General features: G+C 50.0%; 6 protein-coding genes across 13 annotated transcripts in view; 1 reads left to right on the top strand and 5 right to left on the bottom strand.

Moving 5' to 3' along the window:
- Positions 1-1,206: 1,206 nt before the first annotated feature.
- NUDT18 (nudix hydrolase 18) lies at positions 1,207-5,171 on the top strand. The gene is made up of 3 exons (XM_037152676.2): positions 1,207-1,468; positions 2,383-2,596; positions 2,820-5,171. The coding sequence occupies exons 1-3, from the start codon at positions 1,307-1,309 to the stop codon at positions 3,413-3,415; spliced, it is 972 nt and encodes a 323-aa protein (XP_037008571.2). The 5' UTR covers positions 1,207-1,306; the 3' UTR covers positions 3,416-5,171.
- A 76-nt stretch (positions 5,172-5,247) lies between these two features.
- FHIP2B (FHF complex subunit HOOK interacting protein 2B) lies at positions 5,248-19,207 on the bottom strand. 2 transcript variants are annotated; one of them, XM_037152675.2, is made up of 17 exons: positions 19,042-19,207; positions 14,400-14,478; positions 12,228-12,397; positions 11,936-12,040; positions 11,720-11,842; positions 11,293-11,520; positions 10,993-11,189; positions 10,544-10,652; positions 10,263-10,339; positions 9,714-9,903; positions 8,716-8,861; positions 8,485-8,613; positions 8,241-8,331; positions 7,885-8,028; positions 7,380-7,520; positions 7,085-7,185; positions 5,248-6,879 (listed from the first exon to the last, which is right to left on the bottom strand). In XM_037152675.2, exons 1-17 carry the CDS (start codon positions 19,084-19,086, stop codon positions 6,741-6,743), a joined length of 2,214 nt encoding a protein of 737 aa, XP_037008570.2. In that variant the 5' UTR covers positions 19,087-19,207; the 3' UTR covers positions 5,248-6,740. The 2 variants fall into 2 exon arrangements, with proteins under 2 accessions (XP_037008570.2, XP_053524103.1); XM_053668128.1 differs by lacking the exon at positions 19,042-19,207 and adding an exon at positions 12,708-12,872.
- A 3,870-nt stretch (positions 19,208-23,077) lies between these two features.
- On the bottom strand, positions 23,078-50,543 carry DMTN (dematin actin binding protein). Of its 6 annotated transcripts, XM_037152721.2 has the most exons (16): positions 50,254-50,542; positions 33,295-33,507; positions 32,964-33,038; positions 32,470-32,625; positions 31,537-31,581; positions 31,099-31,198; positions 30,672-30,728; positions 30,303-30,455; positions 29,448-29,569; positions 28,721-28,826; positions 25,104-25,168; positions 24,933-24,981; positions 24,753-24,760; positions 24,509-24,574; positions 24,164-24,244; positions 23,078-24,003 (listed from the first exon to the last, which is right to left on the bottom strand). In XM_037152721.2, exons 2-16 carry the CDS (start codon positions 33,310-33,312, stop codon positions 23,890-23,892), a joined length of 1,215 nt encoding a protein of 404 aa, XP_037008616.1. In that variant the 5' UTR covers positions 33,313-33,507; positions 50,254-50,542; the 3' UTR covers positions 23,078-23,889. The 6 variants fall into 6 exon arrangements, with proteins under 6 accessions (XP_037008616.1, XP_053524128.1, XP_053524129.1 ...); XM_053668153.1 differs by lacking the exons at positions 23,078-24,003; positions 24,164-24,244; positions 24,509-24,574; positions 24,753-24,760; positions 50,254-50,542 and adding an exon at positions 45,968-46,126 and having other exon boundaries at positions 24,769-24,981; XM_053668154.1 differs by lacking the exons at positions 23,078-24,003; positions 24,164-24,244; positions 24,509-24,574; positions 24,753-24,760; positions 50,254-50,542 and adding an exon at positions 44,871-45,037 and having other exon boundaries at positions 24,769-24,981.
- A 607-nt stretch (positions 50,544-51,150) lies between these two features.
- FGF17 (fibroblast growth factor 17) lies at positions 51,151-55,937 on the bottom strand. Of its 2 annotated transcripts, none has more exons than XM_037152847.2 (5): positions 55,903-55,937; positions 55,725-55,761; positions 52,755-52,899; positions 52,456-52,562; positions 51,151-51,444 (listed from the first exon to the last, which is right to left on the bottom strand). In XM_037152847.2, the coding sequence occupies exons 1-5, from the start codon at positions 55,935-55,937 to the stop codon at positions 51,151-51,153; spliced, it is 618 nt and encodes a 205-aa protein (XP_037008742.1). The 2 variants fall into 2 exon arrangements, with proteins under 2 accessions (XP_037008742.1, XP_037008741.1); XM_037152846.2 differs by having other exon boundaries at positions 52,755-52,932.
- Positions 55,938-60,921: 4,984 nt separating this feature from the next.
- NPM2 (nucleophosmin/nucleoplasmin 2) lies at positions 60,922-80,509 on the bottom strand. The gene is made up of 9 exons (XM_037152848.2): positions 80,467-80,509; positions 80,204-80,293; positions 80,022-80,107; positions 79,785-79,910; positions 62,849-62,965; positions 62,039-62,179; positions 61,852-61,886; positions 61,053-61,086; positions 60,922-60,966 (listed from the first exon to the last, which is right to left on the bottom strand). The coding sequence occupies exons 2-9, from the start codon at positions 80,268-80,270 to the stop codon at positions 60,922-60,924; spliced, it is 651 nt and encodes a 216-aa protein (XP_037008743.2). The 5' UTR covers positions 80,271-80,293; positions 80,467-80,509.
- A 9,883-nt stretch (positions 80,510-90,392) lies between these two features.
- Positions 90,393-139,312, bottom strand: part of XPO7 (exportin 7) — a 54,065-nt gene continuing 5,145 nt past the window's right edge. Inside the window, exons 2-28 of the mRNA XM_053668118.1 lie at positions 125,119-125,265; positions 122,825-122,918; positions 122,117-122,283; positions 120,496-120,588; positions 118,134-118,238; positions 116,507-116,672; positions 115,716-115,789; positions 114,076-114,195; positions 112,863-113,009; positions 111,912-112,084; positions 109,136-109,329; positions 108,586-108,691; positions 107,006-107,141; positions 106,425-106,498; positions 105,189-105,272; positions 104,138-104,198; positions 103,661-103,769; positions 102,402-102,508; positions 99,659-99,747; positions 98,875-98,982; positions 97,063-97,145; positions 96,596-96,810; positions 96,235-96,373; positions 94,386-94,546; positions 93,509-93,607; positions 92,877-93,004; positions 90,393-91,979 (exon numbers count right to left, since the gene is read on the bottom strand). Coding sequence (XP_053524093.1) covers positions 91,886-91,979; positions 92,877-93,004; positions 93,509-93,607; positions 94,386-94,546; positions 96,235-96,373; positions 96,596-96,810; positions 97,063-97,145; positions 98,875-98,982; positions 99,659-99,747; positions 102,402-102,508; positions 103,661-103,769; positions 104,138-104,198; positions 105,189-105,272; positions 106,425-106,498; positions 107,006-107,141; positions 108,586-108,691; positions 109,136-109,329; positions 111,912-112,084; positions 112,863-113,009; positions 114,076-114,195; positions 115,716-115,789; positions 116,507-116,672; positions 118,134-118,238; positions 120,496-120,588; positions 122,117-122,283; positions 122,825-122,918; positions 125,119-125,265 — 3,273 coding nt within the window. The 3' untranslated portion in view covers positions 90,393-91,885. The remainder of the gene's footprint in view (positions 91,980-92,876; positions 93,005-93,508; positions 93,608-94,385; positions 94,547-96,234; positions 96,374-96,595; positions 96,811-97,062; positions 97,146-98,874; positions 98,983-99,658; positions 99,748-102,401; positions 102,509-103,660; positions 103,770-104,137; positions 104,199-105,188; positions 105,273-106,424; positions 106,499-107,005; positions 107,142-108,585; positions 108,692-109,135; positions 109,330-111,911; positions 112,085-112,862; positions 113,010-114,075; positions 114,196-115,715; positions 115,790-116,506; positions 116,673-118,133; positions 118,239-120,495; positions 120,589-122,116; positions 122,284-122,824; positions 122,919-125,118; positions 125,266-139,312) is intronic.

The raw sequence follows: 139,312 nt of genomic DNA on the forward strand, positions 1-139,312 counted from the left end.
CTCCCATGGCATCTCCCCTCCCAACAACGCTGTGAAGGAAGAGCTGTTGTGAGCCTACCCTACAGACGAGGAAACTGAGGCCCACGACTTACCCAGGGACACAGAGCCAGACAGTGAAGAGAGCAGAGGCCTGGCATCTGGCTCCAAGCCCAATGCTCTGTCTGCTCCACCAAGCGACTGTCCCTCAGAAAGAGAGGTGTGTGAAGCCAGCAGGAGAGAAAGGGGAGGCCTGAGGAGGATCCCAGATTTGGCTGGCTTCACAATTTCACTCCAGCTGGCCCTGCCTTCCTGTCCTGAGAGGAGGTCAAAGGAAGCCCTGAGGAGGAAAGGTCAGCCTGGGAGAGAGGCCGGAGCTCGCCAAAATCCACACCCTGCTCTCAGTGCAGCAGGCCCAGCCAGCTGGGTGTGGGGGCAAGAGAGATGACAGAGCAGGACCTGGCCCCTGCCCTCCCAGGGCTCTCAGGACAGGGGGTAGAAGGCCTGAAAGCGCAGGGGAAATGCTGTGGTCAGAGAGCCTGGACGCTGATCCTGGTGCTCTCCCTGCCCCAAATACCCCTCCTCCCATCACCAGCCACACCTTGTCATCCCAGCCCTGATCCCTCCCTCCTCCTGGCACTATTTACACCTCCTGTCCAATCAGGTAGCACTTGGCTTATAACCCTGAGTTGACTTTTTATTATAACTTTATCTACCTTCCTAACTAGATCAGAATCTCCTCCACAGCAAGAGCACGTGTACCCCCGCTACCGTGACAGTCAGTACAGTTTTGGCGAAAAATGAGGTTATTTGGGAAGTGGTCATTTTGAGCAATGAACTGGTATGTTTATGATAAAAGCTGAACAATGGGCTCCAGCCGGGGCCCCAGGCCTCCTTGACATTATCAGGCTTGCTGTGACATCACCTTCGCTGGCCACCCTAGCGCCCCACAGCCTGCAGACAGGATGACGTAACTGTCAGAACCGGTGCAGACCTGTGCTCGCTGGAGAAATTAGCAAAGCTGGCGGCTGGAGAGGGCCAGGAGAAACGGACAGGGAAGCCTGGCGGGTCCAAGTTGCCTGCCTCAGCGTGTGGGTCCCCTTACGGATTGGTCCCGCCTCCGCAGTGACCAGCCGGGCTAGCCAATCCCAGCAGGCCGCGGGGACGCGCAGCCTATCAGCAGCCGGGACTCGGCTGGCGCTTCCGTGTTCGCGAGCACGCCCAGTGCGAGTCCGCTGGTGCCAGGCCACGCACCACTGGCTGCCCCACGTCGCACCTTATCGGGCTCAGCGGGTCTGCTTGCCACGGCCGCCGCCTTCCAGGGCACCAGATGGCCTCGGAAGGCCTGGAGGGGGAGTTGGCGGCGGTGCTGGGGGGCCAGGGGCTGTGCGTGCACAGCTGTGACTCGGAGCCGGCAGGGGAGCTTCTGGCACCTGTGCGGCTACGGAGGAACGTCTGCTACGTAGTCCTGGCCGTGTGTCTCAACGAGCAGGTGAGCGTCCGTCCACCGGCCCCCACTTCAGAACGCGCAGCCAGGCCGTGGGGACAGAGGACCTACCGGCAGCCGCCACCAATTATTTGTGGGCGGTGTTTCCCAGTTTTGCAAAGCACTGTCACACTGACTGACATCTGAGCCTGGTGCACCCAACCCTGCGATTGTTAGTTGCACAGAGGAGAAACCGAGTCCAGGAGCCTGTTTGTCTCATCCCACTAGGCCTAAGTTCCTTGTGGGCTTACTCCTTTTCATTTTCCCAGAATTTTGCCAGCACAGTGCCTGCCATGGCGGCGGAGTGGTCTCTCTTAAAGATCAGTTAAGCGCTGCGGAGACCTACTCTGGGTCCCACGGACAGTGGTGGCACAATCTGTGCATACACTTAGACTTTCGTACCCTGTGTGATGCTCTTTTTGATGCTGATCTAAGCGCAAGTTGCTGTGACAACAGCTAGAAGGGGCCAAGAGTGTGGGTAGATGTTGTATGGGGTGGGGGCATGTTTCAAAGCCCAGACTCCAGTGTGAGGACAGGTCACAGCACTTTATAAACCACAGGGGAGGTGAGAGATACAGTGACATACTCAGAGAGACTCAGGATGCACGGCCCTGCCCCTGCCCGGAGAGGCCTGATCCCCAACCCCTGAAGCAGCTCCCAGGATTATTAGCCCCTTTTTGCAATGAAGTCTGAAGGCAAAGGGGTACTTTGCAGAGAGGGACAGCTGCAGCTGGAAGCCATGCAAGGGCAGTTACCCAGGAGAGCTCAACAGTTTGAGGGTGTCCACCAGTAAGGGGGAACTGGGTGACTGTTTAATACATGACCCAGCCCCCAGGGCAAGGAAAGGCTGCCACCTGTGCCCCTCCTTTGGAGCTCCCAGCCTGGCTGTGTGGGGGTGAGGATCCTCTCTCTCCCCTCAGGATGAGGTGCTGCTGATCCAGGAGGCCAAGAAAGAGTGCCGTGGGTCGTGGTACCTGCCGGCAGGGAGAATGGAGCCTGGGGAGACCATCGTGGAGGCGCTGCAGCGGGAGGTGAAGGAGGAGGCTGGGCTGCACTGCGAGCCTCTGACGTTGCTGTCTGTGGAGGAGCGGGGCCCCTCCTGGATCCGCTTCGCATTCCTTGCTCGCCCCACAGGTACAGCACACCTGGTGGCAGCGTGGGCAGGTGGCAATTGAACTGCCCCCCCCAGCTCGTTTTCAGGCGAGATGAGCCCCTATTCTGGCTGATACGAGCCTGGCATCTCCGGATTCCAGCCTAAGTGTCGGGTTAGAAGGCCTGGATGGCTGTTTCCTCTGCCAGGCCCGACACTTCTCGCTGTGCAGACCCTTTCCTCACCCCATCCTCACCTCTCCCCCAGGTGGAGTTCTCAAGACTTCCAAAGAGGCAGATGCAGAGTCCCTACAGGCTGGCTGGTACCCAAGAACCTCCCTGCCCACTCCGCTGCGAGCCCATGACATTCTGCACCTGGTGGAGCTGGCCGCCCAGTACCGCCATCAGGCCAGGCACCCTCTCATTCTGCCCCAAGAGCTTCCCTGCAGTCTGGTCTGTCAGCGGCTCGTGGCCACCTTTACCAGTGTCCACACCGTGTGGGTATTGGTGGGCACAGAGCGGGTGCCTCACTTGCCCATTACTGCCTGTGGCTTCACCCCCACGGAGCAGAGGGGTGGCATCAAAGTGGCCATCTTGCGGCTGCTGCAGGAGTGTCTGACTCTGCACCACTTGGTGGTGGAGATCAAGGGGTTGCTTGGACTACAGCACCTGGGCAAGGACCACACGGATGGCGTCTGCCTGAATGTGCTGGTGGCAGTGGCTTTTCGGAACCCAGGTATCCAAAATGAGCCCCCGAAGGTTCGGGGTGAGAACTTCTCTTGGTGGAAAGTGATGGAGGAAGGCCTACAAAGCCAGCTCTTACAGAGGCTTCAGGAAACGTCTGTCATCCCAGTCAACAGATAGGAAGGTGCCATCAGCGGGTAAGGAGCTGGCTGTCTGCTCCCTCCACTGTGGCTTCACCTCCCTGAGGGAGGCAGGAGGCTGGCAACTAGGGGTCCCCCTGCAAACAGGAGAAGTCTTCCCAGGGGGACTTCCATCTCTCCTCGCCATGGGGCATGTCCCTACATTGCACCAAAAGGGACAGTGCCTTTACCAGGCAAGGAGTCCAGAGCTCAAGGACCCAGTTGTCCTGAGGCACAATAAGGGCACTGCTCCCTAAGGGATGTGAGAACTTTGTGGACGTGAGACAACATCTCATCATTTTTGGTGCCAGATTCTCAGGCACCTAGAACATGGAAGGAGTGCTGGGGGAGGTCACTCCACGGGAATGGGCCCCTTGCCGAGTTAAATAGGTTATTGCTTACTTTGCCTTCTGTCCTACATGTCTCTGTGGGGAGAAAGTGGGCAGGAAGGGGCAGGGGACTCCCCTCAGAAGAGAAGCTCCTGCCCTTGTCCCACCGACAGCCACCCAGGCCATCCCAGACAGCAAGCTGACACTGCAGGGGCCAGCCTGCTGGGTGCTGGGGCCTGGGCAGGCAGGCAGGCTCCTACTGTGCTGTTCACTGCAGCCTGTCTCCGGCCCACTGAGAACCTCTTCAACTTGCCTGCCTGTGTAGAATGTGACCGAATCCCCTCCAGGTTTTGAGCAGTGAAAACACCAGGGAAGCTTCAAGTAGGCCAGGACTCAAAAGAGCTGCCCTGCCTAGGTTTCATTCTGTTTGAGCTGATCCCTCCCAGTCACACTGCTGGGCCCTGGCTCTTGCCTCTGCCCTTTTATAACTCCAGCTCAAACCCAACCCAACCCAACCCCTTTATTTCCCCTTAGCCCAGCCAAATTATCCTGTGTGCTCCTCACTGCCTCTCAAATCCCGATCTCTGACTCTGAGCTGGGAAACACGTGATGGGCTTCCCTTCTGAAGTAACTACACTCTGGCACTGAAGGGAAGGACCGGGACCCTCAGAGCCGCCCCCCCATCCCAGTGCCCCCCACCCCAACCCAGGCCTCTCCTGGCTGCCATCCTCCTTCTGGTCTCCAGACTGTGGTAGGAGTCCTCCTGTCTCCCTGGAGGACTAGTGTCCCCCAAATGGTAGAACCAAACCCTTTCACTATGGCTCACTTCTCTCGGTATGAGGGATGCCCCAGTCCACAGCCACGTCCATGGGCAGTGATCTTTGCTCCCAGTATTTAGCCTATGGTAGTTTTGAACCCTGAGTGCCCATCAGGTTCACCCGGAGAGGATGAAGAATTCTGAGCCACCCCCAGATGGGGTGGGGGGTGGGGCTAGGACACTGGTCATTTAAAAAGCCACCCAATTAATGAACATGCACTGAGGAGGGGCACACTGACCAGCCCTCTCAGGCCTTTTGCTTTCCTTGTCCTGGTGCACATGGTGACTCCCGCAGAGGATCCACGACACTCACACGTTTAGGGGCAAGTCTTACACCAGCAGGCCCACTGTCCACCGCTAAAGCAGTCACACAACGCACAGCCTAAGCACCTGACGTGAGACCCGCACACAGATGCTGCAGACGGCTGGCTCCCTCGCCATGTCTTGAGGTGAGCCAGCCCTCGGTCATGGGCAAGCAGAGCAGAAACAGTGTTGCCCGGCCAAGAGAGGCCGTTCCTGGCAGGCGCCGAGGAAGGGCAGACGTGTACTGCCAGAGCCTGTCTGTTTACCACCCTCCCCCTCCACTCCAGTGCTGAAAAAGGAACTTAATTTGTCTTCCTTGGGGAGGAAGATGGGCCCAGATTAGCAGTAGAGCCCTGGGCAGTGAAGGGTGGAGAACAGGGCAGCTGTGTCCACACAACCACACTGTTTATTGCCGTGGTGTCTGGGGTGGGGGAGCACTGCAGGAGCGCCTAAGCACATCAAGGCTGGGAGTGTCTGTGACTCGGACACTCGAGCATCTTCAGAATCGGAGAGTCCAGACCCAGTTTGCCCACTGAGCTCTGCTCCTGTCCCACGCCGACACCCATGTGTGCGTGCATGCCTGCACATACACGCCCAGTGTCCGTCCGCACAGCAGCTCAGCCCTCCCCAGCTGGGAGGAATGCGGGAGAGGTAGAGGTCACCAAGTTTCCTCTTCTTTCATGTCACCTCTTGGCAACCTGTGGCTGGCTTCTAGAAGCGGCATGGGCAGGAAAAGGAAGCGCAAGGGGCTCTGGCCTGCTCCTCCTTGCCCAGGAGCAAAGCCAGCAACTGCAGTCCCGCTGTGAGGTAATGCCTGGCGCCGCCTGTGTGTTCCTGCAGGTCGAGGCAGATTCGGGCCGGGTGGGGTGGCAGCCCCAGACTCAGGGCACGCAGGGAGAAGAGCGCCGGGGCTGCTGCCTGGACTCCAGCCCCTCCCTGCCAGGCTTTGGGGGCTGCCACCAGGTGGGTGCCCCAGCCTCCCCTGTACCCCGAGATCCCCAGGGAGAGCATTCCCTCGAGAACACTGCGGGCTGGGCCTGGACTCCCCTGGTCTCAAGCCCCTCTGCCCAGGTGTTGTGGACCTGCTGAGACGGGTTCAGAAGGCGCCAGGGAGAAACCAGCTGGAGCTAGAGCCTGGCACCCAGCCCCCAGCTCCCCAGGCCCTCTCCCGCCCTGGTGGAATTGCATCAAGGTTCTCATTAGCAGCTGCCCCCGCCTGGGCGCGGAGCATGCTTTGGCCATATGCCATGAGGCAGTTTGGGATTTTGCAACAGTCTCCAGGAGGGCCAGGGAAGAAGAGTGGGCTACCCCTACCAGCCAGTACCCCTCCACAAGGGTTAAGTCCAGAAGGCAGGAGGAAAAAAATGTCAAGTCTTAGCAGCATCCACCGGTACCTAGTGTGACAGAGACAGGGCTCCTGTGCCCCGTCTTTCTGATCTGCAGTTCTGCCTGGCCTCGGAGCCATCAGCTCACTCCCCTCATGTGGCTAGAACTGAGTCACAGGTCTTGGCCCTGTGTCCCGTAGAGACAGGTACAGAACACAGGAGAGTCTGGGTTCCAATGGTCACCTGGCCATCACCCAGCTCCACTGAGAAGGCCCTGGAGACCCCATGCTGCCTGGGAGGCCACCCCTTTTGCTCCTTGGCTTCTGGTACCTTGGGAGACCCACTTCCTGAAGCCCAGCCTGGTGCAGCCAGCAAGGCAGGGTCTCCTGGAGGTGACTTGAGAGCCGCAGAGGCAGAGGTCCCTGGAGGACACAGAGGAGAAGGGGCCAGGCCCCCAGCCCAGGAGAAGGGTGGTGGCGGCTGTGCCAGGCAGGAGGCAGCTCCCGGGCAGGAGGGGAGGTCAGGAGCCTCCCCGCCCGCCACGCTCCTGCCTCAGATGTGCCCTTCCAGGGGTGGGGAGAGGTACGGATGAGGTCCCTGTGGGGGGAACTTGACGAAGGCGATGGCAGCCAGCTCCTTGCAGAATTCCTCCAGGACGACCACACCCTGGAGAAGGGTCTGGTGGTCCAGCCTGAGGGGGCGAGCACAGAGAGTCATGGCTGGAAGGCCACTGGTGACATCACAGTGTCCCTGAGGCATAACCCAGTGGCAGACCCTTCTAAGTGGGGACAGAGCTCAGCAGCAGGCCCTGTGCACCAAGGCGCCTCCCCACCCTGGAGCGCTCTGCCCTCCCACCCGGGGCTCTTCCCCGGCACCCACTTCCCTCAGCTACTTACTGCTCCCCAGGAACGTGACCCATCAGCTGCTTACGCACCAGGAACAGTTTGCCTGGGAACTGGGGTACCCTCTGAATCCTCTGCATCAAGTCCCCGATTACCTGGAACAGGAACAAGAGAGGGCTAAGGTAGGGACCAGCGACACTCAAGCGAGATGCCCTGGCTCTGCTGCACCCGGGGGTGATGCCTGTGCTTTCCTCTGGCACCGACAAGGGTCCCCCACACCTGCGGCCCCGGCCCCATCCCACACCCCTCCCTCCCTGCCCACCACTGACATGCTCCCAGGCACTCTTACCCGGACCAGCACAGAGAACAGGCTCCTGCAGCCCGGGGCCAGGTTGACGTAGGGGTCCAGGAGATACTCATGGATGAGGGGGTGGGGGAAAAGGGCGAGCCGGGACAGGACTGAGGTCACCTGCAAGTTCAGGCTGTATGGCTGTAGGGAACATGGTGGACAAACCAGGGTTGGCAGGGGCTGGTGAGCATTTTTGCACCGTCCCCCCCCCCCAGAGGCTCCTGGCCAGCACGAACGTGTGCGGGGGCAGGGGACGCACATGATGTGTGTGTGTGTCATGGCTCCCCGGGGCTGAGGGCCAGGCGTGTCAGGGCACGCGGAGCAGAGGCGAGCCGGGCTTCCCGCCTGGGGAAAGGTGGGGTGGGGGGTGGAGCTGCGGAACCGAAGACGGCTTGACCCCCTACCTGCCATGGTCATGCCTGTTCCCTGAAGGGCTCCAGAGGCACCCACCTGGGGTGCTCCTGTGGGCCCCACCCTCTGGCCAGGGCCCAGTCCTATTGGCTACCTGCTCCAAAATCCGGGACATGCGGTCAAACAGCATCCGGAGGAAGTGCCCCTCAAAGAAAGGCCGCTCGGGCTCATGGGGGTCCAGGGGTGTGAGAGCTGGGGTCCAGCCCCAGGGGGCGACTCGGGAGCTGCACTCCTGGAACTGGACCGGGAGGGAGAGTTGAGAGGAGGAGGCCGGAGGTCAGGAGGCCACAGCACAGCGGGGCAGGGAGGGGAACGAGGGAAGGTGGGCTCAGAGTTCTTGGCTGGAGTTGGCAGTGCCCTGGGCAGGGTTCATGGGGGGGAAGGTGGAGTTAGCAACCCCACAGCTTTGAGGGTCGAGGAATAGGTGCCAGCGGCGACCTGGAGACTCACCAGTCCGTAGGCATCATGGACGTAGGTGTCATAGCCAGTCTCCTCCAGGAAGGCTGAGGTCTTGGCCTCCTCAGGAACCAGGCAGAGGAAGCTGAGAGACAGGAGGCTTGGTGTGGCGGGGCACCCCTCTTGCCCCCCTCCATCTACCCCTGGAGCGAACACCGCGCCGGGCTGTGCCCCAGCAGGGTTGTGGCCAAAGGCAGAACAAACTCAAGTGGCTCACTCCCTGACCTGCCCCCCCTACCTGTTGACAATCTCGGTCACCGCTGTCTTGCCATCTGGGGTGGTGGCAGGGGCTGGAGCAGGCTTGGCAGGGGACTGAAAGCTGGCATCGAGGAGGCCATCTGTGAAGTAGGGGTCTTCCTCCAGGTCGCTGTGGCCAGAGCACACACACGTGGCACCAATGAACCCACGAAAGAAAGACTGTGGGGATGCTGAGGGCTGGGGTGGGGCCTGGGTGTCTGTGCACACTTACAGGGTGTCCTCATAGCTCTCAGGCTCCGGGCAACCCCGCGCCACGTAGGGGCGGCCCTCCAGGTGGCACAGGACCAGCTTTCGGACGATGTGCTCATGGGGCTTCTGGAGCAGCTCCTCGAACAGCCGCAGCGTGGCGACGCTGATCTGGGGCCGGCAGGGGTCAGCAGGATGCCCTTCCTGCCCCGACTTCTGGGTGTGCTTGGGGGTTTGCTCACCCAGATGAGAACAGTGCCCCTAGAAGGGGGTCCCCATCCCTGGCAGGTTTTGAAGGGAGTGGGAGGGTGTTGGCCTGGAAATCAGAAGTCTGGCTGTTTCCATTATTAGTTTGATGTGATAACGGGCCAGGAAATTGGCTTCTCTGTGCCTCAGTTTCTATGTCTGAAAAATGGACCGCTGGCCTCCCTACCTCACAGATCGGCCGTGAGCCTCAAACAAGCCCAATGAGGCAGTTTGCACACTGTACAGGGTCAGCACGAGTGCCGTATTTTGCTGTGTACAATGCTCACTTCTTTGCCCAAATTTTTGAGGGAAAAACAAGGATGTCCATTAGATACAGGCAGTACTAATTCTGTATCTATATAAGCGTTTTTAATTCTTTTATTTAGGCTTATGCGTTGAAAGTGTTAACTCTAGAAAGCAATAACAATACCCCTATGCAAAATATTGTCCTGGAGTACGATAATCAGTTTTGTTTCTGAATATAAATAAATACAAAAATGAATTAAAAAATTAAAATGAAAGATTTTTTCCCCTGAAAATTTGGGCTAAAAACGTGGGCGCACATGATACACTGCTGTGCGATCACGGAAAACTGCTGCGTGACACCCGGTGCAGCCACAGAAAGCTCCTGTGTGACGGGCGCAGTCTGGCCCAGTCGCTGCATCACTTTCTTTCAGGGGACGCTTCACTGTCTCAAAGGCAGAACTGTGAAAATGGGGGACCTGGGAGACCCCTTTGGCAGGGGTGGGGTGGGAGTGGAGGACCCTCCCATCTCACCTCATCGGAGAGGTGGTCGCAGTGCCTGATGAGCTGAGCACACAGAGTGCAGGGGCTGTCCTCGGGGGCTGCAGGCCGCGGGTCAGTGCCCAGGAGGAAGGCCACAGCCTCCTGAAGCAGCGCAGGGGAGCGGAGCCGGCGCAGCAGGGCCGTCAGCAGGGCAGTGGAGGTCAGGACACTCTGCTCGGACCTATGTGGATGGAACAATGAGCCAGGCAGGGGAGGGGAGGCCAGAGGGACAGGGAGTAGACGACTCGGGGCAGGGGGAAAGCCCTTTCCTGGTTTCCTAATATTGCTGGCTTGTGTCTCTCTGCTCACTCCCATCCCTCCTGAGGTCATCCCTCCCAGGGCGGAGGCCTTTGCAGCCCACGGTGGCTCTGAGCCACATGTGTGTCAGGGGGCAGGCCTGGCCCACATGAGCCGATGGAGCCCACAGGCTCATGTGACTCTGGCTAAGGAGGTTCTTGGCCTTAGGACAGGAAGGGGCAGGAGTGGTGGGCCTTGGATCCACACCACAGCCACAGCTGAGGGGCCTGGACATAGACTCACACGTGTAGGAGCTGCGGCTGCAGAATGTCCACAAATAACTTCTCGGCCACGGCCTTCGCCAAGGCATCTGCAACCACCTGGGCACCAAAGAGCACATGGTAAACACCGTTAGCTCCACGGACAGTTCTCCATCGAGAAATAACTGTCCTAGTACAGTGTCCAGCACAACGGGCAGAGAGTCTCTGCAAACCTGAGGCCTGCTCAGCTCCCAGAGACCCACCCAGTCCTCCAGGTGGAGACGGAGGACAGCCAGTGGCAGGGAACTCCCTGCCCCCGCTCACCATGTGTGCCTCCTGGATGAGACGGTCGCAGTAATCAAACCATCCCAGAAAGGCTGCCAAGGCCTCTTTGCCCAGGAAGGAAGCCTCATCAGACGGGGCACTGGGTACCCTGCAGGACGGTGAGGGCAGGGCTGTGAGGCCTCCCCCAGCTCTGTTCCTTCCAGAAGGAAGCAGAGCCTTCCTCCCTGTGCAGGGAGCCTCTGTTACAGGGCAGGAGGTAGGCGGGGGTGTAGGGTGAGGTGGTCAGTTCAACAGGGGGTTCTTTGGGCAAAAGCAAAAGGGATGCTTCTCTGAAGGGTGAGAAGACCCTTAGGAGGGGCTGTAACCTTGGGAAAATGGCCAGCAGGGGTCCCCATCCCTCCTGGAAACAGAGGAACCGGCTACTAGCAGACAGACTGGGCTTCCAGCCACTGAAGATGCAGCCCCGCCTTCCCTGGCCCAGCGACTACCTCCAGCTGATGCCCTCCAAAGCAGCAATGTCTGCAGGGTCCAGGAAGGTGGGCATGGACTGGTACAGCTGGCAAAGGTGCTCGACAATCGCAGGGCAAAAGGGGCTGCTCTGTACCAGGTGGGTGGCAGCTGCCAGGGGAGCCACGCTAACAAGGAGCAGCAGGTTCTCCTGGGCCTTCAGGGCCACACGACCTTTCTAGGGAACAGAGGTACAACTTCAGCACATGCACCTAAGCCCCCAAGGCCCCTCACCCCACAATTCACCCTGCCCCGGCCCACACTGTCTCAGCATCAGGCACCTTGCTCTTGCACAAGCCAACCAGTGAGGTGACCAGGTTGCTCTCCCCAGTCCCATCGGGCTCCCAGGTCTCAACAGGCAGCTGGGTGGTCAAAGCCCGGGCGCCACAGGGACCCCTGTCAGGAGCCTCACTGTGGGGGTGGTCCTTCTTCTCGATACTGGCCGCCGTCACCCTAGGCAAGGTGGTGGGTTCTTTGGACGACTTTTTCTTAGCGACAGTCTTCTTACCCTGCAGATGAGGCTGAATGAGGCCAGGTTGTGGCAGAGCCCACTCCCCGTGCTGGCCCTGGGGAATGTAGGGTATGCAGACTGTTGGGCCTCGCATGGGGCTGGGGGAGCTGCTCTGTGCACCTCTGCTTCCTCAAAGGGGCCGTGGGACGGGGCCCGGAGTCCGGGCCCTGCGCTTCTGTGCCCACAGAGGCACTCACTTCCAGGATGTAGGTGAGCAGGGCTGGATCCTGCTGGATCTTGGAGCAGAGGACGGTGGTGAACTGCACCTCCTCCTTTTCTGTGAGGGATCCAGGATCTGTACCACCGAGCCGGAGAAGTTTCTGGGAGAGAAGCAGCAGGGAGGCAGAAGGTAATGGGGGGCAGGGAAGAGGGGGCTGCACCCCTAGACGCCCCTTGGCTTCTTGGTCCCTCACCTGCACAGGCCTGTGGACGTTGAGGTAATGCAGGAGCGGGTGCTGAACCTGGGCCAGCACCTTGCTGAAGAACTGGAACACCTGCTGCCGCATGCCTGGGGGGTACTGTGGGTCAGGGAGCGGAGTGCCCATCAGGACAGAGTCGTGCCCCCCAGAGCACGGCCTCCTGCACGGTTCCTCTCTGTCCCCTGCTCAGAGGCCAATTCTCTGCAAGCCTCCCTTCCTCACCATGGAAAAGGCCTCCTACTTGCTGCCAGTCCCCATCCCCACGTTGATATGGGGTCCTGCCCACCTCGGCCTTGCCCAGCGTGCACAGGGTCTCCAGGATCTTGTGCTGCAGCAGGTACTCGAGGCAGGGCCCGGCCTCGCCCGCTGCCTGCTGCCTCTCCTCGTACACCAGGATGTCCAGCATCTGCTTCAGCCGCCAGGGGATATCAGTCTTCTTGGCTGGGGTGTGTTCATCTATTTGAGATTCCGGGGAAGAGTGAGTAGGGAGAAGTTGAGCACTCTGGCCCTGCGGGGTCAGGCCCGAGGGACCCAGGGGTGGGCGGCTGTGGCTGAGGGCGCCCTGGAGAGGCCAGGTAACGGTCTGCTTCCACAGCTAAAGGCCAGAGGAAACAGAAGTCACAGTCTGTGCCTCCACACATAAAAGCACAAAAGGCCTTCTAGAACGAGGTCCAGAATACAACTCTGAGCATGCGTGTACGCCCCAGCTCTTTATCAGAGGGAAGGGCATCTGCCTGCCCCCATACCCCCGGGCCGACACACGGACCTCGGCCGGCGCTGCAGCGAGGCCTGAGTGAGTGGCTGTGGGCCCAGGGTCTCTTGGCAGAATTCAGAAGGTGTCTTCTGGCAGCTTCCTAACTGATCATCTCCTGGAGCCTGTTTACGTCCTTTTTCTACTCACGGAAGTGGAGTACTCACAGAAGGCAGTACTCTATTTTATAAAAAGCAAGAAAAAAATCCGAGCCTGAGCATGGGTTCGGACTCTGCTGCACCACGCGGAGGTCCCAATGGAGAAGCTGGGTAGTGGGGCTTTCTTGGAGCTGCTGCGGTAGGGTGTGTTTGAAAGGTTCTGGCTCTCGGGGACTGGCCTTGAGCACCCCCTAGCTTTCCTTGAAAGCACAGGCTCTTGGGCAAGGCAGCTGCCCCGCCCACTCCCGGGCCTCTGGTACAGGGACTGTGGAAACGAGAGGACTGGGCCAAGGCGAAGGCGCAGGTGGGCCCGAGTCCCTCCCGGACCTCTCACTGCTCTCCTGGCAAACTGGGGCTCTCTGTCCAGAGATCTTCGGTCTCTAAAAGGCACAAACTTCCAGTAATAAAGTCAGTCCTGGGCTGTGTAATGTGCAGAGTGGTGACTATTGTTAATAACAGTGTATTGTATAATTCAAAGTTGCCGAGAGAGACTATAAAAGCTCTCGCCACAAGAAACTGTAACTCTGTGTGGTGACAGACGTTAACTGGACTTACTGTGATCACTTTGCAATCAATCCATATATTGAATCAATGTTGTACAATGGAAACTAATGTTATATGTCAGTTATATTTTAATGAAAATAAAAGAGATTATCAGCCAAAAGTTGTTGTTCTCAACTGGGGGCAGTTTTTCCACCCCTCTCCTCCCGCTCCCAGGGGACATTTGGTAATGTCTGGAGAGACATTTACACTTGTCACACAAGAAGGGGGTGATACTGGCTTCTCATGGGCAGAGGCCAGAGCTGCTACTAAACAAACTGCAGTGCGTCCCACCGCTCCCTCCACACAGTGACCCAATCTAGACGTCTCCAGAGCCAGCCTGAGGAACCTGGTCTAACGGAGTGTTCAGAGGGCTCCTCAGAGTGTCCAAGGCCACCTTCTAATTTCAGGGGCTCGCTCAGGCTGGACGTGAAGCTTTGAGAACAGGCACAGGCTGGAATCACACCCCAGCCTGAACTGCAGGAGGTGAAAGCTAGGGATGTAGGACAGGGTTACCTGGCAATCAGTGTGCATCCACCAACGCCAGCACACTGACTGCAAAAACAGCCAATCGGAGCTCACCTCCCAGTGAGTGAGCCTGCTGGGCCCTGATGCCTCAGCCTTTGGCTCCCTGGCCTGTCAGCTTGGGCTCAAGGACCAGGTAGTTACATGCCTTGGTTTTTGTTCTCCTTCTACCCCTCTAAGTTGGCTCAGGGAAAAGAAGAATGTGTTTTATTTCTTTTCTTTTGATCAGTAAGCCCTGGACACAGGCACTTAAAGACTGAGGGCCTGGATGCTCTACCTCGCAGGAAGGTGGGGGCAAGTAGAGCTCAACTCACAAAGCAGGCCAGCGAAACCCCAAACTCCGGGCTTTCTCACTCCCACCTCACACAGCTCCTCTCTCAAAAGGGCAGATATCACCTTCCCTGGGACTCCTGTGTCTCTGAGCTGCACCGGGGCTCTGCCTGCACTGTCCTCACAGCTCCCTGAAGGGAAGACCGGGCCTCACCTGTGCTTTCAATGTAGTAGTGCGTGATACCCTTCCAGTGCTCCACGAACGCTTCCAGAAGGTCAAGGGTGGGCTCCCGCTGCAGAGAGAGCAGAGGCATGACCTGTGGGACACGGGCTCTGCCTCCGCCAGGATGTGCAGGGACAGACGTTCCACCACCCACGGACACGTGGTCTCCAGGTCACACCTGACTGTCACCGATAATCCGAGCACCCCTCCCCAGCCACCCCTCCCTGCTGGAAATGCCGTCGTCCTGCCCTTGGCAGCCAGGGTACTGCAGCCCATCTCAGAAGAGGAGCTAATAGTGTCGGAGGGGGATGCAAACACAGAGACAGACTGTTTCAACACAACACGGTCACACCACAACAGGGGTGCATGGCGGAAAACAGAAGCATACCCCCGAACAACAAAAGCAAGCGGCACAAAGGGAACACACCTGAGAGACAAAGTTTTCAGGTCCTTCTGAATCTGAGAGTTGGTGAAAAGCTGTGCAAAGGCCACAGCAGGCTCAGTGCAGCCAGATGACTAACACCAGCGTAACATTAAGAAAGGGCCTTGCTTATGTACATACACCTTTCGTCCAGGCCACAGGTCGTGCAGCCCAAGCTCATCCCTAGCCAGCTCTGCTCCAGCCACGTCTCCTCCGGTGCCTTCTATTGGCCACAGGGGATTCCGACTCTGTCCCCAGTAAGCCCTAAAGCCCCCCTTTCCAGTGCTCTCTCCACTTCCACGGCCGGGCTGCACCTGGCCTTGAACTGAGAACAACCACTTTCCCTGAAAACTTCTCCCAAAATAGGGCATTTCTTCTCTTTCCTTGCAGAGTACGTGTTTACAAGAGAGAAATTCATAATCGGGATCTCTTTCTCCAAAGGTGCTCACTTCTATGCCAGGTCTTTTCTCAGGCTACTCCTCTGCCCAGGAGGCCCTGGACTGACACCCAGATCCTAGCAGTTGCCAGTGATGTCGGGCTGAGGGCCTCCGGCTGCACAAAGCCCTCCCAAGGTTTTCCTGGATGCGTCACCCTCCTGCCTCGTGCTTTACTACACCACGGAACTGCGTGTCTCCTCCTTTAATCTATTTAGGAGCTATCTTCTGAGGGCCTGCTACATATCGGGTTGGCCAAAGAGCTCATTTGCTTATTTCCGTAAGACGGCTCTGGTAGTGCTTAGTTGTCTCTAACTTCATTCAAAACAATTTTGTTAGATTGTATGATGACAGCTGTACATTTTTAAATAACTTACCAAAATTGGTAACTTTTTGCGTAGCAATTTTAATATCGAAGATGGAAGAAAATATGCAACATTTTTGGTGTATTCTGGTTTATTATTTCAAGAAAGGTAAAAACGACTGAAATGCAAAAAAAGATTTGTGCGGTGTATGGAGAGGTCCTGTGACTGATCAAACGTGTCAAAAGTGGTTTTTGAAGTTTTGTGCTGGAGCTTTCTCGCTGGACCATGCTCCATGGTCGGACAGACTAGTGGAAGTTGAGAGCGATCAAACAAGACATTACTTGAGGAAAAAAATCAACGTCATACCACGCTGGAGATAGCCCATATACTCAAAATATCCAAATCAATAAAGTTACTGGTGAAAACGAAAACCGTGTCTTTTATTTTACAGATAAAACCAAACGGACTTTTTGGCCAACCCAATACAAGACATCATGCTAGCTGCCACAGGCAATACCAGGGTGCCCAAGACCCAGTGCCACAAAGAGAAGAGCATCTCAGCCCACGCTGAGTAACTCAGCGACAGGAAGTAGTGGGAGAGGAGAACACAGGACAGGAGGAAAGTGACCTCCAGGAAAAGAAGGGCCACTCCCAACGGGATGGAACAGAGAAGGCTGAGGTCACGCCGGAACTAAAACGTGAAGAACTGGGTCAGATTCCCACCATGAGAGATGAAGGAAGCACATTCCCTGTAGCAGGTACTCTGCAAAGTGTGTGGGGGGCCAGGATGGGCTGATGAGGGCACGGGGCCTTGAATGCCAGGCCAAGAGGTCCAGAGAAATACATATTCAAGTACATATATCTGCAGACAATGGGGAGCAGGTCAGGGACAGCTGGGCTGTGTTTTAGGAAGTTATCTGGCAGCTGTGTGTGGAAACAAAGGCAAGAAGAATGCTCTGAAGACCATGGCGACGGGGAGAAAATGAAGCTGAGGCCTTGACACAGCCCTTGCCTCAGCTGCCCAATCTTGTCCTCTTTCAAAATTAGTTGTGGGGACCGCAGCCCTCACCAGACTAGCATCTCCCACAGTCGTTCCAAACACACTGGGTGTGACCACATCTTATCTCATTCTGCGTGATGCTATGATGGTTGGGTTAGAGGTCATTTCCTCTTCTGGACTGTCAGCACCCTGAGGGCCAGGGCGCTGTTTCAGAATCTGTCCCTGAAGGGCACACACACAATGACTAAGTAACATTTACTAAATAGCTCAGCGAGCTCCCCAAGACACCGCTCCGCAGTTCCTGTCTCCAGGAAGGCCTCTGGCCCCTACCCAGCACTCGATCTCAGAAGTCTCTGATGGGGCTCACTGAACCGCAAAATTCGTTTATAGTCTCCAAAACCTTGCCAGCGCTTAAACCAAAATACATAAATAATTAATAATAATCATAATGCAGTATGGAAAGTAGAAATGGGGGAATGCAGGTTAGCCAAGACAGACCATTCAGAAGAAGAGAACAGGGGCATAGTCTTCACCTGAGAAGACTGTTAGCTAGCTACTCTGTTCCAGACCACAGAAACTACCAAATTTCTTTTTAAAGGCAACGATCATTACTCCATTCTGTCAGAAGAGGGCAGGAAGGAGCAGCATGCTTCCTCCTTAACCTGAGTCAACCAGGAGTCAACGGACTTGCTGGGGTCTTAACCTGAAGACCCAGGCCCCGGAAGACCTCTGTGCAAGATGTAGGGGTACAGAGAAAAGAGGGGTTCCCATCTCTCCCAACAATCACACAGGGTCAAACTTTTAGGAGACTAAGGAGATGACCTGCTTAAAAGTGTCTCCCTTGGCCACCAATATTTCCTCCAGCCCCTGACTCTGAAATTCCTGTATTGGAGGCATTAGAAATTCAGTTCTGGCCCTGGCTGGCGTAGCTCAGTGGATTGAGCGCGGGCCTGCGAACCAGAGTATCGCAGTTCGATTCCCAGTCAGGGCACATGCCTGGGTTGCAGGCCAGTTCCCAGCAGGGGACACATAAGAAGGCAACCACACACTGATGTTTCTCTCCCTCTCTCCTTCCCTTCCCCTCTCTCAAAAAATAAATAAAATAAAATATTTAAAAAAAGAAAAAGAAATTCAGTTCTTAGGCTAAGGTCTTATCTCTGTGTCACCCACCGGCACCTCCACCCCGCTTTGCATGGAGCTGTCCTTGAGAGGTATGAAGTAGTTTGTCAGACCACTTTCTAAGGTGACAGCTGTCTTGACTGAGGAAAGGGAGGAGGGGAAGGAGAGATTCTACAGAACCCCTCTCAGGTGGGATGACCTGAGGCTCCCCCCCTCCCCCGCCCCAAGCAAGCCCAGGGAGGGAGGGGGAGGAGGGGCAGTACTGGAAGGAGCAGGAGCTTTTTACTTTCTTCACCAGTTTGCTTAAGGCTGGGACTTAAGCAAATTCATAATAAGCTCTGATTTGAAGGGGAGGGGTTGTTGTTGGAGAGGCAGGTAGTGGAAACCAAGGTTTTGCTTCTCCGGAGAAAATCTGATAAATTAGGTTATTCAGATTAGAAAATCTGATAACTAAACTGATCAATTAGGAGAGGGTTTATGCTGAAACAAAAGGAATCATTAACTTCACAGATTCTTGGCAGCGTTACTGCAAGTACAGGCCTCTGTCTATCCTATCTAAATTGTACTTTTATCTTACTGAATGAAGGGAACCCAGTGGGCCGCCTCCGACCAGCATTCGCCCCCAACAGAAAACGCCAAAAGCGCAAACTCTGAGAATATAAGAAATCAATAAACTCTTCCCCATAGGGCTGCAGCGCCATGGCTGGCCTCCCCCGATGAGAGGCTGCTGTAATAAGAGAGAATACGTTGGAAACCTGCAGGGGAATGCTTCCAGGGCGAAGGCACCCCCGCCCCCGACTCGGTCCTGAATGTACGCACTTCCCGGGACCGAGCAGACCGGGCCCGCATTCCCCAGTGGAGGGTGAGGGCGCGCTGGGCCTGAAAAGGTCTTAGAGTGATCAGGGACTCCGAGGGAGGGAAGGGGCAGCTGTTTTTAACCACAGGGGACCACGAAGAGCGGAGCAGGCCACAGAAAGGCACACAGAGGCCTTCCAACTCTCCAGGAAAGGGGACTTGGGGTTTGGGGAAAGAAACTACCGGGTGGCATGGGAGCACAGGAAAGCTGGGAGCTGGGAGAGACTGGGGAGCCGAAAAATAAACAGGAAGCAGTTTGGGGAGGTGAGTCAAGGAATGGAGCAGTCTGGGAAAGCGGCGCGGTCGGGAAAGCAACCACTGGATGCGGGCAGTGCTGTGCGAGAGGCCCGGAAGGGCGCTATGGCCCGGCCGGGGTCCTTCCCCCGGGTGGCCCTCGCCCTCCGCCGGCTCCGCCCCGGCCGCCAAGCCGCCCCGCGCCCCGGCCTCCCCGCGCCCACGGCCGCCCCACGCCCCGGCCTCCCCGCGCCCACAGCCTCACAGCGCCCACGGCCTCCTGCAGCAGCGCCCCGAGCCGGCTCAGCATGATGGCGCCCAACCCGTTCCGGCTCAGGCTTCGGCTCCGGGCTCCTGGGCGGCGGGGGTGGCAGAGCACCGGGCGCACGGACTACCCGGCGGCGCGGCTCCGCGAGGCGAGGGAGGCGGGGCCCGGCCCGCTCCGCCCCGCCCCGGCTGGGCTAGGGGCGCTCTCCAGTCCGGCCCCGCAGCCCCCGCCAGACCCACCCGCCAGGAAAAGAAAACCGACCCCGGGGAGCGGGAGGGGAGCCTGAGCGGGGTTGAGGGCGCCGCAGCGGAGGGGCGGGTTCGGCCCTAGGGAGCCAGGTCGCAGCAAGAGAACGACCCTCCCCTTTGAGGAGTGCGAGTGGGCCCAGGGAGGTTGTTTCCATCAGCAATGAGAAACTTTGTGGGTTCTGTAGGTCTCCAGATGGCCCCGCCGCCCCGCCCCATCCCCCACAGTAGCCACGGGCCATGTGTGGCTGTGGAGACCGGAACCACGTGCGTCCTAATTGAGGTGGGCTGAGGGTGAAGTGCATACACCCCGGGCTCTGACCACTTAGTACAAGACTGTAAAATAGCTCACCAATGAGATTTTATGTGGACTACATTTTGAGGTGGTAATATATTATATATATTGGATTAATGTTAAAGTTAATTTCACTTGTTGCTTTAAGTGGGTACAGCGCTTGGCCTGAGGTCCCACGGGAAGTAACAAGTAGCTCCACTTTACCCTTTTAGCTGACCCAAGGGAAGAAACAGAAGGTGGGTTCCTGTGTGGAGGTCACACCAGGAAAATTACACCCCAGGATTAGGCAGGGGGAACCCTCAACAAGAGCGGGGGTTCCTGGAATGTCCAAAGCTAGGGCCTTAGGGATGGGCCTTCTACCTGCCAAGCCTGCCAAGTTCAAAGCCCATTTCCCCCCACCCGGCCCCACCCCCATCTGCACTACTACAGGAATGGAAAGAGAGTCTTAAGATTCTTTCTGAAGACAGTATATGGATGTCTGTTCAAAATATATTTCTACTGAGCACTGCCATCCTATGAAGAGAGGGTAAGGCTTTGAGAGTCCCACTAGAGAACTGGTCAGGGAGGTGGGGGTAGTAGCCCTTGTCACAGAAGCTGGGACCTAGAGCTATGGGGTCACAGGGCCTCCCTGCCTTTGGGCCCCTTTCCCCAGGGGGTACATGCGCAGAGCTGGCTGGGTGCTGTGAACTGCAGCCTGCAGTCCTGGGGCTGAGTCTGGGATGAGCTAGTGTTTGGAGCTCAGTTCTCTGTGCTACTTGAGAAAAAAATTTATATTTCCTAATAGTTCATCTGCAGATGGGTCTCTTGTGAGAAGCCCTACAAGGAGGCTTTTAAGCCAAAATGTATAAAAGGGAAGAAACCAGCCTGGTTTGTGTATCCAGAAGCGACCTGGAGAGTTGGAGACCTCAATCCAGCCCACACTTCTTTTCTGAGCCCATTGCCTCTCGGGTAAAGGAAGCAGCTGGATGGATTAAATGTTTTCCCCTCAACACGTGTTAAGGAACTCTAGGGTATAGTGGAAGTGTATCAGGAATCTGGAGCCTTTCACTTGGTTTAACTTCAGATTTTACATTTAAAGTTCTGATAAAAGTCAGTGGACTCCCTTGTATATGTGCTATAGGCCAAAAGTGTTATTGTCACTGATGTGTTTAAATTCTGCTGTCAGGTTAGCTCATCTGGGGGAGACTTTGGATAAAAAGCCTGTCCTCCTGTCAGCTTGAATGAAGGCAGAGGCTGGGGCAGGGTAGACAGTTTTAAATGAGCAAGTCACAAAGCCCCAGACACAAGCAGATGGGGCCGAGCTGCTGATGCTCGACAGGAAGAATGTGAACGGGTCGGCGTGCGTACGGAACCCACCCCAATGTCGTAACTACTTACCTGTGTAAATCGGGATTTTCTCCACATTCAGCAACCAAATGCAACGATAAATTGGATCCTCCTCTTGACAAAGGGCAACTGTCATGTATCACCCCCAACCTAAATTTTTTATTCATCAAAGCTTACTTCTTATTCCTCACAGCTTTTTTGTTCTCATTTTCATTATAAGTAATTGACTATAAAAATTGACTTCCAAATGTACTCCAGATAGTGGTAGTAAGATCTATTTTTTTAAAGGTTTGTAACCACTGGACTAAATAACTGCGAAGGGTTTGCATGTACATGTGTGTTTTGGGGAGAAGGTGCTGAGAGACTCTCCATAAGTCTTGTTTAGTGATGGAGCTGCATGAGTTGTTCTGAATCTCAGGAACTTAAAATCCTGTGGGGTGTTTTATCTGCAGCCCGTGGGCTGTATGCGGCCCAGGAGAGCGATGAATGCGGCCCGATACAAAACCGTAACTTTCCTTAAAACCTTTTTTTTGCTCATCAGTTTTCATTAGTGTTTGTGTATTTAACGTGTGGCCCCGAGACACCAAAAGGCTGGGCACTGCTGTAGGACCTGCTCTCTCTCTAGTCCCATGGGAATGTCTCCCTGTGAACTGGGATTGAAGACCCCTGGGCTTGCTGAGTTGCTCAGTGGGCTGGGAGCTGGGTGCGCACAGTGGCGCCACCCTGCCCACCAGAGCACCCTCCTGCCGGAACAGGTTCAGCCCTGCACACATTTGGAGATGCCTCATAGCTGTGCGTGCGTGGAGCCCCTTCCTCTCTCTGTGCCTCCTATTGTGCCCTGCGAGAGGCCCTCGTCTGTACAGGGGAGGTCCTGGGCTAGCAGGCAAGCAACCCAGGCGTCTGGCTCTACTCTCTGCTCATCAGTTGTGTGGAGCTTCGGGCTTCAGACGAAATGTCTGTCTCACCATTTTCTCCTTCACCAAACAGATGAAAACGGTTCACGCTGTTGCCCTCACAGGTGTACTGAGAGGGTGAAACAATGTTGTGAATGTAAAAGAACTCTGACAATTAAAAATCATTGCCCACATTAGAGTCATTCTTAGCCACTTTGCTTTTGTTTCAGCCCAAGGGGCTAGAAACTCATCCTGGGATGCGAGACGATTCAGGTCTCAGCTCCAGTCTTGGGTTCACTTTGGCCTCCCCGCCCACCAGCTCCCCTGATCCTCGGCCGACAGACACCGCTTCATGTTCAGTTCCAGCCAGGTAAGGCCAGCCGCTCGGCCCCCGAGTGGAACTGAACATGTTCCCCCCACCCACTTCGACACCCAGCTCTGTGTCTGTTGGCCCCAGAACACCTTGCCAAGTCAAGCCAGACCAAATCACCCTTCTCCCTGGGCCTCCGGCATGGGTCTCCCTTGACCCATGCTCCTGCTAGTGTGTCCATCGTTTCTCCATCCCTTGGGGTTCTCCACCCGATCCGTAAGGTCAGTCACCGCCTCCTCAACCCCGCTGACCTGTGCTGTGTGTCTGGCTTCCCCACTGCACAGTCAGCTGTTGATGCACTTGCCTGTGGGGGAGCGGGTTTCGGGGCCTTGGGGGAACGGGGCAGGCTGTCCTCCTGGCTGGCTCTCTGCTGCCCCCACCGTGCAGCCCCTGAAGGAACATGGCAGGTGGGAGCCTGCTGGACAGCCCTGCTCTGGCAGCCTGGGCGGGGCGAAGGGCAGGGCGTGTGGCATCCCCCTGCCTCCCCCGCTGTGTGTGCCCGTTTGAACTGTCACCCTCACGATGTCCCTCAGCCTGGTGTCGCCTGTCCCTCTCACCCAGAGCTGGCGGCTCATAAAGAACAAGTGAATTTGGGGACCCAGTGCAACCTTTTAATTCCAAGCAGAGTTCCCCTCCCCCAGCATCACACACACACACACACACACACACACACACACACACACACACACACAGTGGAAAGGGGTGCCAGCATCCGGGCAGGAACAAAACCCAGACCTGGGCAAAAATATATATATAATTATATACACGCATGGATTCATAGAGAAGAAAAGCTGGGGATGTGATCAGGTAGGGCAGAGAGTTGGGTGAGGAAAGCAGCTGGGGGTGCCCCAATAAATTACATTCTTTAGAGAGCGTGGTGGGGGATGGTGGGGATATTGGGACAGGACGCCCAGCCTGGCCTCTTGATTCCACCCAGGGAGCCTGAAGGCCTGGCTCTGCCCAGGACCTGAGCGTCAGAAGGTAGGATTCTAGCTCACTTTGCCTGGAGGCCAATGGGGGGCTGGGGCTCAGTATAGGCAGCATCTCCACTCTAAGCCAAGGCTTCTGGGGAAGCCAAGGGGCTGAGCATGAGGCTTCAAAGCATAGGATTTGCAAGGAGAGGACAGGGTAAGCTGGAGGGCCCCTGCCTGGAGAATGAGCTCCACCTTGCTTCCGCGGGGTCAGACGGGGAGGCCCAGGTGCAGGGGAAGCTCTCTGAGGTGGGGGGAGGAGGAGCGCCTGCTGGGCGCACCCAGGGTCCTGGTGCCACCTCTGCCTGCTTGCTGCTCCCCACCCCCACACGCTCCTGCCAGGCTCGAGGGTGCTAGCTGCCCATTGGTCTGGATAGTAACAGGCCTGACCACCAAGTGCCGTGTTCATGTCTCCCCGCTCTCACCCTTCTGGGGACCTCACCATGGGGTGGGGACAGGGAGAGGGCATAGACATTAAGTCTGGGGTGCTGGAGTCCAGCCTGGGTTTGCCCTGTGCGGTGAAGGCCAGGGGTGAGGGGCGGCCCCCGGCTCCTCAGGGCAAGAACGTCCACGTCCCACACCCCAGCACTGAAAGGAGTCTGGGCTCCCCTGGACCCCGCATGTGCGTGGAGCTGGCCCCGCCTCTGCCCACCTCCTGTTCCCCCAAGAGATGATGCTTTAGGGCCTCGGGACCCAGCTCCAGAGAACAGCTGGGGTGAGGGGCAGTCACGGAGCACGGGCACGGTCAGAACAGGGAAGCCTTCTTCTTGAGTTCGTTCCGCTTCCACAGAGCCAGCCTGCTGAATTCTTCAGGAGACATGGCGAATACCCTGGAGAAGTCCTCAGCTGACAGGTGCCTCTGTGGGGGAACACCCCAAGGCTGCTTAGGGAAAGGATGGTGGGTCTGGGCAGAGTGACCGAGGGGCACCCAGACCAAGAGGCCAAGGTCTCCCCCACCAGGCGGGGGAGGCTGCCCCCCGCCCGGCCCCTGCACCACCCAGTGCACCTTCCCTGCATACCTCCAGCCGCATCCGGTCCACGCCTGGGGGCAACTTGTTCCGTCCCTTGTTGGTCACCACCAGCATCTCATAGGGGTAGATCTGAGGGGCAGGGGCAGTCTTAGGGCCACAGCGTTCCCTGTCGCTGTAACCCCTCAACTCCCCAGGCGCCTCATCAGCCTGCGGGGGCCATCGGGTTCATGCCGGGTTGCGTCCGTCGGCCCCAGCTTCCCTGCTGCCCCCCATCAGCAACTTCAGGGGGACCCCTTAGCGCATTCACTTCCCTGGCTTCTCCACAAGCTGCCCCCCGATGTCGATGCTTCTGCCCCCTGCCCACCACCCCCTGGCTCTGCCGCTGCCCCTCACCTTCTGCTCCAGCACACAGGGCAGGGAGTTCCCCCGGTCCATCCTCCCCCTCTGGCCCTCTCCGTTCTGGGGAGACCAAAGCCGCAGTGAGCCAGAGCGGGGCAGGGAGGCCTCCCCAGCCTTACCCTGGCTTCTCATGTGCTCACCAGGCCCCTCTGTGGCCCAACACCCCCTCCCCCAACACTGCTTATCGCTCGTCCACGGCTTTTGGTGCTCCGTGCGTTCCCCTCCAGAAAGCACTCACCTGCACACCTGCGGGAGAGAGGGGTCACTGTTCAGAGGCGGCTCAGAGGCTGGGAAGCGTCCAAACCTGCCAGCTTCACCTCCCAGACCTCCAGCCACACAGCCCAGCCCACGCCACAGACCAGCTGCCCCAGGGGCCCGCAGGAGCCCCTTTCCTGGCTCGCCTGACCCTGCCTCTCACCTGGGCTTCCAGTCTCACTCCCGGATGGGCTGAAGTCTGTGGATTGTAGCTAGAAAGGACACGAAGGGGTCAGAAGGAAGCTGGCATATTCCTCATCAGTCCCCTTCCAAGCAGCTCAGTCCCTCAGAGGACCCCGCACGCACATGCCTCCCTTGCGGTCTGGGACCTTACCCGGCTCAGGGTGGGCCTGCCGTAGGCCGGGAGCGACGATGACTTAGAGGTTCCACCATGCAAGGCTAGAAGAGAGCAGGAGGCCCGTTCAGTCCCTCCGGCCCGACAGTCATCTCCGAGAGGGCTCCCTCTCTGGCCTCCCCGGCCAGGGGCTGGGCAGTGAAGGGAAGACCCGGGGAACCTGGTGGGCCTCCATCAGCTTCCAGCTCTTGCCCATAACCTTCAGGGAGTGACATCCTACTGGCTCCTCTGGACTGTCCCTAGTGCCTTCCCTCCCTCTCTAACAGAAGTGCCCTGAAAATTCATTTGGGCTGAACGCCTGCGAGTTAAAATCCACGCTGGCCGGCAGTGGTCAGAGGGTGAGGCTTACCGTTGAAAAGTGGACCTCTGGGACACAAAAATAAATCTGACATCTTGTGAGAATAATCAGCTATTAGAATTTTATTATGAGCGAATGTGGTAACCAAATCTCAAGCATTTGATGTTATAATAGAGCAACAAGGATTTTCTCCGCACCCTCAGCTGCTGGACTGAGGGCGGAGTCAGCACCCTTCACGTCGCCCGATCGGCTGTCACTTCCAACTTGCACATGGACTAAGGTCACGAAGCTCTCAAGCACTGCAGATTATAATTCAAGAACACTGGGTTTCTGAGAAAAACTTTGTGCCTTAGGTTCTTGGTTTGGGCAGATCTCAAAACTCCTTCATCTCCAAGAAATAGACAAAAAACTGTACTTGAAAAATAACTAAATAAAATTAATTAAAAATTAAAAAAAAAGAAGCACTAAGTGAAAGTAAAAAAAAAATTAAATAAATAAATAAATAAATAAAAAGAAACATTTCTGGTAAGTTTATGTTTTGATAATATTAAATGCACATTTATTTCAGTGTTAAATCTGATTTATCTGAAAAATGTACTTCTGGCAAAATAATAGAATAAATAATTACTTAAAAAAAAAAACAACAGAAAAAACAAAAAAAACCTCCTTCATCTCCAATTACTAGAAATTGCCGGCACTCTATAGCAATACTCTCACCAGATTGTTTAAATGTTTAGCCTTGTCAGACTCACAACTATACAGAACTGTCTTTTCAAAGCATTCTTATAAACGCGTTACTTGGAAGTTTAATTGGTGAGAACAAAATGTGCTTTGGGGAACTTGTTTTTTCCCCTCAATACTTCACTTTGAAGATACTTAATAGTTATTGTTGTGTAGAAAATTACCAGCTTTCGCAATATCATTACGGGAGCCTTTTACTTTTCTAATAAGTACACATTTCTACTTCAATTGCCCGATAAAATTTCAATCCACAAGGCACGTGAGACAGCTTTCACTCTGAATTATTTGTATATGTTTACATACATTTGAAAGTGGCCATCTGACATCACCATGAAGTCAGAATGACATGCCTACCCACAATTCGGAGACTGTGAAGGGGGATTAGCTGCGACCAGAGCCCGCGCAACCCTATACAACCTTGAACCACAGACAAGTTCGGGGAGCTGAGATGACGACACTGGGGATGTCGGGCTCTTCAACTGGGCCAGGCCAGCCGGAAGTTAAAGAGCTGATCTGACCGAGAGCACACTCTAGTGGAATGTGGAGATGGAGTCCGGCCTTGGGGGCACCTCTCTGTCTCCTCCTTCAGGCCTGAACTGCTCATCTGCGCTCTCCAGGAAGGCCTCTGTTAACTCTTCCCGCCCATCCTGCAATATCACCCTGGTCTTTTGGTGACCCCATGGATGCCCTAGCCACATACACACCCTAAGGCTCCTCGACCCCACCCTGGGCCTTGCCGGCCACACCGGCTTCATTCACCCTGACATTTGCAGCCTGGTTGTCCCTCCTTGTGGCCACAGCGCCTTTCTTTGTTTATAGCCTCCCTCGCCCCTTCTCCTAGCACATCTGCTTGGCAGTCTCGTGGCCCCATCCCCCCCGCCATGTCCTGACCCTCCGTGTCCTTCGGCCTATGGTTGGGCACAAAACTGCTTTCATCAGCACTCAGCAGCTCACCTGGCCCCTCATCCCACAGCACCTGGCTCAGAAATCCCTGCCTGGAGCAGCCCACGGCCCCCTCCGGTGGGCGCCCCGTGGAGGTGGAGCCCACAGCAAGTAGATTGTCATCACTACAGATGGACGGCCTTTGAGGCAGCCGCCTTCCCTGCAGAGCTGTTCCCGATCTCCCATCTCAGCGAGACTCGCCCTTCTTTCGCTCGGCAGACTATGTCCACTTCTAACGTGGCCTCTCCCAAATGGTGTCCCCAAACTTCAGAGAGAGAGGCCTCTCCTGGGCAGCCCCACGCCCCAGGTTGGATCCCTCCCTGACCTCCTCTCGTAACGTGCGTGGTCTCCAGGGTTCATCGCTGCCCTCTCTTCTCTCCTCGCAGTTGCCTCTTTCTCATGGCCTCGCTGCTGCCCGTCATCGGAAGACTCTACCTGAGGCCTGACTCACCCCTTATGCTCCCGACTCAGTCAAACTCAAACTTCAAACCCAACGTGCCCCAAACCTGGCCCTGCACCTCACCCCCCAGACCCACCTCTCTCATGATCTCGGCTCTAGTTTTGCCATCCCCCAGAGCCCAAGACAAGACCCAACTGGTGTCCCCCTCACCTCCGAGGCCCAGTCAGCCCTGCGGTCCCGCCGATTCCATCTGCTACGTTTCTCAAACCCGTTCTCTCTTCTCCGGGCCTGTGTGCATTTTAGCCCTCACCCAGACTGCAGAGCGTGGCAGCTTGTCTCCAAAGATGGCCTGCAACACTATTCCCCAGCGCCTTCCTGCAGCTCACCATCTCCCTGCCGCCCTTGGAGTCTACCCGGCCACCGAGCTGCTCTGACCCCACAGGACGCAGTGAAAGCGACGCCGTGTGGCTTCTGAGGCCAGACTTTTAGAGGCCTTGTAACTCCCAGCTCCAGGTTCCAGACCTTCCCTCCCCTCTCCTCTCCGGCTGCCATGCTCCAAGGACTCTGGATCCCCCGCACGGTGATATCCAAAGCACTGGCTACACCGCCTCTCTGGTATCACTCCTGCCACCTCGTGGTGCACTCTGGGCTCTGTGACTCCAGGCTGCTCCGGGCCCTCTCCCCTGGCCACGAGGTTTCTTCTTCCTGGCCTTTGTCCCCACTGTCCCCAGTGTCTGCAGTGCCCCTTCCCCCACTGACTTTGTCTCATCCTTCAAGCCTCCGCTCGTGCACACCTCTGACCCCAGGCCCTGTCACATCTTGTCACAGCACAATCCCTGCTGCACAGCCCAAAGCCCCATCTCCATGTCCATTTTCCCAAAGCTTGGAAGCCACTGAAGGACAGGACTACATTTTTTCACTCATTTATAATTGCCGGTGCCTAGCACATGGTAGACACTCAACAGATGTCGGTTAAATTAAACAAATGGGCTAATTCTGCTTAGCTGACACTATCTTTTATCACCTACTCTTGTTCCATTCCTGGGATTCTTGCCCTGAGGAGGGCACCAGCACCTCGAGCCAGTGACTGGACTGTCTGTGTCCTGAGACCTGCAGCAGCCCGGCGTCAGGCGGAGGCCAGATGCTCTGGACCGGCTGCTCGCTTCGGGCCACAGGGTCTGGCCGGGCGAGTCACGCCCCCTTCGTGGTACTCACAGGCATGGAAGGGTGTCCGGTCGGGCAGGGAGCGGGTCTTCCTCCGGATAGGCAACGACTTTTCCATCTCTTCTTTCAAGATCATCTTTCCCAAGTTGGAAGTAACCTGGGAAGGGAGAAAGGGAGATGGATCCAAGACTTCGATCCTGTTTCTTGTCTCCAGAAGGTTCAGAGTTGGGCACATGGCAGGCAGGAGTGGGGACAGGTTTGCCCTGTGGCCGGGCTGTGCCCTGGAACCCGTGGAGCCTATCCTTCTGGTCTGATACGCTGCCACACCGGGTCTGGCCACCCTCGGGAGCAAGGAGTCAAAGCCGCTCAGGGTAACTCTACCCGGGTGGCCTACTATCCCAGGTCACGATGCCCAGAGCACAGGCCCTTGTCACCGTGAGTGGCCTTTGCCTGACTCCCAACACCTTCTCTCCTGCCTGGAGGCCAGCAGCCTGCTCTCTCCCCTTGCCTCTTCCCATCAACTGCTCAGCCCGATGAAGCCTGGCCCTGATGGGACCACCCTTCCTAATATTAACTCGTGTTCCCCCAGGAGCAGCTCGAAGGCCTGGTGCCCCTTTCAAAGCATCGGCTGAAGTCCTGGGAAGGGAGGGGGTTCCTCACATGCTCCAACCAGGACCCCTTCCAGGCATGGACTCGCTTGGAACAGGAGAGCTATGCAACTGGAACTTTGGTCCCCAGGAAGACACAGGGAGGCTGGGTTGGGGCTACGAGATGCTACCTTACTGAGTTCTTCTCTCTGACGCTCCCGGAGAGCCTTCATCTCCTCCCCAGAGTCATCATCTTCCTCCTCCTCCTCCTCCACCCCTCTCCGAGATGCTTTCCGCTTCCTCCATTCCGTTTCTGGGAAACACAGGCAGGAACAAGCGCATCAACCAACCGTGTGCTCAGGAAGTGTTTGCCAGACACCAGCCGTGTGCGTCGCACTGGGCTGCACCTGAAAGCACACGCTACAAATCCGTTTTAAAAAATAAAATCAAATAGCTCTGGCTGGTGCGGCTCAGTGGACTGCGTGCCAGTCTGCAAACCGAAAGGTTGCTGGTTCGATTCCCAGTCAAGGCTCATGCCTGGGTTGTGGGCCAGGTCCCTGGCTGGGGGTCCGAAAGGCAACCAATTGATGTGTCTCACCCACACTGATGTTTCTCTCTTCTCTGTCTCCCTCTCTCCCCCTCTCTAAAAATAAATGAGTAAGATCTTTTTAAAAAATTAAAAATAAATAAAACACAAGTAACGGCTGCCCCGCAGTGGGCTGGGCAGGAAACACACCCCCCGACTCGAGTTCACTGGGGACCAGCCCTTGTTCACGTCCCCTCTCTCCCAGAGCTCCGACGGGCAGAGCCTGGGATGCAGCAGGCGGAGACAGATGTCCGCCGACTGGTCAGCAGACCAGTCAAGCGACTGGAGTGACGAGTAACAATAAGGCACTGACGCCGGAACTACAGGGGCAGGTGGCCAAAACGCCTGCAGGGTTCGTGGAGGCCACAGCGGGAGAGCGGGGTGAGGGCGCTCACAGGCATCAGCGGGGGCCCTGGGGCAGTGGCCTGGCCTGCCTCCCCTCTCCAGCAGTCTCCCTCACCCACGACGGCCAGCGACGGTGGGCATGGCCAGTAGTCGGTTTCGATCTTGGCCGGCTGGTTGGGGTCCGGGGGCTGGGCCGCAGGGAACTTGGACGACTCGATGATGAAATCCTCGATCAGGTGCTTGCTCTGGGGGCTGCCTCCCGCGGGCTCTGCCGGCGGAGGTCAGGGTCAGCCCGTGCACGTTGCCAGCCCCTCACCTCTCCCCGCTCACACCCATGGGATCGTGGGTGTTGAAATAAGGCCCAGAAAGGAGAACGCAGAGGACAAGGCGAGTGCCGTGCAGGGGAGGGCGGTTATTCCCTGCCCACTCCCTGCCCTCATGCAGCCTCCCGGCAGGTAGGCCAGGTCGGTCAGGGGACCCTCACCTCTCTGCTTGTAGATGGGTGGCTTCTTGTAGATGTTGGAATCTGGGCGGGTGGTCTCTGTAGGGAGCAAACGCGGTGGGGAGGACTGTGTGTTGGTGGTGGGGGAGGCCGGGCCCGTGACAGGAACAGAGACAGTGGGACAGGAGAAGGTAGGAAATGCGTGGGCTCCCGCCAAGAGCCTGGAGAGAACCAGGGATCCTGCGACTGCCCCTCAGGGAACTGGGACTTTCTGTCCTTTTCTGGTTGGGTGGGAGGGAGGACGAGGCAGGGTCCACAGTCTTTGGGAGCTCTGGCGTCAGGGGCCTGGCCAATTCCAGTGGGGAGTATAACCCCAGAGAGTGGGGGACTGAGAGCAAGGGGCTTAGATTCCTGAAGGAGAAAAAAGACCCTAGGAAAATGGTGCAGCCAGCCCGACAGTAAAACCTACCAGGATGGTGGAAATGGGGCAGGCTGGTTCGGGGGGTCCCGGTGGTTCTTGGGGCTGAAACCTGAGAGATGGTTCCAGGGGACCGGCTGCCCGCCCACACCTGCAGAGCAGAAGTGAGGTTCACTGCAGCTCCCAGGTCCCCCACGCCACCCATTCCGGCCCATGTAGCTGTGACCTCGCCTTTCCCTGACATCTCTATCCTCCCGCCAGCAGCCCGCAAGGCCCCAACCCCAGGGCAGAGGAAGGTATCCAAGGACTCAACCTGCTGCTGGGGCCTGGCCCAGGGAGAAAAGGTTACTTGAGGTCCTGGGTCAGATAGACAGACAGACAGACAGAGCTGGCCAGTGACTCTGCTGTCCCCTGGGCTCTGCAGAACCCTGTCTGGAGGCCTGTGGGGGAGGGGAGGGGCCTGTCAGAGCAGGGCTGGGTGACACTCACCTCTGGGGACGGTGGGGGGGATGTGGATTTGGGTGACAGTGAGCGCTGCGAAGGAGAGGAGCTGGTCAGAGCCACAGGGTGGGATTCAACCCTCATCCCTAGCCCCCAGAGGGACCACTTCATCCCCCACCCAACTCTGCATCCTTCCCAGCCAGTGTCTGGGCCACCTCTTCTCTACCGACCTCCCAGTGCCCAGTGCTGGCCCTCCAACCTCCTCCCTCCTGGGGCTCTCCTGGGAGATCTGAAGTCTGTCCCTAGGACGCACCCAGAAGCCACAGACCCTGGAGCAGTGTGCTCGTGCTTGGGGCGCCAACCATGGGTGACTGTGGCACTGTCCTCGGGGCCAGACCCACAAGCCTCCGTGAGGGAACCTGGGCTCCCGGGCTCCTGGCTGGGTATTTAAGTCTCCCCAGTCTGGCCCTGTGTCCCTGCTCAGCCACGGCACTACCCCTTTTTCAAAGACAGTTTACAAAGCACCTGGCATGCGTGTTTCATCTCGTGCATTTGACCACCTGGCAAGGGGGATGGGGGAGGAAGGTATCACCTCTATTAAACAGGAAGGGACACTGAGACCACACTGTCACGCCGGTCACTCAGCCAGGATTTCCAGCCTCTGCGTTTGGTGCTCCTGGGTGCTTTCCACAAATCTGCTATCGTTCCGCCCACTCCCACCCTCCTCCCACCTGACCCTTTGGCGTCTCTGCCACTGCTCCCGGCCTCCCCAGCCCCCTCATGGACCTCTCTGGCCCATGTTTGCTTGCTCTCCACCGACACTAGGTTATGGAAGGTTGATTCCTGTGCTCAGTTCGCCTTCTTGGAAAGAAAGCATGGAAAGGGAAGAAAGCATGACAGGGATCCTGCCACCCACCGGGGCGTGGCCTGGGGGAGCCCCTCCCCCACACCCTGTCCAAGAGGAACCCTCCCCCCATTCACCTCCCGGCTTCTGGGCAGCTCCACGTGCTCCAGGAGAGAGTAGGTAAAGTGGGGCTCGTAGATCATGAGGTCAGGCCGCTCGATGTCCAGGATGGCCTTGTCCTTGGGGATGGCAGCCAAGTCCTTGTAACCCAGCACCTGATTGTCCATCTTGGCCTGAAGGGAAATGGTGGCAATGGAACACATGTGACCAAAGGCTCCCCTGGCATCCTGGTCTTACGAACCAGACTTGCAATGCATTCGGAAGAAAGCAAATGGCCGTGTTAGATGTCAGCTCCTGTAAGTTAATGGTTCCATTGTTTAAGAATTCAGAGAGTAGTCCTTCACCTAGTACTCTGGGTGGGGGACACTTCTCTGAATCTGGGGGTCCTTTCTGCCGATCAGCCTTGGCAGAACCACCATCAGGGAGGCTGAGTAAAGCAGCCCAGCACCGAGCGCGGCCCAGCCCTGCCCTCTTCCTGGCCTGAAGGTGCTGGTGGCCAAGAGGTACTCACCACAATGCTGGAGGGAGAGCCGGGAACACTGGAGTCTCGGGAGGAGCTGACGCTCCCGGGGGAGGTGAGTGGTTGCTGGGGAGAGCGAGAAGGCGGGCGTGGGAATGTGCGTGCGGGCGAGGGCCGCGCCAAAGGCGCAGGACCGGCCCTAAGACAATGGGCCAAGGCAGAGAGGGCGTCCTAGGTCTCTAGCACTCCAAGGTGCGGCGCTGCGGACAACCACCAGGTGGCACCACCGACCCCCGACCTGACCCTCGGCTGGAAGCAAGGCTCCACCCACCCCCAAGCGCTAGGCCTCCACTGCCCCAGGTTTGGGTGCAGCCCGGCGCACCTTCTGCAGCCGGTCCATGCAGTAGGGAGATTGCCAGTCGGGTCACTCGCAGATCCCTCAGGTCACTGCGCGACGGGAGACGACAGGGTGTCAGGCTCGGCCTGGCTCCTGAGTGCTGCGCACTTGCAGCAGCGAGGGCAGAAAGGGCGTCCCACTGGGCTGTAGTTTCCTCATCCCTCGGTGACTCTCCAGGCTGGTAGCCGGGTGCAGGGCCTGGAAGGGGAGGGAGAGCGTGCCAGCCAGGCAGCGGGCTGGGGCAGCGGCTGTGACTGGGCAGCCCCTCGCGACAGGCCTGCGCTCCAGCGAGCAGGGCGGAAGGGCGCGGGGTTCAGGCTTTCCATTCGCTCAGCCCGGGGAAGCCAGCGCGCCTGTGGCCTGGGAGGCGGGAAAGTGGAGGTCTGCGCTTGTTTTTGAGCCATTGTTCTCTGGCTAGAAAGGAAATGACGGCAGGGGTCAACCATCCTGCTGCAGCCGCTTGGTCCCACCTGCCCTGCCCCGGGCTACAGGCCAGTTTCAGGCCCAGGTGCTCACACCCCTCTTTCCTTGGCTCTGTGCTGGCCTCTCATCCCACCCCCCTTCCAGGTGCTGTCCACTGTGCCACTAGCTCTCCCACCCCAGGAAGGGCGAACATGGAGGGACTTAGCCTTGCCTGTGTGCTGTGGACCCATGGGGAGGAGAGGACAGGGTGCCAAGCAGACTTGGAGTACAATGGTCAGGTCATTGGCTGGGGGCTGCCACTCTGCCCCTTCTTCTGGTTCCAACCCCTTCGAGAAGGGAGAGGGGGTTGGAGGGAGCCTGTATCCCATACAGGCTGCTTCTGTACAGGACTCACTTGCAGAGTAAAGCACCCTTCGGGGCCAAGGCCCTGTTCCAGCCACCGGCCCGCAGGCTTCTCAGAGACCTATGCTGAGACCACCCTCTGAAGAGCGACTTCCCTGCTGGCCAGTGCCCTCTGGCCAGCGCGCTGCTCTCCCTAGGTTCCTAGGCAGTTAGGTCCTGTCTGCTGCAGTAGAGTAGGAAGGAGTTCCCTGCAGACACAGCCTGTGTCTTCTCCTTGCTCAGCGACTCCCTTAGCAACGCTCCCATCCCTCCTCCCCACAATGCACACCCCGGTACAGGACACATAGCCATCAGTGAATGCCTGGTTGAGTTTCCGGTGTGGTGGTGGCGGTGGGACTTTCTGCCTGCTGGTGGTAGGCCATAGAGTGAAGAGAAATGATGGCTACAGAGGTCCAGGGAGGAGGCAGCGTAGTGTGGTGGTTAAGAGCGTGAACTCAGCTGGATGAGAGAGAGCCTGGGGGTGAGTGCAAAAGTCAGCTACTCAGAAGCTGTGTGACCTGGGCACATTACCCTCTGTGCCCCATGTTTGTCATCTGTGAAACGGAGGATAGTGTCATAGGGCTGCTCTGAGTATCGGATAAATGCTAACATGGGACATACTCAAAACATTCTGAATTCTGTGTAGAGTGTGAACTATTATTATTTCTATCTCTGTTACCCAAGACCGTCCATCAGAGCACTGGGGAGTCTGCCCATTGGCCAAGATGGTGGCAGGGGCAGGTTCTTGCACAGAGGCACCACAGCTAGAAAGATGAATGGATAGGGCCCTGAGCTTGTCAGAAACAAGGATAATTGGATAGGAAAAAAGTCCCTTTCTCCTCTTCCTTGTAAGAACCTGGGCTTGAGCAGAAAGATTGATCAGGGGTGTCCAACCCAGGGCCCAGGAGGGCTGTGAACGCAGCCCAACATGAAATCGTAAATTCACTGAAAACATGATGAGATTTTTTGTGTGGTTACATGTTGGCGTGTGTGGCCCAGAGACGCCAAAAGGTCAGACACCCCACCTGAGACGGTCCGTGAGACGGGAGTCCACCTCTCTCCCAGGGCCTGCAGCACCTGAAGGAAACCTCTTTCCTCCTGCACCAGCACCTGCCCCACCAGTTCGGCCTCTGTCGAGGCCGGCAGCCGGCCCTGCATTGTTCAGTCACCTCTCCGCAAGGACTAAGGAACTTCGGCATTTTCCCCATAGCTGTTCTTTGCAACCGAGGTCCCGGAAAGACTGAGGCCCCTGGCGCTCCCAACCTCATGGCCCATTGTGTCCTGTCAGGTCACTTCCCTGCTCACTGTCTCCACCACTGTCTCCACCGCAAAGCCGCCTGCTTGCGGCACAGCAGCCCCACGCCCACTGCCCGCTCTTGTGTGCCCCCTTTCCCTATTCTCTATCCACCTCCTCACCTTCCAGGTCCCACCCACCTCAAGGTTAGCCCTAAACCCTCCTCTCCTGGGAGGCCTCCCCGACTGTTCTCGTCCTCAGCCTTCCCTGGATTCCAGTGGTACTTAGCAAGAGAACTGTGTAACTTAGCCCTGGATTTTATGTTGCCTGACACGGGAACATGTTTGTTTTGCTAAGAAGAATGGCTGCTAACTTCTGGAGGGCAAAACAACAACAACAACAATAGCTATCACGTTTTGCATGCTCATGCTAGGTACAGTGGTACCTCGGTACTCATCCTGAATTCGTTCCGGAGCTCGTGATGAGTGCAGAAACCAATGAGTACTGAGCAAGCGACCACTGATAAGACATTTTCTCTCGTGGGGCAGCGTTCTCTTGCTGCGTCCTGAGCAAGTGCTGTTGCTAAAACAGTTTTTGTCAAAATGAGACAAGTAGCGGTTTTGACAGGGTCTGAAGCCAACAAATACTGCGGTGACACTATGCCTTAATAGGCACTTTACAAAGGTTATTTGCTCTTGTCCCCCAGCAGCGCTGTAATACCTTAGCCCATTTTGCACATGAGGAAACTGAGGCTCAGAGAGAGGTTAAAAACTTGTCCAGGGTCCTGGAACTGCAAATGACTAAATCTTAGGCATTGGCATGATTCAGGGTGCCTACCTAGCACTGTGTCAGGTGTGTTGTGAGGATAGACTAGAATCTGCCGCATTTCCCAAGTCTTTTTAGAATTCTAGCGCCAGAGCTTCTCCAAGACAAGACTCTGAGCATCAGAGTCGTACCAGGTACGTGGTACCCACGGGAAGGCTCCTTTCCACAGCTTCGTCATTTCCCTTCCTTCTTAGCTCACTTGGTAATGCTTTTAACTAGATGTCTGAGGACCAGAATAAACTCTAGTGCATATTCAAGGAACTGTTAGCTCCCTCTCCTTTCTAGCCTTTAACAGCCATTGTCAGACTAGCTATACACTTGCTTTAGCTCTAGAGGCAAACACTTATTCATCCATCAGTCTGTCCATCCATTCACTCACCCCCCACCCAGTCACGTGTTGTTTTGTCCATCCATCCACCAAATACTTTCTCAGCACCTATTCTGCACTGACCACAGGGCTGCACTCTGTGACAAGGCTTCTGGAGAACACGAAGATGAGTCAGAGGACAGAGCTGGCAGTGAGGCGTGTACATAGATGATTCCCATGCAGAGCAGAAAGGTCACATGCGCCAGAAAGACAGTATAAGGGGCTGTGAGCGGTCAGGGGAGAGAGGATCACTCCTCCTGGGGCGTCAAGAGGGGAAAATGAAAAAGATTTCTTAGAGGAGGATGTGTGTGAGACAGGTCTTGAAGGATGCTGTTTGAGATCATGCGGAGACGAAAAAGGGATTCGTGGGAGAGAAAGCAGCAGGAGTGGAAGTAGGTCTGTCTGTGGGACAGCATGCAGGGCTGACCCGTAGAGCGCATGAGGCCGAGGTATGTTTGGGGCAGGGGGTGGGGGCCAGACCGTGGGGGCCTTGACCCCAGACTACGGGACTGAGATTGTGTTCTGCAGGCAGCAGGGACCACGGATATACTTAGAAACTTGTTTGGAATGAAGGAGTGGCAGATCCAAGCAGAGCTTCAGGAAATGATTCCGGCTGTAGCCTGGGAGATGCACGGACAGAAAGAAGTCATCCAGAGAGAAACTAGCCAGGAAGCTACGGAGGCGGTGCAGGGGCGGGGATCCTGAGGGTCTCGACCGGCCGGGGGTGAAGATGGAAAGGGGTAAACGGGAGACAGCCCGGAGGCGGGACGTGCAAAACAGGACTTGGTCTGGAGAGCCACTGGGGAGAGGCAGTCAGCAAGCCTGAGAGACAGAAGGGGAAGCGATGAGTTCGCTTTTGCCAGGTGGAGGTTGAGGTGGGTGCAGTAGTGAACAGGTGGGAAGGTCCAGGGAGAACAGGAGGTTGGAGGAGGGGGGGTGGGCTAGCAATAGAGATTTGGGAGGTTGAGCTAGAGGAGGTGGTCTGCACCTGAGGTCTGCAAGGGAGAAAGGTCAAAAGTAGTCCTCTTGGAAACACCCAGGGGACTGGAAGCAACAGCCAGAGACAGTGCGAATGGCAGAGCAGGCTCTCACGGCCAGCTCCTTGACAGGCGGGGCTGGTGTCTACAGATTCCTTGCACAGGGTCTAGCAGAAGTAGCGCCTGCTTGTGTGTGGTTGGTAGAGTAACAACATGGGTGTAATAATTTATAGTTTTAATTTGAACATTGCACCTAAAATGTCATATGATGTGCTTGAGTGTGATATTGTTATGTTACAGAATTACATGCTTATGATTTTATAATAAAAGATTTTTGTAACAAAAGAGTGGCATGATTTGTGCCAGACCCTGTATTTTCCTGATACACAGTAAGTACAATCAACACCTAGGGACAGGATGGGGGTGGGGGAGGGGCCGAGAAAGGATGGCATCAATTGGAGAAGGCCAGGGTGCTGGAAGGGGTGACAGCCCCCCCGGTGGGGGTGTCAAGGCCTGGTGGCCCTGAGAGCACCTTCCAAGGAGGAGTGGTGAGGCCCCCTGCTAGGGACCACAGGAGGGCAGGTCTGGCCAGGACCCCTGGGGGGTTGCTTCCCAGAAGTGTGGTCGAGGGTGGAGGGAGCTGGGGAGAGTGACTTCCCAGGAGGCGAGACTGGCTGCAGGTTTCTAGGGAACGGGAGACTTGAGCATGTTTGCAGGAAGAGGGAAGGATGAAGAGGAAGAGGCGACAGCTGCAGAGGCCGGTGGCAGCAGGGTGCAGGGATTGTCTAGGCCAAGGACCAGCACTTGCTCCCCTGAAAGGAGAGGCCAGGGAGAGAAGCGGGGTAACCAACTGCAGCGGCCTTTGGAGGGGCCAACCTCAATCCAGAGGCTTTTATTAAAAACGAGAGATTGAGCCCTGGCTGGTGTAGCTCAGTGGATTGAGTGCGGGCCTGAGAACCAGAGTATCATGGTTTGATTCCCAGTCGGGGCACATGCCTGGGTTGCAGGCCAGTTCCCAGCAGGGGACGCATGAGGGGTGGCCATGCACTGATGTTTCTCTCCCTCTCTCCTTCCCTTCTCCTCTAAAGATAAATAAATAAAATCTTTAAAAACAAAAACAAAAAAACCCGGAGAGATTGAAAAATAAAAAATAAAGCAGCCCTCACTAGTGTGGCTCAGCTGGTTGGCATCATCCCGCAAGGTGAAAGGTTGCTGGTTTGACACCGGTAGGGGCACCTTATGGGAGGCAGCTGATCAGCGTTTCTCTGGCACATCGATGTTTCTCTCCCTCTCTTTCTCCCTCCCCTCCCTCTCTCTAAAAATAAGTAAATGAAAGTTTAAAAAAGAAGGGAGAGATAAGGTCCTGTGCAGATCTCAGGCCGGTTAGGCGGAGGTTACAGAGAGCAGAGGAGGTTTGCCAGGGTCCCTGGCAATGGGAGAGCAGGGATTGTGGGCGCCGAGTAGGCTGGGAGGCCTGGCGCCTTTCCATTGAACAACCGTTTGAGGGGACACCGCAGAGTGGGACGATGGCTATCCATCACCCCAAGTAAGGGCGCAGGCAAGGAGGCAGGGCGGGGCCAAGGAGAGCTGTGTCTCCGGAACGGGTGGAACGGGCGGAACGGTGGCCGTGCTGAGACCCACGGGCACACGCTGCCTACAGACGCAGCCATTCAGAAACGGGACTCGGTGAGGTCTCTGCTCTGCAGCCCCGGCCCCGCTAATCCGCAGCTGTCCACAGCCCCTCCCCCCACCACCTGCGCTGGTTGTGGCCCCTCAGCCTCGGGGTTTCCTCCCTCGCCAAGAGGCACATCCCGCCAGGACCCTCACACCAGTGTCACGGGTATGTTAGAAAACACGCTGGTTACTTGTTAATATTTGCCCTTTGGTGAGGATTAGTTTTTAATTTGGGTTAGTCTTATGTCTTATACTGTGAGATGTTACTGGTGCATATTCTTAAACCAGGAGGGAAATCTTAAACCAGGAGGGAAAATGTTTGGAGTGGAGGAGTGTGTGTGGCTGAGAGGGAGGGAGGGAGGGAGGGGGGAGAGGGACTGGCTTCCTTCCTATCACACCGCAAAGACTGCTGCTGACTCCACCCACTTGTAGCCCCTCCCCCAAGCTCCTTTCCTCCAAGCCCACACCCCACTCCCTCCGCCGCCCCACCTCTCCCACGGTGCACCTCCCGGCCTGCGAACTCCCTAGGTCCCGGCAACCCGTCCTGGAGGCCACAAGGGCAGGCCGCAGCAGGAAGGTGGGGCAGGATGGAAGGAAGGGAAAGAACCTGGGAGGAAGGCAGGTTCCGCCAGGGGGCGGAAGGGACACCTCAGCTGCCCCGGCCCTGACCAGACACTGGTGGGCCCCTCATCCTTGCCGGTCCACCCCGCCCTCCTCGGGCTGTGCCGCCCGCCTTATCCGAGCCGCCAGCCAGCCCCACCTCACACTGCCCACTCCAATCTCCAGGACGACGAGAGCCTCAGCCTCTCCCTCCCGAAGGGGTGATAGCACCCGCCCACCCAGTCAGCTGGCTCTTGCTCCAGGTAGGGGCTGACCTGACAGTGGCTCTCTGAGCCTGCAGAAGTGAAGGCCCAAGCAGCAGACCCACAGCCTGGGTGTCTGGCGCAGTCTCTGCTCCTGTCCGAAGCCAGCCGCCACGCGCTGCGCCGGTCACCGGGCCAGGCACTCTCCTTTCTGCACTCACACAAGCCAGTGCCCTCCCCATTTAGAGATGAAGAAACCCTGGCTGAGAGGTTAACTTGCCAGAGGCCACCAGATGGAAGCCAGGCCAGAATTCCTGCCCAGATCGACGTCAGCGAATACTCTTTTCAGTGGGTCCCCAACGATCCCACTGGGTCTGAACTTGGAACTTTGGAGTGCATGTGTTGACCTCACATGGTGCAGCCATCCTGAACCCTGCTCACCGGCCTGGATTGTGGACGGCGAGCAGGGGCCCGTGGGACATGCCCTCTGTGCCACCAGGCAGGGTCCAGCTGAGGGGCCCACAGTCAACGGGTTATGAAATGCGGCCAGCTGTCCAAGTGGGCTTGGGGTCAGGGCGGGCAGGAGCTGGGCCCTCCCCTTTTTCTCCAGTCTCCTTCACAGTGTGACTGAGGCCCCTGCTCTGGCCTAGCTCAGTCCGATTTCCTTTCCCTTTTTCTTTACTTTCTTCATCCTTCCTCCCTTCCTGGTTTGTTTCCCTAGCACCCCCTCCAGCTCCCGGCCCCACCCCCCCACAGTTACTGTGGCAACAACTCAATGCCAGAAATAAAGGCAGGATCCAGCTAGGTCACCAGTTCCCAAAACGGCATCCCAGGGCGGAAAGGGGAAGGGCCCATGGCCTGGAGCATCGCATCGGGGAGCAGGGAGGCCAGGCCTGCGTGAAGAGGATGGGTCTGCGGGGCGGAGGCACCCACGCTCCCCCAGAAGGGACGTGAGGGAGCGGGAGAGGGCTCCCTGTTCTGGGCCAGTGGGACCATCAGAGCATCCCTCCCCTCTGCCTATCCTGAGGCCTGAGCCTTTTCCAAGACTGGCCAAGCCCTCAGTCTCTCCTCTTCCCTCCCATTCTCCTTCCCCCACTGCCTTTTGAAAGCCCGGTTCTAGCTGCCGGGACTAGGGTCGGGGCTCCTCTAATGCCAACCCTAACTCCCTCCAGCACCCTTTCCTACTCTGGGAACCATCCGGCAGCAGAAGATGGGCCCAGAATCTGGGACCTGATCTGAGAACCTACCTCCAGGCCCCTGGCCCCCCTGCTCCTGATGACTCAGGCTGGGACCTGGCAGCCCCCTCCTCCCCTCTTCCCCCTCACAGATGTGCATCTACTCATCTGGTTTCTCTGACATCTCTCACTTGGGTCTCCCCATCCTCTCTCTAGATCTTCCTTCTGAGGAGCCCCTCTTCCTGTGTCCCCACAGCCCCTCAGGCTTGCTTGGTCCTCAGCATGTTCCTGCTCTGGCCTCTATTTATAGTGGGCCCTGTGGGTGGACTGTGCTGTCACTTGTACAAGCTGGTTCGATGGGGCTGGAGGAGATGCAAGGGTCTTGCATCCCAAATTCAGCCTTCTGAATCACGGGCCACCCCTATTCTTGTCTTGACACACACACGTGAGCTCCAAAAGAGGAGTCCCATCCGCCTGCACCCCCAAGGTGGACAGCCTGCTCCAGGCACTTGGCACCTGGCCATGGGGAGGCCAGCAGCGCCCGGGCGAGACCCTCACGTGGGCACAGGCAGGAGAGCCCACGCTGAAACAGTTGCAAAACTTCACGCACCTGCTTGCCAGATCACACCCCCACTCTCCCAGGGAGGCCCCCACACAATGACACACTGTGCTGTGGTCGCCCACGGGTACCCACCCACCGATCCTCCCCTTCGCAGCCACTCGCACTGCATGCTGACACCCCCTCCCCAAGCTGTGCATGTGCACAGCAGCACACAAGGAGCACCCCCCCCCCGCACCCGTTGCCTGGGGCCTTCCCGAGCTACCCAGTCCCAAAGCACGGCTGCCTCCATCTCCCAGACCGGCCCCTGCTCCCCCGGCTCTGGCACCCGGCAATACTGCCCCCGGGTGCCTCTGCCCAGGAAAGGACATTTGGCCTGTGGGCCTGAGGCAGGGCCGTTGGCAGGGGCAGCTCTGGGTCCTGCCCAGCCTGGGTCCTGCCTCAGCCCTCAGCACCTTCAAGCACATCAACAGCCAGCACCAGGAGACAGCGGGGGTCAGGCCTGCGGCCACACCCTACTACCCAACCTCATTCTGCATTTGGCCCTCACCCAGCCTGGCCAGCCAAGGGCTAGAAGGGCCTCCCTGCTCACCTCCCGCCCCATCAACAGCATTCGGGCCTCTGTGTAAACTGCTCCCCCCACCCAAATATCTGTGGCTGGCCAACCCCCTCTCCCTCCCGTCACTGAGCAAAGAGGGACTTCTCCCTTACCCATCCCTGGACCTGGCCATCACTGGGACTCCCAGCCCACGCTGCTAGGTAAAGGGGCACTGGGGTGACGCCAGAGAACACCCCAGCCCCTCTTCCGTAAACCAGAAGGCGGTTGAATCAGACCAAACCCACCTACTTCGGGGCCTGGCCACAGGGCCTGCTCTCCCACTGAACAAGGGGCCACAGCCGACCCTGCTCCAGGGCTCCTTGCCGCCACCCAGAGCCTCTCTCCCAGCCTGGCACTGTGGCCCAAAGTGTCCACAGAGGGCCAGAGAGTGGGAGACCCTGCCACCTACCTGTTCCCAGACAGACACTCTGAGCCCCGAGGCCGGGCAGGCTCAGGCCCAGGCCCCAGGCAGCTGCTTTTCCTCAGAGCCTAGGTAGCAGTCCTCTCTTCCAGGCACCCAGCCGTGCCTCCCCAGAGCACAAATAACAGGAAAAAAAAAGCTGGCTGGGGTGTGGTGGTGGGGAGCTGGAGAAGGAGGAGACCCACCCTCCTGGGCCCCCACTTCTCTAGCCCCCACCCCACTCCTCCACAAGCCTGGAGCGTGGATCCAGCGCTGAGCGGGCTGGGGCGTCTGCGTCTGGCGGGCAGGGCCACTGGCTCCCCCCCACGCGCACCACCCCACCTCCCGCTGATAGCGTGTGGCCAGCCCAGGAGGGTGTGTTTGTGTGTGTCTGCTCTTCCACCTCGCTCCCGGCTCGCCGGCAGTACTCAATCCATTTCAAACAAGAGGAGCATTAAGCCGGCATCATGACAAAGCAGAATCGGAAGCAGCCTGGGCCGGCTGCCGGCCTTTTTCCCTTTCCCACACCCCAACCTCGCACCCTCGTGCTTGCTGGTACACACAGCCCCTCGAGCCTCCTCCTAAACAGCCTGACAGGGCTCGACCCACAGCCCAGGGTGACAGCCCCTGGCTTCTCCAAGTGCCCGAATCTCCTGCTCAGCACCTAACAGCAGCCACAGAGGCCTCCGGGGTCCCCGCTCCCTGGCTGCCGTGGGCACGGGTGCAGGACTCCATCACCCAAGGACAGACCCTCTCCTGGGAGGAGGGATGGGACGACGGGAAAAGCAGGTTTTCGGCACCAGAGACTGGGTTAGCCCTGCGGAGGCCGGGACCCCTGGAAGGGCCCCAGAGCACAGCCGTGGTGGTGGGAGTGAGAAGGGCCCCATGTCTTGCCAAGGCAACTCCACTGGAAGGGAAGTAACTTCCTGCCAGGTGACGCCCAGGTCCCAGCCTGGAATCCCAGGGATGTACCTTCCCGGGCTCTGGGAAGGCCTCCACCCTCCATGGCCGGGCCGTGGGCCTCTGGGGCTCCTCTGGGTTCAGAGAAGAGCCCAGTTCCTGTCTGACCCCCAGAGGCAGGCAGGGGGCGGAACCCAGATAGCTGACCCTGGCCCTGGCCTTCTCCCTACCTTGTAGGGCAAGACCTGCCTACCTAGGCAGCCTGTGCTGTTGCCCTGGTAACCACTGCCCACAGCCGGTCAGCTGATGTATCAGCTATCTTTGGGGAAATTTGGAAAGGGGGGGGCTTGGGATACACGAATGGAAAATCACAGGGAAGGGTCTTGAGAGGGTACAAGTGAGAATGTGCCCTGGGAACTTTTTCTCTAAGAGAAGAGGACAGGAAGGGACAGGTGGGGACAGGTAGGGACCAGAAGGGAGGTATGTGTCTGGGTTAGTGGAATACAGAGCAGATGAAGCCTAAAGAATGGGCTCTGGAGAGAAGGGAGAAATGCAGAAGGCAGGCAGCTGAGTGGCTGGGGCAGAGCGGACAAAGTCCAGGCTTAGCTGCTGGGTGCGGGTTGGGGAGAGGGCCTGTGGAAAGGTGTGCGGATGCTGGGAATGGGGGTGGAAGCACAGGATCCATCCAGCCGTGAGGAAAAGGCCAGGAGAGGATGCAGGAGGGGGGTACCTCTGATGCCACAGGAGGGGCTGCATCCTTGGGGAAGGGCACAAGGCTTTTCTGGGGAATAAGCCTGGGCCCAGAGCCCTCTATGCTTTCTCTCCCTTCCACTCCCTTCCACCCCTTCCACCCGCTTACCGCCCTGGCCCCACCCCAGGCCTGCACAGCCTCCCTCCACATCCACCCCCCCCTGCCCCCACCCAGGAGACCCAGCCAGCCTCTGCCTTCAGGACCGCCGATTTTCCCACCACCTCGGGCACTCCCCTCCTCTCACTCTCTCCCTCAGCAGACCCCACCCCAGGAGGTTTGTCTTCCTGCTCGTAGCCCCTAGAGGTAAGGCTGGAGTGAGCCGCTGCCTGCCTGCTGCCGGGAAGGGCCTAGAGCAAGGTGGCTCGGGAAGCATGGGCATCGGCCTCTGCCGGGAGGAGGAAGCATTCTCATCTGGGAAATGAGCATGTCCAGTGGGGGGTCAAGGGGAAGGAGGGGATGGATGGGGGTGGGGGAGTGGGGAGGGTTGTCGGTACCTTCAAGGGCCTGGGGCGTGGGGCAGGAGCAAGGCAGCTTCCTCGGTGACATACACCTCCATCCCTCAGCGCATCTCCTCTCCGCCTCCCGTTGCCAAGACAACCTGCCGGCTCGGCGGAGGAGGCGGCAGGGAGGGGGGAGGAGGGGGCTGTGGCTGTACTGCTTGTTCTTCAGCGATGGAAGGAGGCCTGAGGCCGGCCCCTCTGCTGGGGTGGGTGGGGAAGCCTCAGGACCCAACCCCGGCACTGATTGGCTCCTGGGGTGGCCTCGGGAGAACCTTAATTCAGGGCCCATAGCAGGTCTGTCCTGGAGAAGGAGGACTCTGGGCAGCGCTGCCCCCTCCCCACCGCCCCCTCCTCACCTGCAGAAAGCTCAGAGTGGAGTTGGGAAAAGGCGGCAGGGACAGGGAGGGATCGTCTGCATTGAAGGAGAGGCCCAGGGCAGCGCTGGGCAGATAGGCACGCGGTTTTGGGCTCAGAGGCCTGACGCCATCTGACCTCTGCGTTCCCTGACCACCTGCCCCATCCCGACCCTCTAACTGCCCAGGACCTACAGCAGCAACAGGGCCTGGCACCGTGCTCTTCCGTCCCCCCGGATCTGACCGCCCTGAGCGGCAGGCTGCCCTGGGTCGGGATGGTTCCCTGCCCGTGGGTCCTGAACCTGGGGGATGGTGGAGTTAGGGCTCCCTCTGCCGGCCAGAGGCGTGGCGGCCATCAAGGTCATCACTTGCTGAGAGTGATCCCAGAGTGTGCCTTAGTGGGACTGGGGTTCCGAGAGCACAGGCAGGCCAGCAGCCCCTCTCCAGCCCGCCAAGCCCCACCTCCACCTCACCTGGCCTGGGCCCGCAGGGGCACTTGCTCTGCCTCCTGCCCCTCCCCATGGGAGGTTCCGATGGACCCCCCAGGGCCTGCTGAACGGTTCCCCCCCCCCCCATTGCTTGCTGCCTCCCCCTCAGGCAGGGATGAGAAGGGAGGCAAAAACCTCCGCCAGCAGCAGGCAGCACCCCAAAACAGGCGCCGGCCAGCCTGGGCCACGGGGCGGGCCTTCTGGGCACCACCTGGCCATACCCAAAAGGCCGATCGCAGGGCTGGCGTACCTTTGAGTTCAAGAGTGCCCGAGGCCTTGAGGACAGGGCTGGAGCTGGATCCACAACAGGGGCCAGAGCTCCTGCCCCTCCCAGACAGGCCAGCCCGGCCCGGCACCTAGTTCTCAACTTCTTTCCCTAGCAAGGTCGCTGGTGCCAAGTGTCCTGAGTGAACTCTGGCCCCGCCGCCTCTCCCCTCCCCAGGGCCCGTGCAGCAGGCCTGCTGTCCTTTCTCTCGTCGCATTCCAGTGCCCCTCGCCCCGCCTCATGCGTGGATCTGCAGGGGAGGGGGAGCCCCCCTGTGCCTATGCCGTGTAAACATTAACCCCAACAAGCTGACTGGCACACCCGGGCACCTCAGGAGAAGGGAGAGTTGATGGAGAACTGGGCCTGGGAATAAAAGGGAGGATGAGGGCCTAGACGGGAACTTTTCTCATCAGAGTTTGGACACCATGTCCCCTCGCCTCCAATCACCAGACCCTCTGCCTCCTAGAGCCCAGAGCCTCGGCCCCCAGCACGCTGCCATCAGGCCAGCCTTGCTCCCCACCCTGGCCTCACAGTGGCATCTGCTCACCCCCCTTCTCAGAGCCCCTCACGACCTCCTCCTTGCCAAAGCAGAAAGACCAAGCTCTGCAAAATGTGACCCAGCCACTTCCTGCCGCTGCTCTGGGCAACCTTCTGGCCGCACCCCGACCTGCACTGTCCCCTGAAGAGGCCTTCCTTCTGCAGCTGCTATCTCAGTATTTCCCTCGTGCCTGACTGCTCTGCTGGCCGCAGTCCTGCTTGTTCTTAAAGATCACGCCAACCTCGGCCCCTGCCGGCCGCCCCACCCAGGCTGGCTCCCACCCAAGAGCCCCGTGTCTGCGCGGGCCGTGGAGAACACCCCCCAAGAGGCGCTGATGGTCCCCTTCCAGGACAGGCTCTTGGTTCCAGGGCTCGCTGGCAGTGACCACAGGCAGACTGGCGTGCTTGCATTTGAGCTCGCTCGCATGTGACCTGGGAACGATCTACCCCCCCCAAACACGAGGCTCCGTGCACTGCCCGGCACATTGCCAGAGCTCTACACACATGGGGGTCCTTATGGCCCCTCGCTCCTGCCTCCTCTTTCACTCTTTTGGGGTGACCAAATGCTGTGTTGCTATCCTAGGTGTGAGAGAGAGATTTCCAAAAGTCCTGGGAAAGAACTGCCCTTTTATGGGTTTATCCCCCCAATCAAATTTCAAGTGTCTTGAGGACTTGACGAGGGCTGATGCAGTGTCTTGTCTGTCTTTTTAATTCACTGAGGGGCTAGAACAGCACTGTATGTTGTCGGGAGCAGATAAATATGGGGGTTAACTGCTTGTCCTCTCCCTGCTCAACTCCCCCCCTAAGGATGGAGGGTAGAGGCTGGATTCTGGCTCCTTGTCCTGCCTCCACCTTGAGGGACAGCAGGCCACTGGGCCAGTGACACCTTCCTGGGCCTTCTGGTGGTTTATTCCCCTGGCAGGTCCTTACTCTGTGTGATGTACTGTGCTGGGTGCAGGGGGGGGGGGGCACGAACACAGACTTTTTCTGCACCCGAGGCCCTTGCTGCCGAGCAGGCCCACGGCAAATGTGAAGAAGCACAGCCTGCACCGGCTGCGGTGTGCACCATCAGACGAGGGTGTGCGGTGGGGGACCAGAGCCACAGAGACCGCCGCTTCCCTCAGGAGAGCAGAGAATCCACAGGGCAGGCAAGGTGGCGGGGGCCGGACAGGAAAGCCCTCCGGAGGAGGGCACACTGGGCAGGGCACCCTCATGAACAAAGAGGGACAGGCGTGCTTGCTGAAGGCTGCAAGTGGCGGCCCGGCAGCGCCCTGCTCTGAAAGGGCCCTCAGTCAGGCCTGTGCCAGAGCCTGGAAAACCACGCTGAGCTTCCCAGAAACCTCGGGACGCAGACAGAGCCCTGGTGTGTGGCAGGTAAGGTGAGCTGAACAAACGCATCCTGGAGTTGGGTGGGTGGTGACATCGGGAGGCAGAGAGGCCGTTTAAAAAGCTTTGCAGGGATTGAGACAGCCCAGTGAGGCCTTGCCACAGCGCTCCAGAGCTTGCAAGAAAAGGCGGTCATGGGCAAGGGGGTGAGAGCTGAGATGCTGGCTTGTGCGGAGAGACAGTGTGAAGAGCAGGTGAGAAGAGAAGGGCAGAAATCTTAGGGAGCCAGGCAGGGAGAGAACTGAGAGTGAAGAACGGACGGCCTGTGGCAGGTGGGGGTGGAGGGTGGAGGAAAGAGCTTCAGAAAGGGCTGGTCTCTGGCGGTGTCCAGGGCTGTGGGCTGAGGACACCAAGGGCTGAAGCAAGGCTTTTCGGCTTGGCGACGACTCCAAGGGAGAGGGCCGAACGGAATGACAAGTAGAAGCCAGCCTGCAAGGACCAAAAAGAGCGGGTTCCCTCTCTGACTGTCTGCTTTGGCTCCCCTCTGCCTTGCCTGGCTGTTTGGAGGACGGGACAGGAAAGGGGGATCGATAGGAAGGCTATTCTTAGCTAGCTGGCGCTCTTGGGAAACCTAATCCTAAACGGGCGCAGGATGTGAGTGAGGCTCACTGCCATTGCCGCCCTCACCTCTGTCACATCCCCCAACTCCCCACCCCCACGGACAGGTTCATCCTGCCCTAAGTCTTCCCCTGCTGTGTTCTCCCTCCCCCATCTGCACCCTTGCTCAGCCACTTTGCACACCCCAGAAGCAAGCAGAGTTCTGGAGCCCGCTGCGGGGCTGTCTGGGGCTCCTGGGACTCCCCCTGCCTACCACACATTCATATATTTACACCCCTCTGAGGTCCCCTGATTAGAGGGCCATTCTCCTGGCCACTGTTAGCATCTCTGGTCACCAGTTCAGAAGGAATGAGCTGAACGAACTTCCCAGAGCATGAAGAGGCACTAAATCATGGGGTGAGCCAGGGGCCCAAGGCCGCCAGCAGGTGGGAGACCCGCCGGGCTTGGTGGGCTTGGGGCTTGGTGGGCTTGGCGTGGGGCACGGGCGCTGTGACGTGACACAAGCCTCCCCGCTGCCTTCCCTCGCTGTTCCCCAGTTTGTCCCTCTTGGCCAGGTCTCACCTCAGAAAGCAAGAAAGGAAACAGTGAGGGCTTTCTGGAGCCGGCCCCCAGAGGCCTGTCTGCTGGGGAGGTCAGAGGGAGGGGCAGGGCCCAGAACGGCGGGGAAGAAAGCAGAGGCGGGACAAAGGCCCGTCCACCTTTGAAGCTGTTTCTAACCCAAGCGGGGAAGGTGGGGGCGGGCCTGAGAGCCGGGTGGGGGGAGGCAGTCTCCAGTTTTAAAGAATGTCTCAAATTCCTTCGGAAATCAGAGGGATTGTGAGCTGCCCCTCCCCAACACACTTCCTTCCCAGCCCCCCGAGTCCAGTCCTCCACACCTGGGGGCCCCAACCCTTTGTCCTCAGGTAATTGCTGGGCTTTGCCCCTGAGTTTAAAATCCCATTGATCTTGCCAGTTATCAGCTGCGGCTCCAGACCACCCTCCCTACACACCCCCCAGAAAATGACGCTCAACACACCCCCCACCCCGCAGTCCTCCCTGGGATTAAGGCTCTTTGTGACTGGGGGTGCGGGGGGCGGGGGGGGGGTGAGAAAAGCGACCTGGCGGAAACCAATTATGACAAGCCGGAGGGAGAAGGCCTGGGGCCTGGGACCTCCCTCTTGGCTGCGGCTGTCTAAAGGCCGGGGTGGGGGTGTCTGCTGGGGCGCGGCCCCCCCCAGGAAACAGGAGTGTGACCCCCTCCCCCTCCCCCAACACGGGCTTCCCACTTCTCCCACTGGGACCAAACCAGGCCCTTCTGCGACTCCCCATCCTGCCCTCATTTTTAGGCCATTCTTAGGAGAAGTGATGCCTTTCTCTTTTTTCTTCTCTTCCCATAACCCCCTTCCCTGCTGCATGCTCAGAAAGGAGGGAAACTGAGTCTGGGGGTCCACCCCCCGCAGGCAGGACTCAGGCAGAGTGTTTCCCCCAAACAGACTGGGGTTGGGGGAGCGACCCGCAGGGCAGGGCCTCCCCCTGGACGGGATTAGAAGCCAGAGTGAAGGGGCAAAGAGGCGGGTTTTATGGCCCCTGAGTCCCGTCCCTGAAATGCGCACCTCGGGGCAGCTGGGAAGGCCCACCAGAGCCGCTCAGGTTGGGCCGCGGCCGCGGCTGGGTCCCTTCCCCCAGGCGGGGCTCTGAGGGCTCCTCAGGTGCGCTGCCCCCCACCCCCACGCCCTGCAGCGGACCCGGGGGGACCGAGGGGGCACTTTCTCGTCCCCCCACCCTCTTCTGCTCTCCCCGACCCTCCTCACCGGAAAAAAGCGATCCTGCTCCCGGCCAGGCGGCTTCAGCTGCCGGAGCGCCAGGCCTGCTGCTCGGCTGGCCGCCCGCCCGGCCTGGCCCGGCCGGCCTGAGGGTGTGGGTTCTCCGCGCCCCACAGGTAGCACGGGACACGCCAGGAGAGTCAGGAAACCGGAGCCCTCGGAGGGAGGGAGGGAAGGAGGGGCGCCCTGGGCTCCCGCGGATGGACGCGCAGCCCGGGCCACCGGGCCACCGGGGCCGCCCGGGCCTGGTGCGGCCCCTCCAGGACGCCCCGCCCCTCCCTGCACCTGCAGGAGCCCAGGCCCGCGCTGCGCGTCCCCGCGCCTCTCCGAGAAGCCAGTTTGTCGCCAGTGGGTGTTAAGAGTCGGATCCCTCTACCCCTCGCCCCCTTCAAATGCCAGTTTGCAGGAAAACCGTTTTATTCCGGGGCTGGGAGCTGGGGGGTGGGGGTGCAGGCCTGGGGAGTGGAGTATGAAGAACGGTCAACTCTCTTTTTTTCCTCCCTTTTTCCTTCCTACAGTCTGGCTAGGAGGAGCCGGAGGCTGGCGCAGGCTGAGTGGGTCACCTCCCAACAGCGCCTGCCACACCTCGAACCCGCCAGCCTTGCTCCTCCGTTCGGTGTCTCTGGTCTCGGGGGGACACTACGGCTCCTCTCCTGGGGCCTGGCCCACCCCTGGGGGCCTGGTCCCCTTCGGGGTCCAGAAGGTAGCCCAGAGGGGTGGCCAGTCCTGCCCCTCTGCAGCCTGGGGCGCTGGCGCTTGTTGGTCCTCAGGACCCTCCTGGGGGTTCTGGCTCCCCTCCCTCCACCCTAGCCCCATCTTTGGATTAGGAAGGGAAGGGGAGGGGAGGGCTGGTGAGGGGCAGCTGCCCCGCCCCTGTGTTCCCGACTACGTCAGGGGCTGCGGCCTCCGAGTGCGCTTGGTCCGGCGAGTGGGGGCTGAGCCCACAAACTCGAACTGTTTCTGCCTCTCCACTTGGTTGGGAAAGGGCAGCTGGCCCTCGTAGAGGCGCTTGATGAAGTGAGCCTCGCGCTGGTTCTGGCGGCTGCGGGAGGCCTGGCGGGGCCGGCCCTGCCGCGTGAAGGCCATGAACCAGCCCTCGTGCCTGGCGTTCTGGAAAGCCGTGTAGTTATTTTCCAGCACAATCTCCGTGAACACACAGTCTTTGCTTTTCCCGCTGGGCTGTGGGGGAAGGAGGGAGAGGAGGGAAGTTGGTCCACCCACCCTGTTTGGCTTCTCTGCCTTAGGGGCCTATCTTAAGACTGAGGAGGGCAGGGAGCCCAAGGATTTCTGCCTGGAGGCGGCGCCCTTGCTGGAGAGGCAAAGGTGGGAGAAAGCAAGGGGCTTGGTTTGGAGTCACGTCTGAACTTCATACAGGTTTGCCATTTGGAAGTCGCACACCTTGATCAAGGTGTGTGAGGCTGAGCTTCACTTTCCCGAGATGTGGCACAAAGACCTAGGTAAGGGTGCGGCTCGTGCACCGCAGGCGGGCCCTCGTGCATGAGAAGGGTCTCAGTCTGGGGGTGGCGTGGCTGGGGGGGCAGGCTCAGTCTCTGATGAAGAGAAGAGGCAAATGTTTACAGACACCGACCGTGTCCAGGGCCACACGAGCACCCCTCTGACCCTGTGGGTGGCTCTGACTCTGTGCCCATCTTTGTAGATGGGCAGCCTGAGGCTTGACAAAAAAAGGCAAATATTGGGTGAGAGGTGCCAGAACTGGAAGCCAGGACTGACCAGGGCTGAGGGAAATGGAATTCTCCCTGCGTGACAGCCAGTGGGAGGTCACATGAGTCAGCAGTGACACTCGCAGGTGGCTGCACTAGCACCTGGTGACACTAGCAGGCAGCCGGTGTGTGCTTTGCTGGTTGGATCCCTCGGAGCCCACTGACCTCCGGGGAGCTCCTGATCTTGCACGAGTGCCCACTTTCAACCCTGGTAGGTGCCGGAATCCGTGCTTACGGATGCTGGGAACCACCCGGGGAGTCTGAGCCCCAGGCCTTGTGGGCCGTCAGTGCCCTCACAGTGCTGTGGACACAGAGGGACTCACTGAGATGGGAGTGCAGAGGTGACTGTGGTGGGTGAAAGCAGAAGAGTCGCGGTCCACAGGATGCAGGGAGCAGGATGAGGGCGGGCCCTGGGTGCTCCCCCCAGTGAGACCCCCGTCCAGCACCTGCTCTGTCCTCCGGGCCTCACCTTCCCGACGAGCTTGCCCCTCTTGTTCATGCAGATGTACTTCTCAGTCTCAGCCCCCTTGATGCGGACCCGGCTCCCAAAGGTGTCTGTCTCCACGATGAGCTTGGCTGTGATGGGCGAGGGAGAGGGGGACCTCTGTCCATGAAGGTTGCTTGCCCAGGGGGCTACAGGGGCCCCCCAACCAGCCTGACCTCCAAACTCAGCTGGAGCACATGGGAGGCCCCCACACCAGATCTGAGGATGAACCAGGTGAGGCTGGCCAGGGCTGTGGGTGGCCTCAGGTGAGGGCTGGGTCTCACCAAACTTGTTGCCGTCCTCAGCGGTGGCGGAGATACGACGCCCGGTGACCTGCACGTGCTTGCCGCTGGTCCGGCTATAGAGCTGGTACTCACGGATCTGCCGCCTGCTCAGCTGGTCGGTCATGGCGCCCTGGTCCCTCACGTACTGGTTAAAATTAGGAGACGGGTGATTCTCCCCCTTTGCGGTTACCAAGGGAAAAATAGTGTCAATTTGCTTTGGGCAATACCACTGCGGGTCCCTCCAGGGGAGAGGAGTGCAGAGGGGAGTGCGGTGGGCCCGCCACCTGTCCTGGGGAGGAGAGGTGCAAGGTGAAGGGGGCAGAGGCCCGTGACCTTCTCAGGCCAGTGGGTGAGCCAGCCATGACCTCCTGGCTCCCTCTCCCGCCTGCAGCAGAGAGCCAGCGGTTGCCCAGGCCTGGCGCACTTGGTGGAAGGGTGCACACTCGGAATCATGACTCCGGGAGCCGGCAGGAACCTTCAGAGTTGTGGTGGTGTCTGACCCCTGAATTTCGTGGAGGAGGTGCGCGGGTGGCACAGCTGGTTAGGGGAAGGACCCCTGTCCTGTCTCTGGCATTGGAGCTTGTCACCTCTCCAGAACTCTGAGGTCTTGGCTCTGTTGCCAGGACAACCAGATCTTCTCTCCATCCTCCCTGCCAGCCTCGAAGGACCCGACGCTCAGCACATGCGCACGCACACGTGTGCACACACAGCAGCTGATCTGTTAGGGTCGCTGGAGAGCATTACGAGGGCCCTGAGAGCCCTGCCTCTAGGCTTCTGCCGGACCCCTGGAGAGCACTTCTTTGTGGCAGGTGGAGTCCGGCTGCCCTGCCTCTCCCCGGGGTACTCAGGGCCCTCCGAGAAGCCAGACTCCCTGCCAGATCTCCTCCCTCCAGTGTGGGTGGGGTGCCTTCTTATGGGGGGGCAGTGAAGGCAGCTGCCAGAGGTGCTATAGGCCTGGGCCCAGGGTTGCTCCTTTGAGGCCACCTGCCTGTGCCACGACAAAACTGAGGCTGGTGGCCAGCGCTGCCACCACCCACCCACTTCCCCAGGAGGCTTGAAGGGCTCTGTGCATCCACATGACAGGGCAGGACAGAGGCAGGATAAGTTCTCGTCCAGGCCGGTCCCCCTCACCCATCAGCAGCACTGAGCCGGAGACAGGCCGAGCCTGGCCCCTCTCTCCAGCCAGGTGCAGCCTGGATGGCGGCTCCGGCACTAACATGTTCCTCTCCCCACCTGGCCCTTGTGGCCTGTGCTGAGACAGCCCTTCCCTGTCCCCAGTCCCTAAGCCCAACAACCATCTGGATGGAGCCAGACTTGGATCAGCATCTGTGAGGGCCACTCTTTCCTGGAGGGAGGGGGGCGAAGTGTCCGATGGAGGAAGGGAGGTGAGGGAGCAGCTGGAGGCCCACAGTGCAGCCTGCCCCCGTTAACCCTTCCTGTCACCGTTCATTTCCAACTTCAGTGCGGCCCAGGCCAGGAGCCTTGCCAGGGCTGCAGCTTGGGAGACCCCAGTCCAGCCCACGCTCCTTCCTGGGAAAACCTGAGGCCTGCATTTGGGATGGGGGACCTGCCTCCCTGCCAGGGGGTGGGGTCTGGTTGGCCCAGACCCGCGATGGGGTCCGCCTGTCCCCAGCCCCAGTCGCCTGGCCCAGGTTCAGGCCCTCCGCCCTTCTTGGCGGCCAGCCTCCTTCAGGCCGTCTGTTCCAGGTCAGGAGCATAGAGCCCCCCCCAAACCCCCTCCTTTCCTCATCCCCCTTCAAGCCCTGCACAAAAGCAGCCCCACGCCCCCCCACAGCCCACAGCCCACAAGCCGCTCTCCCCGCGGGACCTTGCCTGTCCCTTTCATGTCCCCGCTGCGGGGGACCTCCCCTTCCACTGCACAGACAGCTGCTTGTCAGCCGGCCCCTCAAGCATGGCTGTGGTCCGGCCTGCCGGCCCCCCCTCCGAGGGGGGCGAGGGGGCACTTCAAGGGGGAAAGGACAGCTTTGCCACCTTCCCTGAATCCTGAATGGGGCCTCAGCCAGGCCATAACCGCCAGGCCAGCCACACCATTGTGCTGATTCCCCTTCCCGAGCAGGTTGGGCCCACCCCCAGGCCCCTCCCGGCCAGGCTGGGGGGCTTTCTTCTTGCTCTCCCTGGATGTGTGAAGCTAAAGGCCTGGAACGGGGGCTTGAGCAAAAGGGGGAAGGAAAAGGGGGGTGTCTCCCTCTCTCTCTCTCTCCCACCCCCCCACTGCTTCAAAGGCAGTCCCTTTCCCTCTCCCAGAGAAAAGGCGTTCACCTTCAAAAAAAGTCCCCACTGGATATGAAGAGAAGCGGCCTCCGGCCTGGGAAAGCCAAGCACTCTCCCCAGCGCGGTTCTGGACCAGTGCATTTTAATAGCTGCACTTTTATGGAGGATCACAAAAAGGGACCGAGCCCAGTGCTGGGGCTGTGCTGGGCCCGGAGGGAGGTGGGCATGGGGGGCCGGCCTCGGCGGGGGGGGGGAGTGTGGAGAAGCAAACCCCGAGTCTTGTCTCAAGCAGCCTCTTTGGGCTTGACCTCACTGCCTGTAGGTAAGGAGTCCCCAACCCTGGCTGGCCCCCAGGACGGCCCCCCACAGGACATCTGTGTTGGTGGGAGGGGGGTCATGAGAGGGACACACAGGTGGTTTTACATGGAAACCTGTCCCTTCAGGTACAAGCCTCACCTGAGCCATCACCTCCACCCTCTTCCGGCCACACTGGCCTCCATCCCTCGTGTCCGTGCTGCCCGCGCACTTAGCCTTGGAGTGACCCAGTGTGGAGGGAGGGTCCGGGGAGGGAGGACAGGTAAAAACCTGTCAGTCCCCAAGCCTGCAACAGCCCCTTCTCCTACCCCCTCCAAAGGCTGAGCCCCTCGAACACCAGAGAGGCCAGAACCTGCCTCTGTGTGGCGAAGGAGACTGCCCCCTGCCCGGGGGGGGGGGGAGATGGTGGGACAGGACACCTACCTGAGTTTGACAGCAGAGAACGAGTAGCTGCAGACACCTGTGTGGGGACGCGAGGCAGAGCCAGGTGTGGCTGTCAGCGGCGCCGCCCCCCGCCCCCCACCTCCCCTGCCAGTCTGGGGGGGGGTCCCGCTAAGACTAGGGCTGCCCGACGTGGCAGCGGGGGAGGCCGCGCACTTACAGAGCAAAGCTGGGCAGCAGGCGAGTGGCTCCCATCGCCGGAGAGGTTTCTTGGGGCAGCGGCCCCCCTGCCCCCAAACTCAGGAGAAGATGTGGGCAGTCCCTGGGGGTAGAGTCCCAGAGAAGCCAAGGTCTCTTCAAGCCACAGGTTTTCAGGGGGGAGAGAGAGGAGGAGAGGGAGGGGCGGAGGAGGAGAGAGAAGAGCTGGGAGGAGGAGATGGAGGAGGGGGAGGAGGGCGTGATGGGGAGACTGAGGTGTGAGGTGTCCACCTTCCCAGCCAGAGAGACTGCAGAGCCGCCTCTGGCGGGGCTGCCAACGTCTCCTGGGCTCCAGGCACAGAGGACAGCGCTGCTGGGGCCTGCTTGAGGGACGCTGGCCCCTTGGTCCCCAGTTGTCTCGACCCTCACGGACCCGACGGCAGTGCCCCTCCTCTCCTTGAGGCTGGCCTCAGGTTTGGTGCCTGGCTCACTCCCCGAGGGTGAGCGGCAAGTGTCTATCTGGGGTCGCCGGGTCTGGCTGGGGACGGAAATTCCCAGAAGCAGCCTTAAAAGGAGGAGCCTCCCTGCAGGGGGCAGGAGGTGGGCTTGGCCGACGGTGCTTCCACTGCTCTGTGCCCCCAGAGTCCCCGGTCTGCACTCTGGCCACAGGGGAGGAGGGGTTAAGACGGTCCCGACTGGCAGCAAATAGCGGGTGCCACAGCTCGGGGGCCCGGGGTGAGGGGGAAGGGGTGGCTGGGGCTGTGGAGGACCCCCATGGAGTCCTGAAAACTGCTTGAGGTGGGGCCTTGGCAGCTTCCTCCGAGAGACAGGCAGGAGTGCCCAGGATGCCGGAGGACCCAGAGGCAGCTCGCTGTCCTCAGTGGGTAGGTGGCCAGAGGGCCATGTTCTGGGCCTCACTCACCACCCTGGAGCCTCTGAGGACCCCTCCCCATGTCCCCAGGTCCCCTCACAGCTGTCTGGGAGGAAGAGCCCACCAGCCTGTTCACCGAGCTCTGGTCCCACGGGGCTCTGTCCCAGGCCAGTGGCGACCCGTGCCTGCCGCAGGCCAGGGAATCCGGGCTCGCCAGCGGGCAGTGAGCTCAACCCGGCCCAGGTAGCAAATGAGTGCAGCAGGGTCAGGTCCGCAAAGTCCCAGCTCTTCCTGTTCCTCGAGGGTTGTGTCTGGGGTCTTTCTGCTGTGTGCACACCCTCAGGGTCCAGCACCGCCTGTAGCCACAGCCCAGGTCTCCATCCCTCCAGAAGGCGGGGTGGTGGTGACCTCTGGAGGGGGCTGGTCCCCGGAGACCTCTAAGGGAAACCCCGCCTTCACTTGGAAAGCTCACCCCTCGCTCAGTCTTGGGATGGGGTTGGGGGGAAGGGGAGCGTGTCTCCGTGCCCCTGGGAGGGGAAGGGGAAATGCTGACTGTGGATTGATTTACCTGCAGAGATGAGGGGGAGGGCACAGCTCTCACCCCAGGCCTGCTTCTCACCTTCCTGAGCTGGATCAATCCACAAAGTTGTCTGCCATCCCCCCGCCCCAGACACCTCTGCCCCTCTGCTGCAGCTGCCCTGTGCACCTGGTCCCCCGCCCCTGGGCTCCCCAGCCATTCACGGGGGGCAGGGGTGGGGCTGGGAGCCCGAGCTGGCCCCCATCCCTGCATAGCTGGGGTGTCCAGGGTTGGGATCAAATGGGAAGAACGTCAGCTCTAGGAAGGGTCTCAGCTCTCAGGGATGAGGGTGTCACCGCTACTTGGTGGCAGGACCGGGACAAGGTATGGATGCCTGGACTCCAGGCCAGGGCTGACCCCTCTGAGAACACACCCTGCCCACCCGCTGGCCATGCTACTTTGACCAGGCTGCCCCTGCTGCCGGCGTTGCGCTCCCCCCCTCCCCTCACCTCACCAGGGACCCACCGAGACTCTGCTTCCTCCGTAACACCCCCCACACCTCCCTGCTGTGCTTGGTGCTGGCTCTGCTCTGTGACCTGGAGCCCACACCCTGCCAGCCTCCAGCCTCCAGCTCCCAGGTAGGGCAGTGAAGGCTCCCTCCTCCTGACCTTCAGCTTTCGGTCACAGGTGAGAGCAGAGGTGCAGGGAGGAGATAGCCCAGGCTTGGGCCTCAGGTGGGGATGTGGAGGGTGGGGACAGATGTGTCCTAAGGTGAGGCAAGGGTGGGACATTCTGCCTGGGCCCAAGGCCTCTGAGCCTGACTTCTGTAGATGGAGGAAGGGTCTGCATCATTGGCCAGCCCCTAGCCCAAGCTGGGTCCCCATGGTAACAGATGCCAGTGGTCAAGCCCAGCCTTGGGGTGCAGCCAGGAGACTGGTGCCAGGGGGCTCTGGGGCATGGCTTGTCTCGCGGTGTGACATCGTCTGCTCTTTGTCCCTTCCCATTCTGCACCTGCAGGCTTGGCCTCAGACGGGGCTTGCTCCTTTACCCCTGGACAGGCCAGCGGTGGTCCCACGGGGGGAGGCAATCTGAAGGGGGGAGGCAATCTGGCCTGGCCTCTGGCTCTGTGCCCTGGGCCTGGCCGGGACCAGCTGTGTGACCTGTGCAAGTCCCCTCACTCCTCTAGCCTCAGCTTCCCAATGCAGAAAAAGGAAGTGACCGCTGTTGGAAATGTCAGAGCTGCCACCGTGTCACTGAGATGAAGGACACTCCCTGAGAAGTGACAGATACCCCACAAAAATGGGCGGAGGGGACAGAGACCCTCTTCTGGTGGGGGGGGCCTCAGCTCACCTAAACTTTGACTGACTTTCCCAGGAGGTGATAGGGAAGTGAGAAGTAGCCCTGGCTGCGTGGGGGCTAATCCCCACCCCCTAGTGACAAGTCCATGCCCACCAACTGGGCCGTCTCACGCCTGCTCCCCCTGAAAGCCCGGCTGGTGCGGACACAGACTCACGGAGCCCACCTGTGGACCCACCACTTGCCACCACCTGCTTTGATGCCAGCCCACCTTTTTCCAGGAGAGCCAGGGCTGAGGGGGGGCGGGGCCTCTCCGGACGCAGGTTGAGCCCCATTTTTGTTTGCCTCGCTGGCTGCCAGCACAGGGAAATCAAACTAGAGGCCAACGCTACAGAGGGCGGGCGCTTGCTGGGTCAGGCTGAGCGTGGCGTTGCTGTGACCCAGCCCTGGGGCTGCCCCTCCTGGGGCCCCAGCGAGGCTGGGAGTCCAGACCGAGTTCTAACACCTGCTGTCAGTGTACGAGACTTGAGCGCCCACTGGTGCTCGCTTGTTCCTCACTTTCCTCACAGTGGTTAAGAACAAGAGCTCTGGGGCCCCACTACCTGGGAGTGAATCCTGGCTTCTCCACTAGCTGTGTGACCTTGGGGGCAAGTGATCTACCCTCTCTATGCCCCCCTGTCCACATCTGAGAGCTAGGGCTGGTAACACTCCCCACCCCGGCAAGGTTGGGGGGGGTTAACAGGACAAGTCTGTGCTCAGGCGCAGAGCGGTGCCCAGGTGAGGCATCTCCACAGTGGTCACACCAGCCTTCCTCCCTCTGAACCTTTAAGCTTGCTCTGCTCAAGCTCTTTGCACCCTCTGTTCCTGCTCCTGGAAAGGTCCCACCAGCTCCTCTAGGCCGCTTCCCTTGAGAAACCTTCCCAGATCTTACTAAACAGCACTTCACACCCTGGAAATCAGCCCGTTTCACTTCCGCCAAAGCCCTGGAAAGTTACTGGAATTATGTTGGCTCCTGTGTTTCCACCAGGCTGGAGGTGACTGGAAGGTGAGGAGTTGTCTTGTCCACCTGTAATCACTGTGGCAGGAAGCCGTGGTGAATGCCAGCTGCCTCCCCGGAGCCGGACCCCAGCTGGTGTGCCTGTGCCCTCCGATTAGCCCGAGGTCAGTGGCCTGTCCTCCCGTGGTAGAAGGTGGGCAGGGCTCGCTGCACCCCATGGGGGGTGGAAAGCAGGCAGCAGGGATGCCCACCCTGGGGGAGGGCGTAGCTGGGTGAAAGACCCGAGCCTGCTGCTAACCTGCAGTGTCCAAGGCTCTCCCTCTGGGACCCAGACCTGGGGTCCTGGGAGAGAGGGCCAGGCCAGCTCCCCATCAGCTCCCTTCAGGCCTGGCTGGGAGGGGGCCAGCCACGTGCCGCTGTGGAGGAACCAGCTCCGAAGGGGCCCCGCAGGCCTGGGAAAGGGCGGGGGCCTCCCCCCTTTCCCACCCTCTGTTGGCCTCATCCCAACAATTCCCTGAGCCCCGGCTGGTGGCTCCGAGAGGTGCCCGGGGGGAACCCTAGCATAGGAGTTGAAAGTGTTCACCAGTCTTCCTGGCTGGAGTGGCTCAGTTGGTTGGAGTGTGACCCAAGACCAAAAGGGCAAGGGTCCGGGCACACACCAGGTTGCAAGTTCCATCCTTGGTCAGGGCATGCACTAATCGATGTTTCTCTCCCACATCTTCTCTCTCTCCCTCCCTCTCCCTCTCTAGAAACAATGAAAAAATGCCCTCGGGTGAGGCTGAACCAGAAGCAGAATTAGCCTGTGCCCCGGGCCCAACGGATGGGCTGAGGCTCTTCAGTTCTACACTCAAAAAACAGGGCCTTGTGGGGACAGAGTGTAGATGCAGGAAGACCCACAGCAGTTCTACCTCCCTCCCTCACTTGGGCGGAAGGTAGAAGCCGGGTGAGGGGCTGGGACACTTGGTTCTTCCTCCAAATACTGGCTGTGAAGGTGCCAGGAGGAGATGATAGGTCCAGCAGGAAGGGCCTGGCCTGCGGCCGCCCTCTGCTGGTCACAAGGGCTCACTGCAGCCGACAACCTGTACAGCCAGGGGAACAGATGAAGAAACAAGGTCCTGGCAAAGCAAACTTTATTGTGTCCCTGAGGTTGGGGTTCTTCCCTCCAGGTGCTGCTCAATCCGGAGAGTTGCGATAGGGGGCTCTTGTGTTGCCCCACCACAAGTACCTCCATCACCTCAGCCTCAGGTGGAGGGCCCCAGGGAGGAGGTGTGGGTCCACAGTGTACCCTGTGAAAGCCCACTCTGTGCGGTGGCCTGGCCGGCCTTCCCATGGTCACTGGGGCCAGGCCGCTCCTGGCTCCTCATTTCTTGAATGTCGGCTTTTTAGCTCTGGGTGTGGCTTTGGCCTATGGAGAGAAGGGAGGGCTCCAGGTCCCTGGTCCATCCCAGAGGCCACCCCCCACCCCAGGGACAGCCCCTCCTGTGGACCCACCTTACTTGCGAGGCTCTTGTCTTTCAGACTGGATCTGGAATGGGGGGGTGGGGGGGAGGGACGAGGTGTGGAGAGAGGGTGAGAGAGAGGGAGCGCTCAGCCTGGGACCACAGCCTGGCTGCCCAGTGCGCCCACTGGGAAGCAGGGCCCCGGACATTGTGTGACACAAGATGGCTTTTCTCGGGCTTCCACTCTCTTGCATTTGTCACCCGTGTTTCCTTTCATTAGACAAGTGACGTCATTCACATTGCACAAAACAGAGCAATTAGAGAACACGACAAATTTTTTTTGTCGTTTCCCTCCCAATAGTATTAACCTTTCAGTGTATTTCCTCTCAGTACCTTTGTTTCTTTTCTTCTAACAGCATGTAAAATAAAATGACAAAGATTTAATATCCAGTTATTTTTCATCCCACGAACCTTTCCAGGTTGCCATCTTCATGCATCTATGTGACAACCACAGAGAAAATGTGACCTGGTTTAATCTCCTGTTACACTGGTAGACATTTAGAATGCCTCCATTTGCACAATGCAGTGGCGGGTCTCTCAGTGCATATAATTCTCCCACAGTTTGGATGGACCCCTTGGAAAGGAGTTGCCACAAGCAGAGTTAGCTCAGGAGATAGGAAAAGTTTAATGCTTTTCAAAAAGGCTGTGCAGCCTACCATGGCAGCCCACCGAGTGCCCTGTGTGCACACACGTGTGCACACACGTGCATGTGCCAGGCACACCGTGCTCTCTGCAGCACTGCACACCTTCACCCAAAGAGTTTGGTCAGGTTAAGAGATGGGAAGAGTTACCTCATCACTTCCTCTTCTTTCTCCACCTTCTTTTTCTGGGAACCAAACACAAGCATCCCTAGGGCGGTTAGGGCGAGGGCCTGAGCAGCCCTGCTGTGCCCGGGCAGGGTTCCCGCCTCCTGCTCCCACGGCTCCGCTGGGGGGGGGGGCTGGCTGCCGGGGAGCCTCGGCAGGGCCCCGCCCTCACCTTGGTAACGCTGGTCTGCTTCTGGGGCATCAGTCTCTTGCCTGGTCTGACAGGGGTTTCCTCTAGGGACAGATCCGCATCCTCATCCTCATCCTCGTCTTCCTCCTCATCTTCTTCCTCCTCTGGCTGCTCCTCTTCTTCCTCCTCCTCTTCCTCCTCCTCCAAGGTGTCATCTGCAATGCATGGCAAAGGGGCAGGGCCTCTGAGCACAGGGTCTCAGCCCGGAGGTGAAAGGGTCCGCCTGTCCACCTGGTGAGCCCCTCCTGGCCTCCCAGACAAAGCGGAGGTGGGGTGTGGTGAGAGAATGGGGCAGCCCCAGTGGGTGGAGGGTGGTCGGAGGAGGCGGAAGGGTGAGCTGGGGTCTGCTGGAGTTTGGGGCAGGAGGCACCCTGACGGGAGAGGCACAGCTGGATGGAGAAGAGGGCCCGTTGAGAGGACAGTGAAATAGGCAACAGCACAGTGACTTGCCAGGGTCCCTGTGACCACCACAGCGGCGTCCTCCCCTTGAAACTAACACTGTCAGTGTGTGCTAGTGCTGGGCGCTGTGCTCGCTGCTCTTCCTGAACATCTCTTTTGTTCCTCACAACTGCTCTTTGATCTGAAGCCAAGTACACCCCTACCCTCAGGTCACAGGGGCCGGCTGGGCAGGGCAGTGAGGGGGACCTGGCTGGAGGGCCAGTGTCTGCAACCCAGTCCGAGCTACTGGCAACACTGTTGCCTTTGGGGGTTTTCTCTAATCCTTCAAGAATCCCTCAAGGGTCCGAGTATTTATTCGGCCCGTGGCGCACGCTAGGCACTGCGCTCTCAGACCTTGTGCCATCCGAGAAACGACTCACCGTGGCATTCCTGGCCGCTGAGGAACACGGGCCCAGAGCCAGCCCGCAGCTGAAAGGTGACCGGAGGAGAAAGCTCCAGGCCCATCATGACCTGCAGGGCAAGGGTGTGGGGGCAAGAGCGGAGAAGACCCGTGGCTAGGGCTGCCGCCCGGCTCGGGCCGGCCTCTAGCAGAAGCCCTTCCGTTTGCTCCCCACACCCCAACTGGACCGCAATGGGCTCCGGGGAATGAGGGGCGCTCCGGGGAATGAGGGGCGCTCTCTGCACCCCGGCCTTTCTGCCTGCCAAGGGGGATCAGTCGGAGGAGATGCGAGTCCAATCGTCTGGTTCTTGCGCAGATCGCAGACAGGCTTCCCTGAGGGCGGCTGTTACGCAGAGAAATCTTACTGCCCATGACTAACCCGCGTCTCGAGACCATCAGATTGAAGCCCAGTCTCTGGTGGGCCTGGGGAGAGGATTCTGGGCAGGGATTAGGGTTAGATGCGGTCTGGAGAGTCACCACGGCATTTATGTCCTTTGAGAGCAGACCAGAGAGCCCACCCCACCGTGAAGACACAGAGAAGGCGTGGCTTGCAAGCCGGGTAGAGGTCCCCGGCTAAGCCCTGCCCAAGGGACCCAAGGAAAAGGCAGAAGTAAACCTGTATGTACAGAGTGACTTTTGTCTTATGAATAATGTGCGGATATACTTATAAATAAAGGTTGGAAATATATTAAGGTGCTAACCATAATTTTCTTTCAATGGCTAGTTCAGTATGTATTTTCTTTATATTTTTCCAGACATTCCAAAGTTCCTAGAGTAACGATGATAAGCTTATTTACTGAGTTCCTACCACATGCCAGGCCCTCACACCGAGCGGTTTACCTGCTTTACCTCCTTCAACTCCTCACCCGTGAGGGAGGTGCTCCCACTTTACAGGGGAGGGCACTTGGCTCCGAGAGGTTCACTTCGAGTTTCTGGTTCAGTTGGGGAGTGAGTAAGCGAAAACAAAGTTGCAGCCACAGACACCTGGGGAGGCTGGATAAAATGTAATGCAATGGCCCTGGCTGCTGTGGCTCAGTGGACTGAGTGCTGCTGGCCTGCGAGCAAAGTGGTTCCGGGTTGATTCCCAGGTGGGGCACATGCCCAGGTTGTGGGCCAGGTCCCCAGTAGGGGGCACTCCAGAGACAACCACACACTGATGTTTCTCTCCCTTTCTTTCTCCCTCCCTTCCCCTAGCTCTAAAAATAAATAAATAAAATCCTTTAAAAAAAGGTAATGCAACGTTTTCTCTGCGTGGCTGAGCAGGAAGAAAGGAGGGTCCCATGCATCCAGGAAGCCTGTGCAAGTGCCGTTGCTATAGCTGCTGAAGGGAAATGCACTTGAAACTAATGTGCCCAGGAGACAGACCTTGGTTCAGGACAGCAGAGTTGTCCAGAGCCCACTGCACAGAGGCCGGGACCCTCCAAGGGCTGTGCCTCAGTAAGAGGCCCCAGGGTGAAGCGTGAGGAGAGGGGGCTAAAGAACCCCAAACCAACAACTGGAAATTACACACCGCTAGAAAGGGGGAAGGGACTGAGAAGTACAGATTGGTGGTGACAGCACCGTCGCAGGGATGTGGAGCAGGGCACAGGGAAGACAGTCAGCGCTGTCAGAACTGCGCGTGGGGCCTGCTGGGCACTTTGTAAAGTACACGCTTGTCTAACCCCTATGCTGGACACCAAAAATGAACACAAAATAGTACTGAATGTCAACTGCAATTGAAAAATAAAAATTTTAAAAAGGCGGTGGCTTGGACCATTTTGGAGAGTTACTCAGTTTTCCTGGGTCTCTCCCAGATGTACAGGAAGGAGGTACACATGTTATTAAACTTCTGTTTTCAATGAAGATAAAAAAGAATGAAAGAAAAAGACACTGCACAGCAAGGCGACAAGAAAATGGGAGAAAGCAGAAGCCCCCTGTGCCCTGTCACGTGTATGGAGCCTGCAAGTGCCCGGTGGACACTGCTGGTCCGAGAAATCCGGATAAAATCCAGGCTTGTGATGTCCCTGGGGCAAATGGCAGACGCAAGCCCCAAACCACTCTCCATTCTTTTCACACAGATTCTTTTAGAGGAAACAAAACCCTGAAGACAATCTAAATTGTCATCTAAAATTACTCGCCATCTAAAATTACTCGACATACAAGAAGGAAGCCTGAGGTCAGCAGAAGGCAACAAATGACTGCTTAAGGCAAAATCTGAAGCAGGTTCGTTGCTCTACTTGCTCAGTCATTTGGAATGCAATGGCCACACAGCACACATGCTCACTCATGGCGTCTGCCCCCTCTGACTGGTACAGTGAAGGCATCATGGTTCACACATGCGCACTCCAGCCTCCTCTTCTTGGCTACCAGGTTACAATGTCATGCAAACGGTTCTCCTTATATTAACAATGTCTGGACTTTTTCTGGACAGACCTCGTATAAGTTTTGAAATATACTGAATGATTAAAAAGCAGAGTAAGCCCGTCGAAGCAAGAATCTGTCAACTGGAACACTATTGTGAAGAAATTACCCAGAGTGCACCACAGGGAGGTAGAGTAACAAGACGTGAAGGAGAAGCTGAGCCGTGGAGGCCAGGACAAGAAGACCCAAACCCAACACGCATCTCATCAGAGCAGGGCACTGCAGAGGATGAGGTCAGTATGCAAAGTGAAAACCACCCAGGTTTTCCAGAAACGAGCCAAGCTACAGATTCTCATATCTAGGACACGGAAACCCCAAACAGATAAAACACGATACTAATTCTGTACTCGAACATGCCAAGGTGAAATGGTAGATCATAAAAACAAAGACATTATCTTAAGATAAACCAAAGGAAAGACATGTCTTAAAAAAAAAAAGGCACAAGAACCAGACTGAAGATTTTAACATCTAAAAGCCAGAAGAACAGAATAACATCTCCAAAGTTTTGAGGGAAACTACCTCTCCACCGAGAATTATACAGAAGCAATCTATCATGAAGAAATGAGGGGAAAGTAGAGATATTTCCAGGCAAAGCCCAAGTAAGTTCACTATTCCCAGGCTTATTAGAGGGCGTTTCAAGAGGATGACAAAGTGAGAAGGAAGAAGCAGATGCAAGAAGCAGTGGTGAGCGGGCAAGTCAGTAGCAAAGAGAAACTGTAAGCCTTGCTGTAAAGTGAGAGAGCACTGGTGATGACTGGTGTCAAGCGGGTTTCAAATAACTCGAAGCTAAAACACTGCAGGAGAACAACGTGCGAATGAAGACGAGGTGATTAGAAAAGCTCCCTGGGTAATTTGGGAGGAACACAAACATTCATTTTAGACTTTAATCATGCATGACTGTTAAAAAATTAAGTACCACCAATAAAAATTAGAACAAGGTACTATAGCTTCCAAACCAGTAGGAAAAAAAGGGGGTGGAGAGGAAGTGTAGTCCATCTAACAAAGACAGAAAAAGGAGAAATAATAAAAAATAAAATATAAAAGAGTGGGGAAAGTAGGAATACAAAGGGCATGTTACAAATAAAACCAAGCATATTAGCAAAGAAAATAAATACAAAAGGACTATGCAGAACAGACAGATTAAAGTCAAATCTAACTACGTGCTGCTTGGAAGATACACGTCTAAACCATAAGGTCAGGAACACCGAGGTAAAGAGATGGAGGCATCTGCCCAGATGTGGCGGGGGATGTCCAGTTGCTTAGCCAATATCCATTCTCCCCTTCTTCCATGCTAACAGCGCCCTGATAACATTCCAGTATTGCACCCAAATGACAACTGCATTCCCCAGTCTACTCTGCAGTTAGCTATGACCACATTACTAATGTCTGGACCAACAAGGAGTGAACAGAATTTAGTGGGTAGTACTTGGGTAATGATTCCTGAAAAAGTGGACAGAGAGCAGAGGAAAGCCCCTTTGGTCTTCCTGTGCTTCTTTCCTACTACCACAAATGCAGACATGAGGGCTGGAGCTATAGCAGCCTTCCTGGATTGTAAGGTCATCTTGAGGCTGGAAGCTCTGCACTAAGGTTAGGAAAGAGAGAAGAGGACACTGGCTTTTGGTGACTATGGAGCCATCTCACTAGCCCTAGACTGCCCACCTCTGGCCTCCTATGCAAAACAGAAATAAATCTCAGATTTGCTGAAGCCCCTGAGTTGGGTCCCCAGGGCTACGGCCACACCTACTGAGAATGACAATGACGCAGGCTGTGCTGTGTGGTACGTGGTACAGACCACAGGGAGCTCTGGGTGTCGGGTGGGCAATGTTGGAGAGATCTCTGTACCTTCCTCTCAGTTTTATCACAGTCCTGAAGCTGCTCTAAAATAAAACATAACGTCCTTAACAAATGAGCTATTTGTATTTGTTAGGGCGAGGTTTGGTATCGAATGATGAAAAACTCAGCAACAACAGCTGACACAAGCTAGAAAGAAGCTTATTTCTTTCTCATATGAACTAGGCCCAGATGTGAGCAGCTGCAGACACACTGCTCCTCCATCTCCAGGGGTCCAGGCTCTGTGTGCGGTGGGGCTTCCCATCCTCAGTGTGCGGCTCTGCCTCCTGGCCAGATGGCTGCTCAGATTCCAGCCATCACCTCCACATTCCAGCCGGCAGGAAGGAGAAGGAGACAGGAAACGGTCACACTACAGATGGAAAAGAAACCACTTTTGCTCGCGTTCCATTGTCCGGGGCTTCCTGGCCATGCCTGATGGAAAAGGAATCCAGTGTTTACTCACTGTGGCCTGGCAGCCAGCTAGAAAGCCATGAATTCCACTGCTAAAGAATAAAGGAATAATGGATCTTGACACACAGATGAGAAACAAATTAACGCCATATGATTTAGGCTTTAATTCAATAAGCATTTTAGGAATAAAGATGGCTCCACCTACTGACTGATAAAAACTTAGTTGATAAGGACAATAACTCTGTAAGTCATTTGCACCAACCACACAGGGCAAACCTATGAAGAGCTGTGGCTGCAGTAATCCAGCCAGTGTGGCATTACAGGGACACCCACGGAGCAGCGGAACAGAAGACCTGGAGGCAGACCCACACAGACATGTGCAACCTGTTTTTGACAAAGGCAGAAACTCAGTTACATGGAAGAAGGACAGCTTTTTCAACCAATGGTGCTGAGCGTCCATAGGCAACAATATCAGCCTTGACCTACAGCTTAAACAACAGTGAACTCCAAATGGATCATGGACTTAAACATAAAGCATCAAACTGTGAAGCTTCTGGACAGAAGATAGACCATCTTCATGGTATCAGATGAGGCAAAAGGGACCTCATCAAAATTTAAAAAAAAAAACAAACTTTTGTTCTGGAAAAGCTCCTGTGAAGAGGAAGAAAATATAAGCTATAGATTGAGGAGCAAATATTTGCAAACCATATATTTATCAAAGGAGTAGTGTCTAGGATATATGAAGAATTAGCAAAACTCAACAGTAATAACAACTTACCATTCAGCCAGACCGGTAAGAGGGGCGGAGCCAGCAGTGGAGCAGGGTCCAGCAGGAAAGATCCCCAGACTAACCTAGGCCCGCAGGCAGCCGTGAGCGGGTCCCAGGTGTGGGGAACAACGGGCGGACCCAGTGAGGGCGCAAGGCAGCAGGCTGACCAGGGTCACACATTCGAGTGCAGATAAACCAGGCAAAGGAGCGAGCGGTGAGATGGACCATGCAGGCTCCAGCAGCAGGAAGCAGCAGAGGCGACAGCCATTGCCCCTCTTTGACTCCACCCCCGCATACAGCATCACAAACCAGCGACCTGGGCAGCCCCGCCCTGGCGAACACCTAGGGCTCCGCTCCTCATACGTAACAGGTGCAAACAGACCAAAACATATGGCTGTAGAAAAACTCAAAGCCCCAAAGCCAATAACCCTAAGCAATCAAGAAACAGCCAACCTATCAGATGCACAGTTCAAAACACTGGTGATCAGGAATGGTTGATTTTAGTCACAAATTAGAGGAACGAAGGAAGGCTAAACCGATTGAAATGAAGGGAAATGCACAGGAAACCAATAGTGATGGAAAGGAAACTTTGATGAAGAAATAGCCAAACTTCCAGATGCACAGTTCAAAACAGTGGTGATCAGGATGCTCACAGAACTGGTTGATTTTAGTCAAAAATTAGAGGAACATACGAAGGCTAAACTAATTGAAATGAAGGGAAATGCACAGGGAACCAATAGTGATGGAAAGGAAACTGGGACTCAAATCAAGGGAGTGGACCAGAAGGAAGAAAAAAATGACCAAACAGAAAAGAATGAAGAAACAAGAATTCAAATAAAAGAGGAGAGGCTTAGGAACCTCCAGGACATCTTTAAACGTTCCAACATCCGAATTATAAGGGTACCAGGGGGGAAGAGGAAGAGCGACAAGCGGAAAACTTATTTGAACAAGTAATAAAGGAGAACTTCCCCAATCTGGCAAAGGAAATAGACTTCCAGGAAATCTAGGAAGCTCAGAAGTCCCAAAGAAGTTGGACCCAAGAAGAAACACACCAAGGCACATCATCATTACATTAGCTAAGATTAAAATGAAGGAGAGAATCCTAGAAGCAGCAAGAGATAAGGGGACAGTCACCTACAAAGGAGTTTCCATCAGACCGACAGCTGATTTCTCAAAAGAGACCTTCCAGGCAAGAAGGGGCTGGAAAGAAGTATTTCAAGTCATGAAATCCAAAGAACTACATCCAAGATTTAGCAAAGCTTGGACCTCTATCCAGCAAAGCTTTCATTTAGAATGGAAGAGCAGATGAAGTGCTTCTCAGATAAGTTCAAATTCAAGGAGTTCATCATCACCAAGCCCTTATTATATGAAATATGAAAGGGACTTATCTAAGAAAAAGAAGATTAAAAATACGAACAGTGAAAGGACAGCAAACTCAGTTATTAACAACCACACATAAAATGAAAGCAAATTAAGAGGACAGCTAGATTAGGAGTGGAAGCATAGAAATGAAGATCACATGGAGGGTTAGCAACCGGGGAGTGGGAGGAGGAGAAGGGGGGAGAAGGTACAGAGAATAAGTAGCATGGATGGTAGGTAGAAAATACACAGGGGGAGGGCAAGAATAGTATGGGAAAAAATAGAATCTAAAGAACTTGAGAAACGTGGACATAAACTAAAGGGGGGGATGATGGGGGAGGGGGTGTGCAGGGTGGAGGGGAACGGAGGGGGGAAATAGAACAACTGTAATGGCATAATCAATAAAATTTCTTTTTAAAAAATTTACTTGGAAAAATAAGCTAGAACATGAATGGCTTAAATATCTAACTCAGGAAGTAAAACAAAAAAAAGCAACAAAGACAGCAGGAAATATCAGATAACAAGAGAAATTAATAAAATAGAAAAGAAGGAAGTAATAGAAATACCAATGAAATCAAAAGCTGGTTCTTTGAGGAAAACAAACAAACAAAACAGACTAATCTCCAGTGATTGAAGTCAAGGGGGTGGGGGGAGAAAAGATAATATACAACACTGGGAACCGAAAAAAGAGGGATATAGTAGCAGAAACAGTGGTGATGAAAACAATTCTCAGCAAATAGCATAAACAATATTATGAAAAAAATAAATAATCAAATAACTAAGAGGAGACCTTTGGTTCCAGCCCAGGAAGTAACAGGGACTGAATTTATGTTTCAACCTGAAATAACTAAAAAGGAAAAAAACAAATATAATATAGGAAAAATGGTTCTCAATATGTTAGATATCAGTCAAGGAAAAACACTCATCCCAGAGAGATGGGACACAAATGAGATGAGCCCTATGACTGTCCAAACGTCCTTCCTGGACAGTGTAGGGAGGTGGGGGAGACACAGGCAGGGCCCAGAGATCTCCCCGAATTCAGAAAATGGACCTGGGAGCCTGGGGAAGACAAGGCACCCTGAGCTCTCGGAGAATACGGGAGAGGAGAGAGCTGCAAAGCAGAGCTCCAGAGATTTGGAGAAAGTCCCCTTAGGGTATTCAGTCAGGGAGCGGTCGGCACACGCATGCGCGGAAATTACATGGGGCTGGGGAAGAACTGCCACAGGGCCAGCAATAGCTCCTGTTTCCAGCCGCTGGAGTGGAAAATCTCACTTACGGACCACCTGCTGGAGGGCTATGGAAGGTCCTGCCACAGTAGCGGGTGTGTGGGGGAATGAACTCAGCTTTAGTGCCCCCAAACTGAGCTTAAAAACAAGGCCCAAAACGATCAAGTGGTGTTCAAATAACTTGAGTACATCCCAGAATACAATGATAACAATGTCCAGAATTCAACAAGGCAAAATTCATGTCTAGCATGAAATTAAAAATCACCAGACATGCAAAGAGACAGGAAGCCACAACTCATAATGAAGAAAAAAAGTCAATCAAAACTGACACAAATGATAGAATTACTAGACAAGAATATTCAAATAGTTATTATGACTGTTGTCCATATGTTTAAGAAACTAGAGGTAAACAAATCAGTCACGGGAGGTAAAGTACAGCATAGGGAACACAGGCGATAATACTGTAGTGACTATGAATGGGGCCGGGCGGGTGCTGGAGATACATGAGGGATCACTTTGTAAAGGAAGTGACTGTCTACCCAGTCTACTGTGTCCCTGGAACCAACACAAAACAGTATTAAATGTCAGCTGTAACTGACATGTAATTACAGCTGACATTTAATTAATTATTTAATGCTGTAAAAGAAACTATGCCCTGGCTGCTATGGCTCAGTAGATTGAATGTCAGTCTGCAAACCAAGAGGTCACAGGTTTGATTCCCAGTAGGGCACATGCCTGGGTGGCAGCGAGGTCCCCAGTTGGGGGCGTGCAAGGGACCACCGATTGCTGTTTCCCTCTCACATCCACGTTTCTCTCCCTCTCTTTCTCCCTCCCTTCTCCTCTCTCTATAAATAAATAAACTCTTTTTGAAAAAATTTTTTTCTTAAAAAAATAAGAAAAGAAACTAAAAGTAAGACTGAAAATTTTGAGACAAGACTCAAAATTTCTAGAGATGAAAACTACAATATCGGGGGGGGCTGGGATGGGAGTAAAAGACAGAATACTGTAGTTGAAAAATAATTAAACTTAAAAAATTTAAAAAACTACAATATCTGAGATGAAAATATACTGATGAGATTAATAGCAAATGAGACAATATAGAAGAAAACAGTAATAATATTGAATAAAGACTATCCAAAATGAAATACATGGAGAAAAAATAATTTTAGAAAGTAGACAGAGCATCATCAACAAACTTTGGACAACTTTAAGTAGCCAAGTACATATGCAATTGAATTCTCCAGTTGAGATGAGAAAGAAAGGCGGAGCAGAAAAAATAGTTGAAGAAATAATGGCCAAAACAATTTCCAAATTTGGTGAAAACAATAAGCCCACATATCTAAAAAGTTCAATGAACCCTTTGAGTATTTCATAATCAGATTGCTCAAAACCAGCAATAAGGAGAACAATCTTAGAGCAGCCAGAGGAAAAAAGACTTTATTCTATACAGAGGAGTGAAGACAAAGACGCTGGTAGATTTGTCCAAATTGTACAAGCTCTGTTTGGAGAAATCTAGGAATGTTTTTGAAGTATGGAAAGAAAAATGCTCAACCTGGAGTTTTCTACCCAGTGAAAATGCCCTTCAAAACTAAAGTGAAATAAGGGCTTTCCAGACATACAAAAGCTGAAAGAATTCATCACAAGCAGGCCTACATTACTAGAAATGTTTAAGTCCTTCCAGCAGAAGGAAAATGATACCAAATGGAAACTTGAATCTACACGAAGGCATGAAGAAATGATAAATATAAAAGAAGAAATGATAAATATAAAATGTTTCACTCTAATTCCTAATCTCTTTAAAACAAAGACTGTTTAAAGCACAAAAACAGTGGAGTGTGGGATTTATAGCATATGGAGAAGCAAAAGTTATTCCCACAGTAGTACAAAGGAGGGGAAGTGAGACAGAAGTATTTGTAGTGAAATACTCGTAGATGAAGTGCTGTAATAATATTTGAATGTGGACTGTTGTAAGTTTAAGATACATACAGAATCTCTAGAGTTACCACTAAAAAACAGCAAAGAGGTCAAGTATAAACCAATGGTAGAAATGAGAATGTAATGATAAAAAACAGTTATTCTAAAAGAAGACCAGAAAAGAGGGGAAAATGGAGCACAGATGGAACCAATAGGAAAACAAATAGTGAGATGATACATTTAAACCCAACCTTGTTGGTAATTCAGTAAATATTAATGGTTTAAATACTCTAATTAAGAGACAGAGATGGTCAGTTTCAATAAAACAGCAAGACCCAATTATACAGTATCTAGAAGAAATCTACTTTATACATGAAGATACAAAGATTAAAAGTAAAATAACAAAATTAGAAAACCAGGGAACACACCACACAAACACTAATGAAAAGAGGGCTACATTGACCATATTAATTAGGCTAAGTAGACTTTAGACTATCTACCAGGGATAAAGAGGGACATTTCATAATGATAAAGGGCTCAAATAGCCAACGGATCCAGCAATCTTAGGAGTGCATGTGCCTAATAGGAGCTCCAAAATACAAGAAGCAAAAACTGGTAACTGAAAGGAGAAAGAGACAAAACACAATTATTGTTGAAGACTTCAGCATTCTTCTCTGAGTAATTAATAGATCAAGTAGACAGATAATGAGTAAGAATATAGAAGACTCCAACAAAACTACCAACCAACTTGATGTAATTGAAATTTATAGAGCAACACACCCAGCAAAAACAGAACACACCTTCAAGTGTAAATGAAATATTCACTAAAGCAGAGAACACTATGAGTCACAAAACAAGTCACAACACATTTCAGATTGAAATCACACAGAGTGTGTTCTCAGACCACAATGGAATTCAACTAGAAATTGATTAAAGAATCTTAGAAAATCCCCATTACTTAAAAAATTTTTTTAAAGATTTTATTTATTTATTTTTAGAGGGAGGGTCAGGGAGGAAAAAAGACAAAGAAAAAACCACAGATATGAGAGAAACATTGATGGTTTGCTTCTCTCCCTAACTAGGCACCAAACCCACAAGCCAGGCATGAGCCCTGAGGGGAATTCAATCTGCGACCTTTCATTTTGCAGACTGACGCCCAACCAACTGGTCAGGGCTAAAGCTGTATTCCTAAAAGAGATAGATTTATTTATATTCTATTTATTTATTTTTAGAGAGAGGGGAAGGAAAGGAGAAGGAGTGGGACAGAATCATAAATGTGTGGTTGCCTCTCATATGTCCCCTGGTGGGGACCTGGGCCTGAAACCCAGGCATGTGCCCTGACTGGGAGTTGAACTGGCAACCTTTGCTTCACAGGCCCGTGCTCAATCCACCGAGCTACACCATCCAGGGCTATTTATTTTTAAACAGAGAGGAAGGGAGGGAGAGGGAGAGAAACATCAATATGTGGTTACCTCTTGCGCGCCCCCTACTGGGGACCTGGCCTGCAACCCAGGCATGTGCCCTGACCAGGACAGCCCTTTGGTTCACAGGCCAGTGCTCAACCCACTGAGCCACATCAGCCAGGGCTAGAGCTGTATTTTTTTAAAAGATGGAAACATATGTATTTAGCACTTTTTTTCCAATTACAGTTTACATTCAGTATTATTTTGTATTAGTTTCAGCTATACAGCATAGTGATTAGACAGTCAAATACTTTACAACTCACCCTGGTCAGTGTGGCTCAGTTGGTTGGAGCATCGAGGAGCAACCAAAAGGTTGTGGGTTCAATTCCCCGTCAGGGCACATACCTAGGTTGTGGGTTCAGTCCCGGTTCTGGGTGTGTACAGAAGGCGACCAATCGATGCTTCTCTCTCACACTGATGTTTCTCTCTCCCATTTCCCCTCTCTCTAAAAAGAAGTGAGAAAATGTCCTGGGGTGGATTAAAGAAAATTAAAAAACTATAGCTCAATAAGTAAAAATTAATTTTAAAATGGGTAAAATAATCAAAACAGGCATTTTTGCAAAAGAAGATATACAAATGACCAAAACAAAACAAAACAAAAAAATGGTCAGCATCACTAGGCACTGAGGAAATGTAACTTTAAAGGCATCACAGTGAGACACCACTATTCAGACACCGGAATGGCTAAGAGTAAGGCTGACGGTGGTGAGGATGCGGAGCAACATAACTCTCATGCGTTGCTGGGAGGAATGCAATTTGGCAAACAGGTTGGCAGTTTTGTACAGTTTAACATACATTTGCTAAATGATACAGCAATCCCACCCTAGGTATTTATACTCAAGAGGAATGAAAAATATGTCCATACAAATACCTAGACTATTTATTGAGTTCTGGCCAAGATGGAGGAGTAGAAACCCTATGTTTCTTAACACAACCAAAAGGAGGATAACGATCAATCTAAAACCAATAAACAACTGGAAGTGCCAGAAAATCAAACCGCATGGAACTCCAACAACCAAGGAATTAAAGAAACAGCCAACCAGACCAAGCAAACTGATAGCACCACAACACAGCAAAAAGGGCTGCCCTGCCCTGGAGAATACCTAAGGCCCCACCCCTTACCATGTAACAGGTGCGCTGAGACAAAGTACTATGGCCAAAATGAAAGAACAGAGCAAAACTCCAGTAAAAGAGCTAAGTGATGAGGAGATAGCCAACCTATCTGATGGAGAGTTCAAAACACTGGTAATCAGGATGCTCACAGAACTGATTAAGCTTGGTCACAAAATGAAGGAACAAATGAAGGATACCCGAAGTGAAATAAAGCAAAACATTCAGGGAACCAACAGTGACAGGAAGGAAGCCAGGACTCAGAGCAACGATTTGGAACAAAAGGAAGAAATAAACATCCAACCGGAACAGAATGAAGAAACAAGAATTCAAAAAAATGAGGAGAGGTTTAGGAACCTCTGGGACAACTTTAAATGTTTCCAATATCCAAATTATAGGAGTGCCGGAAAGTGAAGAACAAGAGCAAAAAATGGAAAACTTATTTGAACAAATAATGAAGGAAAACTTCCCCAATCTGGCGAAGAAAATAGACTTCCAGGAAGTCCAGGAAGCCCAAAGAAGTACAAAGAAGTTGGACCCAAAGAGGAACACACCAAGGCACATCATCATTAAGTTACCCAAGATTAAAGATAAAGAGAGAATATTAAAATCAGCAAGAGGAAAGGAGACAGTTACCTACAAAGGAGTTCCCATCAGGCTGTCAGCTGATTTTTCAAAAGAGACCTTACAGGTAAGAAGGGGCTGGAAAGAAGTATTCCAAGTCATGAAAGGCAAGGACCTACATCCAAGATTGCTCTATCCAGCAAAGCTTTCATTTAGAATGGAAGGGCAGATAAAGTGCTTCCCAGATAAGGTCAAGTTAAAGGAGTTCATCATCACCAAGCCTTTATTATATGAAATCTTAAAGTTACTTATCTAAGAAATTGAAAAAGATAAAAAACTACGAACAGTAAAATGACAACAAACTCACAACTATCAACAAATGGACCTAAAAAAAACACCCAACAATGAAAACAAATACTAAGCAAACAACCAGAACAGGGACAGAATGAGAGAAATGGAGATCACATGGAGGGTTTTCAGTGGGGAGGGGGAGGGGATGAATGGAGGAAAAGGTACAGGGAAGAAGAAGCATAATCGGTAGGCATAAAATAGACAGGGAGAGGTGAAGAATGGTATAGGAAACAGAAGTCAAAGAACTTGAAGGTACAACCCATGGACATGAACTAAGGTGGAGAAATGCTGGAGGGTTGCAGGGTGCAGCATGGAGGGGGGATAAAGGGAGAAAAATCGGGAAAACTGTAATAGCATAATCAATAAAATAGACTTAAAAATACTCTTCAGTGTTCATAGCTGCTTTATCCATAGTAGTACAATACTGGAAACCACTCCGATGTACATTAATAAGTGAATGAATAAACAGTCTTTATATAAGCATATATTCACAGAATGGATATTACTCAGATATAAAAAAGAGCACACTGTTATCTTGCCAATAACATGGATAAATCTCAAAAGCATTATGCTAAGTGGAAAAAGCTGAGCACAAGAGACGACGTGTTGCATGCTTCTGTTTGAATGAATTCTAGAAAAGGTAAGACTGTAGTGACAGGAAGTAGGCCAGCGGTGCCAGGCTGTGAGGTGACAGGGGGGGACTGCCAAGAGGCTTCACTGCAGTGGTGGTCACACAATTACATGCACTTGTCAAATGTAGCAAGTTGTACACTGAACGTTGGTGAGTCTTGTTCTAAATCACATTTCAATAGATAGAGCTGGTAAAAACTCACTCAAGTAGAAACATCTAAGTCGATCAAAAACTATTAAATAAATCACAATAACTTAGAGTTGAACCAGTCCCACATAGTCCATCTGCTTATTGACTCACTCCTTCATTGTACATGGAGGGCCTGCAGTCTACCGGGCACAGTTATGCAGGCAGTGTGGAAAATGCAGGGGGCAAAACAGGCCAGGTCCCAGTCCTCGCTCTCTTGGAGCTTACATCCTGGGGAGGGAGCAAGAGTACAGCACTGACGTGCTGGTGGATGGGTTCTACGCAGGGAAAAGTGATTATGGGTTGGGAAGCCAGAGGGGATGCTGTGGGCGGCCAGGGAAGACCTCTTCAATGAGATGGCATTGGAACAAAGACCAGTTGGAAGTGGGGGACAGGCGTGTGTCCGACACGGGGAACAATGAATGCGAGGACTCCGAAGATGAGTACGTCAGGAGTTGTTAAGGTATAGTCAGGGAAGCCAGTGGGGTTTGGGCAGGGTCAGGGAGGGGAGAGGAGCATGGGTGGAGGCCGGAGAGGGTGCTGGGGGCGGGAAATGGGAAGCCATTGACCTAACCAGAGGAGCAACACAGCCTGACTTTTGTGGAACAGAACCTTTCTGTCAGCTGTGCATAGAATAGACTAGAGATTAGGAAACTTTTTCTGTAAAGAGCCAGATGGTAACTATTTTAGGTTTGTAAATCATATGGTCTCTGTGGAGAATGCTTAACTCTGCTGTTACTGAGTGAAAACAGCCATGGATACTATGTAAATGAAGGAGTGTGGCTGTGTTTCAATAAAACTTTACTGACAAAAACTGGCGGTGGGCTGGATTTAACTCTTTAGTTTGTCAACCCCTGGACTAGACTCTAGGGGTTCAAGGGCTAGGGCAGGTAGACCAGTCAGGAGGCCCTGTGCTAAAACTGGGCAAGAAGCCACAGTTGTCCGGGCCAGGGGGCAGCAGGGAGGCGCTGAGCTGAGGTCAGACTAGGGTTTGCAGGTGGGTCAGATATGGGCTGCTGCAGAAGGAGGTTTCATCCTGATTGAACAACTGTTTACTAGGAGGGGATCAGGTTGGGGTAAGGAAAGAGATTATAGATAAAAATCAAGAATTCAGATTTAGATTTGTGAAGTCTGGGATAGCTCTTAAATATGTTCCACTGAACGAAGGAGCTGGAGCACGAGAGAGGTTGGGTCCGTAGAACTAAATTGCAGAATATTTATTTTGTATAGATGGTCTCTAAAACCAACTAAACCATAGGAACAAAGCCTGGCTGGTATGGCTCAGTGAACTAAGTACCAGCCTGCGAACCACAGGGTCACCAGTTCGATTCCCAGTGAGGGCACAAGCCTGGGTTGTGGGCCAGGTTCCCAATAGCAGAGGCATGAGAGGCAACCACACATTGATATTTCTCTCCCTCTCTATCTCCCTCCTTCCCCCCCTCTAAAAATAAATAAAGTCATCTTAAAAATTCCAATTGTCTTAAAAAAATAAAACTTGGAATGAATGAGCTTCTAGGGAGACTCAGAGAGAAAAAGTACGTTTGAGGGTCCTTTTACAAGGTCAGTCTCCCAGATTTTCAAGGACAGATAGTCTTATATTCACAGTTCCACCACAGAAGAAGGAGCACTGCGTCCCCCGGTTCACAAGGCTGCTGTGCCTTGATACCCACATAAGGAATTTACAGGGCAACCTCACTCATGAGTGTATATAAATTTTTAAAAGTCTTAATATATGAATAAGGCAAATTTAGAAATTTATAATATGATCAAGGAGTGTTTATCTCAGGAATGCAAAGTTGGCTGAATATTATTTGATTACTATAACTTACCACTTAACACATTAAAGAAGAAAAGAGCCCAAGATCATTTGAGTGGAAAAGAATTTGATAACCATTTATGTTAAAAAAGAGAAAACCCCAATTGTAAAAGCAGAGTAGGACCGAACGGGGACTCCAAAGCTGACAGACAGTGTCACCAACCCTGTCACACTTGATGAGGGAACGTTAGACACGCTCCTGTAAGAAGTCAGGACGGAAACGACGGCATCTGTCACTGACATTCTATCTGATGTGATACTGAAGCCCTAGCCAGGGTGGGTAGGATTTAAAAAAAGACACACAAACCGCCATTATTCACAATGATGACTTCATGGAAACCTCAAGAGGTAAATTATTGGAAATAAGAGAATTTCTGGACACACAATCAGTATGCAAGCCATCAACAGTGTCCTGCCACCACCAGTAAACGGTTAAAAAATGAGATTTTGCCCTAGCTGGTGTGGCTCAGTGGATTCAGTGCTGGCCTGCAAACTGAAAGTCACCGGATCGATTCCCAGTCAGGGCACATGCCTGGGTTGCAGGCCAGGTCCCCTGTAGGGGGTGTGCAGGAGGCAACCAATCTATTTATATCTCGCACATTGACGTTTCTCTCCCTCTCCTTCTCCCTCCCTTCCCCACTTTCTAAAAATAAATAAAATCTTTTTTTTTAATGTGATTTAGAAGAGAAGTGACTTAACTTACCTAGTAAAGGGTAGGCTGATCTGGAAGCAGGGCCGGGGCCTTGAGTCGGGGGCTACATCACCTCCCTGCATGGCTGTCCCATGCGAGACGGCCACCCCCGTGCCCACCCAGGGGTGGGATGGGCAGGCAGAGCCCCGGGCCTGCAGGGAAGGCTCACCGTGGGCAGGACGGAGGCTTGCAGTGAGGCGATGGTGATGGGCTTCGGCCTCTTGTCCTCCTGGCTTGCTGGGGGCAGGATCTCCACGAGGTTAATCTCCTCCTTGGCTTTCTCCCCCAAGCAAATCTGAGAGGGTTGACAACAGTAGGGCACCCCATCACCCCAGGGCCAGAGACTCCCCCACCCCTTCCTCTGTGGCTGGCCAAGTCCCTGCTCCTGGCCTTGGGGGACACCCACCGTACTCAGCAACACCTTACAGTCCTGCTTCCCCTCCTTCTGCGGTTTGAAGGTCCAGGTGCGCTTCTCCTGGTTTAGCTCACAGCCTGGGAGGGAGGGGCGGGCGGGCTCAAGGAAGGCGCCCCTCCCTCCAGGCTTCCTCACCTCGGGGACGCTCCACCGGGGTCTCCGTGCTCACTCACCCCAAAGCATGGCTGTTGCTGCCCTGTCGGCGGTGCTGGCAGTGCTGGCGGCGCGGCTGCGGTGCATGGCGCTTTGGGAGCAGGGGTGCGCTGCGGAGGGGCTCTGTGAGGCCAGGCCGCCCAGGATGGCCCGGAGCTCGGCCAGGACCGGGCAGAGGCCTCGGGGAGGGACTAGGCGCGGCCGCCCACTGCCCGCCCTGCACCTGAGGAGGCGCGCGCCGTGCCCTCCGGGTCCCACTCACCCTGGCCCCGACTGCCCTTACCTTGGCTGCTCGGCGAGTGCGGGTCGCGCCCTGGGCCCTTCCTCGGAGCACTCCCTCTGGGCTCTCACGCCAGCGTCATCCCGTCCTCCCCCCGCAGCTGTTAAGAGGCCTACGAAGGGCACGGATGGTGTCTCATCAGCCCTAAAGGAGAGGCCCTTCTCTCCCGCCCCGTCTGCCATCCCGTCCTCCTGTGGGTCTCGGAAGCACCTGGAGCGCCTGTTGAAACGCACGTGCTACTGGTCCCCCGCCAGTTTCCCTTGAGCAGGCCTGGCTGTGGCCAAGCGCATTTGCCCTTCTAACCCTTCCCTGGTGAGGCGGTGGTGCGGGGCACGGACCACACCCGGACTCAACCGGGGTCTACCGCGGCGAGCTGCCCAGCTTGGAGAGGCTTTGCCCCCAGGAGGAAGCCGCAACATTCTCACTTCTTTGTGCTCCTCGCCTTTCTTCGTGTCCTTTCCCTCCCACTGAGTGTGCGCCCCAGGACCGTGGTTTCCCGAAAGCAGAGCCCTGTTTCCAGGAGGATGCTTTGTCCCACGGCCAGCAAGGGGTGGGCATGAGGAAGGTGACGGGGAGGAGGCTGCACCAGCTGGTGCGGAGTCGACAGTGCAGTGACTGGACCAGAGCCAGTCGCCTTACCAAACAGCGGTGCAGTCAGAGACGGCCCGGGCCCCCCCGGCGCTCGCCTCCTTCACTCCCGTCCCAGAAGCTTCTCACCTACGTTGAGTTTCACTGATTCTCAGCACAGGTGCGAAGGTAGTAGACGGGGAAAGGATCCTCGTCTCCACGAGGGGTGCTGGCCGGTGTAACTGGATTAGATCCCTTCGAAACCCTGACTGGGTCTGTGCTAAGCAGGAATCAGCTTTTTTTTTTTTTTACATGTCAACTTTATTGCAAAATAATTTATATGCAAAAGTGAACTCATCTGACGTGTGTAATTGAATTTTGACAAATGTGCACACCTGTGTAGTCATCGCCACGGTCATTTCCATCACTCCCCCAAGTTTTCTTGTTTCCTTTAAAGCCAGTCTCCTCCCCTCACCGATGCCTAACTGGCATTAGGCAAAGGCCAGCTTCCTGACACTACAGATTAGCACCGACTATTCCAGAACCCCACACTACAAGTAGAACCATAGGGTCTTTTTGTCTGCCCTCTTTTGCTGAATTAAATGTGTTTGAGACTTGTTTATCTCTCTTGTTGCTTGTGTCAGGTTTTTTCCTGTTTATTGTTGAGTAGTATTCCATAAAATCTCTATATCCAGTCATCTGCTGGTCAGCTGTCAACTTGGCTAGGCTATTGTGCCCAATTACTCAATCAAATGCTGATGTAGGTGTGTCTGTAAAGGTATTCTGTAGATGTGCTTAATACCTACAATCAGTTGCCTTTATGCAAATATTGGGCCTGATTCAATCAGTTCAAAGGCCATAAGAGCAGAACTGAGTTCTGTGGACTGCAGCTTCAGCTCCTGCCAGAGAGCTTTCTGATGACCTGCCCTGTGGATTTCAGACTTGCCTAACCAGCCCTGATTGGCTCATTGCATAAACCAATTCCTTGTAATACATGCCTGATTGATGCACCTGTTGATGGATATTTGGGTAATCCAGATTTAGATTGTTCTAGGTAAAAATGCTATAAACATTTGAAAGCAAGTCTTGGCATGGGCCGTGTTTTAGTTTTTCTTGGATAAATACCTGGGGGTGGAATTGCTGGATCATTTCATAAGCACACACTAAGCTTTATGTGAAACTATGAAACTACCTTCCTGTACATTCTGAATTTCTACTGGCAAGATTTGAGAATTCCAGTTGTTCTAAATCTTCAACACTTGGAATTGCCAGTCTTCCTAATTTTATTTATTTATTCTTAAAGATTTTATTTATTTATTTTTAGAGAGGGGGAAGGGAGGGAAAGAAAAATCAATGTGTGGCTGCCTCTTGACCACCCCCTACTGGGGACCCAGCCCACAACCCAGGCATGTCCCCTGACTGGGAATCGAACTGGCAACCCTTTGGTTCGTAGGCCAACACTTAATGCACTGAGCCACACCAGCCAGGGCCAGTCTTCCTAATTTTAGCTATTCTTTTTTCTTTCTTCCTTCCCTTTTATTTATTTGTTTATTATTGTTATTCTATTACAGTTGTCCCAATTTCCCCCCTTTGCCCTTCTGTGCCCAGCCCATCCCCCACTCCCACAGTCAGTCCCCACACTGTTGTCCATGCCCATGGGTCACTCATACATGTTCTATGACTAATCCCTTCCCCTTCTTTCCACTGTTATTCCCCTACCCACTTTTCTTTGGCTGCTGCCAATCTGCCCCATGTTTCCATGCCTCTGGTTCTATTTTGCTTGTTAGTTTATTTTGTTCATTGGATTCCTCTTATAAGTGAGATTATATGGTATTTGTCTTTCATCGACTGCTTTATTTCACTTAGCATAACATTCTCCAGTTCTATCCATGCCTTTACAAAAAGCAATTCCTTCTTTTTTGTGCTGTATAGTATTCCATTGTATAAATGTACCACTGTTGTTTTATCTACTCACCTACTGATGGACACATAGGCTGTTTACAGCACTTGACTATTATAAATAGTGCTATGAACACAGGGGGTGTGTAAGTTGTTTTGAATTGGTGTTTTGGGATCCTTAGGGTATAATCCCAGCAGTACAATCACTGGGTCAAAAGGCAGTTCCATTTTTTAATTTTTTGAGGTAACTTGACACTGCTCTCCACAGTGGCTGCACCAGTCTGCATTCCCACCAACAGTGCACTTGGATTCCCTTTTCTCCACATCCTTGCCAGCACTAGTTGTTTGTTGATGATACCCATTCTGACTGGTTTGAGGTGACATCTCATTGTGGTTTTAACTTGCATCTCTCTGATGGCTAGTGATGCTGAGCATCTTTTCATGTCTCTGGACCTTCTGTATACCCTCCTTGAGAAGTGTCTACTCATGTCCTTTGCCCATTTTTAATTGGATTGTTTGTCTTCCTGGTGTTGAGTCAAATGAATTCTTTATATATTTTGGAGATTGAACCCTTGTCCGAGGTATCATTGGCAAATACGTTCTCCCATATAGAAGAAATATGTTGGCTATTTCTTCATCACTTGAGTGGTTTTTTTGAGTTTTGATGTGTTCTTTCATTTGGGCCATATCTCTTTGTTGAGACACACCTGTTACATTGGAAGGGTGGAGCTTTACATATTCACCAGGGTGGAGCAGTCCGGATGGATGTTTCTTCTGTAACTCCTTGATTGTTGGACTTCCATATCGTTCAATTTTCTAGCATTTCTGGTTGTTTTTGTTTTTAAATTTGTTTTCCTTCTTTTGGTTGTGTGAGGAGGCAAAGTGTATTTATGTACAACTCCATCTTGGCCAGAAGATCTTCTGGTTTTTATCTGATGATGAGTGATGTCGAGTATCTTTTCAAGTGCTTATTAGTCATCTGTATATCTTCTTTTGAAAAATGCCTGTTCAAATACATTTTCCATTTTTAAATTGGGTTGTTCTTACTGAGTTGTAGTGGTTCTTTATATATCTTGGATACCTGTTTTGTGTCAAATATATATAAATATATATAATAGATTTTCATTTTCTATAGCTTTTCATTTTAGAAATGGTACCTTTTAAAGAGCAGAAATTAAAAAATTCAGTGAAGTCCAACACTGTTTTTCTTTTATAGCTTATGCTTTTGATGTTTTAAGAAATCTTTGCCTAATCTAAGGTTGTGAAAGTTTTCTCCTAATTTTCTTCTAGAAATCTTGTAGTTTTAGCTTTTACTTTTCCATCAGTAATCCATTTAAAGTTAATTATTGTGATGGCATTAGGCAAGGATAAGGTTAATTTCTCCCCCACCCTAAATGGACAACCAGTTTTTCCAACACCATTTTTGGAAAAAGACTATATATATATATATATATATATATATATATATATATATATATATTTTTTACTGAATTACCTTGGCATTTTTGTCAAAAATCAATTAACCATGTATGTCAGTGGGTCCCTGGACTTTATACTGTTGCATTAATCTGTCTACCCTCACGTCATTACCATACAGTGTTGATTACAGTTGCATTATAGTAAATCTTGAAATCAGATAGTTGAGTTGTCCAACTCTGTTCTTTAAAAAAAAATGTTTTGGCTATTCCAGATTCTTTTGAATTTTATATCAACTTTAGAATCAGACTGTCAATTTCTACAAAAAAAAAGCCTTTTGGGACCTTTTTGAATGTAGAGTTCAATTTGGGGAGAATTGACATTACAATATTGAGTCATTCTAATCTGTTGGGAACCACCCTGCCTGTTTTTGGAAGCTGTAACCCCCATGACTAAGGCTGAGTGAGAGACCTTGGGACCACAAACCACTGAGACAAACCTTATCTCCGTGGCAGGGCTGCTGCCCCTGCCCCCTTTACTTCACCCTGCTTGGCCCGAGCCTGACCAGGTAGTCAATGATGAGTAAGATTCCTCAAGGGAGGGATGATCTAAGACCGGCATGGTTATGAAGGGGCCCCCAGGGAAGGACTTGGGGGGCTATAGAAAAAGGGGGTGATGGACCCTTGCCCCTAGGTTTTGACATAGCCTGAGTCCTCATTCTGTCTGCAAGAAGTCTCCTAATCTCTTGGCTGCCTTACTTCCCCTGCCTGTCTTAGGCCTGGAACAATGACAGAGGGCGGTGTAGTCCTGCGCTGGAAAGGGCAGGTTCCCTGGGGCGATCAGGCCTAAGAAAGAATACATAAAATCCTGTGAAACTTGCTTTGCTAAGAATGTCCTCAATTTTCTGATAAGGGTCCAAGCATGAAATGAGTTTGTTTCCCAAAGTTTTATAGCCCTTTAGCTAACTGACCCTGATTCAGAATAAGCCCTCATAATTCTTTGTATGTTATCTATTATTTGATCCTTACTGCCTGATGATGATTAATGAGCTTTACCTGTATTCCTGTGCAAAATGAACCCAATAAAAGCCCATTGAGGAACAGGCTCCTGGCCCTTCTCCTTTGAGAGATCAGCCATCTTTCCTCCTCAAGCAGATTATGTCTTGGTAGACTTATTCTCATCCGTGGCAGATGGGGGGCTGTGTGGGCAAAGCTCCCCCACACTAATCCATGAACATTTTATAATCTCTCCATTTTGTATATTTTTAAACATTTTCCTCAGCAATGTTTTATAAATTTTAGTGTACAGGTCTGGAATGAGCCTTGTTGAATATACATATTCCTGTCTTCATATTTTTGGATGCTATAGCAAACAGTATATACTTTAAAATTTCATCTCTAGTTTTAGTATCTGGAACTACAGTTGGTTTTTGTATATTGACCTTGTATTCTGTGACGTTGCTAAATTCTCTTTAGTTACAGTAGCTTTTTTGTAGCCTAGATCATGATATATTGGAATAGACAGTTTCTCTTCTTCTTGATCTGTGTGCCTTTATTTCTTTTTTTGTGCCTATTTGTTTTGGTGAGGACCTCAGGTACACTGTTGAGAACATATGGTTTGAGTGGGCATCCTTTCCTTGTTCTTGATTTAAGGGGAAACATTCAATTTTTTACCTTTAAGTATGCAGTTGGTAGTTTTTTTCTAGATGTCTTTTCAAAAGATTAAGGATGTTTCTATTCCTAGTTTGCTGAGAATTTTTATCATTAACGGGTATTGGAATTTTGTCATGTGCTTTTTCTTCTTCTATTTAGAATATCAGCTTTCTTTTGTTTATATGGTGAGTTGCATTTATTTTTTAAATGTTCAACCAATCTTGAATTCCTAGGATCAATATCACGGCTATGATATCCTTTTTATAATATTCCTAAATTTGATTTGCATGTAATTTGTAAAGGATTCTCACATTTATGTTCATGAGGGGTATTAAAGGTTTTTTTCCCCCCTTTTAATGTCTTTTGTCTATTAGGGAAACTCTTGGTTCATGAAATGATTCAAATGTTCCCTCCTCTTCTATTTTCCAATTTTCATGCAATTTCAGGTGGTCTGAGTGCACAAGCAGGGACATCTGGGCGCAGAGCACTCTGCCCTCATCTCCACTCTCCTCTGCTTCCTCAGCCTTAATTCAGTTGCCTGCTCTGTTCTGGAACCTGGGAATCATAGTAGGATCCCCACCTTTATTCTCCACATCCAATTGGTTAGAGTCCTGTTGATTCCCCTGCCTTCCACCAATAGTTCTCGACTCCTCACAGCCCTTGTCTTGGTTCAAATCCTTATTGATCATTAGCTAGTGGGTCATAGATTGGTCACTAGACTGCTTTGCCAAGTGGCCCTTGGTGAAATTGATGGCTTTTAGGATCAAATCCCAAACTCCCGTGCCCCCCGCCCCGTCAGACAAGCAGAGGTCTGCCGCCGGCCATAGCATATGGCGCCACTTTCTGAAAGGGTTCAGGCGTTTCGGGGCTCTGTTTTAGCGCTGCCCGTGATCTTCCCTGACTTCCACCGCCTCTTTCTGTAGGCCTCTGCTCGGGCCCCTCTCTCACACTCCCAGAGGTACGGGGGCCCTCAGTGTGCGTCCCCTGGGCCTGTCCACCCAGCCACTGCGCTCTTCCAGTTTGGGACACGTCTGCGAATAGCGCCTCCGTGATCACCACCGCGGACCCTGGGTGGAAGGCCGCGGGAATTCGAACCTCTACAGGGCACACAGTTCCGTGAGAGTCAGGGAGCCGCATGGGCCCAGACCCTGCCTAGCTCAGGAACGCTTCCGCAACCACTGAGCTCCTAAACTTCCTCACCTGCCACAACCCCAGGACCTAGGTGCAAGAACTCAGAAGTGCGCTTGCGCAGGGCGGCGGAGGCGGGGCAAGCAACGACGTGGAGTGAACAGTCGAGTAGTAGGCCTGTGTGCGCAACTTGGACGGGAACAGCAGGAACTCGCGGAACCACTTCCGGGGCGCGGCGGTGTGTATGGAAGTAGTACCGGGGCAGGGGTAAACCCTTTTCCTCAACCTCGGGGTGTGATGTTGGTGGCTTCTGCTGTTTTCCTTTTGGTAGAGGGCTATGGCCACAATGTTGAGTTTAACCTGTAAAGCCGGTCAGCTAGGGCTCCGCCAAAATTAGTTCCAACCACTTTCCAGCTACCATCTCCTGCAGACATTACCAAGGTCCCAGATACACATTTTCACTCACCGTGAGCCTTTTCGACTGGTCCCAGCTCGTAATGAGTTGGTTGCAGAGATGGGGGAGGGGTTATGACTACCTCAAATAAAGCAGGTCGTTAGACCGAGGGACAAGCTTGTAGAGGGAGACCTCAGAGAGAGTGGGCCTAGTGCTCTCTACACTGGGTCTTGGAACAGGTAGGTGGGCACAGGGCGTGAACCTCCAAGCTGAGGAGTGAGATTCTGCAGAGAAAGGCAGGAGTTGGGGGGGTGGGGGGTGGAGGTCGAGATGGCCATGCCTCTGTCTGGTTGAACCGAGGGGTTCCTCTGCAGCGTTTGTAGCTTGTTTGGTAGTTTGAAACATGCTTTGCTTTGTGATGAAGTCCAAGACTGCAAGCTGTTTAAGGCCGGGGAATTGGTTTTCTGATAAACAAATGATAACGGCCTGCTGAGTTCTAGAGCGGGTGCTTCACCTTCACCTCACAGCATGGTCAGTGTTGGAAGAGCCGAGAGGGCGTGGGTTTTCCGACTTAGGAGATCACTGTGCTCTCACATCTGCCCACCCTTTAAAACCATCAGCCTTACACTGGACCCCTGAGCTGTACCTGAGGCCGAATCTGTTGTTCAGTTCATTGATTCTTACCCTGAGTTTGGTTGCCCACCCAACCTTGAATCCAGACATGCTTGAACTGGCTTAATTTGTTGCTCACTGGCCAACAGGGACCTGCAGAGTCTCTTGTCACTCTATTCCCGATGCTCTATGCTTGTCCGAGTTTGTGTTTATGGTTATCAAGCAGAATTTAAAGGTATTTGGCCTACAGTGTATGCTAAATATCTGATGAACTGACAGCAGCAGCAAGCCTGTCCTGCAAACCTGAGGAAGGGCTTTTCCGGGGAAGGAGAATATTCCAAGGTTGAGTTTGCCCTTCCTTCTGATCATCTGTTGTTCCAGGCCAGCTCATTTGTTTAGGTGACTCACTATCTTGAAACACACCGACCTGTGAATTCCAGGGTAGTGAAGAAACCCTGGATGGGTGTAATGGACCCAGGGTCAAGCTGCAGAGGCAGAAATCCTTAGACATTAATTACTTAGCACCTAATTGGCATTTGTATCAGTTATGGTTGGCTAGTATTTTTTTTTATCCTTTTAAAGTATTTAAGAACTAGGACCCTTACATAGGTATAAGTATTCCTATTTTCCAAGGCTTTGTTATCAGACTTAGGGATTTTGCAGGTTTCCCCAAATTAAACTTAATATCTTTAGGCTGTCACTCTTCATTGGACCACTGACCACTGAAAGTCCTCACTCTTTAAAATCTAAAAACCTCAAATCTGCCCCTGGGCCAAATCCCTTCTTTGTCAGATTTATACTTCAGCGGAAACAGATGACCCTTATTTGGGCACAGCCAACAAATACATAATACTATAAATTGCTAATCTACGGTAAAGGCTTCAACTTTTCTTGTCAATGTAAGGGACATCTGGTGTCAGGACACTGTGTAAAGTACTTGAATCAATGACCTTAGTACCCAGGATAGTCTAGAAACCAATATACTCATGTATAACTGAATAAAACCTCCACATTTCTTGAGGAAAGTAAAGTTTAAAGGTAACCAGCTTTCTCACTTAGTAGTTGATGACTGACAGTTACAAGAGGGGGCACTCAGCTATGTTTTGGGTGCCCCCTCTTGTGACTGTCAACCGTTAAAGAAACTGTACGGCTGTGGGGGAGTTTAACTGGGGCCCTTGGTCACGACTGGACTGCACTTAGGCCCCACAGAGTCAACCACCACCTCTGGGAACTTTCTTGCTTCTGAAATAGTTTTTGTGGAAGGGAAGGGAGGGGTCTGTGGTTGTACAGACCAGTCAACACCTCAGGATAGCTGGTAGAGAGAGGGCCTTCTTCAGGTACTTGTGAAAGTTACCTTTTGTCTTACTACAAAAATAGAATTCCAGGTTAGTGAGGCAATGCGATTGCAGTGTTTGACATATTAATGAACCCTGGCCATCTTACATTTCTATTATAGTAGGCTTAGAGCCAGACTGGGCTGTGAGAATAAATTGTTTGCCTTCTAGAAATTAGGACATGATTCCTTTGCCTTCAAAATAACTTAGCAGCAGGAAGTTACCCAGAAGACAGAGCAGGCAAAGGTCCACCTAGAAGGGGGACAAGAGTGGCATGCTAGAGTCTGTGATTCATCGGCTATAAATCTGTTTCAAGGTGGGATTCCTATTTGTACCCACACGTTCCAGCATTTATATTCCCTCATGCCTCGGCATGACACAGTCTGGGAAAGAACGCACTCCCCGTGAACCACACTGTGCTGCATTAGCTAATTCTGGCCCATGCGCCCACCACGTCCCAGAGGAGCTACCACTTCACTTCATCCCGGGGCACGTCGGGGTCTGATTCGCATTACAGTTGATGTCAGAACGTTAACAAAATGGGGCTTTCTGAAATACAACAGCATATATGTGTAAATATACACATTCTCCTCACTCACATACATAACCTCTCATATCAGCCCTGGTACGCCAGACTGTAAGCATTCTAGTCACACTTCAGCCAATATAAACCTTGTTCAAAGTGTTACAAAAAATGTACAGTCTTTAACTGCAGATTGAATTATATTATGTGTATGTATATGCGTATCAACTAAACCAAATATACTTTTAAAAGAAACTGAGTCAGATTCAGTCCAATGAGAAGATAGTTTTACAAGGTTGAGGGGTTCCTGTCATCCACTGGCTTTTAAGAATGCACGTTTCAAACGTCTTCATGTGTTCAGACACGTCCCTGCAGACACACTAGACTTGATTGCTGAAACCAGGTCAGTAGAAACCATTGAAGTTTATTGGCGGTCACAATGCTTACACTGTAGGCAGCAAACACCCTTACAAGTCTATCCGCAACCTGATCACGCGAGAAAGGATTCACCACACAGTCGCCAGAGGAGAAGGAAGAAAAAATTAGTAGGTTTGTTTGTGGGGGTAGAGGAGAGAAATACAAATAAAACCTAATTGATGAGTGTCCCATGGGCAAGAGCTGAACTAGAGATGCGTACAACTAGCAGCAACAATTGTGGGAAAAGTACAAGGCAAATAGCTTTCTCCATTAATTTTCCTCTGTAGGTTAATTTTTTAAATATTCAAAACATTTATTATGGTTTCATTTTATAAAAATGTATATTTTTAAGGGGATGGGAGAATGTTAAATACTTCATGCCAGGCAGACCTTGTTATTAAGAACCCCTCCGCTGTAGCAGCTTCCTCCAGTCCACACATTCACGAGTGCAGGGTACATATATAAATATCCACACGCGCACATCCACACACATGCCTCAAGGGCTGGGGAAGACTAGACGTTATTGGCCACACGCAGCTGGGCCTCTGGCGGACTCATCCACATCGCTCCACAGGAGAGCGACGGGCTCGATCCCTTCTCTCTGGTCTCTACCTTTACGGAGACGAAGAACCTAAAGCACAGACTTACACCCACTTTTAAAAGCAAGAGGCATCTGTCTGAGGAGGAGGGTAAGCAAAAAGGGGAGGAGGATGACGCTAAGCACACCAAACACTTTTAGCTGGAGTCGTGTCGCTGCACGAGGCCGAGGGGCCTGGGGCAGCACCTGTGGTTGAGGGGGAGGGCCGGTGCTCCGCATGGCTTAGAGTTCCTAATAACAAGGGTAATACAGTAACAGGAAGTGATGATTTGGGGGGCAAGGAAAAGGCAATAAGAAAAAATATACATTTGGAATTTTTACTTCTTTTCTTTGCCTCTCTACACTGTGTCACTAAATATATCTCTGCACGTTCACACATCCTCGTCCAGTAAAGCTTCAGGCCACCAGAATACACATTTTTTCCTCACTCGCATACACAACCCCTCACATCAGATCAGCATTGGTGCACTAGACTCTGTAAAAATTTTTCAGTCACACTGTTTTTTTAAACTTGAGTCAATATAAACCTTGTTCAAAATGTTATGAAAAAATGTACATGTTTTTACAAGGCAGGTTGTGACAGGACACTGGGGGTTCTCCGCCTTTGGGTGGCCCCAAGAGAGGGGGCTGGAGTCTCACATTTGCCTGTCTCCTCCCACCACCCTTCCCACCCCAACCCCAAGAACCAGCAGTGCCCTGCCCCCTAGTGAGTGTACTCACACCCATATTCCCTGGGGAAAACCGCGAGTTGACCTTTGCCACTTCCCCTACAGCCCTGGAGGAGGGAGCCAGGGTCAGCCAGGCCCTCTCCCCTGTAATTGTTCGCCCCTCTGGGCCAGACCAAAAGGGCGCTGCTCTGTACAGGTAGAGTCCAAGGAGGTGTCAGCTCATCATATCATTGCTATTCACGCCGTAAGTGGAATTCTTCATCGAATCGTTGACTTCTCGACGAAATGCTGACAGGTTCTGGGTGAACCTAAGAGAGGAAGCATGTAGGTTGGGCGAATAGAATGAAAGGGAAAGGTTTTGCCTGAAACACTTCTAGCAGACAGACGGCTGCTGAGAGGCAGGACATAGGAACTGATGGGTTGTTTCTAAGGTCAGTAAATTATCAGTCTTCAGACTAAGGGAAAGTTGGGCTAGTTTTGTGACCCCTTCTACTTGTCACTTCATGGCTGGTCAAACCTGAGGCTGAGGGCCACCTTGGGTTCATGGCAGCACAGAAGGGAAGTTCACTGACAGAGGTGGGAAGTAACCTTCACAAAGGAAGAAGACAAAGCTACCCGATTTCTTAATGCCGAGAGCCACATGCTAGAGAACTGGCTACTGGGCACATGGGTTAGGCCATGTAACCGAGGAAGTGATTCAAAGGAAATGAAACCAAAATTCAGTCCCCCAATCACACCTTCATTAATTTTAAATTAAAATGCTATATTTTAAATTCAAGTAAAATTTAAAAATTAATTGAGAAAAAATCTGTTATTTAATTCAGTTACTGGAGAACTTGTAAGAATATATATAACTTTTATGAAATCTAAATATAAATAAAATAATTAAGCATCTGAATTTAGATATCATGATAAGTATAAAATACACAGGATCTTAAACTTAATAAAAGGAATGTTACAGTTCTCAATTTTTAAATATTGATCACACTGATAATATTTTTGGTACAATGGGTTACATAAAAATATTGCTTGTTTCTTTTTACCTTTTTTGAACGTGACTACGAGACAATGTACAGTTACTGATGGGGCCTCCTGTCCTATTAGACAGCACTGCTCACAGTCTCGGAAAGATGAGGGGTCCCCCTTGTGTCAATGGCCTAAAATACAATTTCCTCGGATGCATCGGCAGGGCCCTCTGTACTCACCTGTCTCTGTTTTTCGTTAGGAGATTGCGCTCTATGCCTTCCATCAGGTTTTCGAAACACAGATGCATAGCCTGCTGCTTCTCTGGAGGCTGGCTGTTCACGATACTGTTCCTTAGGTCGGAAAAATACTGCGGGTCCAGGAGCGGCACAGGGTGAGGAAAGAAGATGGGGAAAGGCGGATTAGCCCTTCATCATTTGCATCCCTTCATCAAAGGGCAGAGGGAATGCTCTTCTCCCATAAGAATGGACTATGTACTAAAACTGGGTTACCTTTATTTTTAAAACTCAAACAAGCAAGATCATGTACAATATCTGTATCTCACAAACATCAAGAACTTAAACTTTGTGAACACTCTAAGTATCAGAACTAGAACTTGGGTCGCAGGTGCTTTGATCTCCAGGTACATTCTGTCCTTGTAACACTTCCTCATGCTTTACCTTTGTCTGACAGGCCACATGCGCTGACTTCTAACGGGTAAGTGATTACATGTTCAAAGCATGAGTAGGATGTGCTTAGAAAGACGGGCCATTTCCCCTCTCACTGTGGGATGTTGGTGTGTTTCTCACAGTGTTCTCCTGGAAAATGCGCACCCACCCCTGCTTCTGGCTCCGGGCGTCGGGGCCTGGCTTACCTTTTCATTAAGTAGTATTAAGCCAAGCAGGGGTCGAGACATAGACCACTGGTTCCTGCAGTCTTCAAAGATGATGATGTTCAGCACCGTCGACAGCATCTGGAAACGGAGAATCTGAGGCAGTGATCTAGTGGTGGCTACCCAAGACAGAATTACAGATCCCAGACAGAGGAGTTTATTAGGGCGGAAGCCTTTTCTGTCTAGGGTAAACCAGATAAATATTTTGTGTAGCCTCACTGTAATTTTCTATTACAAGGTATATTTTCTTTTAAGACATTTCCCTTCCTGTTCTTTAAATTGGTTTGAGAATTCATTTTAAGATGGACTTTCCTAGTTCATCTTGATTTGTGGGAGATGGGATTGGTCGAGCCAAAGATTACAGTGCAAACTCACTTTGCACTACAGCCCCTTGCACTAATCTCAGAGGAGACAGCTTTGTACCATTTTGGGGCCATGATGGGAACGTGAACAACTTCCCTGTTTCCTTGGCAAGTAATGCAGACAAAGACGAGTTATGGGGGTAACAAGTTTTACGGCTGGACACTGCTAGCCTGTGCTCCACTGACAGCCAAGGGGGAGCAATGTCATTGTCATGGAAGGAGGACAGTGTTCACGGGCCAGGCCTGAAGCCAGGGGCTGTTGTGACACTCAGAGTTTCTGTACCAAGTGATTATTCAACACACCCCAAATCCACTGCCATTTTAAGAATAAACTTCTCCTGGGCAGCATTAGTCTGGTGAGATATGAGTCAGACTCACTGTGTTGCTTGGCTTCCTGTCTCCTGGAGAGAGGTTCTTCCAAAAAAAAAGGGAAAAAGAGAGAAAGGTTCTTCCCCTGTGAAGCACCACCGCTGCCTGCTAACCCTCAGGTTCCTCACCTGCTGGATCATTTCCGGATGCTGCTGCATTATATGCAGGAAGCGGTCACTCTCCTGGTTCAAGGGTGTTGTCCTCTTCTTGGTGCTACGTGACAGCTGCTTGAAGAGGTACGTCACAATGTGGTCCAGGCAGGAGCAGCAGCCCGTGCACACCATGGTGTCTAGAAGAGAAAAGGGAGGGGCGGGAGAAAGCAGGGACACTGAGCTGCTGCTAGTGACTTGGGCAAACACGACTGCCCTTGGCTGAGGTCCCAGAGGTGCCTGGTCAGACTGTACTGTGACCAGTTCAGCCAAGGTCACTGCTTGGGATGCTTTCTGTTAATCTCTAACCCTTAATACAGGTCACAGTCTAAGTTTGAAAGTGAGTGTGTGATAACAATGTAGTATAGATGTATGTTTTCTGCTTCATACAAAGTACAAATAGTTCACATGTAGCAAGTACTCCTACTGTACCAGACATTGTGCTGAGGACTTCGCAGATATTATCTCTGATTTATTCGCTTGAGGACTCCAGGAGATAGACTTTCCATTTTACAAAGGAGTAAACCAAAGTTTGGACAGGTTATGTGACTTGCCTCAAGATCCCACTGCTAGTAATTGCAAGGGCTGTGAGCAGAATCCAAGAAGTGGGAGCAGTGAGCCTATCCTCTGACTACCTGGGGGGTGCCAACGAACCCAGCTTACTGCAGCCTATCAACACCGACACCAGCCAGGGTGGGTGCCGGGCTGTTGTCTCTCAGGTGTCTTGGGGAAGTGTACCAGTGGGGACTGCAGACTCATCCATGCAGTTCACAAGGATGACACTGCAGTGCAGCCTGTGGACAGAGCTCTGACTTGGTGATGCTCAGGACAGAGGACTAAGGGACGAACCTGTAAAAGAGGAAACCATTCTGCTCCTGTTGGTGCAGAGGGCCTTCTATTTTCCAGAAGCAATGAAGCAGCCTTCCCAAGCTGCCCTAGACATGGCTGTACACCAGCTGAGGTAGATGTGCAGCAAAGGAGTGCACAGCGGTGTAGGGAACTCCCCAGGGCAGACAGCCCAAAAGCCACTCTGCGCACTTGCAGTGTATCAGGACTACTTTGCAGTTGATTTAATCCTCCTATTTATGTTGTGCTCAGCCCAATGTAAAAGTGTATTTTATTCTCTGAACACATACTAAGGTGGCTGGAAGGCATCCTGAGGACAAGACGACAGACAGGAACCGACTAGAGCAGGATGGAAAACATCTGGTCTAGCTGTGTAAAGCTCTCTCATAGCTTCTACTGCCTCAGAACAGACTCCACATACTCCAACACGGCTGAAGAGACCCCTTGTGATCTCCAAGTTTGCCCCTGCCTCTTTCTTGCTCCAGCTTCATTCCTTTTCATTCTCTTCTGCACGGTGTGCAGCCACCTGGATTTCTGGATTTTTCTCACCTCTAGGTGCTAGTACTTGTGGTTCTTGCTGCTAAGAAGCCCCACCGCCCCTAACCTGGTAAGACCGCTGCAGCCTTTCTTGTACATTTGACACCGACTCTTCTGTCTGCCTTCCCTGACCCCCCTCAGCACTTCACACACACCCTGCTATCCTGGGTAATCGAAGAGGCAGGTGTCTGTTTCATCCACAGATAAAAAGCTCCTGAAGGACAAGGACTCTGTGTTATTAATCACTGTATCCTCAGTGCCCAGCACATGCCTGGTCCTTAGAAGGTGATCAGTAAGGATATGCTGGGTGAGAAGGTAACCAGAGCGTGCTCTGTTGGTAGGACCAACTCCCTAAAGCAGTAATCCTTTGGATACTGGAGCAAGATTCTCTCCTTTTTTGTGTAGTCAAGTGGTAACTCCCCCCCCCGCCAACCCAGGTGCTTACCAAGTGCAGTGAGTCCTTCAGATATGGAAGAGAGAATATACATGATGACATGAGGTTCCAGGCTTGCAATAAAGTTCATGTGGTCCTGCGTCAGGACTTCCAGTAGTGAATAGTAAGACTGGCTGAGCTTGGGGTAGTCCTGTGGGAGAACAGGAAAACAAATGTTAGCTTAGATGCTGTGAACCTCAGCATGCAGGGAGCAAGATCTTAAATAGAAGAGCTCAGTTCCCTTCACATGGGAAAACAAAAGACCTAGTTGGAGCTAGGTTACAGTTCTCTAGAGAACTGTTCAATCATGGTCTCAGGCCAAGAAAGCCTGAACAGGAGGGGTCAAGGACTGTCAATGAAGCTTAAGTCTCACCAGGAGGTCACTGTGGGGAATAGAGAGGAGCAGCTTGATGAAGGTCTGGAGAGCATTGTCCAGGGCATCGTCTCCATAGAGACGGAAGACTCCAAAGTTGACATAACTCCCACTGAGAGCAGCCTTCAGCATGGAGAAGCAGATGGAAATGCCCTTGAGCTTCAGTGCATAAACCTGATCCTTTGGGACCTCTCCTAGTGTCAGGATGCGATTGCCTGAGTAGACATGTGATAAATATATTTATTTAACCACATTACAGTAGATAGTTTACATACCGACTCAACTCTCCTACTCCAAAGGCTCTTAGTGCCAGTTGGTACTATAATATAAACATATGAACAACCCAGCATGCCTTGCAGTGCTGTCCTGCTGCCACCTGAGTTGGCTAGCCCCAGACCCCCACTGCATAACGTGTGGTGATGAAGGTGCAATTCACTTCCAGGGCTGTGCTCCTCTGAAGCACTTACCATACATTGTTATCATCTTGCTAGTCTCTCTGAAGAGTAAAATGCCATTGGGGGAAGAGACATCAAACTGGAGTCGCTGGGATCTGAGCAGGGAACACAGAAGGAAAGTCAGAGGTATGATGTCAGAAGACTGGGATACTCCAGGCTCTCAGCTGAGTACCTCGGGTGATTCTTTTTGCACTAAGATGTGCAGATTACCTACCCTAATGTGAAATAACCAAGCTAATCAAAGATATTTAACTGGTGATATAGCTTATATCTTAAAGGCTGACATGCTAGATTTAAGTTCTATGGCTCAAATTGAAAACATTAAAAGAAAACAACAACAAAAATGAGGCAGCAGATAAAATTACTGTTTTAAAACTCTTAGTTTTGTTTGATGAAAAGTAGAGCTTCTAACACTGTCACTTCTTGGTAATACTAATTCAGTCTTTAGACATTAATCTGCACTTACCTTAGCTTCAGCAGCAGCTGAGGGCAGGGACGCGCCTCCTTACCACTTTACAGGGCAAGAAGATGCAAAGGGATTGGGAATGCTGCACCACAAGTCAGGCAAGGGAGGCAAACATTTAAAACTGGCCTGAGATTTTAGTTCCTGACTGTGCCCTAGACCAGAGCAACTCTGGTTTGATTCGCTCTGCCTTTTAATGAGCTTCCGGGAATCTAGGTGTTCTTCCCTTCCCTCCTGACGCTGACTCCATTGGGATCTAGCTCTACAATTTGCCCTGAATACTTCCTTCCACTCCCTCTATGGTCCCCTGTTTCCACTCCTGCCCCCTATAGTCCCATTCTTCGTGTGACAGCTAGAATGGCACCGTTACATAATGTAAATGAGACTACTTTAATTCGAGCACTTCAGCAGCTTCCAGCTGCACTGAGAGCACACGCCTATTCCTCACTACTGCGGTGTCTCTGCCGGCCAGGCCCCCTGTGCACCACGCTCCCTCCGGTGCCAGCAAGCTCATCCCACAGCAGCACTATGGCAGTTGTGTTTGCTGTTTAGGATGCTCCTTGCCCTCTCTCTGCAGGGCAGAGATTCTTTCTCGTCACTCAGACACCAGATTAAGCATCACCTTCTCTGACCCTGCTCTCCTTCGATCCCTGTTTTAGTGCATTATTTTTCCCTACCGCTTTCCACTGTCTGAAATGACTGTCCACACTTGTTTTCTGTCTGTTGCCCTCCCACAATGTGACGTCTAAGAGGGCAGAGGTTTTGTCCTGCACAATAGCTTAGGAAACTGCCTAGCAAAGAGATGTTCTCAAATCTCTACTTTATAAATGAGCAACTCCTGACTACAAGCCTCGTGGGAACAAACAACCTCTTTTGAGTCCTGCCCACTCCTCACCAAAACTACTCTCTCAGAAGTGCTGTGAGAGGCAGAAATCTCGGTCTGAAGTTCTAGTTAAGTCAAAGTACTGACTTTTCTTTTTCTCCATCCCTAAATCATTGGGCAAATTTAACAATTTGGTGTTTTGGAAACTGTTCTTACTTTGTGTTCAAGCAAATCTTTACTAATCCACCTATAATTTACCTATTAAATACCTTTCTTAAGAAAGGACATTGTAATGTGTCCCCAACCACTCTCAATTGCCTCTATGAAAGGTGAGGAGCACAGCATCATTACCAAAGGTCTACTTTCGTGTGTGTGCAGAGAGATCAGAATCCTGGTTGCCAAACTCACTTCTTGTAAGAGTGTACAATGTGAGACTCTCTTTAGCAGTGAACCATCTTCCATGATCTGCCCACGACACTAGATAAAGCTGTCTGTGGGCTGATTCAGACAAAAGGGCAGCTGTGCCCTTCCTCCTTACCTGTTATGAACTAATTCAGCCATCAGCTTGAGCACAGGTGTGGTACAGGCTGGATCATGGTACCACAGCTCAATTGCCCGCTGGAGAATTGGCATGTAGGATGGGTATCTGTAAATAAAAAGCTAAGGAAGAATTCTGAATCCAGGAAGGTACAGAATTTAAAATAGTTTCTCAGCTCTGGCCCAGTATAAACTGTCTGATTATAGTTCTCTAATTCCCTGTCTTGCTAATCTTGGAATGATTGTGTGCCCTTTAACCTGTTATAGGTACCTAATAATACGTTGTAATTTATATACTGCCTTTCTTCTGAAGAGCACATGTGTTTCATACTGTAATTTATTCTCTTATCACTTATGGCATGATAGGGATAAGCCATTCCTGTCACATAACTATTGGAAAAATGGAGGCACTCAGATTTGAAATGATTTGGTCAAATTATGAAGAAAGGTTTGACTTTCTAATTCCTAGTAAAGCTGTCTTTTTAAAAGCAGATTGAAATGTCTCTCCTTCCTAAGTGCAGCAAAGTCCCCGTGCAACAGCTGGCAGTGGGGGAGGGCTCCAGGCATTTCCGCCTGTGACTCAGAGACACTGGGAAGTGGCCCGGAAACTTCCCCAGCTCAGTGAGCGGGGCAGACGGCATCACGTCATCGGGCTGCTACGGTACAGCCGGCCTCCCATGCCACTCTCCACCCTTTCTGCCTGCCACTCCTCCCTCTGCTTGCTTCCCCAAGGACCCCGTCATTCAAACACCAGTGAAGGGCAGCTGTGATACGTGTTAGGATACATCCATTCAAACAGCATCATGAAACTGGTCTTGGCATTGAAGGCAAAAGCTATCCCTCTCAGGTCTCTTACCAGGCCAACTAGAGTTCGCTGCGGCAGAAGGTAAAAATATGTTAAAAATTGAAGAAAAAGCAAACTTCTAACCACCCAATGGTGCCTTCACATACCTGTAATCAAATTCTTCCTCCCACCATTCAACAAATAACCCTTCCCAATTTTTGTAATTGATCTCTTCTACATGAGAGTGAAATCTTTTCCCTTGGAAAGTTATTTTTAGAACCCGGTTATATTAAAAAAGGGATAGTCCCTGACCCATTATGGCAAAAACAGAGCCTGACAAAGTTTGAAGACATTAATGTGGTAAATCATGCAAAAAGTAGAGAAAGGAGAAAGATCACACAACAAGAGGTCGGGAAAAAAGGAAAAAAAGAAGAGGTGGAACAATCGTGTTCCCTCGAAGGCCTGGCGTCACACCGAGTGAGCGAAGGTGCCTGCAGCGCCTTGAGGCCCAATGCAGACCCTGCTGGAAGACCGAGGAGGCCACACGGTTCCTGGAAATAGGACGGAAGGGCTGAACCCTAGAGCTGAGAAGTTCTAGAGTATACTTTTCAGAGAGAAACTGAAGCCTAGAGGTCAGGTGACTTGCCTGCAAGCCATGCTGCAAGGTGGCAAAAAGGCCAGGGGTAAGCCTCACCACCGAGACTCCAAAACCAACGCTTCCTTTCTCGGTGGGCCCTGAACAGCAGTAAGACTCTTCGTAAAAGCTAGCAGTCCTCAGTAGGCTCAACGAGGTAGCACATTGTGGATCCTGACTCCTTTGTTAAAAATGTCTGTACTCCTACTAACATCCTGCCTTAAGCAAACAGTGCCATTCCTAAACCTATACCATGAGCTCCGCGTTCAAGTCTCAGACACGGTTCATCTATAAACATGTTACATGAGGTGTAACAAAGATATGATAGCAGTTGTAGTTTATGGCTATGATGGTTCTTTTCATTAACTTCACCTGTACTGTATGAAACTAACGTAATGGGGAAAAAGGCTGACATCCCTCAGTTATCCTTGACATTGGCTGTCACTCTAGCCTACATTATTGGTATGTTCCACACTAATGTAGTTTTGAATGGTACTCATCATAGACCCTAAAACACTGGTATAAAGAGGAGAGAGAGGGGGAGTAAGTGGTACTGCTCTCTGACTTCCCTACTGACTTGAATATAGAAAACTAAAAGGCTTTTCTAAAGATGAAAAATTAGCATTTTAGAATGCCAAGTAATACCTGGCATTGGGGGGGGGGGCAATACCCCTGGTTAGTTGGTAGCTCTAAAACTTAGCTTCGCTGTCATATGAACACTATGAAAACCTCCTGCAAATATTAACAGCACAGTGTCTTCTGGTTTTGGTATAGAGATCTACAGGTAAGGAGAACAAATGTACATGAAGTAAAAAGATGGGGAAAGCAAAATCTAAAAATGACAATTTTGAGAGCCAGGCATCAGTAACTAAGAACAAATTTAAAATTCCAGCCCTCATTGGTGTGGCTCAGTGGATTGAATACCAGCCTGCAAACCGCAGGGTTGGCGGTTTGACTCCCAGTCAGGGCACATGCCTGGGTTGTGGGCCAGGTCACCAGTAGAGGGTGCACAAGAGGCAACCACACATTGGTGTTTCTCTCCCTCTCTTTCTCCTTCCCTTTCCCTCTGTCTAAAAATAAATGAATCTTTAAAAACATTCCATACATATATACAGAAATTCATAAACCCTTCTAAATGACTCATGTATCAAAGAAATTTTAATGGAAATTAGAAAATACAAAAAACAATGATAATGAAAATGTTAGATAGCAAAACTTGTGAACGTAACGCTACTGAACTACACAATTAAATATGGTTACATGGTAAATTTTATGTGGGCTTTTCAAAAATATTTTTAAAATCTTCATCTGAGGGCATGTTTATTGAATTTTAGAGAGAAAGGGAGGAGAGAGAGAGAAAGACAGAAGGTGAGAGGGAGGGAGGGACAGACAAACAGACACACATCTATGTGAGAGAGAAACATCAACTGGCCGCCCTGACCAGGGAGCAAAGCCACAACCCGGTAAGTGCCCCAATCAGAAATTCCACCCAGCACCTGCTGGTGTACGGGATGACACTACAACCGAGTGAGCCAGCCAGAGTCCGTGTGTGCACGTGTGTTTTTACCACAATTAAAAAGACAACTTCTGGATATACCTAGAAGCATATTTATGATCTTACATAGTTACAACAAGAAATAAGGACTGAAAAGTTAAGAAGTTAGAAGAGAATATAACTGCCCAAAGAAAATATATAAAAATAAAAATAAATGAAATACAAAACAAATAAAATACCGCTAAAACAAAGTAAAAAAAAAGACTAATGAAGCTAATAGAGTATTAAAAAGGAAAAGGGAGCATAAACTAGACACACAACAGAGATTAACATGGCAAGGCAAAAACATAATATAACTTTATGCTCATACATTTAAAAACTTAAGACACACACACACAAATCCTAAAGGCTGCTTAGAAACACACTTTAGTATAAAGTTCATAAACCCATACTGGCTCTTCTATTTCAAAATCCCGGGAGTCCGGGAGACAAAATACGATTGTCTACCCAGTGGAAAATTTATGAACAAGCCCTTTTCTGCACTGCTAGCTATCTAGTCTCCGTAAGAAAACGTCCTCAACCAGAGGCTGACCCATCAGTGGGTGAATGACTCACCTTTGCCTCTTGCTCATTGAAAGTATTCGTGCTAAACATCTGGGCCACGGCCTCAAACGCTGCTGTGAGTGGCAGCATGAACTGCTCATACTGGTCTTCATCCTCTCCTGTAAGGGAAATGAGCAGGACGTGACCCCAATGCACAAAATGCAAAGTTGCGTGTGCATGAAAATAAGACGTTATAAGAGATGAGCAGATGCAAGGGTAAATCAAGGGCCCTTTATTACCCCAACAGGTATTAGTAACTTCAGAATAAAATGTATATATAGGAACCATTTTTTAAAAAGATTTTATTAATTTATCTTTAGAGGGGAAGGGAAGGAGAGAGGGAGAGAAATATCAATGTATGGTTGCTTCTTATGTGTCCTCCACTGGGAACTGGCCTGCAACCCAGGCACGTGCCCCAACTGGGAATCGAACCTCGACCCCTCAGCTCGCAGGCCTGTGCTCAATCTACTGAGCTACACCAGTCGGGGCTATATGAACCATTTTAAAACTAGAAAATGGCAGAAATCCTCTTGTCCAAGAATGTTCAATTTTTTTGATACTGACTGACACCATCAGAGACTCATGTGACTGTGTATAAGGCATTCTGGTGTTTATGACTTTTCATTCAGTGAGAACCAGCATCAGCTAAGAGAGGACCAGTCTGGTGTGTGAGACCTGGATGAGACTCAAACTTGAATCTGTGTGTGTAGGGGCTTTGTTCATTTTTTTTTTTTTTTTCAGTAACCTCTCATCAGCTTAAAAAATTTTAATACCATCGCAGTAGAAATAGATTTAAATAGCCCAAACTTATGATGATGCCTCCGCTTCGGTTACCAGTTGAGCCCACACGCTGATATCACAGCTGGAGCTAGAAAGAGGCTCACGGCCCCTGGGCTCACACATGCCGCTGAACTGGGGAAAAAAGGCTTCGCTGTCCCTCCCGGGTGGTCGTACCCCTTTTTGTGACCACCAAGACGCATTTAGGGATCTCAGTTTCCAACTCCCTTATTTTATAGATGAGAAATATGAACAGAATTTTAAACCCACTGCCCATCAGTTGAAATCTTCAGGTGCACTCTGTTATTCTCTTCCAGGTGGGGGGCCACGACAGTGTGGTGTAGTCTTGGCAAAATCAGACTGTTATTTCATGTGGTTGTGTTACTGCTGAAACAACAGAAATGATCTCCCCCTACATCTAGTTTTCTGTCCTCAAGTAAAAATTTAGAGTAATGTGAGATTACTTCGTAAGCCTCTAAGATTCACTGCAGTACCTAAATCCACCATGAGGAGACGCCCAAGTGCTGTGTAGAAGGTAGTCCGACACCGCATGTCTGTCAGGTTGGACTGATTGTTAATACCCAAAAACGAAAAGTGCTCGCTCTGTTGAAAAAGAGAAAACAAGTAAAAATGACAGAATGTAAGCCGGTCATTTTAGACCTACTGAGCCCTCTCAGGCTAATGGCTACATCGTCATTCCTTAAGGATGTGAAGGACATTAAAAAAAGGTTTTTTAAAAACTGCTATCTACAACCAGTTTATCTGAGCAGGAACAACAGCAGATCATTAGGACCCCGAAGAGCAGCTCTGATGACAGTTAAGCGGGAGCTGTCACTGTGGTGTGAGTCAGAAACCGACTTGGGCTGCAGCAGCACCCACCCAGGACCCAAGCTAACATCTCCTTTACGTGCTGAGAAGGTGTGAGGGGGGTGGCCGGAGATCAGAGGCGGAAAGGGGCCGCCGTCACTCACCGTGTGATTGTTCAGCATGAACTGTACGGCACTAAGCTTCACTAGTTTCCTCACACTACTGTATGTAAGGACAGAGGGAGAGGGTCAAGGAAAGTGTGATGCAAACCCGGAATCTCTACAGCAGAATGAAACTCTACTTTACCCTAGGTGCAGTTTTTTTCTTTACTATGGATTCCATACCCAGATAATCTTGTTTTTCTTAACCACTTGAGTATACCACTGCCTAAAGGAAAAGCAACTGTGTTCTCTTCTAAGTATTAGAAGTACTATTATTAGCATTCAACTAATTACTGTTCATCGAAGTATTATTATTAGTATTCAACTAATCCATGGAGAGAATACACACTGAACTCACGTCTGTAAGAAAATAGGAAGAGCCCAGCAGTTTCCCCCAGGAGCCATGAATATCCTAAAGTGACTTTCCTCCACAAGGCTTCTGAGACAATTAAGCCCTAAAGCCCTGCCTAAGGGATCCACTGTGTGCAGTGAGTCAACTTTCTCTCCCATGCACTTAGGATGGTACTAGCTAAATAGAGTCTTTGAAAGAACTGAGAAAAAACTCAGTATTTTAGGGTTCACTTCTCTGGCAGACTCTTGGTTGTGAAAAGTTATCTTAGAGCAAGTCCAACTTTAAGCAGACCTAGTCCAAGTCAAGAGGAAGCACAGTCACTACTTTTATTGTGAAAACTTGCCAGCAGGTTGCTTCTACCAATAGGCGGACAATCAGGATGGACTCTGCAGCCACTGAAGTTGCTGAAATCCCGGCCATGAAGAGTGTGTACCCATCAGACAGATCTGGTGGGTTCTGTGTGTCTCAGAGATAGGCAGGGATAAACCTGTTACAAACTATTAGTATGTGGGTTGGCTCGTTTTGGGGGTCTGAAATGATTCCTAGATTCTGCATGGGCACTGCCTTTGGCTCCTGAGAGAAAGGAAGATACTCAAGTACACATAAAGCTAAATGAAAGCAGGAACGGCAGGTAGCTTCCCACTTTCAAGAGGGCGGTACACCCCAGTTCCTGTTGTGCACAGAAGCTAGCTTAGAAAAGGATATCCAATGGAGAGGTCATTGAGAAGCTGTAGTGTCTTGGAGGTGATTGGTTCACAGCGGCCCCAGTACTTCAGGTTGGTGATGCTGGAGGACAAAAAGAAAAAAAAAAGCAGGAGACACTTTTGATTTGCCTGATTTCCTTGAGGGTTGGGAGAAGAAAATCATCCATCACGAATCACCACACATCTGCATCACCAATTCACAGACATCACAACCACAAAAAATGGGTATAAAATCTCCGTACTTACATTTGGTTGACTAGAAAAATTATCCTTCAGATAATCTTCACTACTTGGTTCCAAAGCTACACTGGCCCATACCCAGGCCCTTGGAATTCTGGGGCACTCCAGGGCTGATTTCTGCAGCAAGGGTAAGAGATTTCTGCGGCAGTGATAACATGCAGACGTATGCAATTCTGCACCTGCACCATCCACTGTCAGCTGCAGAATTCTAGTAGCCCTTGCTTCTGGATTCTTGGCTGGCAGAGTCCTTTAGACCCCCTTTGCCTTTTTCATCTTAAATTATTAACCAGCTCATGGAAATGAGTGTTTAGGATTGGGATGGTTGGAAGGAGGCAAAATGTCATTTTGCACACAGCCCTGGGTAATTTGGCTCCTAGTGTGTGCTTTGATAAATTGAACTCCTAAAAAAAGGAAAATGTAAACAAAGGGGGCACAACTTAAAAAAACACAACAACAAAAAAGGGCCAATTAGGAGCTTTGTTTTCTTCCAACTTTGAAGACAAGTCAAACAAAAGCACTAGGTTTTGGAGATTCAAAACTCTCAAAGGGTGTGATGCTTCTTGAGAGGAACAAGCCTGTTTTAAAGCGGAGCTCTCCTCTGGGGGCACATGCCTAGTGAAGATCAGCACCAGAAAGCGAGTGCCCACTAGGGGCACGCTGGCAGCAGGGAGACTGAGTGAGAGGCTGAGCACCAATCACTGGGAGGGAGGGCCATTTTCATGAGGGCCCTGACAGGGTTTCACCTGTGACTCTAGAGGCTGTGGGTGAGAGTCCACGTGAACAAAATTAAATCCTTGCCTGTACAAGCCTGGAATGCTCTGGGGCCGGGCCATATCTCTAAGCACAGCTTGTCACACACTCAAATGCACAATTTTCTGACGCAAACGATCAATGCTGGAAAACCAAGGCACTGGCAGCACAATGCCAAGATCACATTTTACAGTTGCAACAGGATTGCAAGGGACTCTTGCTGATGGCAAGCCAAAACACTTACATTTTTCCTATGAAGACGCTTAGGACCATGGTCTCATCATTCAAGCCCAGGACTTCTGAGAGTCGGCGGTACAGCTGGAGGAGATAAAAGAGAAAGTAGTCGGAAACCAGGGATTAGAAAAATCACATTCCAGTAGTGTCTGTGTCCTCATGCAGGAGCAGGATGTGGGAAGAAAGTGGACAACAATGCTGGGGAAGTTTATTGCAGTGATAAGCTAGTTTCTAAGTCTTACTAAATACTGGATAGATGCTGAGCTATCTTACAGTGCCCTTCAACTCTGAATTTACACTGTCACAACCTTCTGCTGTTCTGAACATCAGTTCATGCACTGTGAGACTGAGAACCGACAATTCTGGGGACACCAACAGTTCTGGCTGGCCATTTGTTAAGCATAGGGAGCACCAGAGAAGTGGGTTCACTCTTCGATGAGTCGCCCAACTCCAAAGACTAAGAAGACATTTGGACTACCCTGATTGATACACAAAGCCTGGAGACTGCAGCTGCATTGCTACTAGCCATTTCCCTCAATCAGCAATCCCACAAGTGGAAAGAACCAATGGAGACAACTGAAAGCGAGTTACCTTAGAGGATTTTTGCACCTGGTCCCCAATGTAGATCTTACGAAACTGTTCAAAAAAACTCAGCATGGCCAGTTCTAGCTTCTCGTTGCCCGCCTGAGCCAAGCGAGAATCGGTGAGGTTCATCAGCTGGAGCACCCTAGAGGAAGCAGGGCAACGGTTCTCTCAACAGCAGGACATCCCGGCCACTCTAGAAACAGCCTTCCCTGTCCTCTCCTTCCCAGCCTGTCTGAAAGGCGTTCTCTGCAGGCTGTTCGCACCATGGAGGGAACACATTCTCCTCTCCATTTCTGCCCCCGAGGAACCACAGCCAAGGAATAAACAGGAACGATTACCGAGAAGTTTAAACCTTCTAATCCAGTGAGACTGCAGACTGAGGCAGAACTCATAATCAGCTTAGAAACAGTGAGTGGAAACCCCCTCTAGTACTACAGTAATGGTCTTCTTCCTTGAAATCTCTGTGAGGCCTCTAGTAAACCGATTTATTTTCCGAGTCCCAGTTCCTCATGTATAAACTGAGGGAGACTGAAGGAAGCGGTGATTCTCAACCTTTCTCCTCAGAGCCATGAAGGAAATGGGTACATGTGAAGGGTGATGTGCACAGGTGGTAACACCTCCAGGACCAAAAGCAGATATGCTGCTGTGACTTCATCCCTCTTCCTTGCACCCACGCCCCTGAAAGAGAGCCCACTGGGCTGCCAGTGAGGCATCGTGCTGAATGAATGAGAATAGTATTACCACAAAGTGAGTCATTTGACATTTCGATATCGTGAGAATAGGTACCACGCTATTTGTGACATTTCATGAGTGAGTGAGACTCAGTCATTGTGCTGCAACACTCAGTAAGGAACTGGTATAGAAGGGACTGTGTCACTCAATTTATACTGTGACACACACAGTGTCACTCCAGGCTGCAAACTCAAAGAGGTGTATTACATATCGCCCCTAGTAAATCTTTGCTCAGCTCTTCAAAAAATGCCAGTGTGACGTGCTGTGAAGACTTCTGTCAGGACTAGGGCACCTACGGGCAGATGGACATCTGATAAACAAAATGGGGGTGCAAAGAGACTAAAGGAGATTTTCAGAATATGAATAAGGATCAGGGACTGAAATGCTTGGGACCAATAAATGCTAAGGAATCATGGTAAGACGTGCCATCTCTAAGGAGAGTACCCAAAGGTTTAGAACCCTTCAGGGCAGCACTCCCCAGAAAGGAAAACCAAGGCAGCCCACATCTTATTAATTCTGAGGTCCTGTCCTTCAGCAGAACTGAAGGCTGCTCCCCAGTCTGCTTTTCTTAATTCTGCACCCGTCAACTCCATGCTGAGTTACCACAATGGTTTTTCAGTCAGGATGGTGGACAGAGTTCTCGCTATACTTATAAGAGGTTTAAAGTTGGACCCGTTTCTGTCCTTCATTTTCACGGGCAATCAGCTTTATGAGATTACATTCTGTAAACGGGGAGGAAAGCATTAATGAAAGCATTAACAAATCACGCTCAGTTCCTACGGTCCCAGAATCCAAGCAGAGCATGGGCGGGGGTGAGGCGGCAGTGACATGGGAAGCCAGGTGGGAGCACTTACCGACAGACGAGCTCACCATCCATAGCATCTTGCTCATCGGTGCTGGCAAAAGAGACCCGGCCACCAATCACTGCACCAATGATGTAAACCAGCCACGTCAGCCTTCCTGCGACAGGAAGAAGATTCACTGTTACCTCCAGTGGTAACTTCACGAAGCAATCCCTCACTGTGGGGTTCATTTCTTACTGGGAGCCACCGTTATCTGAAGGACACCGTGGAAAAGCCACAGTCTTACTTCTCTAATGGAGTGTAGCTACTACTCTACTTGGGGGAGGGGGAGGCCAGGGGGAAATCTATCATATAACAAGGCTCCCCTATCAGCCAAGGTCATTATTTTTGGAGTGCAGAACTTCCTTAAAGTTAAACACGACCACTGCAGATAACTCGTTACTCTTCCCTACTCCCCTGTGACACTTAACAAATACATTTTTGTGTGTTCAGAGGTAACTGATGATGGAGGACACCCTTTGAGGGAAGGCAGGAGGCAGGTGGCAGCAAAGTGAAAGGGTACCAACAGCACCTGCTCCCAGGCCTGGCCCCCCATGCTCACCTTCCTGCACAGCAATGTCCATGGGGCTCGCGGTGGCACTCTGCAGCAGCTCCTGATAGGACTGGGCCGACTGGTCGAACAACTGCACCAGGAGTGCGCACGTCTTCTCGTACTCACAGCGCCCAATCGTAGACAGCTGGTCCAACTGCTGCTGGACCAGACCGGTGTCCTCCAGAGGATCCTCCAGTCCGTCTCTACTCCCAAGGGAAGAAAAATGCCTACTGATTTCCCCGGAGCAGCTCTTTCTTCTTCATTTAGCCACTATTTCCACACTACTTTTAACCAAGGAAGGAGTATTAAATTTGAAGGCATATGTCTTCAACTTAGCACCAGTCTCCCTTTGGAATATTTTGCTTATTGGTGTCCAATCTTTCAATCTGAATTTCTAGCTCATAACATCTGTCAGCCTGGACCTGCTCATTCCTATGTTTCTCCCGCCCAGGAACTCTGGTCTCTTAGCCTCTCATTGTTCTTGACCACTGTCAACTTTGGGATGACAAACACCCTGTTTCTGAGTGCGACCACTCTGACCAGATGCGTCTGGGAGTTCAGAGACCTTCAGGTTTTAGGGAGGCAATATGATGCTTCTGCCACGTGATAGGAACCTCCAGTGGGCTTTGTGGTATGTCAAATACAGTATTACTATGCCAAAAATGTGCAAACATTATGAAGATTCACACTAAGTAGAATTTTTAAAAAAGGTTACATAGGGTTTCCAGGGCATGTAAGTTTTGCCATCAAATGATTTTTGGTGCCAAACCTATGAGAAAACTTAAGTTTTCCCATCTTGGATTTCCGAATTACAGATGGGACCCTGTGGATTCATACCAGGCCTTGCCTTATCTACTGGTTTGTAAATTTGAAAATCTTATCATATCACAAGCTCTCTGTCTGATTACATCATAGCACGACAACTCAGCCTTAGCCACAGTCGCAGCAGCACAGCCACAACTGGCAGGTCCCAGCTGTGTGTTACCACAGTCATCTAGTGGGCCAAGTAATTTAATGCCCACAACGACCTCACCCAAGTGCATATGGCTATAACCAGCTCTCTGGGCCCAGAGCCCACAGGCATAACCACTCCCCAACATGGTCTCAATGAAACCAGCCGACTCCTCAGGAACAGAAACTATGTAGCGAATAAAACACCTCCCGATGGGCTTCACAAACACTCGGCTTTTGAAACGATTCAAGTCATAAATAGCTGAGACAATAAACTGTTATGACAATTAAGTGTAGTTGAACCTAAGCAAATTAAGAATCCAACTTGAAATAGCTGATGAAAGAGTATACAGAGTAATCTTAAAAGTTCTCATCACAAGGAAAAAAACACTGTACCTATGTGTGGATGTTAACCACACTTACTGTGATCACCTTGCAACATATACAAATACTGAATCACTATACTGTACATCTGAAACTAACAGAATGCTTATGTCAATTATACTTTGATTTAAAAAAAGGTTAAATGAAATCTTAAGGGTGGGGCCCTAACCCATCAGGACTGGTGTCCTCAAGGAGAAGAAGAAACAACATTGCTATAGCTGTGTGCACACACACAGAGCAGGCCGAGTGAGGACACAGAGAGAGGGTGACCATCTGCAAGCCAAGGAGAGGGGCTTCACCAGAAACCAACCCTGCTGCCACCTGGACCTCAGACTTCTAGCCCCTAAAACTGAGAAAAAAAAAATGTCTGTTTAAAAACAAACAAACAAACAAACGAAGCAAACAAAAAAACCCCACCAAATAAACAAAATAACATACTAACAAGAAAAGTCCCTAAAACAAGGAATAACTTAACTTTGCACAGGTCATTTTTGAAAAGATCTGACATTTCTGGAGTTACAAGTTCCTGGTCCAGTTAACATGGCAGACAGAAACCATGTGATAATGTAATACAATTAGTGATCAGTTGTCTAGAACTCCTATGTCTTCTAGTAAGCTCTGGATGGTGCAATCCCTTTTTATCTATTTTTTTAAAAAAGATTTTATTTATTTATCTTTAGAGGGGAAGGGGGGAAGGAGGGAGGGAGAGAAACATCAATGTATGATTGCCTTTTGTGTGTCCCCTGCTGGGAACTGGCCTACAACCCAGGCATGTGCCCTGACTGGGAATCGAACCTCGATCCTGTGGTTCGCAGGCCCATGCTCAATCCACTGTGCTACACCAGCCAGGGCTTCCTTTTTATCTATTTAATATTTTAGGAGTTTTACATTAAGCACCTATAATTTACATACTATAATTCTTACCATCTATAGTCTATAAACAATTCTTTTTAAAAAGATTTTATTTATTTATTTTTAGAAAGAGGGGAAGGGAAGGAGAAAGAGAGTTAGAGAAATATCAACGTGTGGTTGTCTCTCATGTGGCCCCCACTGGGGACCTGGTCCACAACCCAGGCATGTGCCCTGACTGGGAATCAAACCAGCGACCCTTTGGCTCGCAGCCCACACTCAATCCACTGAGCTACACTAGCCAGGACATTTCTCTCTTGTTTAAAGAAGATCAGTGGCAAGGACAAACATTATACTGATACACTCTGCATTCAAAGACACTGCTACTGATGGCAATGATAGGAGGGTTTGACCAAGATGCTAAAGACTGCTCTTTCAGATTTTGCACTGTTCTGCCAATGTAAGAACGTGACCACTAACAGTATTAGCTCCAATAAGACTCCTACCAAATATATTTTTGCCAACTGGGTGTCTGATCTCTGGCAAATCTGACACCAGGCTGCTGGTGGGGGAATGAAAGGGGCTATCCTAGTGTCCTTACCTCAGTATGATGTGCACAGACTCCAAACGGGATGTGATGTAGGCTTTGGTGACTTCAGGAGTGTAAGTTTCCAGCATGTGGGGCTCTGTGGCTTTCACATATGGCACAGAGGCTGCCAGCCGCTGCCACAAGCTCAGGAGATAGTGCACACTATTTGGGGCAAATTCCCAGTGCTAAGGAAAACCAAAACAGCAGGAGGAATATTTCTTATTTATATACCATACACCAGTCCCATGCCATTCAACACAAAGGACGGAGACTGATGATAAACTTTCATGGGCTTTATTCTGTGTATGGCAGCTAGTCTAATGTGTGTTTTAGTATTCTGGAGATTAGGCATCTAACGAGAAAGCTGCTCAATGCTGGATGAGTAAACCTTACCACAAGGAAAACCCTGCGTCAGTGACTCTCACACATCAGTCTGTATGAGAATCACTTAGAGGACATGGTAGAAACAGAGACGCCAGGGCTCCACCTGGAACCTAGCAAACCAGAAATTACAGCGGCAGGATCTAAGCACCTGTCTTTTTCATCAGGCTCCCCAGATGACTTTGTTGCGAACCATAACATTTGAGAAGCGCAGCCCCACGTTACACGACTAAGACAGGGAGGGCATGGACTCTCCCCACTCTCTGTGTCTAGCTCTCTGTACCAACCCTGCCTTTCTGGAGGTGATTCTGAGGGGATTCTCCAGCCTTGCATCTCAGCGTCATCCTGGCAATTCCCACACCCTCTTTTCCCAACACTCCCTGCACTTCTGTAACACACATGAGTAGGTTACAACAGTAACTACTATGCAGGGTTACCCTACACGTACTTACTTATATTCACTTTCGGGGAAAAAAAAGGAAGAAAGAAAAAATATTTTATAAGATTAAAAACAGTGAGCAAGGAACAGGTTCCTATGTTTCCAATGTTTAGGAAGAAAGAGCCAAGCAGTCAAAGACAAACCTGTAGGCTGGTCACTGTGAAGTTGGCTATCAATCGGATGACCTCAGGGTAGTTTTCCACCTTCACTAATTCTCCCAATTGATAGTTACTCTTCAGTCGGGCCAGTAGTCTGCAAAACTCATGGTAATTGTTTGGGTCTGATAAACTCTGGAAACAGCACAGGAGGAAAACAAAATGCACAGTTTGATTCAGTATACTTCCAAATGACATTTGGCATGAGGGAAGGGGGGAAATCTATTTTAACCTCTGAGATCCAAGTAATCATTCAGAATGACACATTTGTATAGTGCTTCTTAAAAATAATTTTATAAAAAGGATGGTCACATGAATTATCTCATCTGTTCATGATAATTATCTTGTGGCTTATTAGCCTCAATCAAAGGAGGCTGAAATGAAGCCTAGAAGGATCACATTATAGGCCTACCTAAGGTTGTAAAGCTGATAAATGGCAGATAAAGGGCATGATCTAAGAGGTAACCAATCTGTTTGCTTCCCATCAATTACACGAAAGATAATGAAATTTTCACTTTAACATCTGTCAAATTTATCAAGTACAATTAAACTACAGTGGCAAAGTTATGCAAACGTTTTACATATTTATATTATCATGGCTATAATACATTTACCTATTCTTACAGCATGTTTATATATTATACACTTATATCAAACTTCTGATTTGTTTGCATATTATACCAGCATATCTGTTTCCTTAAATATGCTTTCCTTTACTAGCACAGGAAGAGAGACTTTGGTTTGTTCACCGCTCTGTCTCTGGCACAAAGGTATTTCATAAAATGTGTGGAATGAATGACAAATATTTGAATGAGCAATCTCTCCCTTCCCACCTAAAAGCAGCCCTATAGACTTCCATAAATAATGTACATTAAAAAAATGGAAACAAAAACAATGTTAAACTCTTAATTTCTTGGAGAAAAATGACTTTAGTTCATCCATCTTTTTCTGTACGAAGTGAGCTTTCCACAACTCCCGCAGTCCTGACGCTAGGGGGTATAGTCTCCTCTCCTGGGCAATCGTCTCAAGAATTTTCTACGAATATAGATTCACTTAAGTCTTTTGAAGAACAACAGACTGAGCTATTTTCTGGGATTTCCACTAAGTAAGACCTCTAGATGGATATCCTTCTGACTCATAACAGACACATACACACAAAATCATATATATATTCAAATAAAAACAAATCCTCAAGCCTTACCTGTGGATTTTCCAGTATTCGTTTAACACCATCAACAAGATGAGAGAGAAACTTGGCTCTCTCTGCGTTGTTGAACAGGGACCTTCTGACAGAGGCAATCTGTACTAAGCAGGACAAGACCTAAAAACAGGGCACACCCCAAACGTCACTGATTTTAAAAGACTGTACAGCGATTTTCACATCTTTTCCAATCCTGTAACATTCTTCTTTACATTTGCCACTAATTCTGTTCTTTCAACTTCTGCTACAATTATAGTAATATGGGAAGATCAAGGAGGGTAGAGCTTAAAAAAAGAAAAAAAAAGCATTATACCCAATTTGATCATAACAACTACCTAAACTCACACTTTGGAAATTCATTAGGCATTATTCTCTGGCCACCCCAATGGCTGCTTCCTTGACTCTTGTTAAGATATACATTTAAGGCCTGAAAATACCAAGCAATTTGTTGTTTGAATAAAGCTTTAGATTATATGTATATTTTTATTAAGATCTTTGGGCTAAATGAGGCTTTGCTATGTAGTGCTACAATGAAATAACCAAGTCATATCTGTGCCATGGGAAAACAAAACAAAACTAAAACAAAACAGCTTTATGTTGAAAACCTTTTACCCTTTTCCTACTGTGGTAGGTATGTATACTCTCTGCCCCACCAGATCTGTTTTCTAACCCCTGCCCGCTGCTGTTCCCTGGGAGGCTGGCCTCTGTGACTAACGACAACCAAGCTCCCTTGCCCTCTTGCTTCTAGTTGGCTTCAACCATTGGCAAGTAGCAGCAAGGAGATGAGGGCAGGATGCCCCCCACGCCCCCAGCTTTCCAGCTTTCCGCACAGCTCCCTCTGTTGCCCCTTGAAGCTTCCCATAACTGCTCACCCCGGGGGGTACAGTCAATCCTCATTGGATTTCCTTAATTCTGCCTATACCTTTATAAATAGCTTTTTCGTTAATTACCCTTCTTGAGTACATTACCTTTTCCTACAGTGAGTTTGATAAAAACAACACTGAATTCAGGCTTCGATAAAGCCAAGGTCTATGTTAATTTGGAAAAGTACTACAATGAGCAGGGAAGTAGAGCACTGTAGGAACACTACACGAAACACTCACCACCTTACTATGTGATGTGTTCTTTGAATGTTTTTACCCAACAATCTGAAATACCAGACCTATGTCTTTTAGGACTCGAATGAATTTTGTGATTTGAGGAGTTTAATTACTGCTTTAAAGGAGAAATACATCATTCCCAAGAGCTTTCAAATGTTATTTAGGAATAAATATGCAAATTTGCCTTCCCTTTATAGCTTCCATTTATCGCTTACGCCTGAGGGATTTTCAAAACTTTTCTCACTCAGGACACCCTTCAGCTCCACAGTAAGGAGAATTTCCACACTCCAACCTGTGCAATTTGAAATATGGAGATGAGACCAAAAAAACTTGATTTCTGCTGCAATTTGTCATTAGACAGGAATAATGTTAAAAGAGTTAAGACTTTATTGTGGAAACTTAAGCTACAAGCTTCATCTGGGCTAGATAACCAACTCTACTATTTCCATGCTTTAGTTGTGGGATTTTGTACGAAAAAATAAACATGAAATTCACTCATTTTTGCCATTTTCCAGAAATAGGTTTTAGAAACGGACTCACCAGAGGTGAAAATGAAGGAGGGATGGAATGATACAGGTCAAAAAACAGCTGCAGAGTTGAAGAGTCTAAGAATGCTGGAAGAGAGACACAAGAGCACTTCACTAAGGACGTCGGCACACGACTACTGGCACTACGCATCAGGGAGCGTGCGTCTCCGCTTTCTCATGTTACAGAACGTGTCCTTTGAAATTGACGGGCAGCTCTTTTGAGAAACATTTATTCTTCTGATAATCAGAGAACTTAAGATAACCAGGACGGTGTTCATAGCAAGAATTTTTATCCTTAGGAACACACAAACATAAACACATGTTCTTTTGCTTGATTTTGTTTTTAAAGCTAGACATTACCTCAAATGAACATCTATGGGTGGTTAATATAGGATGGTCAAAGTCACATCCGTGAGTAATTAAGAGCTCTTCCAGGCTGGGGGAATCTAGAACAGGGGTGTCAAACTCATTTTCACTGGGGGCCACACCAGCTTCGAGGTTGCCTTCAAAGGGCCAAATGTAAATTTAGGACCGCATAAATCTAACTACTCCTTAACTAGGGGCAAGGAGCTCGGTGCTGCTGCTGGGCAGAAACAAGGTGCCGGGCTGGATTCAGACTGCAGGCCCCCCGTGACTCTAGAAGATCCTCCAAGAACCTCTCCCTTACTTCCTAAAGACAGATGTTGAAACTCTAAATGTTCTTGTACAATAAGCAAGGAATTGCCAGGGGTCCTTTAGATCATCCTGCAGACGCCATGTGAGCTGAGTGAGCAGTAGCCTGTATCAGGTGTGCAAATCCCTTACCTGATCTCCAGCTGGTGGGAATCTGGACTGTGCACAGGTCATCTGAGGACTCATCAGTAGAGGTGCCAATGAAATCAAAGTTTAGGCAGTTATGAGTGAGTTTGAGCAGCTGCATGAGCAAACCATGCTGACTTTCATCATTCAAGTTTAGGTTCTTTCCGGAAGCCTGTAAAAATGACCACACAATGAGCCCCAAAGAATCACTCCTCTCTTTTAAGCCTGCTACCAGACTCACAAGCAGGCTGCTGAGCCAGAAAAGGAGGGCTCTACTTCAATGCAGAAACATGATGTTTCCCTGGCCATAAGATGAGGTGCTTCTCTCACCTTACTGCCCCTATGAAAATCCTAGCTCCTTATTTCATATTACAACATATCTACCATAAAGCATGAAGCTGGTATTTAAAGAAATCTCCCTTCTGACACTTATTCTTTACATGTAGACACAGTGGCCACAGGGATTCCTGAAGCAATACATGTGGTTACTTCATTTGTCTGAAATTCTAGCTATTTCTAGACAGGGTTAAGTTTCAAACCTGGGAGAGAGTTCTAGGAAGTTATATACCCTGTCCTACCTTCTTTCCTCTTTTTAGTACTACCATTACAGGCATCAACAAATATCTTTCAAACAAAACTTAAAACAAAATCACCACTGAACTTTAATTATTCACTCATAGTTAGTTTACCTGCCTATAGCTCAGTACTTGGACCATAGCTACTGGGACTCCGTTCACACCAGTTATGACCTTGGTGACGGCTGGCTAATTGTTTTTGATAGTATCAGCTAGGAGGATGCAATCCTCAGTTTTGTCAAAAGCATTTCCCTTCCAGGGGTACAAGAGCTTTTTTCAGGCAGCCTGCTCAACCTGAGGACTGTCTGGGAATTCTGAGATAAGTAAGTAACCGAGGAAAAAGATGGACAACATTACGCGGAATGAGAGAAAGAGTCCAAACTTGTTTCTAAAACAAAAATTGGGACAACACTAATACTAGAAAATGAGAACAAGAACCAAAGAATGCCGAATTCCCCAAATGAACAAAGAGCCAGAAGTGAGCAGTAGCCACTAAGAAATGTTAGCTTCAATGTCTGGCTGCTCTGTCCCCATAGAAAGCTAAGTGGCTCTTAGCTTTCTATGGGGACAGAGCAGCCAGACATTGAAGCTAACATTTCTTAGTTCAGCTCTATCAATAAATGAATTGAAACACCATCTTTTCTATTTTAAAACAGGTAATTTCCTTACGTGGTACTATCTACCCCTTCAGGTTATGAAATCTAAATGGATGCTGAAATTTCACAGTGAGTTTTTCCTTACAGATGTTGCTTATTTGCTGCTGCTCGCTCAGCAGGGGACAGGGAGTCAGACTACTTTCGGTGTGTCGGCAATGTCACCTGGGCCTGCTTGCAGAACACTAGAGCTAATGTGCCTTACAGTGTTAGCCAATATCAGTGGTCAGTCTGGCAAGTTTCTTTAGCATCTTGGACATAGGTATTGTGTAAGAGATGATGATGATGATGTTTAAAGAGATGCACACGTGCTCGCAGGGTCCAAGAGGCGATATCTAACAACTATCCACTCATTCTCATCCTTTCAAAATGAATGAGGAAGCCAGACCCAACCTATAATCTTACCTGTTTTAGTAAATTGCAAGAAAGTGTGAAGATATCAAATAATGACGAATCTCGGAAAGAAGAGGCTATTTTTCTGTGCTTTGTTAAAGGATGAGTGGTGTCTGCCTGTGCAGAAAAATAAACCAATGAGAGTTTTAGAATTAACTGCAAAGAAAAAAAATTGTCATGCAGACTTCAAATAAACTAGATTTCCAATAAAAGCAACATAAATATAAAACACATTTTTAACATCTACGTTACTATGAGATCACATAGCGTGAGAGGATGAAAAGAACAAGCTGCTAAGGACAGCTGCAGGATGGCACGTCTCGGGCTCACAGAGGGAAGACAGGAAAAGGAACGGATATCTCCATTGCTAAGTTTTAATTTCCTCTGCACTCAGGTAAAATTTAACAAATTTTGGCAGATATTGCTAATAATTACTATTATGTTATATGGTGGTTTAGTTTCAGAAACAGATAGCAAGGCTTGGGTTTTGGTAAATAGTCCACTGGGCTGAAGTTACTGCAGAATTTCCCAAAGCAGTCATTAACCAACAGCCATGAACTTAAATGACCAATAGCCTGTAATCCCTTTCCTCCTTCTCCAACCTATTTCTTTCTACATAGAGTCCAACCACAAAAGTAAACAATTCAATGGCTATACTAGTCACTTATTCTGTTCTTATCTTTTCACCACATTTTAAAGGTTTCTGTGGTTAAGGACTCAATCTTTCACTTTTTTAGATGTCCTCCATTCCTGACGCATAGTAGGTACTCAACAGTGGAATAAAAAAACTTCAAGGTTGTCAAGGGTATTTTAGCCTAATTGAAAGCTTAAATCTCTTCTATATACTGACCAATTCATCCAAGAGGGAGCTCATTTTGTTTCTGGCACATTAAAGAATAATGAGGCAAGATTTCTGACAGACAACCAATTATGGGCCCTCCTAGATTTTATTTCTGAATTCAAATTGGAATGGTAACTGAAATACATTTTTGATTGGAATCTGATAGACCTCTAAAAAACCCAACAGAAAATTAAGTTATGTAAAGGTTCAAAATATTCCTTAATTCCAGCTTCAGTTGTCACTGTGTTATCATAAATGTCCTAGGTAAGTAAGTCACTGCTAGATCATACGTCATGTACCACATATTATCTACTACGCTAACCATAATACCAAGAATAATTACTTTAAATGTTACAGGTCTACTGTTTTCTTAAAAAGTAAAATTTTGAAGTTTTTAAAAATACCAACACTGTACTTAGTCAATGCATGCTCTCTGACTACAAAGGTAACATTGGTTAAATAAGAAGTTAGTTACTAAGAGCACTGGCTCTGGAATAACACCGTGTGGGTTCGAGTTCAGATGCCGTTGGCTGCTGTGACACCTTGGACAAGTTACTTAGCCTTTATGTACCTCAGTTTCCTTCTCTAGAAAACAGGATGACCACAGTACCCACCTAGAACTATCGTGAGAATGAAAGTAATTAATATAAGTGCTTAGGAACCGTGCCTGTCACACAGTAATCACTCAAATGCAAAAGCTATTATTATGATAATTACCAACCACAGTGGGGATTGCAAGTGACAGTACTGGCTCCAGATTTTAATAGGTTTAATAAGCAAGTGTATTTAAAATACTACCAATTCACAGTTGAAATTTCTCATGGGTTAATAAAAATGTCTGCATAAATATGAGCAATAGCAACAGTGATGCCAATGTAGTTATTAGATGACAACTGAAGAGTGAGATATTATAACTAATATTAACACTGGCCTGTTCAATAATTATAAATTTTAGCTGGATTCAAAAATAAATAACTGAAAAAATAATAGCCAAAACAAAAGAAAGCCACTGGCGTTTCCTCTGTAGTGATTGGGACCATCAACGACTATTTAAAAAAACTACCTGGTATTTAGTAGAATGTTTTATGCATTCTGAAAAATATTACTAGCAAAATCTTTAATGCTAGGACAGAGTAATTAACTTTTACATAAACATCCATCAGTGTATACAGCAGAAGAGGCACACACATAACGCTGGATCCACTTTTGTGAGTCCTCTTTTTGGACTCTTTCATTAGCAAAGAAATTATTTCATTAAGGTTTTGTTTGACTTAGGACATTACTTGCCTGCATCTCTAAATAATGAACGGGAATAGCAGTGAGGAGAGCTGAGATGAGGATAAAATATTCTGGAGACAACAGGGGACCAGGACAAAACGAGTGAGGTAGGTTGTACTTACAGAGGAAAGTCCAATGCAACTATTTTGTTTCAAAGGGGCATTCATCACTTACCGCAAAAGCACACAACTGCCAAAAAAGATCATCCCACACAGAGCAGAAAACACCAATACTAAGAAAAAATATGGCACTTACTTCAACGAGGAAGGCTGTAGCACTTACTTGATTAATTTCATTGGTTAGCTGAGATAAAATTGTGACGCCAATGATGCAGTATTCAACACTATCCTGGTTAAAAAAAAAAAGTAAAGCAGAAAGAGGTGGTGTGTGAAGCTGATTTCAGCACTGGAAATGCAAGTCATCCTTTAGAAACGACAGAATCATGTGCTTCTATTAAAGCTGCCTAGACAAGGTGGCATGAAAGTGTGGTTTAAAGCTGCTGCTTTGCAGGACATAAAACCTAAGCATCATAGAGAAGACTGCTAAATCTGACTTCATCAAAACTGGAACTTTTTGTATTCTAAAAAGAACCATAAGCATTACACCATGCACATTATAAAAAGTGGCAAAACACACTTAAGACAAATTACAAATGAATGTGTAACATAATTTACTAAGAAACTATACAAGAAAAAGGCAAAGAGCCTGATTTAAAAATGTACAAAAAATGTCAATAAAAAGTTCATAGAAAAACAAAAATTAAGTAAACTAACATCAAAAATTGTTCCATCCCATTTACAACTCAAATGCTGAGATACCGATTGTTTTTACCTATTAAAACAGAAAAATAATAAAGTTGAGGTCCCAGGGTGGAGGCACAGGGAAATCAGTACCCGTTAATTATTGAAGGAAACGTTTTTGAGGGTGCTTTGGAAATATGTTTAACTGCCAAAATACACATATCCTTTTGATTGAATAATTCCAATAATCCTTACACATTTATTCAAAGTATGATAAGATCTATCTATCTATCTATCTATCTATCTATCTATCTATCTATCTATCTAAACAGTCACTGAAGTATTTATTTAACAGTTTAACAGTCAAAATATATAAACAAGACATGTTTCCTCCCCCTCTCAGGAACACGCCTGTGCCTTTCCCTCCCCCTTCTTTCCCAACAGGTGTGCTCCTAAACTCCAAGGGTCCCAACAAGACCTGCAACCAGGAGAGCAATGGACAGCGGCGGTCTGGCCCGGGCTAATTTCCAAGGCTCCCTTTTCTCTGACTCTCAGTGGGCTGACAGCAGCCTGGCCTTGGCTCACTCTTTCCCTCAATGTTTCTAGAGAGCCAAAGCAGCTCCGCCTAATAGTTTCCTGTTGCTTCTTCTACCCTAGGCCCTTTCTTCTTTCACTGTCTCCAGCTAATAAATGTACTCTCAAGCCCTGGTGGATGGCTCAGTTGGTTGGAGCATTGTCCTGTACACCAAAAGGTTGCAGGTTTGATCCCTAGTTGGGGGCACATATGAGAGGCAACTAATCAATGTTTCTCTCAATGTTTCTCTCATATGGATGTTTTCCTCTCAACTCAATAAATGTACTCTCAAAAACAAAAACCAACTTAAAGACCTACCCATAAGAGATCAGTTAAATTATAGTATTTTAGCTCAGAATACAATGTACACATTAGAAAGAATAGAGGAGGTATGCCTGTTCTGACATGTAAACATGCAAAGCCAAGACATATTAAGAGGAAAAAAGGCACACGGGAGAATTGCCAAATAATTCTGTTTTGTGTACTTTTTAGATAGAACAGAATACAAGTGAGTATCTACATGGTGCTTCTTCCTATCCCATGACATTAAATATATACATACCTGTAAAAACCTGGTGACATCTGTGATTGCATTTCTGAAGACGTAGTCATCCTTCTGACAGTCAAACCAGCCCAGTTTTGTGATTCTGGCATATAACTGAATAAGTGCTTGTGTCACGAAAGTAGCCAGCTTTGGCCGAGTGGCAAGGTAGTTGAGCACATAGTTCCCTATAAAACAGAAACAATCCACATGAGAGAAAAGCTCTGATGGAAAAGGGCATACATCTTTAAATGCACGAAATGTCCAAGAAATGGCAAATTTATATTAGCCCTAAACTCTCTTGATACTTCACGCTATTGCGAAATGGGACTCTGAATTTAAGATTAGGAGGCTTTCCAATTAGGAATTTTATTCTTGTTACAATGCAGAACCTGAAGTACGGCAGCCTTGAATCTACTCCTAGAGCACTGAAAACATGGTCTGCACAGAATTCGAAATACTTAATGTTTTTCTTAGTTATTAGTGGCAGTAAGGACTGAATGAAAGAAACTTTCTGATGACAAGAGGGGTTACTCAGGCTTTATCTAGCAGTAATTATTTTGGGCACTCTTCACTTCTGTAAGCTGAAAATCTGGGGCTGTATTCCAGATATCCTGTATGCTTAGCAAATTTAGAACATTACCAAACAAGCAACATAAACTGAACTATTACCAGCAATCACTAAACAAACTACTTTCTCTAGGAGAGAACAGATGATTCTCTACTTACGAATATCTATTCGCTGTTCCAATGGTAGAGGGTTGTTTGTGCGTGATACAAGCTTTGTAAGGCATGTAGCTGCCAGTAACTGGGAGTATGATGACTGTGAAAAGAGGGGAAAGTCAGTTAGGAGGTTTTTTTATATGGAGATTTGTGCTCAGATTCAAGAAAAGTTAGTTCTGTTGTATTCGATCTTTTGGATTTTAGAAGGCCTATCACTTTGAGAGACCTATAGAGCGTCTGTGCTCATTTAGCTGATTTCGACCATGGACAAGGGCAGGATAAAGTGAAGGCTGATCATACCGATCACACAGATCTGGTATCTCCATCACTCCAACGGGCAGATGGTAGGTAGAGGGGATCTTTTCAGAAAGATCCTAATTTTTAGAAAACAAATCTCTTCTTTCTTTTAAAACAAGACAACTTCTCCTATCAATAACCTTGTTAAAAGTGATACTTCAAAACATCCCACCTCACAAACATTCTCAGTCCCTCAGAATACTTCTACAGTATGGTGTAAAGGAAGAAAGAGAAGTATTAGAGGGACCCACCACATTATGGTACACAGTTAAACCACAAATTACATCTTTCTCCCAGCACAGCTATCAACCAGCTACAGCTTTGGAAAATACATATGCTAGTTTTAACGTAAATTCGTAACAATTTTTTATGAGAAAGAAAAAATATGGCCACAGCAATGAAATACCATTATCATATTTTCAAATGTGGATTTTAATGAACTTTAACCTTATGGAGAACTGGAATAATCCCTCTGATCACAATGTGCAAGGAGACATGTGCGAACCCCTCACATGGCTGCACTACATAATGTCATACAACAGACATTCAGAAACATCAAACTAATTAAATCAAGGACAAAGAATAATTTTCTGTGAGACTAAAGCCCTCAAGACAGCAGGCCATCCACGGGCATTACATAATACCACCTGTTATAAGAATAATTTAAGCTCAAGAAAAAAATCTATCAAAGTGACTGACATATGACTTTTATTCAGCACCCTTGAACATGGTTTAAAGTGATTAGAGTGGGTGTGTTACATCACCAAGAGAGGCTACTGTAACTATGTAATGTGGTGTGTCACTATACACTATGTAACACGTAAATGGTCTTTACACTGAGTAATTCCAATAAATCTGTTAAGTCACCAAGAAGTCAACAGAGATTGCAAAGGAAGACCCCCCCTTAAGTGTTTTCAGCACCACACTGATCCTATTTTATTACAGCCTGCTGCCTGTCAGCAGGAGGATCTTGAGTTAACAGTGTCAGCAACGACACTGTGGGGCTCCAGTGGGGAGTCAAGCAGAAAACCTAGCTGTGCATCTTCCACAGTGCAAACCTAAGTGGATCGATCCTAGGATGGAGTGACTGAACAGGTATCTATGACATAGCACATGTGAAAACAGAACAGAGCACCATGCAACCTCTGACCATGACTGTAACCTTCAGATTCTTGGAAAAAGTTAGCTTACCAGCTACTAAAAGATAATTTTTAGACAACTATAATCTGTTTTATTTATTGCATAATAGTGTAACATTCCTAATGAAAATTTAAAAATGGAGTCATTTAGAACTCTATCCTGTCAACGAACCAGCTGCTCTCATTCTCCTCATAGTTCCCTTCGGTCATAAGTGTGGTACTAGCTGCTACTCTGGTTGGAATTCTGACTCGCTTAAAGCCTTTTCATGATACCCTGGTTGGATTCTTAGCCTTTCTAAGACTCCCGTTTTGTCCAAAACATTAATTTAATCAAACTATGTCTCATTAAAAGCATTATTTTGGTCACTGCGCTATTTGCTGCTGGAAGAGGCTCTAACTCCATTTTTTAAAACTGCAACTTCCTGTAATTTTCATTGTCAAGACCATTTCCCTGCTACACGTCTAAGTCAATAACCAGCGGCTATAGTACAGAGGAGGAAAAATAGGGAAGACTAGGGATCTTGTAAAGTGACAAGGACTTTGTGGATAAGAAAGGTCATTTATGCACAACCATGACTTTTTTGCAAAGAGGTATTACTTAAGAGTAAACCACAGAAAAGGAGTCCCAGAAATTAGACTCCAGGTTAAAATTGACAGGACAAAATACGCGTTCAATGGTATTTTACTGCTTTCTTTTATATGGCTTTCTTTTCAATTTTTGCTAACGTGGCAAGTACGGTGCTTTTAAAATGTGAAATTAAGAAGGTAGAGGCACCAAGAAGAATCAATCCCAATCTACTCCTAAACCAGAGCATATTTTATAAAACCTCTGCTATCCTTTATGATTTTTCAAATCTTACGTACACTTCCTCTTTCGAGGAGTAGCTGGCACTTGTTCAGGCAATCGGGGCTGTTGGTGAATTCAACCAAGGCTTTCTCTGCCTGGAGTCGAGTGGTTGTGTCTGTGGTTTCATACAGCTGTTTGCACAGATTCTCGAGCTGGGCCAGGCTCTGGAAAAGATCAGTCAAGAAAGAAATTAATACAGCCTACTATATAAGCAAGATACTGTGCTTGAAATGACTGGACAAAGAGAAATAGCCATCGGTGAAGACAGACTTTCTTCTCAACTCTGACAAGCTGGGTGACCTTTATCTAATAAATCCACCTATAACTCTTTCTTTGATGCTTTAGAAGACAAAATGATAGAATGCCTAATCAATTTATATATTTTTTCAGTTATTCCCTTAAAGATCAATCATGAATGTTACTTTTCCCTTGAAGATATCCATTCTCCTAAGCTTTTCCAAAAGGTTTTCAAATAAAAATCCAGAATTTACTTGTCTGCCAATATTATGAATAGTAGAGGCACTGCTGTAAAATTAAACACATAAACACCTACTATAGGTATCACATACATTTTTACATAGTTTTAAATATTCTCCCTTTGCCAAGCACTTATTAGCTCACAGTTATGCAGGAAGATGGCCAGCCTCCCTGAGAGCCCCCCAGAATGTGCACGTGCGCAAACGCACCTTCCTGCCTGGGTCCCTCATGGCTCAAGCCCGAAGACTCTCTTCTCTTCTGCCGCACTTGAAACTCTTGCCTTGGTTCCAATTTAAAGGGGCAGGGTCAAAATAAATTCAACCAGGACACATGCTCACTCAGAGATAAAACAAGGGAAACGCCCCCAAACAAACCCTTCTCACCAAATCCTGAACCAGTTCCAAGGAGGCAGGAAGGGGATGGGTGTGTACTCTGGTCAAAACCCCAAAATGACACAAATCTCCTTCCACTTAAGGTGATGTTTAAAAGCAAAGAGGAAAGAACTAGTAAGAGTTGATTTAACTATCACCTTTCACTAACTGGAAAGGAGAACAAGCATCTGTTAGTCGTTAAAGGAATGGTTTGGACTTTAAGAAGTAATTTTCTACAGTAGCAAGAAGATTTGGTTTAGTTCAAGGAAACCTACTATTAAAAGTGACATTTCTGACAAGAACAAACATAATAATAATAATTAAACAAACCAACCTAGGTAAATAGCCTAAAATATATTACACAGCCAGTCTGCCCAAAGCTTTTATTACTACTTTAGTTCACTATGCTGTGACTATAAATCACAGCTCTTCCACTAAGCAGGAAAGCCCTTGGGGCAGGATACCTATTTTACTCAACATAATTAATAAATGTGAAACAATAATCTAAAGGAAACAAGAAAGACAAATACTGATATACTAAGATCATCAGTCTCACTTCAGAGAGAGCCCCACCCCCCTGCCAAGACCAAACACAAGCACCCCCACTCCAGAACAAAACAAAAGAAAACCAAACCAAACCAGTGGTCAGAACACCTTGGGGCTTGGATTAGGTTTATGTTTAACTGGTTTCCTCTCTGACTTCCACTCAATACCTTCAATTCAAAAGCACAGAGAAAACCACACTTGCAAAGATCTCAAGGAATAAAGCTCTATAAGCATTACCTAGATTTTTTCACATACAAACACCAGGAATTAATTACATGTATTCCATAAAATACATGTGAAAGTCGGTGATCTGCTTACCAATATTGGCCCAAGGCTCTACTGACAAATAAATCAGTTTAATTATAAATTCCCACATTCCTAAGCAGGGGATTAAAATCTCCCTCACAAGGTTTTCGTTTCAACCCTAGCAGGCAAGTTTTTTTTTTTTCCCCTGACCTATAAAATGGTTCACTTAAAAGAAAGGGAACAAATTATTTTAAAAATAGGTAACACAGAACACATTCAACATAAAGACACCCTAACTAAATGGAAAAATAGCTGTAAGTCAGGTACTCACTTTTAGGGGAGCAGCAGCCTCACGCCCTCCACAGCCACCCCACACTGAGCCTTCCAAAACCCTGAACAGAGTTCCCTGAACAGTCATGCTGCTTAAAGTATAATGATCTCCTTCAAGTCTGATCCATCAGTCCCTAGCAGCACCTCTAGTGCAACTTGTTTATGTTTTACCACAACAAAGCTGTTCAAACGGCAATGGCTAAGCATCTGTCACCAGTGGTTCCTCACAGCTAAAAACAGACCTACAGGTTATGGTGGGCTTTCTGCTATCGCGGTGTTTTGCTTTAATTTAGCAGAGAAAAACATACTGTAGGGTAAATCTGGAAATGAGTTCTCGGCTCCAGACTGTTTAAAAAGCAAAAAAGTAATTTGACCATTCATTCACACAGTCTGAAGAACTAGAGCTCTATTTGTTTGTTTCTAGAAGAACAGACAGGAAACAACTATGTTTTCACAAACACTAAGTAGAAATGTTGAAAACCTGCAGGGTTCGGTTCATACATTTGGGTTGTCTATACGCCCCATGAAAGGAGTGGGGCAGAGACAATGTACATCACTTTGTTTTGGATTCCCATGTTTCTAAAGCAAATTTCATAGTTAGATTATTTTGAATCATCTTTTTTTGGACCCAGAATAAAATAATTTATCCTACAATTATTTGATTAGCTATTAAGAGCAGCACTTCACATTCAGGACAGCAACAACACCCCCAGCATCTTCCCTCTTTGCTTGGTCGCACCTGTGCGAGACCAGCTCTTACTAAGGATGGCTATCATCCCATGATGCCAGTCAGTCACACAGAGAACGCCTGTTTTCTATTCCTGAAACCGCCAAACCTATAATCCAGAGAAGCTCCACCTGGTCCCACTGCAAAAGAAAAGCTGGTTGGGTGAAATTCTTCACAGAACAGTAAGGAGATCTTCAAATAACAAAGTACTGTTTTAGTATAAAAAACCTCGAGGGGATCAAACCCCCAATCCTAGATCACAATGATTTCACCAACAATAGTCAAGAAGGTATTAAAAGAATGCATCTTACTTAATTTTAGCAACGTTATCATATATAGTCTTTTAAATCTGGATACAGAAAATGCAGCTCAATTATTCTCTTTTCAATATAAGATGCTACAAGTTGAGACTATGAACCTTGGAATATAATAATTTATCTGAAGAGCTGCCACTAGATTAGAAGAAAATGAAAATTTTGTTTGTATGTTATACTATTTCACAAAGCACAATAGTGTGGAATTTATTCTTATTGATTTGTAAAATATGCTTTTTAAAAAGCCCGACAGTATGTATTTTTTAATTAGTCTCACTGCTTTAAAGGAAAAAATCCGCTTGGAGCTCTGTGCCCAGAGACCAGGACACCTGCTTTAAGGAAGGGTCTGATGATACTCCTGGCAATGCTGATGACCATCGTAACCCGTGGATGACTAGTGAGATCTGCAGGTGGCACATCCTTAATCTGACAGCTACCTGCACCTCCTGAAATGATGAGAAGCCACCATCCCATTACAAAGCATAAAGGGAGGCTCAACCCAGAGAAGTTCTCATGAAGAGTATGGAGTAGAATGACCAATTTGATAGCTAATTGCTGAAAAAAAGAAAATCAAGCCACTTTCAACCTGTTTATAAAAGTTCATTAATTTACATCTTCCCAGTTGAAATTTTTCTATGTATTAGGAGAACACTGTGTTAAGTAAGTTAAAAGATGCATACTGAACCTGTCAGAAAATAAACCATTTAAAAAATCTACCAGTAAGGTTAAAAAGGTGATATATTAACTATATTTTATTTCTTATCTAGTCAATAAGGCATTCTTATTGTCAGTGGGTAACCAATGATCACAGATAATATTTTTCTGTAGTAACTCAGTAACAATAATTATTGAGAGATTAAGAAAACACAAGTGGTAAAGCAGTATGTAGATTATATCCTGTACGATATATGTTGACAAATTCATAGAAGAAAATATGAATAAATGCAAAGCAAACAATTATCTCTGGAGGTGAGATTATGGGAGACTTTCAATTTCTATATTACATATGTTCCTGTAACTTTCGAATTTTTGAACATACCCATGTTAATTGTAAGCAGGAACTTCCCCCAACAACTGTATATAGATAGTACAGATTTAAGCTACACCTTTTTTCTAAATTGATCCTTCTAATTAGTTACATATTACTAATTAATAGCTGATGCTGTTTCCAATCAGAATTCATAAAACAAATTCATAAAACCAAAAAGGCAAAAGGCTAAATTTTAAAAAAGCATCTCTGTTTAGTGCCACTTTTACTTTGTTCCTTCTTACCAATAATAAATGTTGATGGGTTAAATGGCCTGACAAGAACATTGAATGAAGTTTTCCTCGTTTATAAAGCAACTTCGAAGGCAATCTTGTAAGCCAAAGCTATTTTGGTTTTATACATATACTGGCAGGTCTCTAGGGTGTTACTTTACTGCTGTGGCATCAGTGGGGGAAAGTACATAGCTCTTTGAATAAGATGTTTACATATGCAAACTATTTATTTTTAAAAGTTAAAGAAAAAAGTTTCCAAAGCCAGTGAGAGAAAGACTTGTAAAGCACAAGAGGCCCTCCAAATGGCCAAGGACAGAAGGAAAGGTGCTTCAGTGCAACAATCACGGAGAAATGGAAACTGAAACTACAGTGATGTACTCATTAAAATGACTAAAATGAAAACACCAAGGCCATGTGCTGGTTGGGATGTGAGACACCTGGAACTCACACACTGCTAGAGGAGCCTGAGTTGGTTCAACTGCAGTGGACAATCAGCAGTGTCTATGGAAGCTACACGGGCACGCTGCAACCCAGCCATTCTGCACTCTAGACACACACCCTGCAGAGATGTGTGCTAAATTCACTGGCCTCCAGAACAGAAAACAGTACAAGAATGTTTGTGGCAGCACTAAATGTAGTAATTCCCAAACGGAAAGCTACCAATACTAGTATGAATAAATGCTTCATTTCTTAATCTGCCAATTTTGGAAAAAACCTGTTGCATTGTACATTTATAATGTATTTTTTCTATATGTTATAATTCAATAAGAAGCTTAAAAAAAGATAAATGAATGCCAGTTTTCCCCAAATTCTCCAGGTATTTATGCTCATCTATTTCTTTCTGATATGAATGGTCAATAATCAAAGCTGCGCTTTAGATTCTGAATGCATTAGGAAGCTTTAGAAAGCATCCATTCATGCTTTTAGAACCACAACTCCTATGACTTTCTCAGTAAACAAATAAGCTAAGATTTCTAGACACATTTAGGGACGCTCTCTTTCTGAGAGTGCTAAGAGGGTGAGTAAAACTTTTTGGTTGCAGATGCTGTGTAATGTGTATGGCTGTAAAATAAGATAAAACACGTATTTTGGGCAAGTGATAACGCTACGCCAGAGCCTTGCGCACACTAGATAAGGATGACAAGTCTGCTAACATGAGACTGCAGAACTCCACGCTTCAAAACATTAACCAACTCTAACTTGTAATAAACACATATGATTTTGCACTGTGGTAACAGGCAGCCCAAACACATGTAAACAAATTATTTTATGACATAAACAGCCAGACTAACTATGTCTGGTCCCTTAAAGGCTTATTGACTTATAAATTTAACTCAACAGAAAGAAAGTTGCAGTATAAGCTGAATTTTCTAAAGTACTGGTTTCAAACCAGTGTCCTCAAACTGGCCCGCATTTTTGTTTTTCACCTGGTTTAACACTCTGATTTTAAAGTTTGACGTAGTTACCAATATTTTATAATAATACCTGGTTTTCTAGCTTCCCACTAAAAATCGGAAGGACCAACAGTGTCACTATCAGATGACACTAAGAAGGCCGTGCTCTGTCTGGGTGGGCCCTCTCCAGTTCACCACAGCTCCCTAGACGTCTGCCCGCAGACACCTGCGCTTCCTCCCCTCGCTCTAACGTCCGTCGTTTTGTGCCAGCGGTTCACTTCAGAATGTGCACGTTAAAGAGCAGGCATATGGTAGGTAATCCAACAGATCTTGGCTTACCTTTGTGCACTAACTTTTTGCCAAATGTCATCTTCTGAGTACAAGGAGCTACATAAAATTTAGGCAGAGGAAAGTATTAGATTGACAGTTACGCAGTTTGGATACTGGTCTTAGTAAGTAACTGTGTGACTCTGGGAAAGTCAATTTTCTTGAGCTTCAGTTTTCTCATGTGGAAAGTAAGTGGGTTTTATTACTGTTTTTAAAAGACACTTCTAGTTCTAAACTGCTATGCTTGCAATATATACTGTTCTTCCTATTTTAATTGTATAAGTAAGTCAGATTTAAAAGCAAGTATTAAAATGAAAATGATCATGAAAACCACAGGACTATTTCTTTAAAAAGATGTTTGTTTGTTTGTTTGTTTGTTTGTTTGTTTATTTATTTATACAGAGAAAGAGGGAGAGAAACATAGTGTGGTTGCCTCCTCATGCGCCCCCTAATGGAGATCTGGCCAGCAAGCCAGGCACATGCCCTGACTGGGAATCGAAGGGGTGACCCTTTGGTGCAGAGGCTGGAGCTCAATCCACTGGAGCCACACCAGTCAACGCTGGGGCAAATTTTTTAAAGGAGAGAATTACACTTAGAAAATAGATCAGGTAATACTCCTCCTCACCCCCTCTCACTATAGCTAGGAGCTTACAACTTTAGTGACCTAGCAGCAGGAAAAAAAAATCCTTTTGGAGAGGAGGGTCAGGACAGTGTAACACAGGTTAAGACCTCAGATAACCAACAAATCCCTCTTCTATTTACCAGCTGTGGAAATATGATTAATTTACTCAAATCTTTCAAACCAGTTCCTTTACTTTTAATTGTTGTTCTATTACAGTTGTCCCAATTTTCTCCCATTGCTTTCCTCTGTTCCCCCCAGTCACTCCCCTTCCCTGTTGTCCACGTCCATGGGTCGTTTATACTTGTTCCTTAGCTGCTTTTAAATAGAAATAACAACTACTTCACAAGGTTGTAAAAGACAATGAGGTAATATATGTAAATTATTAATTGCTCAGTTTATTACTGGCTGTATGGATTACAATGGCTACTAAAAACTCTGGGGAACAACAGCTTTTATAAGCACATGCATAAATGTGCAGAAAATCTGAATTGTTTCTTTCAGGAGAGTTATAAATGCCTTTCCCTGTAGGGTTAGAAGGTTGGGGATACAATATACAATTGATCCTCATTCTTAGTGGATTCCATATTTATAAACTTACCTACTTGCTAAAATTCATTTGTAACCCCAAATCAATACTCACAGCAATTTTGTGGTCATTTGTGGACATGCACAGAATGGTGAAAAATTTGAGCAGCCTGCCTGACACACACTCCCACATTTGTACAAGGCACTAACTACTCTGCCTCTTTGTTTCAGCTCTCAGACTACCAACTAGTGTGTCTCTTATGTGTTTTATTCAGTGCCATGGTTTTTAACAGTTTTATGCTTTTTGTTGCCAATTTCGATGTTAAAATGGCCTCCGAGCACAATGCTAAAGGGCTGTCTGGTGTTTCCAGGCGTAAGCAGGCTGTGTGAAAGCACGTGTTAGGTTAAGCTTCGTGCAGCAGTATTAAATAAGGTGTCTTTACACAGAAATACAAGTAGACAAGGTTAAAGTTTGGCTGATGATCAGAGGCTGGCAGAACCTAAGCCTGTATACTCTTTGGGGCAGTGGTTCAGTGCATACTGGCTAAATGAATGTTCCCTGGCAACTTTATAGAACGTAACTACCACAAATAATGAGGATCAACTGTATTTCTGGCATCACTGGTGGTATTCAGTACATATTTCCCCACAGAAAAAGAATTATGTTACCACTGTTACAGACATCTGTTCAGAGATTATTTACTAACATATAACTTCCATATTAATGTTCATAATACTCAAATTCTTGCACAACTGACTCAAATGTTTGCTTAAACTGCCATTTATATTAATTATTCATGGTTATTTTAGTTAATAAGCACTAATGCACACACTACATGTAAAGGACGAAAGTGCACCTTAGTGTCCGGCATACAGCAGGAGCTGCACAGAAATGGTTTTAAAAAACGGATAAGCCTAACAACTTTTAACAAGCTTCTAAAGGGACCTGGGTTAAAATGGCAGATTGACCACACACCTAACTTTGTTCCCTCCCAAGCCCAAACCAAAATGACACTAAAGGATTTTTTTTTTTAAGTCGTAAACCCACAAGGATTATGACATGAGACTGGTCAATAGCAACAAAATTTTAGAATCTAGAAAAATAAGTAGTAATGGACTTAACTGACTTAAGAAAGCCAAATACCTTGCTAGTGGTGAGGGAAAACCAAGCTGATTTACACTTTGTGCTCAGATGTTAAGTACAGATGGGGGAAGGGGAGGAAGAACGGGGGACAGTATTTCTGAGAAGCCGCATTCCCTTACTCTAAGATATCTTCCCTTACTCTATGCCTCTGAACAACTGGCCCACATTCTCTGGGCTGGGACTCACTAAAGCAGTCAAAAGCACACTTGAAGATGTGGGCATCACATAAGCTAACAGGTTGATTAAACTGACACATGCACATCAAATGCCACAGTCTCCCCTTACATCGGTTCCTTCCACCCAGAAATGCCAGTGTCCACACCATACTCTCCAGGCAGGGGTTGCGAAGATTTCCCCGAGAATCTCACTGGTCGTAAAGGAAATACTTCCAGATGCACTGGTCGAGGGGTTGCCCAATAATGGCAGTCAGATTACCTACTGTGATGCCGCAAGCAGACAAGCCTCACCTCCCACATTTAAAGAGATTCCCATTAGCTTTGCAGTCTCTTCAACTTAATTTGAAGCAAATAATCAAGGCTTACCAAAAAAATTTTAAAAGCCTTTAATGCAGAAGATAGTGTTAAGAATAAAACAGACACAAAGTGGAGCCGCTTATGTCAAGCCCCACATCACCAGACTGAGACTTAATTACAGTGTTAGCTCTCCCAGAAATGGAATCTTAAACCAGTCAATCAGGAAAGTAACTCTGCACTAACACACCTGCCTTTCCGCCTAGTGTGACTCCCTGGTTCCTGCTCTTTTCTACCTGTCTTTCATTTTATACAGCTCCACAGAGCTCCTTCCTACCTGCTAGAATAAATGCTGCCCAACTAAAACTGATATTTGCTCAAATAAACTCTTAAAATTTTTGATATGCCTCAGTTTATCTTTTAACAATTTGAATCTAAACACACACACACAAAACCACCTACCTGAAACAAAGAGAAACTGCAAGAAGGAAACTTGAAAAATAAATTAAAACATTAAAAAAGGGGGGAGTTATAAAAAATATTAACCTCACCAAAAGAAAATATATTGCAACTACAGAATAACTAGAGGCTCTAAACAAACATTTAAAGAACATAAAGAGATTTTAGAGGAGCTTCCGGACAAGATGGAGTCATAGGTGGAAACACTGTACCTCCTCGCACAACCAAATTTAAGAACAAAGATTTAGAAACAAAAACACAACCAGAAGACAAAAAATTGAACTGTACCGAAGTCTGACAACAACGAACCATTCATCCAGACCAGTAACAGGGGTGGAGTCGGTGGCTGGGGGACGGGGATTTTGACAGGAAAAAGTGGTGGCTGATGGACCAACCCAAGCATGCAGGCAGACAGCAGCTGGCAGATCCCAGGCACGGGGCGGCAATGGGCAGACCCAGTGAGGATGCAAGGTGGCTGGCTGACCACAGTCACACATTCACACGCAGATAAACCAGGTGAAAAAATGGACAGGGAGACAGACTGTGCAACTTAGGCACCCAGTGCCAGGAAATAAAGCCTAAAAGCACCGACTGGAAAAACTTTTGGGGGTTGAGGTGCCAGGAGAGGCTCTCAGCCTCAGAGGAGAGTTCCTTGGGGAGACCCACAGGGTCCTGGAGGATACACAAGTCCGCCCACTCAGGAACCAGCACCAGAAGGGCCCAATTTGCTTGTGGGAGGGGGCTGAGGGGACTGAGATCCGCGAGAGTGGAAAAAACGCCACTGCTCCCTCTCTGACCGCCCCCACATACAGCATCACAACCCAGAAATGTGGGCTGCCCTGCCCTGGTGAACACTTAAGGCTTCACCCTCATATGTAACAGGTGTGAACTGACCAAAATATAGCTCAAGCAGAAGAACAGCTCAAAGTCCCAGAGCCAATACTTCTAAATGACCAAGAGATAGCCAACCTATCAGATGCAGTTCAAAACACTGGTGATCAGGATGCTCACAGAATTGGTTGATTTTAGTCGCAAATTAGAGGAACAAATGAAGGCTACACTAAGTGAAATGAAGTAAAATGCACAGGGAACCAATAGTGATAGAAATAAAACTGGGACTACAATCAATCAAGTGGACCAGAAGGAAGAAAGAAATGACCGAAGAATGAAGAAACAAAAATTCCAAAAAATGAGGAGAGGCTTAGGAACCTCTAGGACATCTTTAAATGTTCCAGCATCCAAATTATAGGGGTACCAGAAGGGGAAGAGGAAGAGCAACAAGTGGAAAAGTTATTTGAACAAATAATAAAGGAGAACTTCCCCAATCTGGCAAAGGAAATAGACTTCCAGGAAGTCCAGGAAGCTCAGAGAGTCCCAAAGAAGTTGGACCCAAGGAGGAACACACCAAGGCACATCATAATTACATTACCCAAGATTAAAATAAAGGACAGAATCCTAGAAGCAGAAAGAGATAAGGGGACAGTCACCTACAAAGGAGTTCCCATCAGACTGTCAGCTGATTTCTCAAAAGAGACTTTACAGGCAAGTAGAGGCTAGAAAGAAGTATTCTAAGTCATGAAATCTAAAGACCTACATCTAAGATTGTCTATCCAGCAAAGCTTTCATTTAGAATGGAAGGGTAGATAAAGCGCTTCTCAGATAAGGTCAAGTTTGAGGAGTTCATCATCACCAAGCCTTTATTATATGAAATGTTAAAGGGACTTATCTAAGAAAAAGGAGTTAAAAATATAAACAGCGAAAGGACAGTAAACTCAGTTATTAACAACTACACCTAAAACAAAATCAAACTAAGCGGACATCTAGATCAGGAGTAGAACCAGGGAAGATCACATGGAGGGTTAGCAACAGGGAAGTGGGAGGAGAAGAAGGTACAGAGAATAAGTAGCATAGACGGTAGGTAGAAAATACACAGGGGGGGAGGACAAGAATAGTATGGGAAATGTAGAAGCTAAAGAACTTGTGACACATGGACATGAACTAAAGGGGGGGAATGGAGGAGGGGGTGTGCAGGGGGGAGGGGAATGAGGGGGGAATGGGACAGATGTAATGGCATAATAAAATATATTTTAAAAAGAGATTTTAGAAATTAAAAACAATAGCAGAGACAAAATATTCTATGAGGGTTAGAAAATAAAGTTCAATTCTCTCAAAAAGTAGAGAAAAAGGACAGAGATAAAAAATAAGAAAGTACAGATAAAATTAGAGGCCTGATCCTGGAGGTCCAACATCCAATGAACAGGAGTTCCAGACAAACAGAGTGAAGGAGAGAAAACACTAATTCAAGAAAACTTCTAGAACTGAAGAACATTGGTTGCCAAAATGAAAGGGTCTACTGAATGCCAAGCATATAACAGATAAAAGTCAAATCACACCAAGGCTCTTACTGTGAAACCTCAGAAACCAGAGGGACAAAAAGAAGATTCTATAAGCTGCCCTGGGGGTTGGAACAAAAAACAAATAAAAGCCAAGCCAGGTTAACACATAAATGATGAGGGATCAGCTGGCTCTGGACATCACAAAAGCAGACACTGAAAATAAGCCAACAGAACAATGTCTGCAGGACTCTGAAGGAGAACAATCAAGGGAGAATGCTATACGCAGGCCCACAAGTAATCAAGTGAGGGCAAAACCAAGCTGCTCCAGCATGGAAGGCCACAATAAGCTGCCACCTGTGCTTCTATTAAAGCATGTGCTTCCCACCAAAATGAGAGCAGTACCATAAAAAGGTGAGCAGGGAACGCAGGAGATGGTAACTCCAACACAGGACAGGGACATCAAGGAATCCCTGGACGGACTGTGAAGGGAGATCCTAGCACAACAACTGTGTGCTACCTACCCAGAGCAACCAGGCTTGATCCAAGCCAAGTGGCCCCAGGGCCAAGGCCTGTTCTGAAAGGCATCACCAAGACACCTGCTGCCACTCAGGGCAGAATATTCAATGAGAGTTCTCATGTTAAGAAGTTTTCACTCTAATCCGAGTTGAAGTTTATGGAGAAGCCATAAACTTAAAGGACTTTGTCAACTGACAAAGTAACCACTCCATTAAACTTTGGAAAGTTTTCCTATAGAGCCATGTAATCATTTTAAACTAACATTCCAAGGACAGAGGGAACTGTACAACATGCAAGGATGGCACTGAAATTAATACTGCATTTACAAGCTGTAACAGGCTTCAGGCATAAAGAATTTTGTAGCCTATAATTTATAAATGGAGTTCCAATCAGGAAAAAACAAGAACAACACACTTGGTTTTTTCACCTTCGCTTCCTGGATGAAAAAGGCTGTCCCTCCAATGCCTTTTATGAAACCTGAGTCTACTGCACTGAAACGACAGTATTAAAGGACAAAAAACTCAATGGCCAAGTAAGATCACCCTAGGAAAGGCAGCCAACACTGAGACATTTGAAAACACACAGATTCACAGTTTGAAACAATCACATGCACAAATAAACTTTACTGCTATATTACCATTTCCCTAAAACCTTGTTTTTAAAAGCAAATCTATTCAGAAAAAAACAACCCTGTAATCATTCGATACTCCTGTTAAAAGTGCTAAAGCACATCTCTAACAATTTAAATTGGAATATACTGCTTATGGCTATTAGCAGGTTTTCTTTCCTCTTACAGATTTAATAATGATTTTTACCACTTAGCAAACATGGTCAAACAATGACTTCTAAAGGTCAGAAAGTGACACCCTACTGGTTAAGTATTAAAGGAGCCAAAATGTGAGAGTTGTATAGACTTTCACCTCATTAGTCCTGGTTTCCAAGAACTATTTGTTTTTTAGTTCTTTACTATTTAAGTTATAACACAGAGAGATACTATTGGGCCAGTGTGCATTTATTATCTTAATTTTATGTTCTTAATATCAGTTTGGTATAAGACTTAAACTTTAGAATATTGGGGTTATTTTGTGCAGAGTCATGCTAAAATATTAAAAGTGCCATTTGAACACTGATTTGTAAATATGAAAGCAAGGAAGTGATCAAACACACAAACACCAATTATCTGAGGCCACCAATCATTATACAAACTTCATATTATGTTTTACAATAACTAAATAGAAAAGACCTCAGACTCAAGCACATGTATTTAGTTTTATTAACAGGCTAGCCAAATAAACGCAACTGGCCTGGTAAGTAGCTAAAGAACTTCAAGAATCTTACTTACAGTTTCCCCTCTTCTTTATATGTTACTAGTTCTTACAATTTCTACTGCCGATAGGAACTGCACTTACGAACAGAAATTAATGTGCTTAAGAGAATAAAAAGACCAGCCACAGACTGGCAGAGACTCTCATAAAACATCTATCTGAGAAAAGACTGGCATCCAAAATATATAAGGAACTCTTAAAACCCAACAACTCAATTAAAAATTTGCAGAAAGATTTAAACAGCCACTTCACCAAAAATGTACAGATGGCAGAAAAGCATAAGAGAAGATGCTTAACAATGTATGTTATCAGGGAAATGCAAATTAAAACAATAGGGAGATATTACTACACACCTATTTAGAACGGCTAAAATCGACAACACAGAAATTTCCAAACGCTGATGGAGATGTGGAGCAACAGGAACTCCCATTCATTGCTGCTGGGAATGCAAAATGGTGCAGCTACCTTGGAAGACAGTTTGGAGGTTTCTTACAAAAATAAACATACTGCATTTATGATCCAGCAATTGCTTTCCACAGTATTTACCCAAATGTGTTGAAAATGTATCTACACAAAAACCTGCATGTGAGTGTTTATGGGAGGTTTATTCAGAATTGCCAATACTTGGATGCAACCAAGGTGTCCTTCTGTAGGTGAACAAGTAAATAAACTGGTTCATCCAGACAATGGAATCTTATTTAGTAAGGGGGGGGGGAGAGCTACCAAGCCACAAATACACATAGAAGAACCTTAAATGTGTGTCACTAGTGAAAAAAGTCAATCTGAAAAGGCTACACATGGCATGATTCCACCTCCATGACA

The sequence above is a fragment of the Artibeus jamaicensis genome, unplaced genomic scaffold, assembly GCF_021234435.1.
Source record: "Artibeus jamaicensis isolate MK-2021 breed Jamaican fruit bat unplaced genomic scaffold, CSHL_Jam_final contig_477, whole genome shotgun sequence".
Classification (NCBI taxonomy): Eukaryota; Metazoa; Chordata; class Mammalia; order Chiroptera; family Phyllostomidae; genus Artibeus; species Artibeus jamaicensis.

Coding starts and splice junctions, on each gene's coding strand:
- NUDT18 (XM_037152676.2), top strand. CDS start 1,307: ATGGCCTCGGAAGGCCTGGAGGGGGAGTTGGCGGCGGTGCTGGGGGGC. Junction 1,469..2,382: donor CCGTGTGTCTCAACGAGCAG/GTGAGCGTCCGT, acceptor CTCTCCCCTCAG/GATGAGGTGCTGCTGATCCA. Junction 2,597..2,819: donor ATTCCTTGCTCGCCCCACAG/GTACAGCACACC, acceptor CCTCTCCCCCAG/GTGGAGTTCTCAAGACTTCC.
- FHIP2B (XM_037152675.2), bottom strand. CDS start 19,086: ATGCTGAGCCGGCTCGGGGCGCTGCTGCAGGAGGCCGTGGGCGCT. Junction 12,398..14,399: donor CTACTACATTGAAAGCACAG/GTGAGGCCCGGT, acceptor AATCTCAAATAG/ATGAACACACCCCAGCCAAG. Junction 7,186..7,379: donor TGTTCTCTGTGCTGGTCCGG/GTAAGAGTGCCT, acceptor TTCCTGTTCCAG/GTAATCGGGGACTTGATGCA.
- NPM2 (XM_037152848.2), bottom strand. CDS start 80,270: ATGCACCGCAGCCGCGCCGCCAGCACTGCCAGCACCGCCGACAGGGCA. Junction 79,911..80,021: donor GTAAGGTGTTGCTGAGTACG/GTGGGTGTCCCC, acceptor CAACCCTCTCAG/ATTTGCTTGGGGGAGAAAGC. Junction 61,087..61,851: donor AAAGAAGAGGAAGTGATGAG/GTAACTCTTCCC, acceptor CCCCCATTCCAG/ATCCAGTCTGAAAGACAAGA.
- DMTN (XM_037152721.2), bottom strand. Junction 32,626..32,963: donor GCTCTCCCTCCAGCATTGTG/GTGAGTACCTCT, acceptor ATTTCCCTTCAG/GCCAAGATGGACAATCAGGT. Junction 25,169..28,720: donor CCGGACACCCTTCCATGCCT/GTGAGTACCACG, acceptor GCTCTCTTCTAG/CCTTGCATGGTGGAACCTCT.
- FGF17 (XM_037152846.2), bottom strand. CDS start 55,937: ATGGGAGCCACTCGCCTGCTGCCCAGCTTTGCTCT. Junction 55,762..55,902: donor CTGCTGCCCAGCTTTGCTCT/GTAAGTGCGCGG, acceptor GTCCCCACACAG/GTGTCTGCAGCTACTCGTTC. Junction 52,563..52,754: donor TGAGGACGGCAACAAGTTTG/GTGAGACCCAGC, acceptor CGCCCATCACAG/CCAAGCTCATCGTGGAGACA.